General features: G+C 44.9%; 1 protein-coding gene across 4 annotated transcripts; it reads right to left on the bottom strand.

Moving 5' to 3' along the window:
- Positions 1-4942: 4942 nt before the first annotated feature.
- RIPOR2 (RHO family interacting cell polarization regulator 2) lies at positions 4943-118312 on the bottom strand. Of its 4 annotated transcripts, XM_009907008.2 has the most exons (23): positions 118128-118312; positions 43403-43529; positions 42033-42188; positions 41334-41412; positions 40631-40654; positions 39554-39607; positions 36579-36728; positions 35536-35599; positions 30854-30897; positions 28872-28997; positions 26807-26955; positions 25403-25532; positions 24541-24687; positions 22482-23168; positions 19704-19888; positions 17694-17862; positions 16163-16298; positions 15087-15248; positions 13626-13784; positions 11791-11993; positions 10233-10316; positions 8103-8193; positions 4943-6487 (listed from the first exon to the last, which is right to left on the bottom strand). In XM_009907008.2, exons 1-23 carry the CDS (start codon positions 118201-118203, stop codon positions 6387-6389), a joined length of 3303 nt encoding a protein of 1100 aa, XP_009905310.2. In that variant the 5' UTR covers positions 118204-118312; the 3' UTR covers positions 4943-6386. The 4 variants fall into 4 exon arrangements, with proteins under 4 accessions (XP_009905310.2, XP_054020038.1, XP_054020039.1 ...); XM_054164063.1 differs by lacking the exon at positions 24541-24687 and having other exon boundaries at positions 118128-118311; XM_054164064.1 differs by lacking the exons at positions 24541-24687; positions 118128-118312 and adding an exon at positions 76125-76391.
- Positions 118313-122436: the final 4124 nt, after the last annotated feature.

The raw sequence follows: 122436 nt of genomic DNA, 5'->3' as shown, positions 1-122436 counted from the left end.
CTTCCTGCAAGTGTCAGCAAGTTGGTTTCACAACTGATTTTTGGCTGTGACATTCTGTGACAGACATTTCAGGAAGTCATTCCTTATGGCTTCTACTTGCCATAAATCTGGTAACTGCAAGTTGAGGCATTATATTCTCCTGGGAACTTTGTAACCAAAGGACTGCACCTTCTCATTTATGCTCTAGAGGGTGGTTAGACCTAATCCTTTCTATCACAGTGCAGAAATGGTTGCAAAGGTGTGCCCTTTAACTTGTACTGATGCTGTTTAAGGAAAAAACAACACCAGCTAGGTGCTGGGTAACTGCTTTGTAGAGTAGCCTTGGTTTTCTGTTTGAAAGCAGTAGGTTTAAACCATTTGATGGCATTTTCTAGCTCAGATTCTAAGTGGTTTTCATGTCACAGTAGTTCAGCAATAATAAGGAAATGCATAAAATTAGACTTGTAATAATCTTCATACAGTGCAATTTAGTGTAATCTGTTCATGGTGAACAGTCATGTTTGTTTTTCAAACATCTGAAGTATTTTGCTTTTGCAGAGACTGTAAAAGGGAAGGAAGCACACTTGTATAACCATCTGGCTAGGCAGACTAGTCCAACTGAGACAGCAAGTGCAACTTCACCATTTCTCCTGTTCTCTCTGAACTGCTATAAGTGTTGGTGTTAGAACAAAGAACTGCCAGTAACTAGTAAGTCCAGAACTGGCATACATTTGTCTGCATCAGGCTCTTATTTTCATCAAGATGGCCAGGATTGCTTATTAGACTTAAGTCTTGTGCTTTTCCTTGAATTGGTTAAATAATAAAGACAAGATTGTCTCTTGAATGGCTTCATCCTTCTGATGAAATGGGTTCTCCACAAAATAAATCATGCAAGTTATTTATGTAACAGCATTTGGCCCACCTCTAATAGAACATTTACATCAAAAAGCTACACTGCTTAGTCATACATAACACCTGTACCTAAAGTCTTCAGACCAAGGCTATTGTGGTCTTATTAACTTAATTCATTAGCAGAGAGGACAGTTTGCTGTGTAAACTCTTGGAAAAGCAACCTACTGTAGGAGAAGATCATATGAGAACCGAGTTGTGGCTTAAGAACCATATACATGATTTAACTGTCATGGATGTACTGGCTCTTGATCAGACAATCTCCCTACACCTCTTATGCCAGAAATATTAATGTATGAAAGTGTTGTCAGTTTTATGCTGTTGCAATAATCATTGTTTGAAAGTGCTGATAAATGGTCAAAGTTTCATTTGTTGTCCTGAAAATTCCTGCCTTTTTTTGTTTGTTTTAAAGCATGCATGCACTTAAAACTGTGTCATAGTAACTCCAGGAAGTTTCTCTGCACATGAGAAAGGCTTGTCAAATATGTAGAAGCTATACAGATTTGTGCAGTTAGCTGTCTTGAAACTATCTGACCTTTTAGTTTTATCAGGAAACCTTTGTTTACCACTGAAACAGAACTATGTACCTGCTGAAAATCAACATCCCAAACAAGAGCTTTAATTCAGCCACATTGCAGAGAATATTCTGTCTAGCAGAATAAAATTACCAGTTCTTAAACCGCAGAGTGTGGTTCTTTCCAAGAAGTCAGAAATGCTTTTGTCAGCTGATTTGACCAGCATGGCAGCTTCCTTTCACTGTAGAAGCTGTGGCCAGTCTCATCTTCCACTGAAGTATTTGAAGGCTGCTCAGAAGTGGAATCTATCTACTGCATTCTGGCACTTCTCACGTAAAATGTGTCCTAACAGGATGATGTCAGACATGTAAGATTGAAGTGGGGAAAGAAGGACAGTCTGCAGGTGTTGGATGTTTTGAGAGGGAACAGCTATGCAGAGACCAGCAGAGGTGAGCAGTCTGGGGTGGGTGGATGCTGTGTGTGAGGAAGAACTTCTAATTGGTTTAGCAAGAAGAACAATTTTAGGGTAAACACTCATTGTGTTTCAGACTCCAAAGTGAATTAGACCATTACTACTGGCTGGGCAGCTGAAGCTTGCTCAGTGTTTGGCATTGTATTGCTCATGTGGCCTTACAGCCTTGTCTTATGTTGCAACCTGTGCATAAGCAACATAGCTGGTCACTGAATTTTGCAAGGAAGCATGATGCTTATTAGTTTTCCTTAGGAGCCATATCAGGTGATGTTCTGGGTTTGGTGTGGCTTTTTTGTTGGTGGTGTGTTTGTTTTTTTCAGGCCTGCATCTGGAACTTTGAGCACTAGATCTGCTAATTTGCCAAGGTCAGGTATTTCCAGTGCCTGGCTTTCCTTGAGAATGAGTTGCATTGTTACTTTCTTCAGCAGAGGAGGTTTATTATGTATTGCTAATTCTCTTCCCATTCCTGTAATAACACAATCCTTCACCGAATGAGGATGGTATTCTGAGAAACTTCTATTTGCTGCTGCTTTGTTGGTCTGCCAACAGCTTCCTGTGATGAAGTGTGGTTAGCTGTGTTCAAGGCCAAACCTTTAGGGATGACAATACCTCTGCTCACCCTTGAGGGCACCATAGCCATTTGAAGGGGCTGCTGTGGATCTTTTCATCAGGAAATTTCCATTGCGAATCCACAGAGCAGATACTTCAAATCTACAGTCCAGCAGTTGTACTGACTCAATTTCAAATGCTTAAATCAGCAATAATCTCTGTGTAACAGTCTTCAGCATAGGGTAAAGCTATAATAGATACCTTTTCTGAAGGTATGGTGGGTACAGGAAGAGATTTGCCAATTGCAGAACTCTGGATAGCCTAACAATGCTGCTGTTTTAGCTTGAGCAGGGCAGAGGGCACTATGGCTTTACATCTACCACACACAGACAAAAGAGCACGGCAGGGGTACTGAAAACCACCATGGCTTATCAAAAGCATGAGGTAAGAATAAGCTACCCACAACATCAGCTGGCAAACTGAGTGTGCTTTTTCCTGGTGAGCTCCCATCTCTTCAGTCTGCACTGCTACTGAGTTTTTCTAGTACTGAAACTTATTCCTCATATTTTTTTGGGGGGTGGCCCAAGACCTTTTGAGCCCTAAGAAAGAGGTTTTGTAATTGCTGCCTGCTGGTTCCTTCTTTGCTAGTAGAGAAGTGTTCATCCTACACCATGAAGCAAAGCTGTTGCTTCAGCGTAGTAGGAAAGGGCAGCACTGTCAGTTCAGCTCTGAGCATAAGAATGTGTAAGTTATGAAACAGGCAGATCTTTTCTTTATTCTGTTTGGAAGCTTTAAGGTTTTTTCACTGCCCTGAAGACAGAATCTTAAGGGATTTTGGTTTTGCTCTTAATTTAAGAGTGATTTTTGTATATTTTATTTTTCATGTTACCATGAATCATGTTAGAACATGATGCTTTGTTTTATTTAGTTCTCTAAAGCAATGGTAATGTTCAAAGTGAAATTGAACCTTTCTACACCTATATGCCATGTTGAAGCTTTGTCAGTCTTGAATACCACAGCAGGATCTAAGTTTTGGTCTCCATTTCCACTAAAATTCCTGTGAATTTCCTCATTGACTTTGAGAGTAGGGTCTGCTCCTGTCAGGTTTGCATGAGCTGTGCATGTTGTTTACAATGGTGTAGCAGTTCTGGTTTAGGTCAGTAAATTTTCCAAACTAAACTATGGAAGTGGCTATAAGCTCCATTTGACAGCACCTGTATATGTGAGCAGCCCTACATGCTCTGCAGCTTTGATGCTCTGCTTTCCAGGCAGATCAGCATTCTCTGGGTCTAAGCCTGAACATTTGTCACAGGGAGACTCTGCCCTCATAGAAGGGAAGAAGTAATCAGCAAAAGCTTGGTCTTCAAGCCTCTTCAGCATAGTTTTTGCAGGTCCTTGTGGATCCTTTAAGTATCTTGAATGGTACACAAAGGTGGTTTGCTCTGAACTTAAACTAAGAGTAGGTAGAAATGTAGGGTACTAATGCTTGCTTAAGTTGACTCATCTCACCTGTTCCTAAGCGGCAGTTCAGAATGCAGCACATGCAACCCAAAGCCTTCAGAGCTTTTGCTTCAACACAGTACCATGCTATGCTGTGACATGTAAACCACAAGTGAGTTTTTGACTAGTGTGTACTGCAGGTAGGAGCTTCTGACAAATGAGTGTTCTCATTTTCTTTGAGTAGAGTATGCCTCTTGCCAATGCTCTGGGATGGGAGCAAGGGCCTGCACACAACACATAGTAGCAACCCAGGAAGGCACACTGAAAGGGTGCCCTTCTCCCCTTGCTTCCAAAACAGCCTGAGTTTTTAAAGCTGGCTTTTTAAAAGCATACTTTAGTTCACCTCACAGAGGTACAATTAAGAGCAGTTGTTTTCACTATAGTTTCACCCCTTCTCTACTTTTCTTACTGTTGTGGTTTGTGAATTGACTTCAATTGCTCCCCTTGGCCAGCACAAAGATGAAAATGCAGGAGTTACCACAAGTGAGTATTGCATCATTTTTTGGGGGTGTCCCTGCTTTACTGCAAGTGGGTTGCACTAATGACCTTTGAAGAAGGTACCTTCCAACCTAGTGCATTCTACGAGTTCTACTGCTCAAGAAGTGGCAGTTCTCTCTGCCCTCAGGCAGTAGCAAAGTAGTTTTTCTGAGTCTGAACCAAGTTGATATGGTATGAAACAAAACTTATTTCTATGCTGTGAGAAATCTAACAGATGACTATAATTTAGCTAAACCTCTTGAGATGGTTTTAAAGTCTTGATCAGGCTTGAAGAGGCAAATATTCCTTACAAGCCTTTTCCCTGCTTCCCCCCCTCAAATCCAGCTACTTGCTCCTATCACACTTGAGGCAGACTTGCATGCTTGTTCGAAGGAGAGGGGAGAGGCTGCTGATAGAAAAAGTGACTATGCATATGGACTGATGTGCTTAGTAATTAAAAAATAATCTTTATTATAACTTAAATGTGATAGGAAATATGGTGAGTACAAATGCCACAAAACTAAAAGGAAAAAAAAACAAAAGAAGAACATAAAAAAAAGCAGAACTCAGTACAAAAGAAGACCTTGGAAGAATTCAACTGATGGGGGTAGGTGTGCTATAAAAAACCATAACATGGTTCATTTTACCCTCTGCAAAAAGTCTGTGGTGGTCAGCAAGCAAGTAAGCATTTTGATCTGTACAAAATGTACTTTTTTAATTAAAGGAAGAATATATATATTTATAAATATACAGTTATGTACATTGTAACATTCACAGTTAAAAAAACCCCAAACAAACTCAAACTAAAATGACCCCTGCCTGCCAGTGTCTTTGGCATACAAGGCTTCCTTTTGATGTGTACTGTTTGCAATCTTTCCTATGTAGTCTATGCAAATTCAGATACTTTAATTGACATCTAAGTAGCATTTCATGCATAATGAACACAGTACAGGAACACTCTTCTGTTTAATTCTATTCACCGCCTCTGTTAACTTCAGGCTCATAATCAACAGTTTAAAGCACTTGCTGTCTTTCATCCTTGCAGGGAGGGGGTGGGGGGAATTCATTCTCTTTGCCCTTTATTACTGCCTCTGAGGTCCACTTCAGTTGGTTCTATTTCTTCATATTGAAATCGCTCTATAGAAGCTATGAGCCACTAATTACAGTGTATGAAATCCAATCCTGCCTGTGACTTGCAGGACCAAATGGCTGTGGGGACTGGTGCAAATAGCTGTATTCACTTCTCCTTGGATTAAGTAGATGTACTTCACCTTTTCATTTAGTTTTCAGAAACCTACATGATTGTTTGATTTCCCCCTCACAGATCTCTGGATTAATGATGGCTTGTTGCTGGAGGGCAAGAGAAAGGAAATAAAAGACCAGCAGAGGCATTTAGAATGAGTCACCAAAGTGACATCTTGCAGGGTTTACATCATGCTGTTTCTGGAGGCAGAACTTGAAGAAACTTGCTTTATATTTCATTACTGAGAGAAAAGTGGGAAAGCTGAGTGGTGTTCCCTGTGGCTGGGGACACTGCATGACAGCAGGTGCTTAGCATGGGGTTGAAGAAAAAGCTGCTTTGCAGTCCTGCTCAGGTGGCCTCCTGCTTGGCCTTGTTAGATACAGCATCACATCTCAAGCTTTCATGACAACTTGGAAGAAGTAAATAGTCAAGTAGTAAAATACATGAAAGTGCCAAATTCTAACAACTCACAGAAGTTTGTGGAGGCTGAGTAACTGCTATGCACTTATTTGCCATGAATCAGTCCAGAAAGCATTGTTCCTCAGCATCACGAGCTGCAAGGTGGAGCCAAGAGGGATCCTGAAGCTGGATTTTAGATTTCACTTTTCCTTAAGAAGCCTGTAACTTGCTGCATTTTGGGACAGTCTCATAGAACTTTTCAGTCTTCCTTTTGCTCCCCACACTAAAGTGCAGCTCCATCCTCCTTCAATGCCTGTTAAATGTAGGCAGGTTCTTTTCCCCCCTAGAAAGCTGTGGCTGCTTCCGTTCCACGCCTGCTTCCAACTTTAATGAATTCCCGGGGAAATTTGTCCAGCTGCTCATATGCCAGTCTCCCATCTTCACCTGAATGCAAAATATTGAAGTATAGTGTATTACCTCAGTGCCTTATAACCTTTAAAATACTGGATTTTCCCATTGTTACAAAGTACTGATCTGTCAGGAACTTATTGCTCTTCTGACAATGTACCTTGTTGAAGGCCACTTCAGAAATTACTTGGAAAAACTGAGCATGCTCTGAAGGTTCCAATTTTTCAGTTGTTTTCTCATGTAATTTGCTGGTTTTAGCTAGAGACTGCACAAGCACAGGTGGCTTGTATAATTTGATGAACAGTAAAGAATCAGAATGGGCTGGGTTGGAAGGGACCTCTGAAAGTCATCTAGTCCAACCCCACCCTTTCCCCCCTGCAGTCAGCAGGGGCATCCTCAACTGGACCAGGTTGCCCAGAGCCCTGTTGAGCCTCACTTTGAATGTCTTCAAGGATAGGGCCTCAACCATTTCCCTGGACAACCTATTCCAGTGTTCCATCCCTGGAACATAACTGGACATATGTGTATGTCCACATTTGTCTTACTAAGTGACCTTTGGTGCTTGTCAAGGTCTCAGCTGTGTTGTGGTATACTAGAGGCACATGGTGTTTATCCACTTCTGCTTTGACCAAATATAAAGTCACCCACTTCTCCCTTCCTGGCACGCATTGTTATTTATATACAGCTGAACTAGAGGAAACAGTGCATTTGCTGAGTTTAACTATTTGTGTCTCTTAATCCCCATGTGTACCTGAAGATAGCCAATTCAGCATGCTAGGCTCAACACCATTGGGAACCAAAATGGTCTCTCTTCTGTGTCACCTAGAAGAATGGTAGTACAATCTCCCACCACTCACAGAAGTGTCCTCAGCCTAATTGTTCTATAACCTAGGCAGTAACACATTCACCAGCAGAGTGAATTCCTGCTGAACTGGTGAATCAATGAGTGTATTTGGAGAATTTGCATAACTGAAATCACAGATGGACAGACACCCATGGAACAGAGATTCATGTCCAGCCTAAAGGCCAGAAAAACAATTATTTTTTGTGTGTCACTGAAGTACTGCTGGCCCTGAAACTGCATCTGCACTTGCAGTCATGCTGCTAGGCAGCCAGACCACAGGCTAAGGAACAAGGTATCCTCTTGTCCCAAGGACAAATGAAGGTCAATGCAGGCTGTCTGAGGTACTGTGTGAAGAGGACTTGCAGCTAGGGTCTGTCCAAATAAGCACATAAAGATAATTTAGATTAAATGAGCACTTGGCAGTGCTAATGGCACTTGAGAGTGTGACTGGCACTATGGAGGTGACAGGAGGGGGTCCTCAAGAGGAGGGTGAATGAGACACAGCCTGTCCTGCCTTCTCAAGGCTGCTTTGTTTTCAAATTAATTACATGATATTTCTGTTTGTCAGCTCCTCTTCTGCTGTTTGTCCTTTCCCCTTTCCCCCTCCAGACTCATGCAATTTAAATTCTCTCTCTTTGGCTCATTTTCATGCTTTTCAAAATGATTTTAACCTGTTTCTATTTTCTAGCCTGAGTCCCTAGGTAGTTTTTTTTCACTTTAGAGTGTCATGTTTGTACAGTTCAGGTGTCTTACATGCTGCTATGTTAAAAAAGAAAATGAACTACTGCTCTAAAAGGAGCAACTCACCAAGTGAGAGCAGGGTTTCGGATGCCACTTTTCTGATCTCTTCATTGTCAGACTGGCAGAGCGTGACCAGCATTCTAATACTCTCAGTAGCCTGGGAAGTGCAAAAGAAAACCCCATTAAGCCCTGCAGGGTACACTCTGGTTTCATTTCACAACCTTGAATGGAGATTGTGGCCAACCCCTCCACTGCTCTTCCTACTCCAAGGGAAAGGCCTCAGTGGAGATATGAGTGGGGTTTGCCTGAGGGGGAGCATCTAGGAGAAGGCATATTTTCTGCTGTCAGTGTGGACCCTTTGTAAACTCCTGCACTGTATGCTGCATGCATAAATCTGGCTGACCAGCTCTGCCTGCCACTTCTGACTGTAGTGATGGGCGATGGGACAAAGCCACAAGTGCCACAGTAAGGGTATGACACAGGGATGGATGGGAGATGGGTGTCAAGGGAATCTGTTCCAAACTGAGCACATCAAATCTGAGAAGTTTGAGCAGGCTGTTTTCACCATCCTAAGTGTACCTACAGGGGAACATTGGCTGGCCAGCTCAGTCACTTCACTGCCGGCTCACCACCACCTGAACTCAACAGTGTTTCCGTATTTTTGCCTAGTCTCAGCTATTTTGGGAAGAAAGCAAGGAATAATTGTGTTCTCTGCCACAAAAAAATGTCAGGCCTTTAGGGAGAGCAGCTGTGATAGTGTCTCTTGCAGGCTATTTAATATGACAAGAAGAGAGATGAGTGGAAGGCAGGCCATGAACTGCCCTAGCATGACACAGGGCAGAGGCACTGAGCCACAGAGTCAGTATTTGTATGAGCCTTGATCTGAGGGGCATGGGGCTGGTCTGTGGTGCTCTGAACAAGGGCTTAACTATCAGAACCATTAAACCTCACACCTCATCTTCAATGTGGTTGCCTCTCCTTGACTCAGGGCAGGTCTGTGCTGGGCTGGTGACTGCAACTTGAATGCTTATGAGTGATGGGGCCACAGCCACACAGAGCTTGCTGCAATCTGCAAAACCTCCAAGAGACTCACAATGGGACATTGTGCAGCCAATGTGATTCAATGTGAATTAGACTGCCATGGGGTTAGTACACCCACAGGCACCTATCCATTGTAGCATTCCCATCCCTGAAATAGTATCTTTGAGAAAGGCTTCACCTTTTTCTGTGAAGATCCCAGTGATACATCCCTTCACTAGTGTGTTTTGGTGTTTTCCTCCAGCAATTCCTGTTCTTGCCATTCACGATGCATCAAGAGTCACACTGCTCAATTTAAATGTGTTGATCTCCACTTCCTACCACCAATTCTTAGTTTGACTTTTCCTGACACAGCAAAACCCCTACTGTGCCCTGTATGCAGAACAGGTGTAATGCCCCTCAGTGTGGCTTCTCGGGGATGCCTTCCTGCATTAAGTCTAAGGGAGAACAGGGGGTTGTATTTTAACAATATAGCATCAGTATCAGGTCTGGCTGAGATGAAATTTTATTTTAGAGCTGTCTTCTTCAAGGAAGGAACAACCAGTCCACGGTGGGTCTGTCTCCTGGAAGATATTTTTTTACCCCAGTATCCCATAGCAGTCAGGCTTGGGTGGCTGCCATTTCCCATGGCTCTATACAGCTAAAACAAAAGGGCATTCTTCCTCCCTATCACAGGAGGGAGTGCAGAAATGGTACCAGATGCTAGCTGAAGCTGTAGTGCCCAGATGTACCATCTTTGTCACAAATCAAGCTGTGACCTCTCTCTCCCTTTCTCTTCTGCAACTGCAACCCACATGCATTACAGCTCATTTTAACTTGGGAAAGAATGGGGTTTTTTTCCTCTCAGTCAGTGCTCTATGGATGAATACTTTGTGATGTGGAAGTATGTCTCCTAAAGTCAATATGAGAGGGAGGAAAAGATGATATGAAAACCATAAACTTTGTCATCATCCCAGAGCCTGGCTGGTTTTGCAATGAAGCTTTTAAACTATTCCCAAGCAGCACAGTATCTGTAAATGGATGTAATGCAGCAATGCAAAAAAACCCCATTGCTGCTGCTGCTGCCACTCTGGTAAGTTCTCTTTTGTTGTTTGTACCTATCAGATGTCCTTTCTTTCAAGTAAAGCAAAGTGCCACAGTGAATTCCTTGTCTCTTACCTTGAGGTATCTTAGAGCCAAGCAGGCAGCTTTCTGCAGCTGGAGGTTGGGCTGGGTTAGTGCTTCGCAGTAATAAATCAAGGCCTGGAAACAGATAAAGAAAAGTATTGATGAAAATGTCTGTGCTGGTGTGGAGCAGAGGGGTGGTGTGGAGGCATTCCTGTCCTACTGAACGGAGGAGGATTGTAGCCCACCTCCCAGACTGTAAATCTGTGGCATGGAGAGGCACAGCTCCTGCTACAGAAAACGTGGTGGGATAATTCCCTACAGCAGACCCAGGCCAGGCCACTAGTTATGGTTTAGTAGTCTCAGGCCAGCTTTTGGTGAGGACAAGTTCACATTAAAGTGAAAAAACAGAAGCACAATCTGGTACCCTTGAGGGCCTTTCCAGATAAATTGACAAAGAGATTTAAACGGGCCTTGGAATTTAAATGGGTTAAGAACTGACCCTGGCAATGATCTTGGTAATGTAGGGATGGTAATAAACAGGCTGGGATGGACCCCAGGGGGACTGCAAATAACTATTATAAGGTTAGCATCAGCTGCTAGACCAGTTTATTGCTTGGCCCTATAAATTAGTGGCTACTGTTGAGCAAACAAAGCCAGCATGAGCAGCAGATCTTGGTGGCTGTCAGCTGCACAATGAACTCATCTGCAGCATAAGGCTGCATAATGCTCTCATACAAAGCAGCCTGTGGTCCTTCCACAGACAGTGAAGCAGATTATCATCTACACACGTGTCTCAGGAGGTTATATTTTCCTGAGATGCTGCCTCCATGAAGCTGGGAATGGGGAAGGGTGGTGTGAAATACCAAGAGGCTGCAAAAGTCAAAGATGAAGTGGGAGAGCAAGCAGAGAGGGGACTGGATCAACAGAGAAAAGCAGCAAAGAATAACCTCATTTTTCTCCTCCCTCTGCATTCCTTCTGCCACTTCCTTCTTTCTTGCCTTTTATTTCAATCTCTCTTGACTGGGAAAGGGTATGAAGGGCAGAAGCCAACCCTCATTTCTTCTTCTCCCTTCTCTTTAATTTCTACATCTAATCAGTCCTTGCTTGCTGTCTTCAGTGTCTTGTGATAGACTCGAACCTTGGATCTCACAGCTGAGCTGTGTTTGCCCAAGGCAGTCCACCCCCTCCAGGAATGGCACAAGGTCCCAGAGATGCCAGCCTCCTTTGGGAAAATAATTAAAACCTCAGACCTATGTCTGTGTGTGTGTTGGTGCCTCTGGGGACTGTTGCCTTGAAGCCTTGGAGTGCAGCCAAGCCTGAGACAGGCCAGCAGAAATGCTGATGGGAGGGAGACAGCTGGAGAGCACAGCACTCAGTAGCATTTGCAGAGTTGTGTTTGTGTGTACCTGTTGTGTTAATGGCAGGTAGCAGACTGGCATAACGGCAGTGACAGGCTTGCATGTGTGAAGGACAGGAAATCCCTCTGGATCAGTTTAAATCAAGCTTGGAGTAATTATTTCATGAGTGTACACATTTGAGACACACAGGAAGGAAAAAACATCATGATGATAGAGGTCTCTCATGTGACAGGTGATTTTCTGCCACTTACCTTCTCCCTGAAGTGCCTGTTTTCTGCTGTGGCTGTCAGAAGTGATGCCACAGTCTCACTGACTTCATTTTTGTTCTCATTGAGAAGTAAAGCCAAAGCTCTCAAAACTTCTTGCTGCGGTGGAAGATTATTGGAGTTTATTTTGGCCACATTTTGCTGCAGTTTTCCATCTTTCACTGACTGCAGCACCTGAACCACAGAGGCTAGAAGTGCAAGAGAAAGGTCCTTGTTACTTATTTTATCCTCTCAGTATTATCTGCTAGCAATCCTTAGTTTTTACAAAAAGGCCATGAAAAATCCCCATCTGAGCAACTACTATGAATCCATATTGCAGTGTGTCTAAAAAGAGCAATTGTCTGGGCTTCAGGTTATCTGTGCCAGCTTCTCCGATGTTCTTCCAAAGAAGGTGATGAAGATGTGCTAGATGGGACACTGCAGGACTGAGAACCTACCCAGAGCCAGGGGTCTACCTGTCAAATCTTCTCTTTCTTTTGGAAGATGCAAATATTCCCTATAACAAGTGAAACCTAATACAGTCAGTGTATTGCCTTCCAGAGCATCTCTGTGAGAACTTTTCCTAGGCTGAATGATATCTGCCACCGAGAGCCAGGCCTCACATGTTTCAGAGGTGGGGTGAAATTGCTTTGTCCTTCTGGAGTTTTGAACAAGATTTCCCCACTAGGCCCAAATAAAGATGAAAACCAGACAAGGTTTCTCAAACTCCCTCTCAAATAGAGAATAAAACTTGGCTTGCCAGGGATTGCAGTCTAGCATGCTCTGTGGAGCATCTGGTTTTCACTTTGCCTCTTGGTGGTAAAGTCTGCTAGACACAGGTGCTACAATGCCCAGGCTCCTGAGAAGAGCTCAGCACTTCAGAAGGTCTCTCCATAAAGGATGGTGAAAGACCAGAATATCATCCAAACTGCAGGCACTTCCCAGCCCACCACCATCAGCTATTTTCTGAAAACTAACTCTTTCAAGAGGTTTTTTTCTTGTTTGAATATGGAAACAGAAATGTCTAAGGTTGCATCTGCAGCATCTCCTTTTCACAGAATCACAGAATCACCAAGGTTGGAAGAGACCTCAAAGATCATCAAGTCCAACCTGTCACCACAGACCTCATGACTAGACCATGGCACCAAGTGCCACATCCAACCCCCTCTTGAACACCTCCAGGGATGGTGACTCCACCACCTCCCTGGGCATCACATTCCACGACTCTGTCAGTGAAGAACTTTCTCCTCACCTCAAGCCTAAACCTCCCCTTGGCACAGCTTGAGACTGTGTCCTCTTGTTCTGGTGCTGGTTGCTTCAGAGAAGAGATCAACCCCCTCCTGGCTACAACCTCCCTCCAGGTAGTTGTAGAGAGCAATAAGGTCTGCCCTGAGCCTCCTCTTCTCCAGGCTAAGCAACCCCAGCTCCCTCAGTCTCTCCTCATGATGCTTGTGTTCCAAACCCCTCCCCAGCTTTGTTGCCCTTCTCTGGACACGTTCCAGCAAGTCAACATCCTTCCTAAACTGAGGGGCCCAGAACTGGACACAGTACTCAAGGTGTGGCCTAACCAGTGCAGAGTAGAGGGGCACAATGACTTCCCTGCTCCTGCTGGCCACACTATTCTTGATGCAGGCCAGGGTCCCATTGGCCTTCTTGGCCACCTGGGCACACTGCTGGTAGGTACAACTGTTCAGGCACATTTAGACTCAGCCTCCAAGTCACTTCTGTGTCTCCTTTTCCCCTTTCTTTTGTAAGATCAGCCTCAGGCTGAACTGTTCTGTGCTGAGATCAGAAGGACACCAATGTACTCCCCGTTAGCCAGCAGGATTTATATAGCCTACCTTCTTTTGCGAGCTGCAGCAAATAGCTTCCAAGGTCATTAACACTGTGGCTGGTGAAATAATTGTAATATTGAAAGACAGTGATGATCTCAGAGGACATGCTGGAGTAGAGGACAGGCTCTGTCCGGTCCAGGATCTGAGACACCAGGATTCTGAAGACTGCAGGCAAACACAGACAGAGGGATGTGTTAGTGAGAACAAAAGCTGCTGGCAAGATGCTGCAGTTCACTTCAAAGTCAGAAGGAATCAGAGCCAGATATTTCCCAACATTTCTAACCTCAACTGTGGTTAGGTTAGAAGCTAGACAGACCTTCTGTCTGTCTAGCTGTCATTACCAGGGGATATCTTTGTAAGGAGGAACCTCTTCTGGTTCATGAAGGGCTCATGCAGCTTCCTGTGCTATTGACAGAGCATCCTTTCACACAATTGCAGAATCACAGAACGTATCTGGTTGGAAGAGACCTTAAAAATCATCCAGTCCAACCCTCGAGCAAGCACTGAAGGGTCAACACTAAATCATGTCCCTAAGTGTCAGGTGCACATGTTGCTTGAACACCCCCAGGGATGGTGACTACATCACTGCCCTGGGCAGACCATTCCAATGTTTGATAAACCTCTCTGTGAAGAAATGTTTCCTAATATCCAGCCTACATCTCCCCTGGCACAGCTTGTAACCACTTCCTCTAGTCCTGTCGCTTGACACCAAGGAGAAGAGGCTGCCCACTCCTTGCTCCAGCCTCCCTTCAGGTAGTTGTAGAGAGCAGTATCCTGTATCACTGAACACATATCCACATGGACTGCCAGTTGCATCTGCATGATGCCACTGAAGTAGCAGAGATGTGTATAGAGGCAGGATTTGACTTTGCTTGGTTTTATGTCTCTTCATGAGCATGTAGCATGTAGAAAGCTAGTCTGAGCACTGTCTGTAAGAGCTGTAACATGGAGCAGGAAGGAAAACACTGCCCTGGGCAGGCATCTGCATTGCAGTGCCCACACTTCACATCCCCATTCTGTGCCAGGGAGAGCTGATGAATGATGTAGTACATCTCACTCCAAATAGGAACTCATATTCAGACAGACTCACTTGCATGTGTATTAATTCCATCCCAGTGAACTATAATGGGGCATGGATATTATGCAGACATATAATCGAGAAGATTCCTACTTCAGAGTCACTTGCAAATCTGTATTTAGGAATAGACTTACTTTCTAAGTAGCTCATAAACCTCAAACCAGGATTTTCTTTTCAGCTGACCTTGTCTATTTCTCCTGTTCTGATCTGATTATTTGAGGCCAAAACTGTTATCAAGAGTTGTTGCACTGGCTTTCAAATGAGGTGGAGCCATGGCCAGACAGTCCTCCAAGGAGTTGGAAACCAGAGCAAGGAAGGCTGATTAAAGCCCAGTACACAACTCCTCTCCATTTTGATGACTGACACGTTTTTTTTGCAGCAGTTGGTACCTGTTTCTGCTAGTCCTGGACACTCCTCGTTGACAGTGGTAGCAAAATTGATATCCAGCTGCTTCATCATCTTGTCCGCAGATGTGTGATACACTCCTGAAGGGCCAGTACACTTCATCCAGAATGCCAGCAGTGACAGCTTCTTGTGGAACTCTGGAATTGCTGGTGAAGAGGAAAAAGAAAAAAAAAAGAAAGAATGATGAAACAAAGCCATGCTGCAAGCATTGACTTCCAGAAGAGAAAAAGTGGTAAGAGTAGAGGAAATCTCGCCCCACCCCACTGATGGGAATTACAGTTTGGTGTTCACCTGGGCCATTACTTTCAGAGAGCTCACCTCAAGTTTGTAATGTGGTGAGGGTTTTTTTCTGTTTCCCATGGTAGGATGGGAGAAAAATTTCTCCTGTTCCATTTCTGGGCACTGATGCCTCATCCCTTTAAATAGCACATACTGCAAATGGTCTGCACCAGACTGGTCCTTGTCCCAGCTCTTACTATGGTCTTGGGTAAATCACTCAATTTGTGCCTCAGTTTTCTGATACACCAAGGAAACACACCATGTTGTACTTAGCTATCCTGCCAGAGTGCTCATGGTGTACAATAACTAGGTGTTTGTCAGACTCCTCCAACATATTAAAATAGGTGCAAAACCAAGGAAAATAACTAGATAAGTCTCTACAGAGGAGACTAAAAATAAAACAGAGAAAATGTTCAAGGAGTTGTGTTATGCCTCTGACAGTATAAGACAGATCCTGTCTTTTCTCAGGAAAGTGGAGGAAGAATATGGCTCTTCAGAGGTGGCAGCATCCCCACCTCACTGCATTAATGACCCATGTGCATTTTCTGCACATCAAGCAAAATTAGATGTCCTTCTGTCCTTTTTTGATACCAGCCCTGAAGACATAATAAGGCCCCCAACCAGCTCTGGTGACTGCTATTGCTGCTGGTAGCCATGAGTCAGCCCTTACTGCAGTAGCATCTCCTGCAGTCATGGTGAGCTCTGCTCAACAAGTATTTCAGCAGGCACCTGTGCCCAAACCAACCCTTTGCAGAAGAAAACCTCCTAGCGTGTCTCTTACCATCAGTAAGGGAGGTGATGTTTCCCAAGTTCTCAGTGCTGATCTCTGCGATATTCTCCACCACTAGGATCTGCTTGGACAGCTTATCCAGCAGGTCTCTTGTCACGAACGGTGTCTTACTGGAGAACACAATTTGCTGGTGCAGACAAACAGGAAGAGAGGAAAGAGTCACTAAACCAAGAAGCCCCAAAGCCTCAGAAGAAAACAAAACCTTCCAAAACACTCAGCACTTGCAAAAGTGCAACAGCAAATGCACTGGCTGCAACCAGGAGAGCTCCTTAACTTCAGAAGTTGTTGGTTTTTTTTGTCTCTGGGATATTTATGGTCCTGGTTGATTACACCTTTAACACTGACATCCAGATCCAGACACTCAAGTATCCAAGCAGCTATTTGCATAAATAATTTCTGATTTATACACTGCAAATCTAAAGGAAATCATAAGCCTTAAAGCCAGAAAAGATTAGTCTGACATTCATGTAACATAGGCTACGGACTTCCAGGACACACTTGCTTGGAGGCGAAATGCAGATCATTATTTCTCCACTCAGTTTCAGCTCTGATAACTACCTAGGTGCCTTTACTAATTTGGTGTTTTCTCCCTGCTGCTGAGATGTGCATTATTTTTAGCAGTCCACAGTATTTTTCATGTCAAATCTGCTCTGTGTGTAGACAGAGTTTGAGCTCTTCTCCTGCAGCTTCATATTTACTGTGTACTCTTGCATTTAAACCATTTCCTTTCTTCTCATACTCAGAAGTCAGCAGTGTCCAGCTCAGCACTAAGGGTGCTGAAGTCAGGATCACTCTGTATAGCTTCCATGGGCCTTTCAGAAAGCAAAACTGACTGTATCTGAGATGAAAGAGTCAAATAATTGCAAAGATGAAGCTGTGGTGTATTTTGATCTGTAAGGAAAACCCCAGTGTCTTTGCTTGCTGGAGGTTTAAAGTCACATCTGCTGTGCTTGGGCTCTGAAAAATACCCTGTAAACGGATGTGCTAGTTAGCTGTGTGCACAGACAGACAGTTTTGGTGTCCCAGGGGACTGTCACATGCTGCCTTCACTCTGTGTGCTGCAGACAATCTCCCCTGCTCACACACAGAAATTTGTGCTTTTGAGTTACAGGCTTCCGGTTTACCTCTGAAGACAGAGGCTGTGCTAGCTGGGGACTGACCTCACTGAGGACCACACAGCAAGGACAGCGAAAATCTGCAGCCCACAGCAGGGGCTGTCCCTGCCATCTGTTGTGCTGTCCATCAGTCTTGCTGGGCACTACACCTGCAAAGTCTCCCCCAGTTTGTGCATCAGGTCTGCTCTGGATGGGCCAGGGCAGGAAGATGATGGAAGCTTCTCTGGTAGAGAGTGAAGGCTGTCACCTTCTTACCCTAGCAGGATGACACTCCCAGCCCTGCACTCCTGCTGCCCCGCAGGAGCAGCACGGACCTTGCTGGCCTGCTCATACCCCATGCTGCAGGCACACCTGCACCTGCAGGGAAAAATTCAAAATATGTGCCCCAAATGTGCTGGGCCTGGTACCTGGATGAGCTGTGTGCAGTACTGCAAGTGCTTAACTATGGTTACATCGAGGCTGTCGTTCCCTGTGGTCAGGGGCAGAGGGCTGCCGGCTACACTGGTGCCCACACCTGTGTCCTCTGTGAGAGCTTCGCTCAGGTGGCCTCTGGCTTCTGGGTGCTCTGTCCTGTAACTGGGGAAGGATTAAAGAGGTCACTGCAGGGCCAGCCACTGCAGTGGACACACACACACACACACAGATATGTTCACTCAGGGTGATGGGCAACAAGCACAGCAAAAGAGCTGAAAGCAGACAGAAACCTCATGATGAACACATCATATCACCAAGGAGCAGTGCTACCCTGATCAGGCACAGAAGGGCTGTACCCACTGAGGGGGCAGTTCTCTGTGCCCTGACCAGCTTGCCTTGAGCAATGCAATGCCTCCAAAAGCAAGCCCCTTTAACCCAGTTGTGGTCACTTGGTGGTGACAGTTTTCTCCCATCTGTTGGTGAATCATTTCCCCAGTCACCATTATAATTTGTGCCATCCCAAGCACTGAGCTGCTGAGAACATCTCTGTGCTTTCTGAGTCCTCCTCCTGACAAGTGTAATGCTCACTGAAGAAGGAAAGGGAAACCACTGCTGGAGTATGAGACATGATGTTTTCATTTGCTGTTTAAGGCACGATGGGTACAGCTTAACTTGCCAATTGTTTCTGTAAAAGCATGAAGCTCGCTCACTGTGTTTTAAATCATTATTTCCAACATTGTCTTGTTGTACAAATGGTCCTCCCTGTGTTTAAATGCAAACCCCGAGGTCAGTCCCCAGATGGCAAGTGGATTTGGCTGCAAGTTCAGAAGTTTCAGCACTTGCAGTCTTTACACTGAGTCACACACTTACACATCTAAAAATGGAAGTGGGAATCTACACTCTCTGGGGATGAGCCAGAGAGGAAAAAAAAGGAAATTTCACTTCAACTGAAAATGTTTTAGTTGCTCTCTAAGCTTATAACTAACTTAAATTTTTTTGCTGCTGAAGTTAAATTTATGCTCAAGTGAGTGCCTGGTTTAAGACAGATCCTTAAATGCACACCGACTGAACTGAACTCAGGGTGCCAATTTAGCAAGCAATGCGATCTTCCAAATTTTTATCCCCACCATGGAAAGAAGATATGCAGTGAAACGATGGGAACTGCGTGCTGCTGGCTTGTTTGCAGTCAAAATTGTTTCAGACAGGCCGCACTAAGCTGTAAGAAGCACAGCTCCCTGGGTGGAAAGCACAGGGTGCAAGGGAACCACGCTCTGCTCTTTTTTTTTCCCCAGCTCTAGTGCTGCTTTATGTGCCTGCTGGGCATCATGTCAGCCTTGAGGATGCAAACATGCTTTCAGGATCTAATGATTGAAACACAGCATCTTAAGGTCACACAACAATGGCAGACCACGGCACAAACACCACAGCTTTTTGCTTTTTGCTTTGCCTTTTTTTTGTTTTTGTTTTTTTTTCCCCTCAGAAAGACCAAAGGTGATGAGAGAAGGGCAAGTAACACACGGGGCCATGAACAGAGTACCAGTCATCACTCTTACATTCCAAAGGAAACCTACACCATGCTGCTTAAATCTGGCCCTGTGTTACTGTTACTGACAAGCTTAATCCACTGCAAAGACTCATTCGGCTAGAGAGAAAAGACAAAGGGAGGGGGGGGAAAAACCACAGAGGAATTAGTTATTACATCCAAGGAAAGCCAGGTCCAAACCAATGTCAAGGAAGAGGCTCTGCTAGTAATGATGTCATCTTAATTTAATTTATCCTTCTCCTTTGGAGGCCAGTTTTGCCTGTATTTGAACAGGGTGAAAAATTATCCTGGAAGCTAAAATTTTGTGTGTAGCAGCCGCAGGGAGCCCTCTGACCCTATCAACTCATCAAAGATTAGTCAGTCTTCCTTGAATAATGTGTGCACTGGGATGCCCTGTTAGCAACAAAGAGCTGGGGTATCAGTTTGGCATAAGCACAGCTGGCAGTTACTGCAAACTTACCTATTCTTCTCAATCTCAGTATCTGAAAATACCGAGTCTGCACCTCCTCCACCATTACAAACCTCCACACCACCACCATCCTCATCATCAAAGTCAGAGGTGTTCAGGAAATCAAAGCTTTCTAAAGCACTTTCAACTGTTAGACTTAAACTGGAGGACCTGCTTCGGCTTACTGCTGGCTTGCACTGCAAAGGCAGAACGAACCAATGAAAACCCCAGATATTAGCTACTACTGAAAGAAAATTTAAACAAAAAATAAACAAAAGAAAGGATAAAGCTTTCAAAAATTTCAAGTTCTTCATTTTATTTTTAAAACTTCATTTTATTGGGTGTTTCATTTCAAACCTTCATATTCATAGCATACACAGTAAAAGCCTGAGGAGTGGAAAACTCCTTCCATTCCGCCTCCCCATCCTACCCCAAAGGAAAAACCCTGAAAGGCAAAATTTGATGTGCTTTATAGAAATAAGCACACTTTGAATGCAAGTGATGCAGTGTTTGGCAGCCTCCAAAAGCAGAGACAGCAATCAGGGCACTGCTAGTTGAAAGAGGAGGGCACACCGTAATTGCTGTTCTGCCTGCAAAAGCCAATGGCACTACAGAGGTTTTTTTCCCGAGGTAACTCCAGTGGAGCTTAGCCAGGAATTAATTTGGGCTCATTTATATTGGGGATGAGAGGACTTTTGTGGCCTTTGAAGCCATATGACTTATCAAAGAAAAGCCAATCAAGCATCAGATTCCTATGTGACAGAGAAAGACATTATTGTAACTCAAAAATTAACAGTGCTAGGGAGGGGGGAAGCCACTCCGTCTCACTGCTGGGAAGAAACACAACAGAAGCCTTGCTGTTGCTGTAGGAAGTATCAAAGGCCCTAGTCCTATGGGGTGATTCATCCAGACATGCCCACAGAGTTGCTTCCAGGGTCACCTTGCAGGATCAGATGTAATTTGAGGGATCACCTCCCTTGGTTTATGCAATGACTTAAACACCTTTAGCACTGTGTGACTGATCGGAACCAACCAGGATCCACCACTGCCAATACACAAGCCACATCTTCCAGTCCCAGCCAAGAGCCAGGACTTTGTCTCAGCTTGTAGAGAGAAATGCACTGGTCTCCAAGTTCAGACTCAGCACCAGCTCCTCTGGAGCTGAGGGGAGTTGGAGTTCTGTTTCCAATTTGTTTTCACACAGTAGTAATGCTGGTCACACAGGATGCTTGACTCCTTCAGCTGACCATGCAAGTGATTAGCTGATCAAGAACAACAGATCTGTGACATGGGTGGGTGCTGGATCCTGCTTCCTCCTCCTCTGCAGCAATGGTTTTAGCTACCATTTCTTTCAGTCCAGGTAGTGCAGCTTCTTCAGGGAAAAGCAAAGAGCAACATTTGGGCTTCTCCTTTTCTCTGCCCATCTGACATGGCCAAGAGAGAGAATTCTTCAGCCACAGCTAGATTCCAGCCCAACCTTTTTGTGTGGGGAGCCCAGCACAGCAGCAGGAGTTGCTGTGTTGGTCTGCAAGATGATCAACAGGTGAAACACAGACAGAAGCAGATCTGGATGAGGTGTCCTTCTGGAGCACGCAGGAATCCTGCCTGCACATCTCTGTCTTCTCCCACCCATCCCATGTCTGTCACTTTGTTAACTTCTGATAAAAGAAGTGTAAATAAGCAGTCTCCATTGTCCCTCTGCTGTTTGGATAGTCAACTTCTTTGCAGAGCACCCACAAAGTTAAAAAAGAATAGCGCTGGTAACTTTGCCTGGTTGAACCTCCTTGGAAAACAGTGTGAGAAATGGGCTGCAAGCTGTCAAAAAAGCACTTAATTTGGGAAAGGACCAGGCAGCTGCAAACACCCATGGAAACAAGGATGTTAGCAAGTTTCTTTGTAAAAAGATAATGCTGAAGGAGCAATGCTTTCCTCCTTCCTCCTCAGACATATTTTTTTAATGATGAGGCTTAAGTGACTAGCAGACAAACTTGCATATGAATATGAAGCATTTGAAATGATTAATTCCCATATAATACTCTTTGCACAGTAATGCATCATGAGTTATTATTCATGGGGGAGACAGGAGTCACAGTGATCAGCAGTAAACACATTAACAACACACATGCAAATCTCTTTTCTTCTTTCTAATTTTCAACATTTTCTGTCCATCCTGGTGTAATGACAGGATGTCTCTCCTTTTAAACATGGATCTGGGAAAAACCAGAAGGCTCAGAAGCCGCCTAGGCAACGGGGGGATGGCAACCTGCAGTGAGATCTGTGCTTCTAAATCCATTTGGCAATTTAGGAAAGTCATCTTCTCTGGCTACAAGGCCTGATTCTCAGCTGGTGTAGATGTGCACAGCTCCACAGAGCTCAGAGGTAGTCTGCTAAAGTACACCCACTGAGGATGCTACCCAGAGATTTCAAAGGCAGAAGGATGGCTACAATCTAATCTCCAGTATGACACAAGCAATGGGTTCACAAGTGGCTCCTGCGGAGAAGGGTGTAATTTAATTACCACTCTGCCAGTGCACCTTTTACTCTTTCCCCTAAGTTTCGATCAGACTAAAAGCTCCACTGCTTGAGGAGACAAGGCTATGGTAAGTATACTGCCAACAAATTTTAAAATGCAACACTGTGAAAGGATGCTCCAAGCAGGAGCCAATCTACTGCTACTGCAGAATTTTACTGATCTCAAAAAAACCCCTACTTTGATGTTTGTGAGGAAGGGGAAGAGATTCTAGCCACTGAGATCTTCTTTAGGGTAGTATGTTCTGAAAATGTACTCACTTTTAGGATGTCATCTAGATGCATCACTTCTTGGTCCAAGTCCTGAAACTCTTTATACTGCTCTTTGTGAGGCTCAAGAGCTAAGAGAAGCCCTTGCAAGGCTTCTTCAATGCTTCCATCGAGGTAAGACTTATATCCTTCTGATTCCCCACTGATTGATCCCTCACATGGCAGCCTCTCTGGGGTCATGGGTGCCTCTGCTGATGTAAGCCTTTTTACCAGCTGCTTTGTGATGTTGCCTTCATAGGTATCCAGCTCCACGGGCTTGAGCTCTGAACCTTCATCCGTGTCCTGCAGGAGAGACACTGGGACACTTGTTTCTATAAAGACATGATCACTCCTAGCATCAGAGGGTTTTTGGCAAGCTTCAGGAGCTACCCTTGGGGTGGCCTTCTCATCTGCTGCTCCCTCTCCCTGGGGTGGCAGGTCCTTCTGCTCAGCGACAGAGTCTCTGCGGGAATCACTGCTGCTACAGTCCAGACTTGAGCTCTTGGAGGAGCTGAGAGCTTGGTGCTGGGTGGGGGTTGCAGTGATGTCAGGACTGGAGCTGATGTGAGCAGAAGAGGACTCTGCTGAGTTAGCAGGGGGTACGTGGTCTTCGTAAGGCAGGTCGCCAAAAGTGAAAGAAAGAGGCCGCTTCTCGGTGGTCACTGTTCCATTTTCAAAGACATCATCAGGCAAATTCGACTGAAAAGATAATAGAGAAAATGTTTTACATGCAGCACTGGAAAGAGAAAGAAACCCTACAGTATGTGCCCAGGAAAGAAAAATGCAAGGAAAAAGATTAGAGAGTCATTCAAGACTTGAGAGATGGGGAAAATACCTCAAATCCAACTTTGCTTTCATGGGACATGGGTCCTGATTTCATCGGGAACACTGCTGGAAAAATTGGGCTCAGCATCTCTCTGGTAAGCAGAGAACTCTAGGAAGTGAGTCCCAGAACAGTCATCCAAATTCTGCTTGCCCTGCCAGATTTCCTCAGACAGCATTTCCAGGGCGCTGCTCTAGCTCCTGCAGCATGTCTCTTTTCGATGGGGCTATACTTATGCCACCTTGTTTGCGTTTTCATCCCTGTTGTAGATTTCTGTTGTATTTATTTCCTGACTTCTAAAGTAGCAATCCCTAAAATTCAACATAGTTTCTGCAAAATTTTCTCTAGTGTCATGGCACTATTACACATGGTAATATCACTGTGGTGATAGCACTGTGCTATTTGTTTTCTGCTGAAAGTATGTTCTGCATATGGCATGGATATCTCTAAATACTTGTTGGACATGAGTTATACAGGAGTCCTGTTCAACACAAGTTCTGCCAAAATGAAGCAGAAGAATTGTGTGGTGGTGCACTGAGCAGGACATTGATCATTTAGGAAGCAAAACCAGGGTATACAGACCTAAAAATGACCACAGGATACATATATATTCATCTCTCTGGCTGTCCTATGGGGAAAAAAAATCACTGTAGGAGTCAGAACCTGTCTATTGGACCTACAAATCTTGCTTTGTGATGTGGCCAGTTCATGGAAATGCACAGTACACACAAAAGGCAACTTCTATTTTGCTGACAGTTTGCTGCAAAGAACTGCAGACATTCTTGTGTTGGTAAGTGGTAAGGTGTGTAAAGTTGGTGCCCAAAACTCACACCTTTTTTCCCCAGAGCTATTAGCAGTTTTTTGCCTCTAGATACAATTACATGCAAAGGTTCATTTCTTCTTTCCTTCAACATGCTTATGCTTCTAGCATCTGAAAGTCCTATTTACTAGGCAAATGTATAACATCAGTCAGTGAAGCAGGTGATTTTTAAGAATACCATGTTGGCTTGTATTCTTACCCTGCTCTTCACTCACATATAGTTGGCTTCAGATCATTACCCCTGTATAAACCAAGAGGAATTTTGATTTAATGTGAGCAGCACGGGCTCACAGCCACGTTCCCTCCTCTAATCAGTCAGCAAAATGAGTGAGTTGCAACAGAGAGCAACATATGCAGCATGCGTGGGAATAGAGATGTCACACAGGGACTGAAAAAAATCCTTCACCAAACAAAAAGGCAGAACTCACATATAGCTCTAGCCCTGCTTTTGGGCTTAGTCTGAGTGATGGCAGGTCACTAAAAGAGCGACTGCGACGAAGCTTGTCAAAGAAAGTATCTTGCAGAGCATCTAAGATTGTCAACTTTGGCCTGTCTTGCAGAGGATGCAGCCACTTCTTCCGTGGTTAAAGCAAAGAGGGTGGGAGGGATGGCGAGTGAAATGAATGCTTTGTCATAGAGCACTAAACTACAGGCATGGGATGCAGCACTTGTGAATTCCTATCTGTACAGATGGCCTGCTTGGTTTATATACAGTCCTGATTAAGCTTTCAGAATTGGATTCATGCAAGCTGTAAAAGCACCCTGTGAGTATCTTCAGGACAGGGGCAAATATTACAGTATCACAGTATCACCAAGGTTGGAAGAGACCTCGAGGATCATTGAATCCAACCTGTCTCCACAGACCTCATGCCTAGACCATGGCACCAAGTGCCACGTCCGATCTCCTCTTGAACACCTCCAGGGATGGTGACTCCACCACCTCCCTGGGCAGCCGCTGGGTTACATTGAAGATATTAGTGCTATAATGGTTTAACTACTGTTACAAATTGAAGACACATTTAATAAGTATTATTGAAGTATTACAGCAGCTAAGCAAGAGGAATACATGTGCAATAGTTGGCCACATAGTTTCAAAGATGCCAGAATCACAGTCACCTTCTTTTTTAGGACTAGCAGCTAGGAATGCACTTGCTTTATAAGCATTTTGTAAGGGTAACCTCCTGGAACCAGGGTAACAAAGCTTAGGTATGTAAAGCAATGAGGCATTTGCAGTATTTGAACTGTTCTAGGGCTTCTCATTACATAAACATGAAGCTGAACAGAGCTTACAAAGAATGAGTGGTCCTTGAAAGTTGGTGTTTCAGGAGTGCCTTGGCTGTACATGGACATTCTCCTCTGGAGAGCAGATGTCTTGCTCACATTTCCAGTGGATGGGGTCAAGTCCTCAACATCAAAGGGGCTAGGGGCACACAAGCAGGAAAAAAATGGTTGTTAGGTTGAGTGAGGAGGAATTTCAGGTCCATGGAAAGGACTTTTGAAAAGGTGGTTTATTAGCACATCAAAACCAGAGGTAGCAGCTTTTTTTTTTTTTGAAAGAAAACGTTGTTAATTAGACAGCAGCTCAGAAGTGTGGTTTTCAGTTCTGATGAAAGTGTTCTACTCTCAGAAATTATTTATGTAGCGTAGTCTGCTGTTATTCTTCTCACATAAAAAGTATTCTCGGATTTGAGTTGCTAAGTGTCACACATACTAATGAGAAAGGTGCTCTGCTATTAGTAGAGCTGTTGCATTATCAAGGAAACCAGTGGCTGTTACTGCTGCCTTCATGTTTATTGCATTACAAGAAAAAGCACACAGCTGTAAAAGCTAAAAGCCTGGCTGCTGCTTTGGAAATGGCAGTCACCAGTTTTATTCAAGCACCACGTGAAATGGGTTTGAATCCTAACACCGTTTGGCCAACCTACCTATGCTGGCCAAAGCAGCTGGAATCACACAATTGGTTAGTTTGGAAAAGACACTTGAGATCTTTGAGTCCAGCTGCAAACTGCAAACCCAACACTGCCAAGCGCACCACTAAACCGTGTCTCTAAGCACCACGCCTACAATGGGTGATGCCAGATCTCCCACCACCCACATGAAGCCCTTCAAAGCCAGCTTTACAAGGTGGGCCAACTTCTGAACTCGGCTGTGCTACTGCAAACCCAGAGCAACCCAAATGAACTTTACACTGACATTACAAAAAAAATTGTAATGAATATGTGAGGACTCCGTTATGCCCCTTTCTTGATCTTGGGGAAGAAGTACACACTTTACACAGTTCTATGATCTGCCACCACTGCTTCACATGCCTCATAATGTCAGTACTCAGCAGCTGAAACTAGGCACAGGCAACAAGCTTGACACAGCCCCATCTGCCACAGCTAACACAGGAAACCAGTGGCTGACCATCAACTACTTCTCATCTCTGAAACTTGTGCCACAATTTCTTCCCTATATGCTTCAGCAGAGAGTAAAACCAAGAGAAAAGACCACATGGGTGGACCTTTTCTCTTTGGTTCAATTTTTGCTGTTGCTTAACTGACTGACAGACCAACTGACCAACCCCACCGACCAACTGACCAACCCCACCAACCAACTGACCAACCCACCAACTGACCAAACCCACCGTCCAACTGACCAAACCCACCATCCAACTGACCAACCCACCGACCTTACTACCAACCCTCTACTTACTACCAGGTGATTTCAAGGTTCAGCTTTATTGTGCCAAGGTCATTAATGTCTACTGCAACCACCTGAGGCCGAGCTGCAAACAGGTCTTTTGTCTCACAAGTAACACTTCCCACAAGGATGTGAGTAGCAAGTCCTTTAACTTCTGTGACCTGTAGGGGACAAGAACAGGTTATCTAGGACCACACAAGCCACTGCAATCCTTAATTACAAGGCAAATATAGCTTTGATTTTCTGAACATCTTCCTAAAAGGCTTCTAAAATATGACCATGTGTGGTGGGTCATGTCTGTTGCACCTTCATAATTTAGGGGGAAATTCAGATTCTTTAAAAAATAAATTCATAGTTGCATATGATCATGCCTCTACATTTTCTTTATGTGTCAGAGGAGCAAAAACATACTGGCTCAGAGCAAGGGGCTATCCAGTCTTGTCTTATGGTCTTTTGTAGTGACCATAAGCAGAGCCCAAAGGAAGAGTGAGAACAGGAAAAGCGTATTTTCCCATCTAACACTCTCTCAGCAACTAACAGTTTTCATGACAGGGACCCTCCTGGTGCAGCTTGCCAACTTAGTCATTCCCAAAGCAGCTCTCTTCTACATATTCATCTCCTGTAAATCTGAAGCCATGTTTGCATCTATGATGGCCTTTGGTGAGGACTTCCGTGGATCTAGTGGTGAAGAACCACCTCCATATGTGTTTTTATAGTTAAGAGTAGAGCACTATTTGTACTTAAAGATAAACCTTCCTGAAAATTCAGACAGACAATTATATATGCAGTTCCTACACAAATAAACCTTTGCCTATTTGCTTGGAAGTCAGACCTCAAACCTTTCATGTAAAAGTCTTTGGAGACAGTCCAAAAAGGAGTGAAAATATACATAGTAACTTTAATAGTACTGGGATTCTTGTTTATAGCTTTTGTGCTGTAAGAAAAGGCTGTCTCCTAACCTTCCCCCTTCAATCTGTGCTGTTAGATTGGGGAGAGTGATTCACCTTGTGTCACAACTTGACTTTATGAAAACCTGCTGTCTCACACATTTGGGGTTATTTTGTTGGTGGTTCTGTAATCACCTGCAGTTTTTTTTCCATCAACTTTTTGCAGTGTCTAAGTGGGACATTTCCCATGACACTTTCAAGACATTCCTCTGTTTAAGCTGCCTAACTGGGCAACAATTATTAGCAGAAATTTCTAGACAGGAGTCAGGGAATGGAAATCTCTAGGTTGGAGGTTTGTTGGAAGGAAAGCACATGGAACTTCAGCCAGAAGAAAAGTGTGTGGGGAGGCCTGTGGCAACAAGGGGACAGAACAGTGGTGGAAAGACTCTGTTTTGGGAAGGAAAGTTATTGCTGACTACTAGGAGTTGCAAAGGCTGTTCCTTTCCTGGTGATGGGGCACAGAGTTAGAGGGCAATAGAGGCTGTAGGCATTAAGAAACGCTCCAGGAAGCTGCCAAAACATCAGAGTGAGTTTTCCACAGACTCCCATCTCAGTTCAAGCAGAAACCTCACAGCCTTGCTACCTCATGCTGTAGCACTGCTGTTCAGTGCAGGGTGGCGATACTGGACGTCAGGACTGTTCCAGCTTTGCCCAACTTGACCTCGTATGTCCAAATGAGAGACCTGTGTATTTCTCCAGATCAACAGATGCTGGTCTCTTATCTGAGCAGTATTAACAAACTCAGCATTAGTGGGATTTTTTGGTTTTGGTTTGGGATTTTCCACTGCTGTTTTCCTGAACATGGTTAGCAAACAGGTTTTCACTGTCCCCTTGCTTTGGTGCAAATAATCTGAATTGCTGAAGAGCAATCATGTTACCGTGGCCATGACATCAGCCTGGGGAGCATTAGGACAACCTCTCCCACAGGACTCCCAGGCTGATTACAGTGTTGTAGCATCTAGGTCGGACAATACAATAGTGCTTGACTCTAGTAGGTGTGTTGGAGATATTTATGAGGCCTCACTTCTGAAGAGTTCAATGATCTGCTGCTATGTTTTTGCTGATGGTGCATGAGAAAGCAACTTCTTGACTCCTGCCTTTCTTTCAGGCAAAGGAATCAGCATGCATACCTTAATGGAGATCAGCCCAACAATGAGAGGGAGAAAAACCATTTCTTCTCCGTCCCAGCTCTGCTTGCCATTCACTTCTATTTTGCCTTTCAGTTTCCACCGCTGGCGACCGTAACGCATAAAAATCTGGAAAAGGAAACATCCTCTAATTTTCTTCTGAAATCTGCACTCATGAGCAACAGGTATCAGAAATAAAATCAGTGAAAGGGTCTGAAGCAGGCTGGAAGAGCCAGGGGTGTAAGTGCTGCCCTTCTGCTTCCCATTAAGCTAGATGGAAAAGGTCTGTTCCACAGAATCTCTGCCTCTCTCCACTCTCCACGTGGAGGAGATGTGTGTGTGTGAGGGAGGGAGGGAGGGAGATGTGGGAGGATGACATGAAAGCCCCTTTTGCCTTTTGTAAGGGTAGGTGAGCTTTTAGCCATCTCCCATCAGAGGCCTTCCCAGCTGCAAGACTGGCTGGCTGGTGATGGAAATGAATGAGATGTGTGGTGCAGGAGCACTATTTGAAGCAGAAAGAGCAATAATTCTATTTATTCCATTCTGGGCTGTGGAACTGGCTAGGAGAGATCTGCACCAACTAATCTGCCCTGCAGAGGAAGCACAAAATGCTTGCAGGTATGAGAGATCTGTCACAGGGAATGAGAGTGGGAACAAATGAATCAATGATCAAAGCAGCTGGGAAGTACAAGTTGGGGGGGATCTGTTATCAAACCACTGTGAATTTCTTGCAGGGTTATCTTGCAGGGTTTCTGCCTAGAGCTGGAGGCTATTACTATAATCTGTCTCTAATTAACCTTGATGTTCCTCACTGGAACGCTGCTGTGACTGGAGATTCTGACATGGGTCTCAAGAAATGGTTATTCTGTGTCTTTCTGCTGCTCTGTTTCATGATGAAGTAAAGCCTAAAACATCCAGTAAGGATATTTGCAATGATGCATTCAAATTTGCTTTGCATGCATAGGATGCATTTGAGGTTTCTTCAAGGGGAATTAGAAAGGTTTGTCCTTAGTAAGATTCTTAAAAGAGGAAAGGAAAGAGGAAAGGAAAGGGGAAAGAAAAGAGAAAAGAGAAGAGAAAAGAGAAGATAAAAGAAAAAAGAGAAGAGAAGAGAGAAGAGAAGAGAAGAGAGAAGAGAAGAGAAGAGAGAAGAGAAGAGAAGAGAGAAGAGAAGAGAAGAGAGAAGAGAAGAGAAGAGAGAAGAGAAGAGAGAAGAGAAGAGAAGAGAGAAGAGAAGAGAAGAGAGAAGAGAAGAGAAGAGAGAAGAGGAGAGAAGAGAGAAGAGAAGAGAGAAGAGAAGAGAAGAGAGAAGAGAAGAGAGAAGAGAAGAGAGAAGAGAAGAGAAGAGAAGAGAGAAGAGAAGAGAGAAGAGAAGAGAAGAGAAGAGAGAAGAGAAGAGAGAAGAGAAGAGAGAAGAGAAGAGAAGAGAGAAGAGAAGAGAGAAGAGAAGAGAGAAGAGAAGAGAGAAGAGAAGAGAGAAGAGAAGAGAGAAGAGAAGAGAGAAGAGAAGAGAGAGAGAAGAGAGAGGAGAAGAGAGAGGAGAAGAGAGAGGAGAAGAGAGGAGAAGAGAGGAGAAGAGAGGAGAAGAGAGGAGAAGAGAGGAGAAGAGAGGAGAAGAGAAGAGAAGAGAAGAGAAGAGAAGAGAAGAGAAGAGAAGAGAAGAGAAGAGAAGAGAAGAGAAGAGAAGAGAAGAGAAGAGAAGAGAAGAGAAGAGAAGAGAAGAGAAGAGAAGAGAAGAGAAGAGAAGAGAAGAGAAGCTTTTAGTTCTTCAACTATTGATCACCCAGTGCTCTGAAAAGAATTTTCAGGTCTTCCGACAGACCTTCTGACCCAGGCAGACATAAAGACAACTGCAAAGTTTTTCAGAGTATATACAGGAAAAAGAGTAACTGTTCCTTGGGGCAGTTCCATGGAGAGGCAGCAGACATCTGCCTGCCTTTTGATTCTTTTGCTCGTACATAACCCGTACCCCACCGCAGGCGTACCTCGTATTGATCTCCTGGGCAGAGCCGAGCAAAGCCAGCCAGACCTGTGAAGAAAAGACACAGAGAAGCTGGGGGGGGACCTGGGCTGTCCAGGGCACAGCAAGGTCCAGGATGCAGCAATGCCTGGCAGCAGGGTATTGTGGGGTACCTGAGGGTGCTGCTGCTGCTACCTCCATGCCCTCCACACCACACCCCAGGCTCCTTCCAATTTTCTTCCTTTTTTTTTTTTACATATAAAATTCACTGGGTTTGGTTTCTTGTATAGGGAAGATTTGCTCTTTCCAGCTTTTTTTTTCCTACAACAGTTCAAAGCTTCAAGTTTCCTTTTATATAATAATATAGGAAAAGAAGAAACAGCTTCCTGATGTCATCTGGCTTCAGAAACTCAGCTTAAGACCCTTACTATCATGAGATGTAGGCAAGCTGCTGGTTATTACAGCAGCTTAACACTAATCAGACTATAACATAGATTCCTTTTTAGTACATCTTAATGGAAAGACAAGAGTGACTCTTTCTGCTTGGTATTTCCATAAGATGATCATTCCCATATCATCTGAGTATCTCTCAACAGGAAGAACCTCACAAAACATGATTGGCATCTGAGTTTTGTCCTATCTTTCCCTAGAAAGAGAGAAGTAGTGCAGCGAAGCCCTTGTGGGGTATGTTTGCCTTTTTTTTTTCTCTCTTTATTACTTTCTTAAAGCTAAGACATGGTGATGCTATTTCTATACTGTCACTGTGCACATGAAATGAAAGCTTCCTGAGAAACCATGCTGAAGTCCCAGGGAAGTTACTGTCCCTCTTCTGGCCTTGTGACCTCTCTTCTAGGAACTAGAAACCTCTCCTTTCTCACAGATCTCCTCAATACATAGCTAATGCACTTGCTTTAGGTATAAAGGTTTGCCCAGCTTTGCCTGGGCAAGCCTAAGAAGAAACCATACTGCCATATGCTTGAAGAAACCATACTAAGGACACATATAAAGTCTATGCCAGAGAAAGGAAGGAAAACAAACTTGCTGAAGACTTTGGATTGCATTTATCCTAAAATGCCTGAATGCTATGATTGAACATATATGGGTGTGTTGAAATCAAGGCAAATACAATGAACCCTAGTATTGGCTTTCTTTACTGGGATGAATTAGTCCTGCTAGCTGGACCGTAGGAGCAACTAGATCCCCACATGCTGTCCCTGTACCTGTGATCTGCCCATCCTCCTCTTCCATTTCTTTTACCAGAAAAGAGTTTTCTTTGCTTCTCTTAGTGTTTAGCAGAACAGAGAGGCCTCTTCACAAAGCTCATATTACCAATTCCTTTCTAATTTATTTACTGTTTATAAATAATTTAAGCTTACTAGCACTCCACTGCTGCTTCTCTCTCCCCAGGCACGCTTTTGTATGAGAATTTGATCTCTACTGGGACACATCACTGAAAGCATCTGAGAGAAATGAAAAGGTCTTTTCTTTGCTCAGTGGATGGGATGGGCAGGGAAACACATCTTAAAAACTTCACATGCATATTCCCCAGAGTCAAGGTCTGTGAGAAGTGACTGGCCCAACCAGGCTGGTCAAGTCCCTTCAGCCTGCTGAAGAGGGGGTCTAAGCGCTGACTCGTCTACAGGGGATAAGTACTTCCATAGGAAACAACTTCTTGGCAACTGAATGGCTTCTGGGGGCTATGCACATGGCAGGAGGCTCTAGCATACCATTTGAAATGTCATGCATTTGTAGAACCACTGGGCTTGCAATGCAGATGGGAAGGGAGATTGCTCCAGGGTGTCAGCATAAGTGACTGGGGGATAGGGTCATTCCATGGCTGTGCTAAGGTGGCCACCTGAAGTTCACAGAATCACAGAATGTTAGGGGCTGGAAGGGACCTTGAAAGATTGTCCAGTCCAACCCTCCTGCCAGAGCAAGATCACCTAGAGCAGATTACACAGGAACGCATCCAGGCAGGTCTCTAATATCTCCTGAGAGGGAGACTCCACAACCCCCCTGGGCAGCCTGTTCCAGTGCTCCATCACCCTCACAGTGAAATAATTCTTCCTCCTGTTGACATGGAACTTCCTATGCCTCAACTTCCACCCACTGCCCCTTGTCCTGTCATTGGGCATCACTGAGCAGAGCCTGGCTCCATCCTCTTTGCACTCACCTTTTACATATTTATAAACATTAATGAGGTCACCCTCGGTCTCCTCCAAGCTGAAGAGCCCCAGCTCCCTCAGCCTGTCCTCATAAGGAAGATGTTCCACTCCCTTAATCATTTTGGTGGCTCTGTGCCGGACTCTTTCAGGCAGCTCCCTCTCCTTCTTGAACTGACCCAGAACTGGACACAATATTCCAGATGTGGCCTCATCAGGGCAGAGTAGAGGGGGAGGAGAACCTCTCTTGACCTACTGACCACAACCCAGGATACCATTTGCCTTCCTGGCCACAAGAGCACATTGCTGGCTCACAGTCAAACTTCCATCCACCAGGACCCCCAGTTCATGCAGCATGTACAGGTCTGCTCATGTACAAGAAGCTGGATGTGTGGGCTGTGGTTCCTGGTGCTGGGCTCCCTGCTGCAAAGCCCCTGGTGCCTCAGGCCTGTGTACTGTTCTGCCTGTGTGAAAGGTCTGGGCATTTCACCTCCTGCTGTCCTGGCTCTTCCTACGCTTCCTACACTTCCCTATAGATCATACTGGTCATACAGGAACTTCTCAATTTCCATGCAGGATTTGCCTGTTTAATTTCAACAACCCAGTCCTCCTCAGCAGTAATCCAAGCCTGCTGGCAAGTTTATTATCTTTATTTTGAAAAAATGATTAGGCTTAAAAAAAAAAAGAGAAAAGTCAGTCACAAAAACACAGTGTGTGTCCCCTGCTTCCTGACAGCACTGTGTAGGTTGGCTTCTTTTCAGTGTAAGTGACAGAGGGCACAAAATAAAAATAACTTTCACTGGAATGACTAGGAACAGATAAGCTTTGGGGAGAGGAATGCTTTGATTTTAAATTAGATCCTAAAGTTAGCTGGATATGCTGCAGCACAACATAAGGGGGGAGCTTGCTGCGTGATCTGCAAGCTCTTATGCTAGAGCTGTTGTGCACTTTAGCAACAGCAATGGCTGGATTGTCCTATTGGATTTGTATTCCTAGGGAAAACTATCTAGATAGAAATCTTAGGTGTCCTAATTAGAGAATACTTAATGGTGCAGTGCTTTGCCACTTTCTAATTTGGGCTTACAAGCATTGTGCTCAGAAGTAGCTGTTGTTTGTGGTTTGTGCTCTGCTCCTGCACATGAGCACAGCATCTGCCTTCTGGAGAGCCCTTGAGCTTTGCTGAAGGACTTGTGCATACAAAAGAGAAGGGGCAAGACCCTTTCAGCCCAGCCATTTGTGATGCTGTGACATCTGCAACACGTCCAGCTGGCAGGAACTGTGCATTGCACTGCATTTACAGCAGGTAATGAAACACCCAACGGGACTTGGCCCGATGCAGTTCCCCTTCTACACTGCTTGACTTCATACTTCAACATGTCTATACCGCAGTTCTGCTGGGGGGGTGTTGTACAGAATACCTGAGTCAGTTTCTGTGTGTCCATCCTGTAACTATATACCTATCCACCTTTGACTGCCCTTCCAGTACTGAAGAGTGAGGACTTTAAGACCTGAAGTTTGGTGCTGTGGGATGGAGCCAGGAGAAATCTAACAGGTGCTGTGCTCTTTTTTCTCTGAAGTGGGAGCATGGAGCAACTATTTGAACTTAATCTAAGCTAGGTCATGTCATATGCAGGGAAACCATGGGTCACAGCTAACTCAAAAGTGTGACAGGCAGGCAGAATCCAAATCCTCTATGAGATTTGTGAGGTCTAAAAACTCCATCAGCAATACTGTGGATTTTTTAACTGGCAAGGTTTCAAGAGAAGAATTAAGAGTGCGTGAATACTTAGATGTTGATTTTGTTTTACAGAACTATTTTCATGCCAGTGACTGGGGATCTAAAAAAGATACTCCCCTCCCCAATCTCTTCTTTAAGACACTTGAGTCTTAAAGGGATAAGAGCATTAACAATACCTGCTGATTCACTGAAATTTCAGGGAAAACTGACTCCATTGTCTTCAAACCCATAAAGTCCCCTGTCATAAAGACAAGGACTAAAACAGAAAGGTGAATGGCACCACTGAGTTATTTAAGTGTTTAAATGGTAAACTACCCCCAGGTCTTTGATGTGTTGCTTGGTTTTTTTAACATTTGGTCAAAAATAGCAGTAGTCATGATAAGCAAAATGCAGAAAGATCTGAAATCAAGTTAAGAAAGCTTTTTGAACTCCAGCTCCACAGGCATTCACATAATTTCCCAGTTATCTTCTTAAAGGATTATGGAAATAGAGACAAAAGGTGCAGCAGCTTTTGAAATTGAATTGCTTAGGCTATTGGGAAGAGTGTTTGAGAGAGGTAATTAGCCTTGAAAACAAGCAGCAGCATCTTGGAAAGCCTCTCTGTAAGCTCTGATGTTCCTGGCTCTGTGGTCCTTTCCACAGGGTAGGGGTGCAATTTGGGGGTTTGAAGGTTCAGCAGTAAGGGTGATGAGGGGAAAACCCCCTCACCTATCATTATTACACATCACACGAGCAAATCTTGGTGCTCTTACTAACATGCACAGCAACTGCTTAGGAGAAAGAAGGGAAAGATGAGAAGGCAATTACCTTTCATCTTGATGCAAAACTCCCCCAATAGGTTTTCCAGCTCTGCTTCTATGGTACACATGTTCTGGAAAAAGAGAACAGTAAGGTCAGACAAACCCTCTTTCTGCCTTTTGGTGATTGTCCGGCGTTTTTTGGTTGGTTTTCTTTTTGTGTGTGTTTGTTGTGTTGGTTTTTTTGTTCTTTGGGTTGGTTTTGTTTGTTTTTTAAGTCTATATGGAAGGAAATATTTTGGTATGCAGATGAAAGATATTTTGCAGTAACATCAATCTGCCAGAGCCATCCTTGCTAGCTAGGTCTGGCCTTAAAAACAGCAGCTGAGCTGTGGCTGCTTACTCCAGGGCTGAATGAAACCCCCGTGCTCTTCTGTTGCACTCTAATCCACCCGTTGGCAAAGGGCAGCCGTGGCCCTTGAAGCGTAACCTGGTCACTGCCCCAGTCCTCTCCAGCCAGGACATGTGCCAGAAGCAGCTCCATGCCAAAGTGACTCCCAGAATGATTTAATCTCTTAAGAAACATGGCCTACACAAAGAAAAAGGACTGTGGGAGATGGGTACTGGACATTCTCCAGTTCTTCCTCCAGATTTAGGAAGGTTGTCACAGCATGTGTGCTGGGATGTTTGCCACACTATTGAGACCCTTCTTCATCTACTGCCTGCTTAACAAAAGAGATACTGATTATAGCAAGTACAGCTGGATAGGATGCAGCAGATTCCAGCCAACCTGCCACCCCAAAATTTGCAGAATGTGAAGGACATAAGTTAGGTGAAAAGTTACGCTTTTCATCTTGTGCAGCAGTTCGTGACTATAACCCCAGTCTCATAAAGCATGAATATTATTATTTCAAGGAACTCTTGGGGCTCATGTAACCTGTCTTTGTAAATCATCAAGCAGTCACTGAAAGACATACAAATAACTAATACTTCTGCTTTGCTGAGTTTTCTCTTAATTCTTTTCTCTGGGTGAAATTCTCCCCGAAGCAGCGGCAAAGTTTCTATGGCCTTCATGCAGTGCAAAAGTGGAAGACTAGATGGATGAGGATGTACCTCTGTGTACTCCTTGTAACTCCTGTTGATTTCAGTTAAACTCTCTCGAGCTGCTTTGCTGGCAGGAGACATTGCAAAGGCTTGCTTCATTTTGCTGGCACCATCGCAGAGACGTCTTTGGATACAATAGGCTTCATAAAGCTCATCCACCTGGTGGGAACAAGGAAGGTGAATACAAAAGGCAGCAGAAAATCCAACAAACTAAGTTCAACAACAGCAACAAAAAAGGTCATTTGCATTACAAGGAAACTCAGTCAAACTGTTAGATCCAATGGAGAGCTGAGCAAATGACGCTGTGATACTGTTCCCTCTCTACAAAAAAGAATCACAAGATAAAAATAACTTCCACTGTAAAAGTCTCATTACAGCAACACTAGATGCTGCCAGTAATTCACCTGTTCGCCCTGTGTGGCTTTAACCATTGCTGCTCCTTTTTCCTCCCCTGTCTGCGCTAATTACAATCCTAACAGTAGGGCAGGCATGCAGCAAGCTTCTCAGAGGTATGGATGTGGAAGACCTCTTTTAAATGCAGCTGCAACATCCACATGGCCAAAGGGGACATTTAACAGGCACATTTAATAGGGCCAGCAATGTCTTCGGTATTGTGAATTTCAGCCATGGATCAAGGCTGTGCAATCTTTGACTAATAGGCAGTATTGGAAGCAGGAAGTGATTTTATTATTAATTCTCACTATCCATCTTCCAGAAACTGGGAGTCATAGTTACATAGCAGAAGTAAAGGGCTTAGAAACAGAGGATGTCACATCACCCCCCGAGGCATCCACCTAATTTCCGAGCCATTTTCTTAAAGCCCTTTGGCATGGCTTAGGCATCCAACATTTCTAAGGCACTCTGGCAATTTGGCAAAACCTAGTCACACACTGCTCAAAGTCTCACCTGGATATAGCTTCAGTATGCCATGGATTTATGTGTGCCTCATGCCGTGGTTTCCTTTATCCCTCTGATGCCTGCACTGAGTAAACATTTACTCCATCTGAGCTGTTCAGTAGGAGTCTACAGTGATACATATAGTGATATATACATTTGTATAAACTTAAGCTGCTAGATACAGGAGATGTAGGTTTTCTAACCTGACCAGGGTGAGAAGAAAGGAAATAGATTAGGCTGTCTCTTCCTTCTGTTTCTAAAGTTCCTGCTAAGACAGGATGATATTTATTTTTTACCTAGACTATTTTTTTCACTTTTTCATGTCTGACATCAAGCAATCTCCTGGTGCCCGATGGTGCTTCTTGCTCAGCAGTAAACTTTTGCAGCAGAGTTTCTCTCTATGAAAGCATCCAGTGCCTTGGCTTTCTCAGTCTATGACTTTGTGTTGCTGCATTGGAGATAAGCCTGATGTGTCAATCCAGGCAAGTTCCAAATCCCATTTTCCAAGCCTGCTTAACCTCTAACAAAAAGCGCTGTTGCTTATTTGTTTGGAATGGGATTGGTCTTCCTGACAGCTTCAAAGCCTTGGGTCGACTTTTACCAATGCTAGATTGAATTCCTGATGGCTGAAGCCCCTGACTTGAAGGATCTCTAACCAAAACAGGGGCTGTTCTGCAAAGTGAAAGAGTTTAGCAGAGTGAAATGGAGGCACAGGTAGCAATTTTGCTATTTTGAATTCACAAAGTAATCTTCTTGGGAGTCACAGCCACTCCTATTTTTCTTGCAAGTCAGCAAGCTAAAGACACCTGCTATAAATAGCTGCCACTTGCTATTTTCTTCTGCCATGAGGGGGAAGCATTAACCCAGGACTGATGTCCTGCCCCTGTCCATTCGAGCATGGCCCACCTGCCCCATCCAACTACAAGGGAGCTGCTGCTGTGCATCCCATTTTCCTTACTCTGCTTCCAGTAGGGAGCAGTGGTGGGTAGATGGCAGAAGGCCCTGATTTGGCACAGCTGAAAAAGACCTTTTCTGTCATCAGAAACAACAAGGTTTCTTTACCTGCCCGAGCTGGTAAGCTTGAACATAGCACAGCTCTGTTCCTTTTGTCTCTGTTGCTGTGGGTTACAAGAATGAACTAATGGACTCGGCAAGCCTGAGTAATACTGACCAGCATTACCCTCTTGCTTTTCAGTCCTATTATAGTCCCAGGAACCATCAGCTCTGAACAAGCTCGAGTGGGAAGGACTTGAATGGAAATGTTCTTTAAGCACTAATTTTACCATTCATGTTGCCAGCAAGAGAGAAAGTGGTTTGGGGAACAAAATTTCAGTCAGTTGCCTTATGATTTTTTTTTCCCCCCTCCCCCTGAGCTCCAAGAATAAGAGAAGACTGAAATTAAAAGGTTTGGATGGGTTGTCATAATTGGAGCACTTCAAGCTGTGCAAATGCTTTTCAAAAGACTCTCAAAAGACATTTCATCCCTCAAAAATAATTCATTCTTTTGTCAGGCTCAGAAAAGCAACTAATTGCTAGCCGATATGTTTATACCTAAGAGAACACACACCATGGATCTTGTCCAGCTCTAAAATGTATTAGTATAAATCATAAGTACCTCTACTGAATATCCCCACCAATGTAATCAAGTGCATGTGGGCCCCAAAACACACAACAAAAGTGTCATCAGCGAAATCCAGGAATAAATCCAGTCTAGCCGCTGTGTACGGGTAGAAACAACTGCTGAATTAAATCACTTTCAGATGTAACTCCCTTTCTACCTATACTTGTATAACAAGCATGTAATGAGCTAAATTTTTTTCTAGCAAGTGCCTGACCCTATGTTCTCTCTGTACCTAAAAGCAGGTAGGTGTGTCTTGGGGGCACAGCTAGACCTTGTGGGCTACAAACCACGTGGAAAGCTTTTCTTTGGCTCCAGCCACCAGCCCTTCACAGCAAAAATACTTAATGTGGGAGAGGCTTCATCTAGGCAGCCACCATGGAGCAGAGGGGTAGCAGGAGGCCAAGGGCTTCTTTGCCTAATAACATAGGAGCAGATGCAGAGGAAAGCTGATAGGAGCACTCATTACCTTGCTAATGTGGAACTCCAGCCTTCTCATGTATCTTTCGACCGCTTTGATTTGCTGAAGGAGATGAAGAGGCAGAGGGTGAGGCACATTAAAATAAATCACTGAGACACTGCTACACGAGCTCTGCTAGTCCCCATGAATCCCAGAAACTCCTCCTTCAAACACACAAGGGCTTTGTTGCCCATGAATCTGGAATAAGGCATCCCACCTTACTACCATCAATCTGCTGCTGAAAATGGTGCTCACTGACTTCTGGAACTACCATTTTTTAAACAAAGAAGAGTTTTTCTCCGATGGGATTTCCCAACTTTTGGAACTCTTATAAAAACCAAACAAACAACTCAAAACCCAGAACTTTCTTAGTCCAAAATACAGTATTTGCAGTGCTTTGAAAACCTACATTAAAGTTGGTCGGGTTTTGTGTTTCAAAATCCAGTCTCTTGCTTAGCAAACTGCTTTTGCCAGCAAACCCAAGCTTTGTGTTTTGACTGAAAAAAAGTCAGTCTTGTTCAGGAAGCATTTTTGAAAGCTTTATTTTTGTTTCACCCAAACACAGGGGAAAATAATTAGAATTTTTCATTTTTTCCCATCCCCATAACTGGCAGGAGCTAGGGTGAGCTGAGGCTTGACCCAGGTCCCACAGCCAGTCCTGACAGCTTCCCAGCTGGTGGAGCTGGCTGGGCAAAGTTGTACAAGGTGTTGGATTTAAGTGCTGGCAGCTGACAGAAATAGGAGGTCTTGCTCCTCTGCTTCCCGCCTTCCCTGGCAGAGGTCTGCCTCTTTCCCTGTACCCATCCCAGAGCCAGTTTCACTTGACAGACCCCAGGAAAGGACTGAGGGTTAAGTTTGATGCCACATTAGTGAGCACAGCTGGTGGAGATGTCTGGAAAGACCCAGAGCTCCTGGGAAGCCAAGAGGTGCAGGACATCTTCCTTTGCAAGCACAAATTTTCAGGTCCCTTCTCCCTCAGTGGTGTTGGGCTAGGTAGTAGAACTGGCTGAGAAAGGCTTCCCATGCCAGCTACATAGACCATACAAATGCTAATGCTTCCCTGCAAAACCAAAGGGAGCAACATACCTTATCTAAATCATACAGGACTCCCTGCAACAGAAAACATGAAACTGATTAATTTTGCAACGCAACAGGATCACAAGAAAGTAATGTTTTGTCACTCCTCAGAAATCACAAGATGACCAGGGCTGGAAGAAACACAGAATGGTTTGGGTTGGAAGGGACCTGTAAAGGTCATCTAGTCAAACACTCCTGCCATGGGCAAGGACACTTTCCACCAGACCAGGCTGCTCAGAGCTCCACCCAACCTGACCTTGAACATTTCCAGAGATGGAGTGTCTACCACCTCTCTGTGCAACCAGTGTCTCACACCACACTCACTGTGAAGAATTTCTTCCTTACATCTAATCTAAATCTACCCTCTTTCAAATTAAAGCCATGACCCCACGCCCTATCATTATATACCCCTGTAAAAAGCCCCTCCCTATCTTTCTTACAGGCCCCCTTTCAGTACTGGAAGGTCACACTAAGATCTCTCTGGAGCCTTCTCTTTTCTAGGCTGAACAACCCCCACTCTCTTGGCTTCCTCTTACAGGAGAGGTGCTGCAGTCCCCTGAACATCTTCATGGCTCTCCTCTGGACTTATTCCAACAGGTCCAGAAGAAGATCATCAATGCAAATTCCCTATATCCCACTCCCACTCCCTGGCTGTTCCAGCACCTGGAGAAGGTTACTGTGCATCCACACAAGAAGAAAGCATGACACGTACCAGGCGTGAGTTTCTTTTCATGTCTTTTAACTGAGCAGTCAACTTATCCAGCTCTGCCTGGTGAACTTCCAGATACTCACTGAAAATGCAAACCAGAGAAGGGACACATGAGCTCTGCTATGCACAACAAGCCAGCTGCTGACTGTCCTAAAAGAAAGTCTGCCCAACAAACAGCTCGCTGGATGTGTTTTCAGACAAAAACTCATTTATGTTGATCTGTCCTAAAAACAGCTCCCTGCTGCCTTTTGGAGAGTAAACAGGAGCTGCTTACTTAGCTGTGTGCAAGAGCTCAGCGTTCTCCTCACGCTGAACAACCAGTTTCAAGTCAGTTAATCTGCTGCTTAGTTTATGGGCTGGTGCCTTCCAGTCGCTGCCCTTGTATCTGGCTGGTAAAAGCTCTGTTATCATCTGAGACGTTATCTTAAAGGCAATGCAAGCCTCTGATAGGGCTCCAGGAAATTCAGGAGGAAAAAAAAATGTTGAACTCACAGCTTTTGGGAGCTTTTCTAGTAGTTGGAGTGGAAATGGAATTCGGCCCCATTTCCCATGCAAATATTTCAGATTCTGACTTACAATTCAGGCTTCAGGAGATATATTTTCCTCTGCTATGATTAAGGATGTCTGTTCTTGTGATACATTTCTCTAGGCTCTAAACTGTCACAGAAAGATTCCATCAACAAACAGGACAAAGGCTCTTACTCCAGGCCACTCTTCAGGGCTCGGTAGACCTCTTCCATCCTTTTAGGCTGGGGCTCTTTGGACGTGGTGCTGTTCTTATGGCCCAGATTATGCATTTTCTTCACCTTTGCTTGGGGCTTCTTGAGGGCAGAGGAATTTTCAATAAAGGAGTTACACCTGCAAAATGAACATTAAAGAGGAGGAACCCCCCCATAAATCATAACAATCTCAAAGGACCATATCTTGAAGAAATCTGATACTATCTCTGCTTGCAGAAACAAATCCAGTTCTGTGCCTGCCAGTTAAAGGACTGCATTTGTTTACAGGTTAAGAGGTCTGAGCAGCCTGGAACACAGGCCGCCAGCTTTTGATGTGCCGGTTGCCTTCCTGAGATACAAACGCTGGTCTGGAAACACCAGAGCGAGTCTGAGGCTCATCAGACGCTTCTCTGTCATACACAGTGCCTGTCCTGCATCATGTTGCTCAGCCACAGCCATAAAAGGGCTGAGCTACATTCAGCTGCTAAAAACAAAGGGGAGCCCAGATAATCACAGGCATAAAGCCTGGAGGCTCCTAAAGAAGACTGGGCCTTGGTTAAGACCATGTGGAGGACAGCATCATACTGCTGGCCTTGAGCATGGACCATAGGTAGCTCTGTATGGCAAAGGGAGGATGGTTGTGCTGCACATAGTTGTGCTGCCTCTTTGGTGACTGCTGGTGGTAGGTCAGCATCGAACAACCATCACTGACACAAGCTGATGGTGGCAGGCATCCCTTTGTCTGCTTTTCCTCCTCAATTGCTAAGTCATGGTCTAGCACTTGGAGACTTTACACAAGTTAAAATTAATTGTGAAGTAGCCTCTGGGGACATCGGGGACTTGATGACTTGGTAAGTGCCTTAGGGCTCAAAGCTCAACATCCTGCCTACAGAAAGGGCAAGGAAAGACTCTGCAGCTAAGCTCTGGTGCTTCCAGCAGGACGTGATGGCAGCCCTGTCAGGGAAATGGAGTTGTCCTGAATTCACAGCAACATGGCAATGAGAAAACTGTCTTTTAGGTAGCAAGTCTTAAACTGGGGACCTGTATCATGTTCCTGCATATTTCACATGTTGAAAAGATCACCGTGTAAGTTAGCAAATTAAAATGTTTCCCTGAAATTCTCTCACAGCTCTGAGGCATGTGAGGAAGCCCTGCATTAATGGGGGAGAGCCAAACAGATGCCTGGTAGCTCAGGTAAAGGGCAACATCTTAATTACACAAGCATGAGAGAGAGATTTTAGGCTGGACAACTTTCTTCTGCAATCAGAGAGAAGGCAGTCCTCTCCTCTTTTCCACTGTCACCCTCCCTTAGGATCTGATTTGGACACTGCCTTTAAAGAGCATAGCACTTGCCTGGAGCGTCTCTCTTGAAGCCCGCTGAAGCCAGCGAAGGACTGGCTTCTAATAATCCCATTAGGACCTCCTGGAGAGAATGAATGTGATCCTATTGACATGATTTCAGGGAGCCTGGAAGATATTCCTGAAAAGCAATAGAAAGCAGGTCAGTGACAATAGAGGGCAAGAAGAAGGAAGTGAGGTCAGAACTGCCTGGTGTCCATAAGGAATGGTAAGAAGTTAATGAACCTCAGGAGAAGCTGTGACTCAGGGCATAAATCTGTTTGCATTGCCACATCGTCCCACCTCAGAAAGAACATAGTCCTATTTTCACTTCTGACACGGTCCAGAGCCTACTGAAAATGTGTCAGAGACACAAATTGGGTCTGGATGTGGGACTGGAAACCAGATGCCTCAGCCTGGCAATCTCAGCACCATGCCTGATTTCTGCCATACCCAGCATGCTCCTGCCCCAGCCCTGGTGTCCCCATCTGCTACACCAGGGTGGCCTGGAGATTATTTTGGAAGTGCGTGGAGCTCTTAGGGGACACTCACTACTATCACTGCAGAGTGTTATTACATACAATACATTTTTTTTTAAGGGTTTTAAGGGTTTGTTCAGCATGAATCAAGTCCTGCAGCTCTGTTTTGATCCTTGTTCATTTTCCCTGTGGCTGTTCCCACCCAGCTGCTGAGAAGGAAGATATGGTGGATGTGTGCGCATCCACGGCATGCCATGATCAGAGAGGGATGCTCTCTGCCACAAGAAGAGGCAAGTAAACAAGCTCCAGGCACTGCAAACTCTGCTTTTCATGTGTTTAGGGGTACTCAGCATCCCAGGATGCTCTGTGTGTGCTCATTTCCAATGCCCAACTTGGCAACTGCACCAAACTCCTCCTTGCAGGGTCAGGAGAAACTAGTGAGGACGTGCTTTGGCTAACTTCCACAGGGATAAACATAGGATCATAGAATGGTTTCAGTTGGAAAAGACCTCTAAGATCACTGAGTCCAACCATCATGGCCATTAAACCATATCCTGAAGTGCCATGTCCACATCTCTTAAACATCTCCATGTTCCAGCCACAGATAGAGATACTTGAATTTTTGGCCAATGAGAGACCAAATTTGGCCCTGCACTCACCCCTAACTCCTCAATGCTCCCAGCACACCTCCACAGGGCTAAGCTCTGCTCAGGATTGCTGACACCAGCACTTGGCAGTAGCTGCTTTGCAGCTTTCAGGCTCAAAACTCATATCCCCATAGGTGGTACAGTGTCTACTCATGCCAGCCAATATCTAGCAGTTCAAATTCCACTGAGAACAAGTTCCTGAAGGACAAAGGGGAAACCATCTGAACACACTACTCTGGGGGGTCTGCAGAGCAAGTTCCCTTTGGTTTTGCAACTAACCCTAAGATGGTTAGGCTGCATGCTGTGTGCTCCATTTACAAGCAAAGATTTGCATTAAAATTTGGGTCCAAGGAGTAGAAAATCCCTTGCAAGTGTTCAGCACTTACATCGTTTGACAGGATGATGAACACACCCCCTGTGCATCTGGAAACCTGTGTGGGTAAAAGCTAAGCAACACTGACATTTGGAGGGGATTTAACTGCATAAACATCAGCCATGCCTCATAAAACAAGGAGAATAAAACTGAACTGGAAGTTGGGTGCTAATCATGACCACATTAGCTATAAAACTGTGATCACTTCACATTCAAAACTCTTGTCAAAATGCTAACATCTTCCACACAATGACTGTCTTCTGTATTAATGTGAATGAAAGATGGATGAGTTTCGCCCTGAATAAAATCTGCGTGTCCATGTGTGAATGCGTGCAGACACACTTGAAATGTTTCCATTTTCTTCTCTTTTGGAGAGATGAAAACCTTAATATTTTTGGAAAAGGAATTCAGTTATTCATTTTCTTTGTTTGTCTCAAGCACTCAGATGGGTTTGCAATGCTTTGGTAGGTAAGATTTTCCTCAAGATATCAGAAGGAAGCACAGAAAGAGTGCAATTGCAATGCAGAGTGAAGATCTACCTGGAACTATGCTTTGTTTTTGCACAAAATGGTCAAAACTCAGAGCCCAGGCAGGTTTGTGCTCTCTCAATAGGCATTATATATAATATCAGTGGTTAATGTATGTTTCATTTCTTTCTATACAGGAGAAAACTGTGGTAACAAGAAGTAACAAAGTCAGACTAATGAAATCTCGAGTTCTTTTCGGTTTGTCAGGTTAGAAGTTGACTCTACTGTACAAACACAATCTGTTCTTAAGATTTAAACTTGTATTGCTGGCCTCTCAGATACTTCCAACTGACCTTACAGTATCACACCAACTCTACCTAGCAACGGCAGCCCCTTAGCCCAGATTCTCATACACAGTGGCTGCATATGAGCACTGCATCAATGGATTATTTATGATACCTACACCTAGCAAATACACTCTGAGTGATGAGCATTCATCACATTATTGTAATATGCTTTGTAAAGGCAGATTTATTTTCCTGACTCTTAAGCCATTCACAGGTCTCTGTGCCATCAGCTGAATGTGCCTTTTAGGGTCTAGGGAATATGGTCCTTCCTCTGAATTTACTAACACAGTTGTATTCTGATTATGCACATAATGCAGTCACTGGCATCATTTCAGTGAGGCTCAGCCCACTAGGACTAACACAGATCTCTTCCTGACCTGACCAGTAACCCCACAGCTGAGCACTACTAAGGGGGTTTTGGTGGTACTCCAATTTAGTGATCAAGTTTCTAAGTCTGTATTTAGTGGTTATGTGACATATTGCTGCTGTCTTCTTGACACAGTAGATATTTTTCTCTCAATGTAAAGCATATTGCACATCTAAAATGGTACTAAATGCTTTTGAGATTCAAGAGATCCACCTCAGCAGTGGAGGCAATGCGTACACTTACATTTCTAAATCTATATACCTAATGAACCATTGCTGCCTCATTTTAAAAGGCTGCTGCTAATATAAGCACGTGCTGTGTGGGAGCATAATTAATATAATTAGTACTACCCCTGCTAAGTGCATGGCAGTTGAATGATGAGGCCATCAGTGAGCAGAGGGATAAGGTGAAGTCCCATCAGTTCTCTTTCTATGCCCTATTCGCTGACAGCCTGCAGCAGGGAACGGCAGATAATTGAGGATGTTGGTCCCGGGGGAAATGAAAGTCCCCTCTCTCAGCTCTTCTTTCAGTCTGGAAACAGGGAAACAGCTGAGCCTGAGCTAATGAGAGGGGAAGGGACTATCGAGTCCATCACTTCACAGAGCTGCCCTCTCTTTATCATCTCCAGCATGAACCTCCATCTCCCATAATGCCAAAATACTTGATAAACAGCGTGGACTTCAATCCAAGCTAAGAAACACATTTGCTAAATCCAGACTGACTTTTGCACAGGCCCTTTTTGTGTGCTTTTTCCCCAGGACTGACCTGGAGGCTATTTTTTATTCACCACACGATGAGGAGAAGTCAGTTTTGCTACACATGTGCTAGTCACCATATAAAACTGCAAAAAATATGCCAGTGGTGATGGTGCCTTTGATTCCTCTTTTTTTCCTCCTTGTAGCAGCTATGGTTGTAGTTCCGGGTCTAGAGTTTGCTTGTTGGGTGCCAGGGAGCTGTCTGCAGCTCTGGAATAGAGGCTTCAAGGACATTTTTATGTATGTGTAATCTTTGATGAAATGGGTATGTGGGGTAGGACTCAATGAAAAGAACCTTGATAGTCCTTTGTTCCTTTATTATTTTTTTGTGTGTGTGACATGTTTCAAGGTCCACCTGAGCATCTAAGGAGCTGCAGTCCCTACAGTGAGATGGTTTGTATGTTCCTTTTGGCTGATTGGTGCTCTGCAGGCTGTTCATTAAAAATTGGTGGTTATTATTTAGGTTAAGGTAAGATGAGGGGATATGTGTGGATAGCTATGGATGTCAACTGCTCCTGTTTGCATGCTAGGAATGTCTCTTATCTGCAAACCTGGGGCTGGTCTAATAAATAGGCTGCTTTATTTTTGAACAATTGAAAGAACAGATTATGTTCCTCTCTTGTTTATGTCAAGGTCTATGTTCTGCTTATCAGACTAGCTGGACAGCTTAATAAAATGAAAACTTGCACTTGCAGTAAAATCACATTTAGCACTGTGCAGCTCCAAAAAAATAAATCCAGCAAGGGAAGAAACTGATTATACCCTAAAAGTCATGGCCCCCTCTCAGCTAGACAACTGGTTCTGCTTTGCACTCATAACCCCAAAGAACACAATTCAATTCTGAACTTACTCAGGCTCAGTTCAATGCTAAGCTCATTCAGTACACCTCCAGTTGGTGTTGCTTACTTTTGTAGCCAAAAGTCTCGTCATTTTAATATTTATTTTCCAGATTCTTCCTACTTACTTAATTGAATCACCTTGGCAATATGAAGCCAGTGTGGCCAGTAGTCCAAATAACCCACCTGGAATTTATGGTTTCCATGTTTCCTAGACTCTAAAAGGCATAGAGGTATGTACCTTGGATGAGAATGCAGACATTCTTGTGGATGTTTCCTTAGCATACAAACCTGACAATAATATATGGGTAAGAGCGCTCAGGAGCACTGTAAAAACTTTCACAAGAAATCTAATTCTAGCCCAAGAATTTTTACACTTTTAGGACAAAAACTTGTAGACATTAGTGCACAGACTCATAATTCCTGGATGTCTCAGGAGCATTTCTCTGGGCTAGGATCTCCTAGAAGCACCTGCAGAAGGGAGTCTTGTGCTGGTGATCCGATTAGTTGAATTATGACTTCCATGGCATGCTCTCAGTGATTGGGCTGCTCCTTCCTTGTGCAGGGTAGCATTTGCCAGACTTGTAGAGACATGTGAGCTCCATCTGAAGAACTATTCTTGGTTGCCAGAACAAAATCATGTGCATTTGTTCCATTAAAGTCCAAGGCTAAGAGAAGTTCCAAAATAGCAGCATATGGTTATACTGACAAGCACACTTCCCAAGCCTACATCAGCCAGTGAAAGGCCAGAAGATCTGTGAGCTTCAAATGTTAATTTTAGTGTACAGAAAAAGAGCCACATGAGCTTACCAGCATGGCTGCAGAGAGCATTATTGCACAGAGGAGGAGCCATAGCCAGGACAGCAGCCCCTCTTTCATACCGCAGATGTAGGAGCACCCGGGTCATGCTTGGGTGGGCATCAAAGATGTCAGGAGCCACACATTCCTGCCCCATCACAAAGAGGCAAACTTCTAACCCTTCTCTTGCATCCACAAGAATCTTAGTTTAACCCACTATAACTCATCCTGCCTTCACTTGCAGCCTGCGGTGAGTCTCCTCCCTCACCATGGACATCAAAGCCTCACCATCAGCTATCTAGCAGGATCTTTCCAAAGGCTCATGCTCACTTTTCACTGATGGCTTTACCTGCATCAGTGATGCCTGCAGTGATTCTTTCCTTTGTTATTTGTATTTCAGTGCCTTCAGTTTGGGTGGATTCAGTTTTTACAATACACAAAGAAGTGTTTATGCAACTCATGCATCTTTTATAGTTCTACTTCAGCCCATAGTTGAGAGCTTCACTTTGTCATGCAGAAATCCCTGCAAAGTGAGCAAAAGGCACTTTTACCTGTTTCTAATAAAACCAAAGTGTTAGCCTCGGGTATTTCCATACCAAAGTTTAGCTTTTGCTTCAAATAATGTTTTTACCAAGAATGATGCTAGTTACGAGGCTTGCACTTTATGGCCTCATTTCCATAAGTACATTTCTTATGTTGTATGTAAGGACATTTTCAACTCAAATGCTGTAGTATAGCTAGCTCATTACTAGACACCCTGAGCAGAAACACAAATTGTCTACCATCTGGAACAGCTCATGATGTTTGTTCTGCTCCTCCTACCCAAACTGGATGAAGTACATAAACCAAAAAGCAATAGGAAGAAAAGAATCTAACAAACCAGGTCAACTGCAGAATGGTAAAGAACATGCAGCTGTACATCTATAGGACCTGATACCTGATGTTGCCACCACAATATAACCTATGTTTGCTGAATTTATAGAGCTATTCTTCACTTCAGCCTAGGTGCCAAAGGCAGTGTGGGGTTTTTTGACTTCCATCTTTTATTTCTATTTTAGAACATGTCTGGCTTCAACTCTCATCACCTCACTAGCACAGGAGTGATGACTGGTGGTAGCTAAGGTAAAAGCAGTATTCCTTCTATCTAGTCCCACAGTCAGCTTTCTTACTGCCCTTTTTGTAGCCACTCTTTCACCATAGACCTTGATACATGCCCAAGATGTGTTTTCCCTCGACTGAAAACCACATACTGCCCTTCCTCTGCTTAACCTCCTCCTCAGAGAAACACCTACAGCATCACTCCTTACTGCTGGTATAGCATGTGCTGACAACATAAGAAGAGGGAAATGCAAACGAGTTAGTACACTGTAATAAGTTAGGGGGAAATAAATTTGATCCCAAATGTCTCCTGTGCATGACAGATGGGTTCCTGGTAGCTGACCTCTTTTTTTTTCCCAGCTCCAACATTTGTTTTACACTGGCAGCTGGAGCGAGCAGGCACACGAGCCCACGTGGTGCCCTCCCTAACGCTGCTCCCTCACAGCCCTGGAAGCGCAGAGCAATCATATTCAGATGGCATTAGTGGAGATAAGCACAATTTGGTCTGTAACGGTAGGTACGAGCGCGGCTGAGGGATCAGCGTCCCGCCACCTAATTAGATGTGACGTTCGTTCATTTCAAGCCCAGCCTGCTATGAAGAATTATCTTTGATTAGAAGTCAACTCCAATTCCACTCATCATCGATTATTCTTTGTGTCAATTAAAGATCTAATTAAAACCAAAGCCACCCGCCGTTCAAGTGCCAGCAAATAATCTGAGGAAAAAGCATTTCTAAAAATCAGCTGAGAATGACCTCCTTTAAACCCACCTGTCACCACATCCACAACAGCAGTTCGCCACCACTGACCCCCACGTGCAATCAATCATGCTGTCATTTTGGTGGCACTGTGCAGTAGTAGAGGTGGGAGGCTTTGTGCTGCCCTGTCATCTATCCCTATACTAGGAGATAAACTACAAGGAGCAGCCTCATGAGAATTAGTAAGGCTAGCAGGATGCGAAACGAGGAAGCACTCTGCCTAGCAGCAGCCTGGATACTTCTCTGCCTCTTTCAGCATGTGCCTCTCAACACCACCCAGCTGGATAGAATTTAAATTTCTTGGCTCAGGTCATATTTTTACATGATCAACCTATCCTGCACGCCTGCAAGCATTAGCCTAGAAAACCATGAGTAGCACTCATGGTCTCACTTGTCCCTTGTTAACCAACAGAAACATCTGGATCAGCCTATGAGTATGGTCTAAGAACAAGGGAGGTAAATCAGTCCTGATGTCCATAGACATTGGGAATCTTCTGGCAAAATCTATGACAGCTCTGCTTAGTGACCTAAATTTTTGTGTCAAGAGTAAGCAGCAGAGTGGCTTTGCTTTTGCAGACTGTGCAAGCAATGAACATAAAAACCTTCTTGCTGACAGGAGAGAAAAGCAATGGTCCAGCAGTGTTTAAGATAAAATCGTCCTTAAGAGCGCTGCTTTCTTTTATTACTTTGCACCAGTGTTCCGTTGTTTATAACCCTTTTTAAACACAGATGGCAACAACCCGGGCAAGGACAGCAAGCAGAGGCTTCTACCTCTTTGCATCTGCTGCAGGAGAGCAAATGCATCCAGTAAACACATGTAGGAAGGATTAGGCAACCGGTGGGCTGCTCTAGAAGTTATTTGTTTTGCTTCAGCCAAGATAGACAAACTGTAGCTGTTCTTGGTATCCATTGCAGGTATGCTCTAATATAAGCATGAGTGAGCTAAATTAAACACATAGGACAGGCTTTCCATCCCTGAAAGGAAAGTAAAACATCATTGTTGTCAAAGGCTTTCAGTCACTAATGAGAGACAAACTCTTTGCCGCTCCTCTTTAAATAAGGGGGATTAGGGTGACTCAAAACCCCTTGGATGTTTATATGCTCTTTCTGTTTCAAAGCATGTCTTAATGGCACAAGCTCACTAAAATACTGTTTGTGGTGGGTTGCACTTTCCCCCCAGCATTAACACATTTCTGCATATTTAAGGACAGGAGACCTTTAAAGCTGGAGGTTCTTGTCCCAGATAGGAGCATTGCAGCAATGGATCTATTTAATATTTTGACACCTCACAAGTGTGGCCATTTCAAGAACACTGCCATAAAAGTCCTGTGTTGTTTCCATTTATATTTGGCTATAGCATATGTCTGAAGCTCTATTCCAGTACATCAAGTAGCTGAACACTGTCCATGCACTACCAAGACAGACTGATGTAAGTCTCAAGCCTTCTGGATTCAGTTCATTTAAACTCAAAACTTGAATCTTGTGCTAGAGGAGGTCTAACATATATGACTTTTAGAACTTTATTTATTATGACAGAGGTTAGTGCTCTTCTGGCTAAAGTATTTTGATCTTTAAAACTCTTGAAACTATAAGAGACCACAGGGCATATACAATACCACCACACAGCCTGAATCTCCCCCAAACCACAACCACCTTCTCTACCCAGGGTCATTAAAGGAGCTGTAAAAGGCAGCTGAAAGAGATTCAGGGCAGGGTGAAGGGTTAAGGGGAGTCTGTACTAGGTACAAAGTCCCTCTTGGAAAAGCTTGCATAAACGGCACTGTTACTGCAGAAGAGATCTGATGACCAATGGGACAGCTGTGCAAAATGAGGAAAGTAAGGCACAGGTACTGAGCAGTCACAGCCCACAGGTGCCAAAAAGCAGGACAGCTTTATGGGTGCACAAGTGTTTACACTTGAAAAAAATACATAGAATTCTGTGCTGAAACCACATTTCATTGCAGTAGCTATCGAGCTGAGCCAGTGATGTGTGCTCACAGCCCAGAAGACCAACTGTATCCTGAGCTGCATCAAAAGAAGGGTGGCCAGCAGGTCAAAGGAGGCGATTCTATTCCGGTACCCCACACTGGTGAGACCCCACTTGTGGTGCTGTGTCCAGCTCTGGAGTTGTCAGTGCAAGAAAGACGTGGACCTGTCATCACAGGTCCAGGGGAAGTGACAAAAATGATCAGAAGGCTGGAATACCTCTCCTATGAGGACAGGCTGAGTGAGCTGGAGTTGTTCACTCTTGAGAAGAGAAGGCTCCAGGGAGACCTCATTGCACTTTTCAGTACTTAAAAGATGGGGACAGTCTTTTTAGCAGGACCTGCTGTGATAGGGGAAATTTAGACTAGACATAAGAAAGACTTTTTTTTTTTACAATGAAGGTGGTGAAACACTGTCACAGGCTGCCCAGAGTAGTGGTAGCTGTCCCATCCCTGGAACTGGGCTCTGGGCAACCTGATCTATTTGAACATGTCCCTGACCACTGCAGGGGGGTTAGACAACATGAACTTAAAAGGTCCATTCTAACCCAAATCATTCTATGATTTTAAGTTTCTCAGTAGAGAAAAGCTTTTCCCTCATGAACCTGCAAGGATCTTTCTGCCCCTTGGGGCAAAGGAGGTTACACTTTTTAAGTAATCACTGGCACAGACCTGGCTGGGGCTGGTTAGTGCTTTCCCACACAACTACTGGGCATGGTTCGGGAAGCAGCATGGACCAAGGACCATCCCCAAAGCAGTTTCCATGTGTTTTCCTCTTTTGCAGGACAGAGGAGTTTAATACCATGGATACAGGCTGGGCTGTGCCTGTTGCCATTAGTGCCTGAGAACCATCCCAAATGCCCGTAGTTTTACTAGCACTGACACAACCAATGCAAACCTGATGAACCCTTAAATACATGGTAAGTAGATCCAGTCTGGTTAAACTGGTAAATTTAATCTCTAGTAAACTTTAAAATGAGTTTAAAATGTCATGTGGGTCCAGCCATGCTATGGGATTATTTTCCATTGGAGTCTTTTAGACACGGAGACACTGCAGATAAACTGAGCATGGGCTGAACAGATTTGACAGCATTTACTATCCCTGAACTACAAGGCAATTATCTTGCTTAACTTTTTATTGCACAAATTAAGGCAGCACACATCTCAGCACAGCCTTGCTTTTCCCTAGTCTGCCATTTAAAGTAACAACCCACTAGGTCCATTGCAGGCTAATGACAGGCTTGTAACAATGACCCCATAGCCTGTCCTCCATTGCCCTCCCACTCTTTTCTCCTGTCCTTCTCTGTTGAGATTTCACAGTATCACAGTATAACCAAGGTTGGAAGAGACCCCAAGGATCATCAAGTCCAACCTGTCCCAACAGACCTCACAACTAGACCATGGCACCAAGTGCCACGTCCAATCTCCCCTTGAACACCTCCAGGGACGGCGACTCCACCACCTCCCTGGGCAGCCCATTCCAATGACGAATGACTCACTCAGTGAAGAACTTTTTCCCCACCTCGAGTCTAAACCTCCCCTGGCACAGCTTGAGACTGTGTCCCCTTGTTCTGGTGCTGGTTGCCTGCATTTTCCAGTTCACATCCAGGGACTGTAATTCTGGGTGTAGGAGAAGGCAGATATAATGGTTTTACACAATGATGGGAAACTGTTTTGTCCTTCTGACAACGGAAACAATTGTCTTTGTCACCTGGTGGCAACATGTCAGGCCCACAAGAAATACAGTGGCTGGAGAAATCACACATACAGCCTTCAGGTTACGCTCACACAGGAGCTGTCACGCCAGAGCCACCATTGCTGCCTTTGCTACTAAGGAGAAAGAGGATTATTTTCTTTTTTTAAAGAGTAGAGCCAGGAAAGAAAAAGCAACCCCTGGCTAGTTAACTGCAGATGAAAAGCCATCTAAGGAGCTTCTGCTTTCAGTGTGGGGCGTGAAAATCAAATATATTGCAAGCACTTCCAGCCCGGCACCTGCGTGCATGGAAACAAGGCTTTGTGGTCCAGCTGCCATCTGTGGAGATGACAGCAACCTCTCCTTCTGATTTCAAAGACAGAAAAACCTTAGTACATATGGGCAGAATTTTAAGCTGATTATTCTCCTGCCTCAGCTGATGTCTTAGCATTTTTAATATGGCTTCAGTTTGATTTTGCATAGCACAGATGACTTAGTGAGCATTCCCAGCTCTTGGCTTTATTCATCTGAACATCTAATAAACTAAACATTCATCTCTGTTTACTTTAGAGGATGTCTATTCTTATTCAGAAGATTTTGTATATATCTAAGTAGACGTGGCCTGTGAATGTCACACTGAACTCAGGAAAAAGCCTTATGGTTCAAAGAGCACATCACAGCCAATTGCTTTCTACCCCACAATCATCTCTGTGTGAAAAACTAACTCCTTCCTTGAACTAACAAGATGGCATTTTGTGGATGTACTAAAGAAGACAAGGAAAGGGCAGTCAGCCATGCAGGACTTGACACATTATACACTTAATTGAGCAATGGCAATTTTTCACCCACAGACCATGCCTGTAAGGTTGGGAAAATGCAAAGGGATAGCTGTTGCTGCCACAACCTGGTGATGCTGGCAGGAATGATCAGAAAAGAAAGGTGTCTTCATACAAGGGGAGACTTCCTTGCAGAGACTAACACTGTCACCCTGCTTCTGTACCACAATTACAGTTTCAAACCAAAACATTTGAAAATTAAATACCAACAGAGGATGTCAAGTTGCTTGGTTAGGGAAAAGGCCCTTTCCCTCCTGTTACATGGTCAGAAAATGTGTGTCAGACTTTGAATACAGACCTACACTGACTGACCTTCCTGTCTGCCTGAGGCATTGCCATGGACCGGTGCCACCATCTCAGTCACAACCACAAGTCCTGTTCCCCAAGACTTCTGAGGCAATTTCAAAGGGTCTGTTCATTACAAACCATATTCTTTTTCCTCTGGTTTGCTTCAGTCTTCAAGCAGAGGCAAGATAGATTGGACAATGGAAAAAAGACACATCACTGACAGACTTCATTACTTCTTTGACTGCTTAGACAGTGAGATGATAATTCGGGGAAAGCAATCAAGCTGTGGTGCCTCAACCTTGCCTTGTCTGTTGAAACAGGAACCTCCTGCAGCTATTTGCAGGTGCTTATTTGCCTATCTCAAACTGATATCACTGTATATAAGTTCCTTTCTTTGGTCAGCTAGAAAAGAAAGGTTTAACTAGCAATAGATAAGGTCAGTCTAGGCCGGTCTTTTGTAGAGATGAAGGCACAAGCTAAAACCAGAACCTTAGTGATGACTAGAAAGATTTTTTCCTGCTGCAACTGTGTTTTGGAGGTGACAGATTGAAGTCTTCCTGTTGGTGATGTTTTGAGGACAAAAAACAAGTCTGACAAATCTCTGGGTGCAGCAGTTAAATGTTTTTTTCTGAACTTAAATAACTAACTAACTGGTTTCTTGCAGATAGGATTATTTGAAAGAGATCTTGTATCACTGAAGGGTTACCAGCAGGCTGCCTGACCTGGGAAGCTCTAGCTGCTATGGCTAATCGCTCCATTGAGGGCCAGGAGAGAGGGCAGGCTGTGAGCAGTGGGACAGCAGTAATGAGGTAGCTGGCTCTGCCAGCCAAGGTCAGCTTACTGGAGGCATCAGAGACCAGGGAGCTTCTGATGTTTTAAAAGGGATGGATGATAAAATGTATTATTGTGACTACTTCATGTGTTGCACTGGTTCCAGGGAACTGTCAGCTTCAATTTGTTCCTCCCATTGTAAAGAAGAAAGATGCTCACATACTTCTGTGCTAATCCATCATTTCTTTTGTGTTGGTTAGGGAGTAAAAACTATGAGATACCCTTGTAACATAAAATGACAGCAGAAAAAGATAACTTAACCCCCCCCCAACAACAACTAGTTAGCTCTTGCATCACACTTAGAGGATTTGCTTCTTATGGAGACCGCTGGGTGCAGAGCCTGAATGCAAAGATCAGGGCAAAGTCTGTGTTCATCCCTCCTGAAAAGCAATTCAAGAGCCACCAAAGAACCTGCTCTTCTCTGCACCTTCCAGTGGGAAGGGCAGCACATACTGGAATCTGCTTTTTGGTCACAGTTAGGATACAGGCAGTTCCTGCAGCCTTACTGCCACTCCTTAATTAAACTGGATGTGGTCTGGGAGGGGAGATCTTGGGGTTTTTTCCCCCAACAGCACCAGATCCAGCAGCAAAGACACTTCAAAGATAGATCTGGAGAGCCAAAATTCAGGGGATTGAATTCAAATCCCCTGGATGCACACCTGTAGCAACAGAAGAAGAGATAATGACTTTAAACTAAAAGAGGGCAGATTCAGACTAGGTATATGGAAGAAATTTTTTACAGTGAGAGTGGTGAAACACTGACACAGGTTGCCCAGAGAGGTGGTAGAAGGCCTATCCCTGCAAACATTCAAGGTCAGGTTGGATGTGGCTCTGTGCACCCTACTCTAGTTGAAGATGGCCCTGCTCACTGCAGTGGGATTGTACTGGATCACCTTTCAATGTTCCTTCCAAGGCAAAGCATTCTGTGGTTCTATGAAAGTTGAGATCAACCTGCAGAAGGATGCTCTACTAGGTTCTAGCACAGCAGCTGTCTCTAGGTTGCCAAATGGGGGAAAATCCTGAGGAGGGTTACCTACACTGTTTTCTTTCCCCCTGAAATACCTTCCTGGAGCAGGAGCCAGAGCACCAGCTTTGTGGATAGGACAGGAATGAGCCAGCCCTAGCCCAGCCATGTGGCCCACCCAGGTGCAGGTTAAGTGAGAGCAAACGCAGCATTTGCACCAAGGAGCAGAAATAAAGCTGCTGAGCAGCTGTGGCCAGGAAAATATGCAGCTTCTGCTTTGATTTGGGTTATGCAGGGAAGGACGGTTGTGGGGCTCAGGCAGCTGGCTGCCCAGCCTTAGCTAAGCCATTCCTGAAATGAGGCAGAGAGACAGAACATGATCCAGTTTATTGCATCCAGGATTGGCTCCCACTGCTGCTGTCCTTCCAGCCCTCTCCTGGGGAGCTGGCAAAGCCCATTTTGTCATTCCTCCCCCAGCTGCTCAGCTCTTCTGCTCACAACCTGCCCTCTTGCATTGCTCTGGTAAAGCTAAACTGTCTGAAGGACAGTGAGGGAAGCAAAGATGCTGGCCAGCTTTGCTACAGGGAAGAAATTAAATTCTCATTTACACTGTTGCACATCCAAAGTGCAGCCACCAGAGTTTGTGAAGACCCCTGGAGAAAACCACTTCGGCTGTCAAAAGACTAAATTTGACCTTGAATTCAGAGTAGGCCAAATTCTTTCTCTCCGCCTTCTAAAAGGGCAAGTGCATCTTGGACTCAGTGACACAATTTGTGCAAAACTGGCAGGAAAAACAGTCAGTGTGTGCTCTTGCTGATTCATTTTGAAAAATTCTTACTGAGGAAGTTCTTCAACAATTTCCCTGTCAGAAAAGCAGGACGCATTGGAAGCTGAGTGAACAAAGCGGTGACCTCCAAGCTCCTTCTGAGTGGGAAAATCATAGAATCGTGGAACTGACTGGTTGGAAAAGACCACAAGATCATTGAGTCCATCCATAACCTAATGTCTCCCTGTACACAACCAGGTTTCTTTCCAGTTTGTTCACAGAGTCATCCAGGAACCACACAACTTGGAAGTGATGTGGCAGGCCCCTATCAGATACTAATTCATGCCCCAATCCTAACAAACCCATGCCAGGAGCATGCATTCAGGCATCACTCTCCTAACTTCCTTCACTGTCTGCTTCCAGCTGATGCTCTGTGCTGGTTGAATGGCCACAGACACAAGCCATCTATCTCCCCCCTGCTTGCAGCTTAGCTTGACTGATGAAAACTACCCCAGTAAGGGGGCTGTCCATGAGCAGCTTGTCACTGCCACATTTACAACACGAGGAAAAGAAAACTCAGACCAGCCATCCCTTTTTTGGAAAAAGCCAATGCTGCCTTTAGCTCTCACTCCCACTTCTTTCCAGTAGGAAGCAAGGCAGCTTCCCCCTGAAATGGGAATTTTCCCAGCAGCCTGCTTTGTCTTCAAGTTACTTTTCTTATTGCTCAGGTTTAAAAATATCAGACAGCAAAAGGTAACTCTGCATGGTGCACGACCGCATTGCTGTGAGTTTTGAGGCCATGCCTTGTGCCACTCTTACCCTGAGTGTTTGCTCTAGATACAGGTGAATAAAATGGTTGAGTGCCTTGAGACCATAAGAAGGTAAAGGCGCCTTCTCACTTAGGGGTGCTCCTTCACAAACCACAGACCTCTCTCCTTACATATTCCCAAGTTCAAGATATATTAACTCTGCTACAGATGTACCTCTAAGGCACAACTGTACCGTCATACTAGAGACAGGAGTAAAGAGACTCAGAAAACTAATTCCATTCCTTAGGCAGGATCCTAGAAAGAAATTCATCCTCATGCTTTTTTTAAAAGTAAACCAACCAACCCACAAAGCTCACACCTTGTCATGAAAATGCTGTTTGGATGTCAAAAGTTAAACCAGCGTCAGGTTATGGAAGTTGGGATTTTAAAAGTCTACATTGCACAAGCGCTTATCTGCACTTGCAAGCTGCACAGACACCATCTTAAGTGACTGTCACAGTAATTTAGTTACTGGCTGACACAATGCTGAATTTATGGAAGAAAAGATAGATTTTACTGCCTTTAGACTCCCTCTGTGTAATATATACCCACTCACACTTAGTTAAGCATCAAGCAATCTGTCATGTTTGCCCATTATGGTTATAAAGCTGGGCTCCTAACCCATCCCAGTGAATACCTTCCTCCAATCTGGCCATAATAAACCACAGCCATTATATCTCTTCCTGGTACGTGAAGATTTTGGACATGGCTGGGCAGCAAGCACAGAAATCCTCCAGCAAAGACACTTTCCTCTCACCTCCTTCCTCAAGACCCCTGTTTTGGTATGCTCCCACTTTCTGTTTATTCAGAAGGAAAGGGATGCTTGTGAAACCTAATTAGCCACTGGAGAAGATGAAGATAATGTTTCTGTTTGGAAGTGCGCTCCTTGCCTGGGGCTCCAGCTGCGTGACAGCAGCTCAAACACGGTAATTAAGATGAGCGTGGCAGAACGCACGGCCAGGCGAACGAACGCAGAAATGACGCTGAAAATACATTTCCAGCTCTTCCCAGTGAAACGTATGAAAGGATGCAAAGGCAGAATGACCACACGCACACGAACGCACACACGCAGTTTCCAGAAAGCTTTTTGAAACTTTGAATGAGGCACAGCAAAATGGTCACAGCAACAGGAACGGCAGTCACAGGATTAGGTGACCTTTTGTAACCAGAGCATTCAAAGGTAAACTGAAGTGCAATGCCAGCCTGTAATATGTTTGCATCAGTTCCTGGGAATGGGCCAGAGACTGAAAGGAGAACTTAAGAGGGTCTAAACTTTCCTTCAACCCGTAATGCCATAAAGCTGACTGGAAATAGAAGGACAAGAGCTAAGAAAACATTGAGAGTTTTTTTTAAATGCAAACCAGGTTAAACACTTCCCGGCTCTACCAGAAAGCACTACATCAGTCCCCCGCACAGCTTCTCACACGCCTCAGCAAACAGACATAGCCAACATTTTCTTCACATTCCCAGAATAAAACCATACACAAGAAGCCCCACTGAAGCCGCTTTTACCTCCTCAAGACCCTGTTGCCTCTTAACCCCTGAGATAGGCGGGTCGAGGAGCTGGAGCTGCTCCCGTCACAGCGGCTCACCAGTCCCGCAGATCTCAGGCTAAACCCTTCCTTCCCAAGCGGCTTTCAGGGTGTTCCCCGCCCCAAGACCGACCACGGGGTACCTGTTGCAGCCGGCGGGGCTGCCCGTTCCCGCTGCGGCTCACAGCCCTCCCTGGGACTCCGCTCGCCCGCCGCTGCCGCCGCCCAGCGCTCCCCGGACACCCCGGAGCCCCATCACCCGCGGCAGCGCCCGCGGCAGGAAAGCTACTAATAACTAAAAATAATAACTTTAAAATTTAAAGTAAAGAAAATAAACCCAAAACAATAAAAAAGCTAAGGAGGACGAAGAGAAGCGGAGGAAGCCTGCCTCCGACGGCAGCGCACCGCCGCTCTGGCAGCGAGCGCAGCTGCTGCCGGCTTTTCCTTACGGAGCAGCAGGAGGGAGGAGAGGGAGAGGGAGAAGGAGGAGGAGGAGAGGGCGGAGGAGAGGGAGGAGGAAGAGGAGGGGGAGGCGCTGCTCGGCTGCGGCCCGCCTCCGCTGGCTGTGCAGAGGGGTGCGCGTGGGAGCGGAGCGGAGCGGATCGGATCGCATCGCAGCGCGGTGGAGCGGAGCGCTGACCCCGGATCTCGCGGTCTCCCGACACCTCAGCGGCATGCTGCGGAGCAGGCGCTGTCGGCGGTTTTCCTACTTGGGAGAGGCGGTGAGACCGCCATTGTTACATTCGATGCATCTTACTTCTGGAGTGGTTTGGCTCCTTCACCCCCGAGAATGGTGCAAGGGGTGGGCTGCTGCCTTGCCCTTTCCCCATGGCCACTGGTTGGAGCCTCCCGTGCCTTCAACAGTGTGTGCATAAGCAGAATTTAAAGAGTAGTTAAAGGTGAATACAAATGAAAGAACATTGCAATGAGCAGACCTCACATTTCTTCCTTTGAGCATCTTTTCCTCTGCTATCTTGAGAAAGAAGAAAAAAAACAAATCAGTATTGCTATAATTTCCCAGAGACTGTGGGGTATTTTCTTCAGATCCAGTCATCCTTCCCAAATGTGCATCCCCATTTACTATAAATCCATCTCTTTGCAGGAATCAGGATTTTGAAGACATTTATTGCTGCCCTTCAGACTTCTCCATTTCTCTTCTGTAACTTTTTTTCTTCTTAGTGGTCCTTACATCAGCTATCATACAATAGAAGTGCCAGCCACCCCTGTCTTATTTTCTGTGATTTGCTGCTCCCAACATGTGAAGCTGTTGTACAGTTCTTCAGCAAGTTCTCCCTTGTGCCTCTTAAACACCTGGAAGTGCTTAACAGACACCATTTGGAAGATGGCTTGGGAAAGCAAAACCGATACCCTCCCAATACAACTGCATCTTTCCTCCTTTGGATCAGGATAGGCAGACCCATCCTTTCAAATGCAATTGTTTTTCATGGAGCACACAGTCCTGGCACACAGAGGATGATACTATATGGAGAAGTCTAGGAAATGGCAAGAAAGAAAAAGAGATGGGTTTTCACAGAGTATTGTGCATGGGAAGAAAAAAATCCCCCGCTGAAACAAAAATCCAAGCTGCCAGTTCCAGCTGACCTATCGTCTGAAGTAATTTTCAGCAGTAATAATGAACATGTGTTATTTATATTGTATGCTGAAAATAAACAGCACCCTGAAAATAAACAGCACCCTGTAGCCTTAAGAAGCAGAAATGAGGGAAAATTACTCCATATTCAGTAACAGCAGAAAAAGATACTCTTCACACTAGCTGCAGACCTCTGGGGTCTACAGGCTGTTTCCAAGGTTTCCAAGTTCAGCAATCACAGTGGAGGCGTTTCCAGAGGCACCCACCTCTCCACTGGAAAAAAATGTTGGGGCTGCTGCCAGCACAGGTGAAAATCTGTGGGATGCCCTCCCTGTGTCTCTGACCGAATCAGCTACACCCTGGCTTCATGCGTTCCTCACAGGACGTGAACTCTGAGCCCAAGGCGGAGAAGTTGCTTTCTGGAAAAAGCAGCTGTGTGCTGTTCAGGCTGTGGAATGCCAGGGGAAGAGGAGAGGGAATATTTGTGGCAATGCTGAAAGCTATAAATGTCTCATCATGCATACTTAATGTGCTTTTGAGTCCATTTCAGCCTTTTTAGGGGGTGGCAGCTCTCACTGTGGAAGCCTGGTTAACCTGTTAAAGATTTTCAGTGCCATATACTAATTGCAGCATCTTCCTTCAAACCTGAGCCTCCTACAGTAATTCTCTATGTGTAATCTGTGTTACAAATTCCTTCTGGACCTTTTGGTCTTATCTTGTAGAAGATTTTTGAAGTTAAGATTATGGATGCAAATACCTCATTCACTTGCAGCCTCCTCTTTCAAGGAAATATTCTCCATCCAATGCAAATACACGTGCTAGGGATGTATGAGCTGTTTCTCATGGCTTCTCAATATAGTTTTGCATTGCAAATGCAGAAGGCTCATTTTCTTCTCTCTCACTCCCAACACTAAACTCTTTTCCTGCTCCCAGTGATGTAGCTTGCTGAAGTTGCTGGGAGACTGAGTAGGTTTATGGATGCTCTAGATAGAATATTTGACCCACTTACTCCTTCTGGGCATGTATTCACCCTGACATACAGGCTTTTGAAAGGCTTGGAGTTGGTCATTCCACGTGTGTCTTGTTTTGCTAATCCAGTGGAAAACACCAGAGAGCTCTGCCTCTCTCCATAACCGAAGCTGCCATTGTATTGTGGCCGTGATCATGCTGCTGCTTCCATAAATTATGCACTGTATTGTAGTGTAATCTGCTGTTATGTTAAAAATAGGTCTGTGTGAGCATCCCCAGTGAAATTTCTAAGTGACAACAGTTGATTCTGGCTTCATCTCCAGAAAACAGTGACCTTTCCAAACCAGTAATTGCCAATTAGGTTGTACTTCCATTTCCTGCCAGCCTCAGTGCACCTTCACAAACATTACTTGCCAGCAATGGTAACGCTGCATTACACTTGAGACAACTGAGCCAGAGTTCCTAAATTACCTGCTGGGCTTTGCCAGAGCACTTTGCTTTCTATTAGCCTTTGCTCCCAGGCCAAAGAGTAAACCAGGATTATCACTGAAGAGATTATAGGCTGAGAATACCCACATGTCCTGCTCCTGCAAGGGCTAAGCAGGATTTTCTGGCTGATATGCATCAGTTACACATATCTCCAGGGGGTAGATATAATGAGAAGTACTTCACTTTTCCCATCGCCCCACAGGCTCCAGTCCACTGAAGCCACTCAATCACAGCAAAGCAGGAGGACTACCCTGGTTTTCAAGTCCATTGCAGATGTATCTAAAAGAGCCTGGAAAGGAGGAGCAGGAGACAGTGGTCTGGACAGAATTCTGGAATTCTTCCCCCCCGAGATATTCTGCAGGAGGACTCTCTGAGGATCCCCATGAAAACATGGAGTATTGCTTCAATTTCCTGTTGCCAAAACTTTCCTGTGCTCAATACTACAGTGTCACTGCTCTTTGGGTTGACTCTGTTCCCATATTTATACCTTCTCTGACAGGTGAGCCTGCCCAGTACATCTGGCTTGCAGTCATCATCATTCTGGGGCACTTCTTGCTGTTCTTCTGAAAGAGTTTGATACCCACCTTGTTTTTCACTGTTGACATCCTCTAACCAGTGTGCAACCATTTCCCCCTCCTCCTTTTACTTCCCATCACTGTATTGCTGCTCCACCCTCAAGTTCCTCATTTCTCCTGATGTTGCTTTTGCAAAATTTCCCACCTGCAACTCGCAGAGCACTTTGTGGAGAACATTACTAGAACTTACCCTCTGCAGTGATTCAGGAATAGATTCAATCTTCCGGGACTTCTGGCCAGATGCTTGGCACAGCTGGGTATTTAAGTATAATGCAGTGGTTGTGCCAGGTGGCACAGTGGTCAGGACACACTTGGTGTATCAAGGAACAGTTATGGGTAAGAAGGGAAAGGGCTAGAGACAAAAAGGGGAGTTGCCTTTAGCTTTTAATGTACTGCAAGAAATAACATTTTTCAACAGGCAATCCTTTTTTTACCTCCTCTTAGTCCCACCTTGTTGCATTTGTGACAATCTGAGACAGCTACCTTCAGAGCAAGAATGCTTCACACTGATGGCCTGTACCTCTGGTAGCATTTGAAGGTAGCAGCTTCACTTTGGGAAGGTGTATGCACAAACATGTGCTCTACCTGTCCTCATGTATATAACCTGGGGGTGCAGGACAAAGGAGCTACCAACTGCCCTTTATTTTATTTTAATATTTTTTTTCCCCCCTGGAGCTGTCCCAGTTTCAAAATCAGCCTCAGTGCCTCTTCTGGGCAGATTTTGGGTGGCAATGTTCATGGGTGGCAACACATTCCAGTTTCTCAGACTGCTTAGCAACCAGCGCTGGCTGAGCAGCTCTTAAGTGCATGCCAAGTGTGTAGATGGCATGTCTAGTACTGCAGCTCCAGCCTTATTTTTCTTCCCCTTTCTTGTTTTTGCAAAGGATTCCTTGTTTTCTAATGAAGGTGCATGAAAAACTGCTGGAAACTTATTTTTGATTTCCTGGACAGCTGGAAATCAGCTATGCAATGCAGTGATCAAAGCTGTGTTTGTGATCAGAGATCTGAAGTGACAGATACGGTACTGCTGGCCTGCTTTTTATGAGTGTGGCTGTCAGACAACCTCTGGTATGCTGTTGGCAGTGGGCTGGTTTGAAGTTCTGCTGCTGGACAGCCTTGAAACCCTCTCTCCCACCTTGCCCAGAGGAGTGCAAGAGAATGGAATCCAGTGCTTTCTATGGGTCTGCAGGATGTGAGGTATCTGCTTGAGGCTGCCCTTCCCAGTTTAACCAACGTGTATAAGATCAAGAAAGCCCAATTAGAGTATCTCCAGGAAAGGATTTGGCTTTGTAGATAGAAAGTCAATCTGATTCAAGCTTCCGCATTGGGATCCTCTTGAATCTGTGAGTAATCTCTTGGCTCTTTCCTATTTCATAGCTCTCAAGTGGCCAGACCTGTCTCCTTGCCACAGACTTCATGACAGCAAGCTGAAGCTCTCCACTGTGTTTGGGGGTCTCTTAAGGATTGATGCCATCTGTACCCACATTACCAGGCAGTAATAGCTGCTGCTAAAACTCCTGATTACATCAGGACTGCAGCTGAAATGTGAACCAAGCCCATGATCCAAGACTAGGGAGTCTTGCAGCCTCCCCTGCACTTGAGGAGCAAAATTTGGGCAATCTTGAAAGCACAGTGGAGGAGAAAGCTTTTCTTTGTACACAGCCAAGCACACTTTAGTTAGCAATCCCAGGCATGGCTGGGCCAGCCCCATCCTTGTCCCCTCCATGCTCTGAAGAACCAAGAATCATGAAGGGCAGTTATTATATGGAGCAAGACACTTTGGGACATCCACCAACGGTATCCTAGATCCACGAGTGCAGTAATGTGTCAGGAGCACCCAGTGCTTTGAACACTCTTGCTGTGCCCTGCAGCAGCAGCAGCAGCACAGAGGCAGTCTCTGCCTTCCCCCTTATCCATGTGTCCAGCCCTTCATGGCAAAGATGGAGGAGCTGCAGGGATGGCAAGCATGGCCTGGGGAAAATGATGATCAGGTAGGAGAAGAAGGCAAAGGCTAGAGTGGAGAGAAAAAAGCAAATAATGCCAGACAAGTTTCAAAATCAAGTGCCATGTATGAACCCTGCATTCCTGCATGTTCCTCACATAGCAGTTTCATAATAGAAACCCAGGAAGAGCCCTCTTGGGGCAAAGGCTCCAAGCAATTTCCATCCTCAGTTGCACTAGAGTAATGCTAGATAAAACCAGAGTTGCCCTGAAATTATTTCCAGATGGACTTAAGTATGGGTGACCCAGCCAGGTCCGCAGTGTGGCCAGTGACCTGAGCTGACCGTGCTCCTCTTTCCTTCTCCTGGGCCATAGTTCTGTGCAGAGGATTGCAGCTTTGAGAAATCATTTTCATTCCCTTCCTGCCTCCAAGATGCTGCTACAGCCTTCCTTCCCTCATCAGCACACATTTCTGTGGCTTAAATATAGCAAATATAAAACAAGTGCAGCGCACATGAAATGCCATTTGGGGGAAGTGCAATGAGCACGCTGCCTCTGTAATGCAATGAGCCCCAAGTGCATCTGCCAAATATTTTGACTGAGACTCCCAAAGAAGAGAGGGGATTTGTAGCAGGGAGAGCCTTGAAGTGAAACTCTCAGACCAGTAGCCCTGTGCATCTTTTGGGAGAGACACAGGTTGCTTTTTGGTCCAGCCTGCCTTTACCTGGAGATGTTTAACCACTTACAGCAGTCATTTCCTCTAGGAAAGACAATGAGTAGGTTTTCATGCCACATTACTGGGACTGTGAATAGATTTGAACTTAAAAAATCACAAATAATGTGTAATGTCAAGGAAAGAAATGGTGTTTCTGTAGGGATGTGGTCTGGCTTTGTAGCTGAGGTTAAATGACACCAGTGAAACCACGCCAGTTTTGGAACATCTGACCCTGGGTACTATTTTCAGCACAGTGATTTTTGAAGTGATTAATGACAGCAGCTTGGCACTAGCCAGTGGTTGGTGTTGCTGATTAAGCTAACTCTTCCTTGGCTCACAACAGACATCAGGAATAGAAAGGGCAGGAAGCTCCTCAGAGGTTCAGAAGAGGCAGAGCAGATCAGGACCTCCCTGGCTGCCTGCTTTTCCATGGGAAAATTTTTTAAAAAGCTGTATCATTCCTCTCCAGAGCTGAGCTCAGCAGTGCTGGAAGCCTCTGCTCCTCCTGTGGCTTTGTTTCACTTGGAGAATTATTTTGATATGGACCCTTTTCAGCATTTCCACCCCCTCAATAAAAACATGTCTTGCTTATTAAATGCATTGGTAGTGTGGCACTGCTTGCATGTGTTTGTAGGAGGAGCTCAGCGATGCTGTGTAGTTTCAAATATATCTACATGTATAAAATCTCTGCAAGAGAAAGAAATCTGTTACTTCAGTGTGAAGGCTGCACATTATGACCCAATCCTTCAGTCTTGATGTAACACAAACTCCCTAAATCATCCAGTTTATAAACCAGACAGATTCTCCAGGTGCCACCCCAGAACTCAGGGGTTTCCTAGAGGAAGCAGGCTGTGCTCGCTCTGCTCTTTACATCACCACCATTAAGAAACTGCTGTGACCTCTGGTCTGTGGGTGATGTTTGAGACAGAAAAAGATCTCATTTGCTCAGTGCTCCCTCTGTTAGCTCTGTGGCATTACCCATTACCCAGACTTTGTCTGACTGTATTTTTCTTCCTTTTAAAGTGAGAGAATGCAATGAGAAACTTACAGAGAGCACACAGTTGTTAAACTGCACTTGTATACAGTCACAACCACTCTGCTCAAATTAACATGGTGCCTTGTAGGTTGCATCTATGTACACAGCAGAGCTTTTCCACTGCCCTGATCTACCACAAAGTGCAAAGAATGTGAATGAAGCTCCATTTATTCCAAGGAGCTGGCCAGTCTCATGAGCCACCAGCATCTTAATCACAAACTTCAGAGAGGTGTAGGGCAAAGATGTGGGATTTTATAAGCTCATCTCCAAAAGGATCCTGCAGGAGTCCTTGAAAACTTAATGTCTATGGTAATGACAATATATTCACAGAGCTTCTAGCCATCCTGTTGAGCCCTTCAGAGAGGATGTCCCTCTCTCTTCTGCAAGAGGTGGCTCTGCCACCCCTCCAGGGAAGCTCCCAGATCACCCCTTGGTACTGCTGTCCCCACACCATAGGCATGCTCCTAAGAGGAGCCCACTCTGATATTATGTGAAGAGAGGATCACTTGCACAAAAGCTCATCCCAGTGTGTGACTTTCTCTTGGGCCAGGCATGGGGCAGGCAGGAAGGCAGAGCTGGCCTGTGGAGCATGCTGGCATGATGGAAGGGAAGGTGCTGCAAGCCCTTGTGTGTGAGGCTACACCCACCTCACCCAGTTCTGTCTGAGTTTTTGGGACAGTTTTCAGTTTTGCTTCCGAGGCCTGAGGACCAGCCACCCCTATGTACATGCATGCTGCCCTACAGGCACCAGCCACATTTGTGCCTGCTGCTGTCAGGCTGGCAGCAAGGGACTGCTACAAGCAGAGAGAAAGCCAGGGGTTTCCAGCAGTGAAGGATTCCCATGTCTGTGTTCTGCATTGGCACCTGGAGCGGCTTCTTCTTTCCATCCCTGCCCTCCCTCCTGCTCACACACACACTATTGACTATAAGGGTAACTCAAGGTAACCAGCTTGAGGAGTTAGGACCCTAAGTATCTGAGAAGGCTGGAATAAAGGTGATTGAACCTGCCCCAATCTGGACGCAGCTGGATGTGTTTATCCCTGAACAAATGTTTATTCAGGAAGGGGCTGGGTTGCAGTGGGGCTTTCAAAAACATCTCACTTTATTTTCTCTCTCTTTCTCTGGTTTCCTTTCTTTCCACCTCACTTTTTGTCTTTCCAGCTTCTTACCAACTAACTGAACTTTAGACATTTCTAAGCTCTGGGAACTTCCCAATTCCCACACTACCTGCAATTAAACTGAAGTAAGCCAATGTCAGCCCCTCTAAGTTGTGCAGCGATAAGCCTATTGTGCTCAGGATTTCCATAGCAATTTTGCTTCACTGTTTTCCAGTTGCCAAAGACACAGAATATCAGTGGCTCTTCAGAGCATAACTTTTTCCTGCACCCTCCCCACTCAATCTTTTTTGGACTGTGCAAAAACACACACATACACCCACCCCCCTCGGCAGCAGGTCTGTAGGTTGAGCTGTGAATTTCAGCAGAGAGGAAGGATTGCTTAGGTGGCAGCCACAGCAAGACCCTTCTTCAAGCCATTTCCCTTTTCTTACAAGACAATATTGCTTAAAATTTTGCAGGGGCTGACATCTTCCCCCAAGAGATGCTGAGATATAGGAGAAATCCTACATCAGGAAATCATCCCACCATCAACTCTTTTGTGCCTCTGTGACATGGTCAAGTGCTTGACTCCCCTTCCCTCTCTCTCTAATTCACGTTCTCAGACTGTTTTCACTCCTTGCCTTTTAACTCTGCACTTCCTGGCCCAGTTGTTGTGTGACTGTCACACCCCTGGTACACCAACCACAAGGTTTGGTTTTAGCATCCAGGCAGGCGGAAGCTCATTTTAGAGGTGGCTGAGCTGTGCCTTGAATTGTTAAGTGGGTGAAGTTGTTTACGCCACCAGCTCATGCTAGCCAAGACACACTAGTTTTGTGACTTTAGTGACAGGACTGGGTGACAAAAAACTTGTGCTTTTGGAAGCTTTGTAAAGACACTGTCTAAAAAATGAAAGGGAAAAAAGAGTGCAGAGGAAAAAAGTTTTGGTTCAGTCTTTGGTGAGGCAATTGTTTTGAGAGTCTAGAAGGTAGCCTGAGCACACCTACTTGGTGTTTTCCCTCTGGTACCTCCTCTTCCTCTTTTCTCTGAGGGTTGGTTAAATGCCACTTGTTTATTTGATTGATATTTTTGTTCCCCTCACTGCTGTTATTGTTAGTCATCTATAAATACTGTCGACAAACACAAATTGAACATGTTGCCTTCAAGATACAGAGAAGGAAAAGGCAAAAAGATCAAAGAGCTGTATTAATTAAAAATTAGGGAGACAACAAAGCAGAAAGTCTCTCTCATGTCAATAAGTTTTTAATTTCAGGCCTCATGGACTCAATCATTTCTGCTTCAGATACCGAGCATGATGCCCTCTTAAAAATATCCCTCCAGCTGCCCAGGACAGCTGGAAGTGCCGGGGAGCTGGAGCCCTGCGGGTGGGTCAGTGCGGGGGCGCCTGGGTGGGGACGGGTGTCTTGCACTGACTCCTCTGACCACAAAAAGCTCTCTCACTCATCTGCATAACTCTGTCTGCACATGGACCACAAGCAAAAAGAAGCAGCTGCCAGAAGCAGGTGAGAGAAGAATTTAGCGCAAAGAGGAGTAAATAAAAACACTCCATAAGAGAGCACCCTCTTTTCTGTGCCATCCTTATCCTGACTGTTTAGTAGGTCTGCCCATAAGCTTGGAGAAAGGTGCTTCAATCTGAGTTTATAAGCCAAGCATCTCTTACTATGATCTATCTATCTGGCTGAAGCAGACACAGTTGCCTTGGTGATGTGATAGGACATCTCTTCCTCTGGGCTGCAGTGAGTACAGCACACGTGTCCTCCATCTCTGGGAATGCAAGATAAGCTGAAAGGACAGGTAGGGATAGTGGGACTTGTAAACATTGTCAGGACAATGATCCATAGTCTCCCAGCAGTCAGTGAGGAGAAGCTCCTATGCATAATACATTGCAAGGCTGCATATCTTGACTACAACCTCCCCAGATATTAGGCACTCATATGGTGGGGTGAAACCATAGGCAAAATGCTATCTCTGACTATCTTTGAGGTTGAATACACTGCTGCTATTTACACACAAATATCTTAGAAGACACAGTCTGCTTAAAGTTGCATCCATCTGATATACTCTGTGGGGAGGGGACATACCTGAGTGTACTCTCCCCAGAGCAGGCCTGGCAGCAGTGGGTGAATGCCTGGCTAGCTACAGCATGGAAAGAAGCCTGGCCCAGTGGGTCATGGACAAACTGTGATGCTAGTCCTGCTGAGTGACTTTTAGACAAGTCATGCAGCTGTAGGTCCAAGGAAAGCATAGTGTCTTGTATTGCTTTAGGGGAAGAGAAAGGTTGCTTAACCTGAATTACTGCTGAATAAAGAGCTTGCCTCAGTTTTAAGTTAGCATCCAAGCTTTATCCTCACTTTTCTCTCATATCAGCAGCAATGTTACAATGCACCAAGTGCTGCACCTAACCACGAACAGCAGCTACCTTTTGTTTCAGCTAAGCTTCAAAGCTGATCCCAAACCCCAGAACTAAACCCCCTTTCTCTCCTAGAGAAGGCAGGCAGGCTTTGCAAGGATGCAAAGGCTTCTGGTACACTTTTGAAACATACCTTACAAGTTTGATGCAGTTACTGTTCTGTTGGGAGCCTTGCTGGGCAGGCAGTGCTGGAAGCATGTCTGTGTGCTGTAGCAGTAAATCTGTCTTGGGCAAAGAGAGAGCCCTGGGATCCTGGCACTGCACAGTGCACTTACACAAAGTGTGGCTCTCGTCTGCTGAACTGGAACACACACTTACTCATCATTATCAAGCAGGCAGCTTTGGTTTTCCCCCCCATACTTTGGAAACATGGTTGGGATTTTCTGTTTGCTCTGGCCTGAGAGGCAAGTCATGGTTACCCCAGGTACCGCCAGAGGCAGGAAGTGAAGATGTGAGAGGAGACATCAATATGGAGCAGCTGTATGAAAAGATCTGCAATAAGCCAAGCCTAATTTCTATTTCTCCTGTGTGTTCTCAGTTTGGATACATTGATCATTACTAACAAAATGCCTGGACCCACATGCTTGCACTGTTTGCTGAGTGCTTGCAAACTCTGTGCCTAGGGCTCCTGCTGTGCCAAGCCCCTGGCCCTCATCTGAGGCTGTGCCGAGGTGATGGCATCATGCCTCTGTGTGAGCACTTGGCTCTCCTCCTGGGGTAAAAACAGGTCTGCCAAGAGACCTGACTTGTGCCCAAATCTCTCTCCCTCCCTGCGCCTGGGAGTGGCAGGAACCTTCTTGGGTCCTCATCTTAGACAGACCCAAGGAAAACCCACGCCAGTTTGGCTGCAGTGATGAGTGGAAGCCTTGTGCTAGTAGAAGTGGTTTCTTTTTAATGAAATATAACTTGAGAATCTCAGGCACTTAGAGTCAGTAAAAGCTGAAAAACATTTTCCCTAAAGTAGGTGTTTTGACCTAACAAAGGTGCAAGAGTAACTGAAGTAATTTGCCTTGAATTAACATAGAAAGTAAAGCAAAATTAAAACAAACAAACAACGCAACACATCACTGCCTGTACTTTCAAGTGGCTAAAATAGTTCCTTCTTGAAACTTTTGCATACTACAGCTGTGCCATGGTGTAGAGAAGAGGGAGTTGTGGTTCACTGAACCTAAGCACAGACATTTGCAAACTCTCTGCTGATGCTTTGAAAGATAGCACAATGTAAGCACGAGGTTGTTATTAGAAAACAAGAAAATTAACTAACAGATTTTCCTTGAGGCTGAGCCCAGAGAGTGGTGGTGAATGGTGCCACATCCAGCTGGCAGCCAGTCAGTAGTGGTGTGCCCCAAGGATCAGTGCTGGGCCCCATGCTCTTTAACATCTTTATTGATGATCTGGATGAGGGCATTGAGTCCATCATCAGTAAATTTGCTGACGACACCAAGCTGGGGGCAGGAGTTGATCTGCTGGAGGGTAGAGAGGCTCTGCAGAGGGACCTCGACAGGCTGGGCAGATGGGCAGAATCCAACAGTATGAGACTGAACACACCCAAGTGCCGGGTTCTGCACATTGGCCACAGCAACCCCATGCAGAGCTACAGGCTGGGGTCAGAGTGGCTGGAGAGCGGCCAGGCAGAGAGGGACCTTGGGGTGCTGATTGATGGATAATAGGTTGGATGTGATGATCTTGAAGATCTCTTCCAACCTGGTTTATTCTATTATTATTATTATTATTATTATTATTATTAGTAGTAGTAGTAGTAGTAGTAGTAGTATTAATATTAATATTAATATGTTTTCATGTTTTGAATGCCTTTTGCAAGATCCAGCCTGACTTTTTGGGAAGATATCTATATACTTGTCACACCCAGCTTGTGACTTGATTTTTCATTGTACAGTAAGGAAAAAATGATAGCATGGGAGCATAAGAAGATTAAAATCATCAATTACCAATAATGCTGCAGAAAATACCAAATTTTTTGACTTTTTTTTTTGTTTGTTTGTTTGCACTTGGGACAATATTGGTGCCAGTTGACAGCATATATCAATGGAAAATATCTTCCTCTTTATCTTTCCCAAAGGAAGATTTTAAACTGCATCTTTGAAAAGAGAAATCCAAGGAGCTCTTTGTTATTTATTTATTTACTTTTGATTTCAAAAACCTTGAAAGGACAGAGGATTTCCAGAGACCTATGAGTTGATGTTGTGTCACTAACAGCGTGATAGCCTGGCAGTAGTCCTGGCCTAGTTATGAAACAGCAGATGTGGGAGTCATACAAGCAAAATTAAAGGAAATGGAATACAATTACCAGCACTCATTAGCATAACAGAAAAAAAAGTTGTGTTGATAGGGTACTTAGACTCTTGTAAGAAATAAGATGATACTGCATGAGATCTTGACTCAAAACAGAATAGATCAATTTGAGGCAGGCTGAATGGATCTGCAACAAGACCGAATGACAGACGCAACCTAGCTGAGGAATCATCAGGGATGCCATTTTCTACCAAGGACCCACATGGATTGGTTCCATACCTATGGGATTTAACTCTTTTGATGTCAGTGACCTGCAAAAGAACTTTAGACAGTGACTGACTGAATATGCAGATGGCACAGTGGCCTGGGGAAGTGGTAGATCATTCCAAGAACAGGATTCTTGAGAAAATAAACTGCCATCTGGTGTTTGTATGGGCATAGCTGGGAGCAGAGGACATAATTATGGAACAGTGTTGACCCTGTCCTGAGAAATGTTCACACTGAAAGACTTGAAGAATATAGAGAAAAATCAGATGAAAAGGAGGACATCATGTGATGCTGGGACCTAAAAGGACTCAAGCACTCCTTGTGCGTATTAGCCAATCCTCAAACTGATATATATATATGAAGTTTGAGTAAATAGATCATGTAATTTCTGGATTGCTCCCTGGTGTAAGAGTTTTGGAGCAGTGGACTCCATGACCTATAAACACATCTCCAAGGGGATGGTCCCAAGAAGAACCATGAAAATGCTTGAAAGATTAAGACTCACGCTTGGTAAAGAAACAGTCCTTAATAACAGTCTGCTTGGCAAAGGGTTAGAGTAGTCTGAACACAGTCTGTGGATATGAGACATTTATGCATACAAACAGTAGTGAGTTCCTTGCTCTCCCGGACAAGAGAACAACGAGCTCAAAGAAAACCCAGACAAATCAACACTAGAAGAGATAAGATATAACTGTCTTTAACTGTGACAACAGCTAAGCATTGGGACAAATGAAAGAGGTGGGTGGGAGGTCTGCCATCACTGCTTTCCAGATCAAGCCAGATGTGGAAAACAAAAACCCATAACCAACGCCCTAGAGCTGTGGTTTGTGCTGAGCTGGGAGTCGGAGTTCAGCACCTGACAAATGCTTCCATCTGGCCTGAGAACCTGTGACTAAGTTTTGGCTGGAGCCTAGGACTCCACAGTGTGAGTGGGCTGAGGACTGCCCTGTGACTGAAACAGGCACTGTTACCCCCAGCTCAGATCCCACCCAGACCCAGGGTCAACAATGCTCCAGAAATAATAGTCAAAAGTTAATGTTTCCCTGCTGAACCATTCCAGAGAGAGGAAAGGGGCTGAAGGAGAAGGCTAGCACCGTGCCTGTGGTGTTTGGGCTTTCCAGCGGGCAGCTTTGGGAACCAACAGACCTTCTGGCCTAGAGAGCAGCCAGAGCAGATTTCTTCCCAGTTACACATAGTTGACCTGTAAAGGCTGTCACCAACTCATAGGCTCATAGGGTAATTCAGGTGGGAAGGGACCTCAGGAGGTCATCTAGTCCAACCTCCTCCTTGAAGCAGGGTCATGGAGAGGTTTGTAAAATGTTTCTGCCTTTGAAAAGCCAGCTTCCTCTAGCTGTTACTGGATCAGCCCTGCCAGAAACAACTTAGCTGAGAGGCTGGAAAAAGGGTGTTTTAAGCTCTGTATCTTTCCCTTCAGATAACACAATATAAATGTTGAATAACCTGTACACATTCTTTCCCTTCTGTATTTCTGATTAAGAACACAGGCTAGAGGTTTCAGAAACAGCAATGAATCCTAAATCCCACTGGCTCTTCAGAGCACTTGAAAATGTCCATATGAAGCCAGAGCATGTGGCTGGTTATCTTGGGAAGCAGCATCCACCGGTACAAGGGCACATGCAGGGAATGCAACAGGGTACTTTCAATGCCAGTTGATTTGCCCAGTATCATTGCATCTTCCCTGGACTACCAAGACTTTTTCCTGAATGCAAAAGCTCTGACCTCTCCTTTCCATAAATCCATTGCCCTTCTGAGCCCAGACTGAGCCCAGGGTAAGGATTGGGTGCATATACACATAAGAAATGAGTTTGAGTCCAGACAGTACATCATTGAGACTGCTTTCTTTTCTGTGCTGAAGCCTTTCACTGGGGCTCAGATAACTTGATATTGGCACTATTCACTGCTAAGTTTTCCATACCAACCGCAGCTGAGCTTTGTTTAAATGAGGTTTGCCGAAACTGTGCTGAAAGTGAGTTTAAAGGTTCACAGTCTTTGGAGTGGATCCAGGCAGCTCTTTGTGCCTTCAGCTCCCTTGGAAACTGTGGAGGGCTAGGGGCTGGGAGAAGATTTGCATGAGCAAGTTCTACCCCTGGCCCCAGCTCAAATGCAAAGAAGAGCAGTAAGCAGCAACAGAAATTAGACACTGTGGGCCAAATTCTTACTCCTCCTCCTGGTCCTTTTATCTGCATCTCTGATATTTTGACCTGGTAGTACTTGATACATGTGTAAACGGTGGCACAAGCAGTGAGAAATCCAACTCTGGCAGAAACAGTTTCAGGGATACGAAACTATGGCACTGGTTATGTGCTCTAGGTTGTGGTAGTTGGAGAACAGGAGGCTAATTTTGTTCAGATAATTTAAGTAGCAAGTTGCCCTTAGCCCCTGTAAAGAGCCCCTACTTCTTTAATGACAGCTGCACCTGCAGCATTGAATGCCCAATGTGCTACTTTGCATAGTGCAGCCATGGTAGAAAACACACTTGTTGTCCCCCCCAGCTTTCTCCTTCTGTAGTAACCTCCTTGCTCAGGAAGCAAGCCACTGAACCAGTGTGAAAGTCATTTATATTGTCTCTAGGTTGCTTTTGTTCTCCATTCTCTTAGGAAAATAAAGAAAGGCTGGTCACCCTATGACCTTGGAGCCCACAGACAATTTCAGATTTACCCAAAAAAATACCACCCAAGACTCTAGTCTGAGTAGGAGGAGGATTAGTTTGATAAAAGATGACTTTACCTTCCCCAAAGGCATCATCTTCTTCTCCAGATGCAGTCTGATCTTCTTGGGCGTGCTGCATTGTGGACAAGGACACAGCTCAGAGAGCAGCCAGAGCCAAGTGCTTAAACTGGTTCCTACGCTACAGCTCGACTGTTTCCTTTCATCAGTTTCCTAAACATTTTGGTGGCAACAACTTCCGCATCGGCACTTAGGAAAATAGTCTCATTCATATGAACAACACTTCTTGCTTTTACGGACAGCCTTTGAAATGGCTTTTGAGGTGGGGCGCCCTCACTGCTGAGAGAGAAGTTGATTTTGAAAGCAGAGGCAGGCAGGACGAGCTCCAAATGCACCCTGCCCTGCTGCTGAGAACGCCGCTGCGCAGTGGCTGCTCTGTCAGCCCGGGCGTAGGGGTTTTGCATATGAATGTGAATCCTTTCTGTTGGCAGAGGTGGAACCAGGAACAACTTGCCTCGCTCAGTCTGCAAAGCAGCTCGCTTTCACCATAGGGACAGTCCGACCAGAATAATGCCCCTGGGCTCTGTCAGTGCTACGTGGTAGTGGGATTTTGGGCTTTATTTATCACAACAGTGCGTTCTCACCCATGCTGGGGTGACCCATGGCAAAGAACATGTGGACAAGTTGGAAAGCCACAGGTAATAGCAGTTGTCTTGTGGGACGGGACTCTTGCTGTTAGACTTTCCTGGGTCACTGTCTTTGGTGCACTGCCAAACCTAAGGACCTTCCTGCTGGTCAGGTGAACAATAGAACATCAAAGTGAAACTTGCTGCCTGTCAGTAATAATCATATTCTTTGAGCATCTCCACTACTACTAACTCTGCTTCACACTCATCCATTGAGTCGCTGTGTTTCCTGAACTTTATAAAGCAACTGGACTCCTTCCTTCCAGGTCTTTCAGTTTCTGAGAGGACCTTGCCTACAAACTTACTCTAAACTTGCACAAAACCACCTTTGGGCATCACATAGTGTCTGAGCCCTGAATAGTCCTGTTGACTTCACTGGGTCACTCAGAGATACTCATGTGCATATGTGTGCACATACAGGTGGGAGGCCTCACACCAGTAGTCCCTTGCATCTCTGTTATCAGAGGTTTGTCTGCAACGACAGTCAAGGTGTGCTCAGTCTAGTAATTGCATGTGTCACCACACCCTTGAAGGCAAGAGCCCCAGCACAGCAGCCCTGTTCACTACAGCTTCCAGTGGGTGAGTCACAAACAGATGTAGCGAGTTCGTCTTTAATTATTATGGTTTGGGTTTTTTAAGCTCTAGCAGTAGGCTTCTGCAGGGCTAGAAATGGTGACAGCTGTTCTCCTAGGCAGTGCACAACTTGAACGAGTCCAGATGGAGAAGACAAGACAGAAGATGAGACAGGTCCATTTGGAGTACCTGACTTAAGCCCAGCCCAGGCCTTAGAGCCATGATCACTAGGTCCTGTAGCAAACACTATGGTGACACTTTGGTCATGATAGGAAGGTGAGAATCCCCTTCCCAGCTCAAGCACAGCCTTGCCCTGGGCACAGGTAAAGTGTCTCCTAGAACCTGGAAAGTAGCACCAACAGAGCTTGTGCCTCTCCCTTGTTCTCACATTGGGTATCGCAGAGTCTGTGTTTTCCTAGATGGATGTGGCCAAAGCCAGGACCCTCCTAGAACTATTTTTGGTGGTTCCAGAGCAGCAGATCTCCTTGAGGAACAATGTTCTTAGGGGGCCCCCTCTCATTCTTTGCTTTGCCTTAAAATTACACTTGTTTCAGTCACCGTGGAGTAAAGACAACAATTCGTCCTAATGAGTAGGAGAGGACTTGTTTCTGGCCCTGCTGGACAGGCTTGGGGAAGTCACTTCTCCTTTCTGGACTTGCCCTTTCAGCCTTTTCCTGCACTGCTTATTTGAAGAGATTCCTTCAGGCAAGGACCATCTTTGATTAGGTGGTAGCCGCACCCTGTTGTGCTCAAGGGGAGTATCCCTCTGCCTCAGCCATGGTGGTGAGCAGATGAAGACAGTGGTAAAAAGAGAGGAACACCATTATGGGGTGATGAGAGGAAGCACAACAGAGGAGGCAATCAGTAAGAAAAGGGTGAGAGATGTGAGAAGAGGAGTAAGAAGATGGAGACATGAAAGCTGCAGAGAAAATCATCAGTCTGGAAGGAGGGGATGCAGGGGGATGGCACCTCTCTGAGTGCTGCCCTCCAGGGTCAGGAGCCACTGAGCTTGAAGAGCCTGGCAGGGTCAACACGTGAGAAAATTGCTGAGGGTGAGGGAAAGGAGAAGTACAGAAGGAAAGGCAGTTACAGGGTGTACCTTGCCTTAAAGCTTCCTGGCAATAGTTGTTCCCAGCAATGGGTAGCTGCTTCATTTCCTTGAAAAAGCAGGAGGTGGAAGGGAGAAACCTTGAGCCCCTCTAAAGTCAGTGACTAAACTGGCCCAGGGTGCTGTGGAGCACATCAGTCCCTGAGGGCCGGCATGGGGCAGAAGAGGCTTTGCTGTTCCTGCTGAGGTGGGTTTTTGAGCTTGATTTAAACAAGTTGCAAGCTGAGTAATGCTACACATACAGATGTGAATGACTCAAAACAGGCAGAGAGTGGAGCAGGAAGAAACCCAGACAAAAAATACTCTGCATCAGAAACACTAACTTTCCTGTGTTGGCCTGCAATTGGAGTTCATTTGTAAATTGAGCATGGGAAGTTTTAGCCATTTACTGTGTCCTTCAGAAACACAAAGGAGCAAGCCACATTGTCCTGGTTATTGTGGCAGCTCCCTTTTGTGCTGCATTTCCCTGGGACTTAAAGTTATTTCCTTACCCACTGTTTTCAGACAGCCTCTCCAGATGCCTGTTACCTTGACAGCCCTGTTTTCTTTTATTTTCGGGAATTAAAAGGCATCAAAAGCTGTCCTCTCTTCTGAAAACAACTGTCACCAGAATGAACACACGAGCCAGGCTTGTGATGAATGGTAATGACTCAGCCTCCACTGCAGATGCACAAAGAGGAGTTGCTTTGATTTGCTCCCATGTGCCACATTGTCCCTTGACGGCAGCCTCACCTACATTGCTCTCAGCCCGTTATGTTCCTACAGAAACCCGTCCCCCAGGGCAGCACGGTGCTCTTTCCCTTGAGAGGGAAAGAAAGTTAACATGGACAAAAACCAGCTCACCTAAACAGTTCTAGGATTCTGTGATTCAATGCCTGGGCCCTGCTGCTTTGCATGCCCACATCTTTGCAGTTTACTGGTCTCAGCCATGCAGCCTAACAAAGTGGCTTCCCCCTTTCTTTATCCTGGGTTTATTTTACCCTCTGCCCACCAGAAGTATTTTAGTCTCATTCTTGTTGAGCTGTTTGAAAACACGGTATCTTTTCTTTTCACCTGTTGGCTCATGAAGCCCCTCTCCACACCAAAACCCAATTTTGCAGTCACTGCAAAGCTCTCACGTGCTGTTTTTCATGCAACCACATCTGATACCGCTCTCAGAAAAAGCCACCACCCATCCTCTAAGAACCTGTCAACAAAAAGTGGGGCAGCCCGAGGAAATGTCAAAAACAAGGGTGGATCAAGCAAGAGGAGGCAGATTTTAGAACAGCTCTTTTAAATTACCTCAGTCTTACTTTTCTTCCCCTGCAACTTACTCTATTAGAATTTCTGACCCAGGATTAAAATCAAGTGCTCTGATGTTTTATCTTCAGATACAGGACTAAAAGCCAAGACATTCTTAACAAAAAAGAAGTGTGAAGAACTGTGCCATCTAGCAGTGTTGGATGGGGCTGTTTTATTTCATCCCTACCTTCAATTACCAACACTTCCACAAGCAGCAGGAAAGAAAAGCTGGCCAATTTCTGCCCTGCAGAAGGGAGGTATCTTCAACAGCTTCTGCCCTATTCACATCTCCTCCTGCTGCAGCACAAGTTGTGTCTCAGAGGGTTACTTAATGCCCTGCTTTGTTCTGTGGCTACTGTGGGGGTCAGGATTGCATTTGGGGGGATTGAGCTACATGGAAAACAAGGAGGGGGAAAAATATAGAGATACAGGAAGGGCAAATGACCCTAAGATGGAGACAGTGTGAAGGAGGATGTAAGAAAAGGTGGTTGACACCAGGTCAATTTGGGAAAGGGAGTGTTCACATGGATTTAGAGTACTTGTATAAGTTTTACTCTGGGTATTGCTGCAGTTTCAGTTCTCCTGGTAAACTTCCTCCACAGAAACCTGAAGGATGGAGTTACAGTAGCTTGTCTAGTTTTAACTCATAGCAAAGTTACAGGGACTACAGGGGCTTTGATGAAGTTTAGATTGTCCGTGTCAGTGACTGACTGCACTTTGGTTGTTCAAAGAAAATCTGGAGGAAATTCTCCCTCTTACTGTCAGGTAGGTGAGTCAGCAGGCCAGGACAGTGGAAGACACAGCTCACTTCATAGAACTTCACAGAGCTTAGGAGCCCTGTGCACAAATCCTCATGAGACTATTTGGAGAGCTGATAAGAAGGGCAGGCTGCAGGAACCATTCAATCTGCAGGGAGGACAGTGGTTCCTGAGGACCCCTGCACTGCATCAGACAGTGGAATGTATGAGCTGGCCTCTGGGAAAACTCCATTCCTGTGCCAGGGAGGTTATGGTGCCAGTCTGGAGTGTAGCTCAAGGTACTTGAATTATGCAAAAGCCATGGTGGCTGAAGAATTGCAGGCTGGCACCTCTAGCCCAGCTGGTGTCCATATCAGTCTTGACACAGAATACAGAATTAACCAGGTTGGAAAAGACCTTCAAGATCATCAAGTCCAACCTATCACCCAACACCATCTAATCAACTAAACCATGGCACTAAGTGCCTCATCCAGTCTCTTTTTAAACACTTCCAGTGATGATGACTCCACCACCTCCCTGGGCAGCACATTCCAATGGTCAATCACTCTTTCTGTGAAGAACTTCTTCCTAACATCCAGCCTAAACCTCCCCTGGTGCAGCTTGAGACTGCGTCCTCTTGTTCTGTCACAGGTTGCTTGGGAGAAGAGACCAACCTCCACCTGGCTACAACCTCCCTTCAGGTAGTTGTAGAGAGCAATGAGGTCTCCCCTGAGCCTCCTCTTCTCCAGGCTAAACAACCCCAGCTCCCTCAGCTGCTCCAAACCTCTCACCAACCTTGTTGCCCTTCTTTGGACATGTCTGAACAACTCAACATCTTTCTTAAACTGAGGGGCCCAGAACACCTCAGTCAGAGGGCCTGATGGGAAGTCTAGACACAGCCTCAATGCCCCAGTGGTCACATACAACACAGTGAGCAGGAACCACAACACACATGTTGTTTGTGCCCTACTGTCTTCCTTCCTGTGCCTTGCCATGTAAGCAGTGAACCCATCACATACCCCTGAGGTGAGTCATACGTGTGCCCATTCAGGCATATCTCTGCATCCACAACGTATAGCATGTATCACCAGGCCTATCAATCAAAGGTGACTTTGGCTTTCTTCTTCTGCTCAGTATGCTATCTTTCATTCCAGTATCACTTGGCTTATGAAAGTAAATCATTACCTTCTCATAGCAAAATACTAATTCAGTTCAAGTGGAGGAAGCAAACCATCCCAGGCAAAACCCTCACAAAATTAATATAACATTGAAAATTGTACTCAGTAAGTAGTTCCTGGTGGTTCATTATCAAAGGACATCAAGTGTGATTTTGCAGGGCTCAGTCTTGGGTTATTCAATATATCCCTTAATATCCTAGATGATAGAATGAATGTGATCCCAGTTATTACATTGCAGATAGCAGGCTGTCCAGGAGGCTGCACACACTAGAGGACAGAATCAAAATGCAAGCTAATATTGGCAAGCAGGAGAAGTGGTCTGGAAAAAATGAAATGCAAAAGAGCAAGCTCAAGCAAGCATAATCAACCTTGTATATGCAGGTGGAGGGAAGGCTGCTCAAGTAGCAGGCTTTCAGCAAGAAGGCTGGAGGCAGCCCAACGAATTTTGGCCAATAGTACCAATTGTGTCCAGTTCTGGGCCCCTCAGTTTAGGAAGGACATCGAGACACTTGAACGTGTCCAGAGAAGGGCAACAAGGCTGGGGAGAGGCCTTGAGAACAAGCCCTATGAGGAGAGGCTGAGGGAGCTGGGATTGTTTAGCCTGGAAAAGAGGAGGCTCAGGGGAGACCTCATTGCTCTCTACAACTACTTGAAGGGTGATTGTAGCCAGGAGGGAGTTGGTCTCTTCTCTCAAGCAACCAGCACCAGAACAAGAGGACACAATATCAATCTGTGCCAGGGGAAGTTTAGGCTGGAGGTGAGGAGAAAGTTCTTCACTGAGAGAGTCATTCGCCATTGGAATGGGCTGCCCAGGGAGGTGGTGGAGTCACCATCCCTGGAGGTGTTCAAGAGGGGATTGGACGTGGCACTTGGTGCCATGGTCTAGTCATGAGGTCTGTGGTGACAGGTTAGACTTGATGATCTTTGAGGTCTCTTCCAACCTTGGTGATTCTGTGATACTGTGATACCTGAATACAGCAGAAACTTGCCATCGGGTGTGATGAAAAGCAGAGACGTGAAGTAGTTCTGTCACTGTGGTTGGGGTTAGAAAAGCCTCTGACAAGGCATCTCAGTACAAGCAGGATAGAGATCATTTGGTGGCAGTCCTGAGGGGAGCAATCAGACTGCACAGAGGGTTAGAAAATGGGAAATTAAGGAAAAGATAGGAGGAACCAGAATGACTTCTTTTGAAGGTGAGAAGATGAATACAGGAGAAAAGCCTAGTCCTCAGCCCTTCTCCACCTCTACACATACACAAGGAGTCAAGGACTTTGCACAATGGAGGAAGCAAATTAGGAGGTAAATTGGGTAGCAAACTAGCAGAAACTGGGAAGAAGCAAGTTAGGGGAAAAAAAACCACAAGCCTTTCCAAGACTCAAGACAGTGAAGCAGCAAAAGCAAGTGCTTGTGTGAGTCATTCCTGAGTGAATCAGAGTGCTGATTCAACTTGCAAAGCATCCGTGAGGCTTTTGAAGAACAGAGCAGACAAGTAGCTATTGGGAATAATGTAAGAAGAGTTGATACTGCCTTAGGGAAGGGCAGTGGGAGTAGGGAATCTCTTGAGGTTAGACTCAGCGCTATTTTGCTGGAGCAGCTGTTGAGTAATGCTGGATTTCTACTTGTTAGATTTCTTGGTGACACTTGTATCCGTGCTAAATTATCCCACTGTCTGAGGGGTCCAGCACATTCCAGTAGTTCTTGGCTGGAATGGGAATATCTTTGCTTTTTCACCAATTTAATTATCCCTACTATCTTTCTGCTCTGTAAGAAATCTTCCTCTCTGGTAGCTTCTGCCTTCATTCTTTCTTCCTAGGTATTTTCACACCTGTTCTGTGATCCAGTGAGGTCATTGTCATCAGCAAAAAACAGATGATGGATTTTCCATCCTTGGATGATTAAATCATCTGCTTCCATCACCAATGCACTGTCAAGCCTCAGCATTTCCCCCTTGTCCACAATGCATTCTTTTCATCAGTCCATAAAATGCTATAAATTACTGTTTAATGTGATTCTGCTGCTCTCTTGCAGAGCACCACTTAACAGAGACTGGTGGACATAAGGAACGGCTGCTGCAAACAGTGTTCCTGGAAGAAGTTTGAAATTTGGGCCATGCCTTTGCCTCCAAACTGTGTTACAAGTAAGGTTCAAACTGCTCAGAGCCCCATCAAGCCTGCCCTTGAATGCCTCCAAGGACAGGGACTCCACCATCTGGGCAACATGTTCCAGTGTTCCACCACCCTCACAGTAACAAACTTCTTCCTAATGTCCAATCCAAACCTACTCTTCTCTAGTTTAAACCCATTGCCCCTTGTCCTAGTGCTACAGGCCTTTGTAAACAGTTTCTCCCCACCTTTTTTGTAGGTTCCCTTCAGGTACTTGACAGCCACTATGAAGTCTCCCTGGAGCCTTCTTTTCTCCAGGCTGAACAACCCCAACTCTTTCAGCCTGTCTTTTTAGGAGAGGTGCTCCATCCCTCTGATAATTTTCAAGGTCCTCCTCTAGACCCATTCCATCAGGTCCATACCCTTCTTGTGTTGAATGCCTCAGAACTGGACACAGTAGTCCTGGTGAGGTCTCACCAGAGCAGAGTGGCAGAATCACCTCTCTCAGTCTATCACATCATCCCCTAGTCTGTATTGACTGAGCTGACTCAGACACAGGACCTTGCGCTTGGCTTTGTTGAACCACTTGAGGTTCACTTGAGCTCACTTCTCCTGCATGCTCACTTCTCCTGCTCACTCACTTCTCCTGCTCACTTCTCTGGATGACATCCCATCATATTTTGTAGGAAGGCATCACTTCAGAGAAACACAGAATGGTAGGGGTTTGAAGGGACCTCTGGAGATCACCCAGTCCAAGATTTCAGTCTAGTTCACACAGGTAACTGCAAAGGTGCTGTGACACCACTGGCTGAAGACACCAGTGGGGTAGTTTGGTTTCTATCTGATTTGGTTTCTGAGACTTGGATGCTCTCTCCCAGGCTATCTGTTGTCACCTGCTACCAAGGTCCCAGGGAATCTGAGCATTTAAGCCCAAACTTAGTGGCGATGCCAACACTCAAGTTTTTGATCCTTCCCCATACACTTGTAGGGAACCATGGCACAGTTAGTAGTGAGGCTGTTAAAACTGGAGCATCTTGGGTCTAGAAAAGCAAACAGTTGGCTCCAAAGGATGGAATAACTCTCCTTTTCTGCATATGCTGGAACAGGAGAACTTTTCTATTAAGAACAAAAAGGCTGTTGAGAGGTGCCTGTTCTGGCTTTCAGGCAACTTTTTGAGAACTTTGGCTGAAGAAAATGACCCCATTTTGTATTTTCAACCTCTTGTTGGCACATCAGTGCCACCCTGGTATCTAGTTCTCTGAATAGTTGCAACAGCAGGATTTGCTTCTCCTTTTTCTGAAGCCCTAGAATAAAAGTGTATCTGAGAACGGAACCTGTGGCAAAGGAAATCTCACCACAAGGGATCCCCACCCAGCTTGCCTTCCTCCTTGAGGAGGTGGCACAGGGCATGCGCAGGGGCTGACTGTACCCAGGGCTGGTAATAGCTTTTCTGGGGGGATTGCTTCATTTTTTACTCCTACAAAACAGGATTGAAAAGAGGCTTTTTATTTTTTTTTAGCACCTCTTTTTTTTCATCTTGTTGAAGTGATTAGCAGCTCAGAGACAGTGTAGTGACCACAGCAGACTGGTATTTGTGGTGTTGGGTGCTTTTAACTGAAGAGCAACACTTCTTCCTCCACAGCAAAGCACTGAGAGTCAAAAGAGGGGATGTGGATTTGAAACCTATCAAAAGAAAGAAGTGAAGAGCCACATCTGTATCTTCCAGGAAGAAATGCTGGCAAACAATGATAATATTTGTAGAGTATCTCAGAATGAGGAAATCCCTGCAAACATTCACATGCATCTGCAATTCCTTACCTCAGAAAGGTACAGACAGGAAGTAAAGAGCAGCTTTTCCACCTTCAAATGATGGATGTACATAACCCGGCTGCTGTTGACCATGGTATCCTATACAAATTTCACTCACAAAAATGCACCTACAGCCTTCCATTGACTGTACAAGGTGAGGACTTTGCTTCCCTCCTGCTGCATTGCTACACTCATACTTAGCTGGCTCAGGAAAAGATCACCACCCACGGCATCAGTGTTTCTTAAGCAGCCTTGATTTTGTCAATCAGGCTGTCTTTCATCCTGGCCTTGTTTGCTGAGAGAGCTACTTCAGAGAGAGCTGTACAACACAAAAAAAGTAAAAATAGCAACACGAGTTTCAGCAAAACGTGGCACTCTAGGCAGTTACATTTTGTTTCCTGTTTGCATCTCCTGAATTTGCTTTTGCTGGCAAGTTTAACTCTCGTGGAGAAGCCACCGCCCTACACAGGTCAGTGAGATGCTCTCCTAAACAGCTGTGGACCATGGAGTTAGTTTCTCAAAGTAAACAAAAAATGGCCCAGTCTGAAGAGCAAGTGTAAGTGAGCTTGAGTATTTTACATGGCAGGCAGCTCAGAAATAATATTCATAGCTGATAGAAAATAACACAAGCTAGTCAAAAGGAAAATCAGAACCTAGTGTGTCCTCGTGGGCAGACTCTTTGTTCTAGTACAGAACAATACTGTGGTGGCTCCAACAGCCTCAATACAGGTTTTGCTATTGCAGAATAGACAAGAAATTGGCAATATCAAAGTGGTGAGCAACAAAGCAACTATTGTAGAAGACACACCAGCATGCCCTACTTCATGCTTTCTTCATGGAGAGTGCTACTGCCTGTGAAAAAAGCTCTAAGGGGAGGAGGGAGGGAAAGTAGTTCAATTTAATAGAATAATAAAACTATTTAGATTGGAAAAGGCCTTTCATATCATTGAGTCTACTTCATGCTGCCCACCCAGTTCTGGAGGCAGGCAGAGAGATGCCATCCTTTGGAGCGTGTGGCAGGGATGGAGAAGCCACGGCATGAGCTGGTTAGTGGGCACCAGTGGGCGCTACCCAGCATGCAGCAGTTCACCTTTGTCATTGCTGCAGTGTGAGGCAGAGCCCCAAGGAGAGCCTCTCCTCACTTCTCACTGTGTGGCTGCCTCTGCCACAGCACCCTGCTGTTCTGCCAGACCCAAGGCTAATGAGATAGAGGGTGTCAAACCTCTTCCCTACTCCTATGCAGAGGCTGGCTAGGATGAGGATAAAATGCAAGTCAAAAGAAAAAAGATTAATGTTTTTTTCATCATACATCTTAGCAACAGTACCTACGTGGAGATCCAAGTATAAGATCTTTTGCCCCTCACCTTTCCAAGAATTTAGCATGCTGGAGTACATACAGGCAAGAAACAGGATGACAATTTCAAAACTGACACATAGGAAGATTCTTTCCTTTTCACAAGGGTTTCACCATGTGGACCAAGCTGGATGAGAAGAATTTCTGAACCTTTCTCCTCCCCATGGAGAATTGCTTCTGTGTGGGAAGAGGTTGTTTTCAGATGGCAACACCTCTGTAGCGGCTTTGATAACTATCCAAACCTGCCTGGTTTTGGTGACCAGCCCTCTCCAGGTAGTTGATACCCAGAAGGTCTCACATTTTCAAAGCATGAAAACCCCAACCCCCCATGGACTGCTCTCCAGTGAAACTAGGTTGCTCAAAAACATCTGAGAAAGGTGGAAAATGAAGGCTGCCCTTTTGAAGTAGATAGACTGTCTTTTGGAGCAGAGCAGAACAGAGAAGAAAGGCAGCTGGTGACATATTCAGTGCAGTGCTGGCTCCATCTGAGCCTTCTTTCATCAGCCAAATTTTAAATTAATCTCAGTCTGGTCTCTGAATCTTGCTGGCAAGTTTTCCAGTAAACTTAAGGCTCAGAAGAGGCTAAAGAAAGATGCTAAGCAGACAAATTTATCTTAGGGTCTCCAGGTGTGAGCAGCAGTGCCTGGGAAGCTGTTGGTGAAATGGAGGCTGCTGTGGGAAAGGTGGGATGATCTCCTCCAGCACTGCACACCTTTTGCACACAGGGTGAGCAGGCAAAGCCCACTGTGAACCAAACCTGGTTACACTCATGAGCTGATACTCAGTGCTTGCATCTTAAATAATTAAGTGAATCCAAGTCTTTTGCTTTTATTGTGTTTTCCTTGCTAAGAGCAAACGATGATGTCTTTTTTAGCTCTTAGCATGCAAGCAGTGTCATTTCCTCCCAATTTTTTTTCTGTTCCAGCCCACAGCTGATGAACAGAGCAGACAAGATGAGGCATTGCTGTGCTGGGAGGATGTCACTGGGGGCTGTAGGGAAGCTGGAGGTGAGAAGGAAACACCTCTGACCCTCCTCACACAAGGGCTTAGGAAATGGAAATCTCCAGGACAGTTTTTCCTCTTCATTTGTTCACATTATTGAGATTTAGCCTCTGAGTGCCATGTCTGACAGCCTGACCCTTTTTCTTCTCTCTTTGCTCCATGAAGCTGAGATACTGCCTAATGCCAACTCATCCAAACACCCTTTCCCAAACTGCCCACTTATCCCTGTGCCAAGTCTGAGGACTTCTGATAGTTTAAAGCAAGATAAAAATGGTCTTGTCTGGAAGGTTTCAATGAAATCCCCTCTAGGTCAGGAATCCATCACTGCTGTACTTGGGTAAGGCTTTTTCCATTTTCAAGGCCAAAATTAAACTTTTGAGGAAGGCAATAAGCCTGCAATTATGCCTTTAGGGTAGATTGCATTGTAGAAGCTGCAATAACTTGTGGAATGAATCACCAAGTCTGAAGTTGCCTTTCTTTCTCTCCTTAGTGGTCAAGGTTGAGTATAAGAGGAAAGTAACTCAGTGTAGGTGGATCACAAAATATGTTAACAGCATAACAGCAACAGAAGGGCTGACCCAGCCCTGTGAATTTGCAGGTTTTACTTTCTTAATCACTTTTCTCTTTCTCAGGAGCTATCAGAACAGCAATACATAGAGCTTTTAGCCTGTGCTCTCCTGTTCCTTCATCTCAGTCTCCTCCTTGGCTACAGCCAAGTGGCTCCATCAAGCCTTAGTGAACTTGAGCAAGCAAATGTGAGCAACCTTTGCCTGTTCAAGCCCTCTCTTCTGAGAATGGGAAAGGCAGAGCAAATCCATGCTGCTCAGAACAGCCTCCACTTTTCAGACCTGACTGCAGCTGAGCTTTCACCCCTCTGTTTCTTGCTTCACAGCTCAATGAGTGAAGCAAAACCATCTGAGACACAGGTTCCAAAGTGGCTGGCCCATGCTGATGGAGCTGGCAAGCTTCCTTGAACCATTCACCAGTCCAAACTGCTCTTCATTATCTTGCTTTTTCTAACACACACAGAGAGCAGTGTAATTACATTCATTTGAAAAAAGGAAAAAAAAAAGGCAAGCCTTACAATCCAGAAGGAAAGAGATCACCAAACCAAACCACTCCACTGCACATGCTTGTCCCTTTGGGGGCAGAAAAAGAGAATAAGTGAACTGTGAACTCTGGCAGACCCCAGCCATTCTGCCTGGCACACCCCTGGAAGGGTGTGCTTGCCATGGGCACGAGCCAGCCATGAACCTTGGCAGGAAATGGAATACAGCTCCTTGCAGGCTTGTGCAGTGTTCACTTAACCTAGATTTGAGCAAAGCATTTTGTGTGACAGAAGCAGCCCATCCTGAACATCATAGCCAATGCTCAGAAGGCCTGGAACAGGCATAGTAGCACTGTCTGTGGGTAGCATTACCTCCTGAACTTCTTGAAGGAAAGGCATCACAAAGCAGAGCTGGGCACTTCTCTTGCCTGAGCTGTATTTAAGATGATGCTCCTGTGCTCTAAAAGAGAGAAGTTCCCAAGAGCACATAAATATATTATAAAGCAGCAGAACACTCAATAATTAATTTTCAGCAAAGAGAAGATTTTATTGCAACCAGAATGGCATAAAAAGCCTTTTGGATTCTCCTAGTCTCTAAGTGAAAACCTGTTGTGAAAGAGGCTCAGCCAACATGATCTGATCCCCATCCAGTGACATCCTGACTCCATTGAGGAGGAAATGCAATTTCCTCTGCTATCTCTCAGTAATAGAAGTACAAAGTCCACCAAGTAGTAAATCCCTTCCCTTTTATTTTGTAATTAGAAATGGTCTTCCAAAGTGCTAGAACTGCAGCAGCTCAGAGGATCATCCCACTCATTTCCACCAGCAGTGAGCTCTTTGCTCACTTGTTGCATCTTGGGACAAGTAACTCTGTCCAGGCACAAGAAACTCTTTTCATGAACACACTGGGTGGCAGGCAGTGAGGAAGCTATGCTTTTGTCAGTAAGATGCCTATGTGGTATTGTTGGTTTAAGAGAAGAACCAATAAAAGAGGAGGGATTTGACAAACCAAACCTTCATGAACAAGGAAAATGCTACTAAGCTGGTTACTATGAGCACTTTCCTGCATACAAAGCTGTAGAGGATTCTGACTGAATGACTTACAAACCACCTATACTAAATTTTATACTTCATTTATTGCTGTTATTAATTTCACTGCTCAAAGCCCAACAGCAGATAAATGATTAATACTATGTGATATCTTAATGTAGTTTTCTACATTATATAGGGGGGTTAGAATACTTCCACTCTGTTACTTTATCATTCCCAGCAGACCATGGCAAGGCAGTAGCTCAGCATGGGGGTGACAAGGGCAGCCCCCACACAGTCCTCCTTTGCACAGGCAGCAGCATCTCCTTGCACCACCCTTCCTCAGCTCTGTCCTACCAGATCAACCATCAGCACTATATTCAAGGGGCAGACCCACTTGTCATCTAAGGGGCTGAGAGAGGCAAATGAAAGCTGCACCAGCTGGGTAGCCCCTAGGCCACAACTTAAAAATACCAATAAGAGCAGGACACACCAGCTCCTGGTGACACTGTTGAGTTTAAAGCCAGGAAGAACTCATGTGAGTTTGGCATCCATTCAGTGGTTTATCCAGAAGGTGTGAAAATGAGAAATGGGGAGATTCTCCTTTAGTGAGAATGCTGTCATCAAAATGTAGCAACGAAGGTTTAACTACTGTGTGACTGACAGCCTCCAGGCAGGCTGATTCCTCACAGCAAGGACTGAAGCTGCTGTGGCAACAGGATGAACTTGTACCCATCGCCCAGCAAATCCACGGGCAGCACCAGGAGGGAAGCAGCAGCCAGGATAATCTCTCAGTACCAGCTGGCTCTTACTCCTGCTGTTTCTGTGATAGTTATAAAAGCTTTTTCTTCCACATTGCTAATCCCCCAGTGATGTTTCTGGTGGGAAAAAGCTGTCCCAATTTCATACCAACCTTCTGTGAATTTTTGTGGTAACTATTTCAGAACTCATTCCAGTGAGTTTCTTCAGATTTCCCCAGCCTGAAATGCTATGTGTTCCTGTAATAAGGATGCCACTCATAACTAGGAAGCTTGTTTCATGCATTATTTATTCATTATTCTATGTGGTGAATGTGGGAGGTGTTACAAATCCATGGTAGGAGACCTGGAGGTATGCTCATTTGCTTGTGTAGGCAATGAAAGTATTAAATTTCTCTTATCACCAAGATGGTGAAAATCTTGATTTCTTTCATTTCCTCCATCAAGGAAGCAATTACTGCCAGTGTGAGCACACAGTGTGATCTGTTCAGAAGATACACAGTTGCTAGACTAGATCTGTTCTCATCATTTGCAAAAGGAAGACCTGGAAAGTAGGCATTTAAAGGAGACAGAATCTGCACATGGTGTAAAATGAAAGATTTAATCTTAGCCTTACTTTAAAGATCTGGGTTTGTGTTGCTGTCTACTATCTACTGCCCAAATCCAAATCCAAATGAAAGGTTAGAAGACATTATGTACAGGCAAGGCAGAGTTCAAAATCACCTTGTTTGGGATGCTGTCACTCAGGGTTTTGTTCCTGTCTGTGCCAGAAGCACAGACCTTAATGAGCAGGTCAGATGTTCAGAGGTTTCATATAAGTTTAAAAGGGGATAAATTAAGACAAGTCCTTTTGGCTTCTATATAGTTCTACAGTTTCATCTTTCCCTTGGTACAAAAGATTCCAAATCAAACACCCACAAAACCCAGCCACTTCTAAAAACAGCCAGGCCTTAACGGCGAGCATGCAAGGGGCATTCAGGAGCTGCCAGGGGACAGACCTATAATCATAGGACTGGTACTCCTCAGCAAGGAGGATGTAGGTACCAGCAGGCAGTACCAAGTGTAACGTCCCTCATGAGGAAAGGTTGAGGGACCTGGGTCTCTAGCTTAGAGGAGACTGAGAGGTGACCTTATTCATGTTTAGAAATATGTGAAGGATGAGTGTCAGGAGGACAGAGCCAGGCTCTTCTTAGTGATACCCAATGACAGGACAAGGGGCAATGGGTGCAAGCTGGACCATAGGAAGTTCCACGTGAACATAAGGAAAAACTTTTTCACTGTGAGGGTGACAAAACACTGGAACAGTCTGCCCAGAGAGATTGTGGAATCTCCTTCTCTGAAGACATTCAAAACCCATCTGCACACATTCCTGTGTGACCTACTCTAGGTGATCCTGCTCTGGTGGGGGGGTTTGACTAGATGATCTTTCAAGGGCCTTTCCAACACCTAACATTCTGTGATTCTGTGAAAGTTCTTCTTCTGGATGTGGGACAGAGAATGAAAAAGATAGTGATACTCAGAGCACCACCAGGACCTGCAGAGTAACTCAAAGCCACAGAGGTAGGAGGAACAGAGGGGCATGACCCAAAGAGCCAAGAGATGGTAACACTCTTAGGCAGAAGACACTCCTTCTCCAGGTGGCCAATGCATTCATAGGTCACAGCGGACCTCAGAGACACTGGAGGTGTTACCATCAGGGCACACTACTGTGTGTATGTACTGCTGGAAGCATGGCTAGAAAATGCTGAGAGTGCCCTGGGATCTCACACTGCTCTATACACCTCTCTGCCCAGATCCCACAGTCCCACCATCACCTGCCCCAGGCAGAAATGCACTCCTGGGGACAAGGGCTCAGTGGTAATTGGTTTTGCCTAGAGCTTTCTTTAGCTTTCCTTGCATGGTTTCCCTTCTGATCATGTTCATAATGTTCCCTTAAATGAATCACTGCTCTTCATTTCATGAAGTATCACTTGCACAGCTATTTTGCTGAGTATCTTAGTGCTGAGGTAAAGGCTGGTAGAAGAAGATACCCTATATTCAGTTGACCCCTGGAAGCTAGGGAGCCTCCAAGCTGGGCATCCCAAGCAGCACAGAAAGACCCACTTTTAATGGCTTGATCCTCCAAAAATTAATGCTGGCCACTGGGGCTAGGGGCTCCCTTCTGCTCCCAAGCTGTGAACAGGTCAAGGAACCATGAGATGGAAAGCACAGCAGACTTAAACTGAGGTTTGAGCAAACACCAGTACCAGCAACAGTAATGCACCATGCACACATTTGGCAGCATTTTTTTGTTTTGGGCTAGCCTCCTAGGTTTTTCTAAGGGCAAGAAGCAGTCCTGGACTCCCATCTTCCCAAGGCCATCCCAGCACTTACAGACATTGTGCAAAATGCAGGCAGCAAATAAATGCCTCAACCAGAGGCTTCCAACTAGATCCCAGCGACATTCTTCAGGACGGTCAAGCAGTGGTGACAGCTGACACAGCCACACGAAGTCTCTCAACCCATGGCAAGGAGAAGCAGGTGAGGCTGCCACGGGTGGAGGAAGGCAGATGGTTCCATCCATGTCAGCAGCTTCCAGAGTAGCTTGTGGAAAGCCACAGCATCACACCATCATGTGCAGCATCCACAGCTGCTGGATACAAAATGGCCTGGTGGTTGACAACAGGCTGAGGGTGGGTGGACAAATAGCTTTTCCTGTTATTGCTTTCAAAATAGTGGGAAGGGAAGAGGCATGGCACAAACATCTGGGATATGTGTATCTTTAATGACCTCAGAGTAACTGGGAAATGAAGCCTGGGGATCAGCCCTATTAAAAGGAGTGGAATTTCAAACTACTGGAGAAAGAAAAATACATTGCTCTAGATTTCTGAGCAGATCTTTACTGGCACAAATTCCCTCCCCTGCTATCAAATACTGGGAATTGGTTTTGGACTTCAGTGGCAGAAGTTGAACTCCAAAGATGAGTTTTCTATTGCTGCACTTTAAAAGGATGTCAACAAAAAAGCTGGACAAACAGCAACAAAAAAACCCCAACCCCCCAAAATTCCCATGGTGGGAATAAAGATCTGTACATCTCTCTGGTATACAGTTATTATTCTTATCTAGGAATAGAAGATGTAGTTTTTCTGTAATAAAAGTAACTAATACAAATCCACTGTGCTGGAGAGTGAATCCCATAAAATCATTATGCCTTGTTCTCATGGCCAAGCTTTGCTAATGCCTTGGCTGTGAAACCTCATGAGTGATGGCACCTGAGATAGGATCTGTGAGCATTGTCAACAGCTCTGGCAAGCTTTGGGTGAGGGGGGCAGCCCAGCAGAGGAAAATTGTGACCACAGCTTCTTACATTAGTGTGCTCTTGTTAGCCAAAACCCAGCTTGCACAGCCTATGTAATCACTTCATAGGGTTATGGGCTGGAAACATGGCTGTCAAGGAAACCATATATAATTTGTAGGTAACTGATAGGGTTATAGAACTACAGAAACAGTGTGAAAGCCTATGGGCACACCAGCTAAGCCATGGGTACATCTGCACAGATTTTTTCTCTGAAGGAGAAAGAGAAAAGAGACAAGAAAGGAAGGAATTTGAAGAACTAGTCATGTAGGATCAGTTAAATACAAAGCCACACGTCCAGCTGAGAGCAAGCAGCAAGGTAGAGCTTAGAGAGCCACTTTCTGACAGAAAGAGAGGCTAAAACCCTAAATGAAAGTTAAAGTTAACCTGAAGTTGAAAAATCTCTTTGGAGGAAAAGATCCCCAGTAACTTTCTGACAGAACATTTTATATCTTGCAAAGCGATCTCAACGAAGTGAAGCAACTTCTGGCGGAGGCACAAATGACTATCAGCTATAATTTCCATTTCATCTGAAAATTGTGGTCATGTGTGGAGTTGGTAGAGCACATTCCACCAGCAAACACTCTCTAAGGAATAACTGGGAGTTGAGAAAGCTCAGGAACGTGCTTACCCACAATCACCAGACAAATCTGTGGCAGTGAATGGAAGAAAATGATTTCTTGCTGCAGCTACTTGGCAAAATGTCCTTTCAGAGCAGAACCTGACCATGGTAGAACAACCTCCAGGAGGTCATTGCCTAACAAGTCTTCTGCCTTACGGAAAACGCTTTCCTCCTCCTGATGGTAAGTTGGTCTTTAAAAAGCAGGAAAAATGTTGAAAGATGGCACAATAAAATAATTACCCAAACTTGCAGCATGTACTCAATCACCATAAGCAAATCCCAGGGCATGTTCTGCACTGTGTACCCTCTCTTCACAAAAATAAACCCTCAGCTCTTTTCCTTGTCAGTGGATGTTTGGTAGCCAAGGAAAATAAAGTGCCACAAAAAGGTGACTATCTTATTCATGGAAGAACTTACAAGGAGAACAGGTTGGTATTTGTGAGTATTGCTTAGCACAATACATGGCTGATTATAAAAGCAACCCAGCCAGGGGCAGTGAAGACCCCGTGTGGCGATGGCTGGGTTGGGCCCCAGCCTATGATATGTGGCATGGAGTAGTCATGTTTTCCCAGCAGAAGATGGTGTTTCTATGTTTGTCGGCATCCCTGTGACTCTGGGAGGCGGTGGCCACATGAGCTCTCCTCTCCTGGCTCCCCCACCTCCCCGTGTAGGGCACCCACCTATCTGCTCAGCACTAGGCTAGGAGCTGCTGGTAGCTACCACCTGACTGATCAGGGACATCAGTTAAGGACAGAGATAAAAGGTCTGGAAGTGTAGAAAAGTAAAATGGGGCTGGAAGAGGCTTGCAGAAGTTAATCCTCCCTCCCCAAGGTAAGACTACACTAGACAGATACTGGCTAGATTGCTCCCTAAGACCTTGGGTGATGTGGATCTAGCCTTTCCTAGCAGTCTGTTCCACCACTCCAAGGCCTGCACCTTTCAAAAAGATTGCCTAAAATCTAATCCAGCTCTGTTCTGCTGTGGTTCAAGACCAAAGATCAATGTAACGCTTACCTTTCAGAAAATATGTTGAATTCATCTACATTTGCAAGGAAGTTTATTGATTAGGGATTTTTTCCTTGCTTTTCTCGAGCAAGATATTTAGGAAGCCTTAATTTACAATAATCTCAACTGTTTCCCCTGAACTCCTTGTTGACAGTCACTTGTCAAAGGGATGATACAAGAGCAAAGATTGATTCAGGAAACAAAATATTAATGTGTCAAAAAGAGCCACGGTTTTGAGTCTAACATCCCCTTTCTGAAGTGAAATGAATGCTGCAGTTTCATACCATGCCCTCATCTTTACAATAGTAATGGGCTGCAGAGCAGAAACAGCAGGGCTTGTGCCGAGGGGTGGATGCAAGGAGCTGGCTGACTGGGCTCACTGTGAGGTGGCTGACCCTGGGTCCCCAACAGGGTGAGCAGCAGAATTTCTACCGTGGGTGAGCAGACTCCTTACTGGAACCAAGGCTCAATTGCTCCCAGTCCCCCAGCCAGGAGCTGCCTGGCACCCCACAAGCACCCTTCCTTTATCCCCATTGCTTCTCTGTACCCAGCCAGGGGCTCCTCCCACACTGTCCTGCCCTGACCTCACAGCTGGGTTTGCAGGAGACAACCAGACCATACCTGATACTTGTTGCTGCCAAGAGGGGAGGTTTCGGGTGCTTAAGTGTTGCCATGGCCCTCGTGCTTGGCACCAGTTCAGCTCTGCTTGTTGCTGGCCATTTGGGTTAGTGAGCATCTGATATCACACTGCACAGGAGGTGCCACAGGGATACAAGCTGTTGGGAGGTACAGGGGGAGGTGGAGAGCAGCTGTGTCTGGGTGAAACAGTTTTGAGTAGGTCTTTGTAGGAAATGAAGAGGGGCAAAGTATGTTACTTGTGGTGGGGAATGAACAGGTTGATTCAGCTGGATAGCATCACATGTCATCTGGCCCTAGCAGATTTCATAAGCAAAGGAAATCATTTAGATAAGTAAAGGCTTACTAAAACCAGTAACAAAGAAAATAGAAGGCAAACAGGTTTGTAAGTAAGTCAGTGCTCAGGAACGTGCAGTGCCCAGCTGCAAGCACCAGAGCACTCCAAAGAACAGTGCAGAGAGAGAATGCTATTCAGAATTGCTTCTGTTAATTCCTGCTTAGAAATGTCTCACTGAGAAAAACAAGGGAGGCTATAAAATGGCACTGAGCTGCTCATCTGCATGACTGTCCCAGCAGGAGGCTGTTGTTCCGCATGAGGGTTGAAATCCCAGGGAGGAGAGGGCATAAACAAGGGAACACTCTCCCATGATTGTGAAGTATGGTCCAGCAACCCCAGCAGTCCCCAGGGGAGAAAAACGCTCCTAGAGGAACATTTTGCTTGCCTTCTCAGAGAGGTTTTGACACAAACAGGCCCTTTCTGTACATTACCAGGCTGACATAAAATATTTGTTAAAAGTTTTTAAAGGCCATTCCTGGATGGCAATAAAAGGCAGGACTCAGAATGACTATGCAGGCATAGTCCACACAGGGCTCTGAGCAACCTAATCTAGTTAAAGATGTCCCTCCTCACTGCAGGGAGGCTGGACAAGATGACATTTGAGGGCTCCTTCCAGCTTAATGCATTCTGTGATTCTATGATTCCATGGCATTGATGCTGCTGCTGCTTGCTTCATGAGGGTGTGATACACATTTCTTTTGTGAGAGAGGTGAATAATTACATAGAATCATAGAATCAATAAGGTTGGAAAAGACCTCAAAGATCAAGTCCAACCTGTCACCCAAGACCTCATGACTGCTAAACCATGGCACCAAGTGCCATGTCCAATCCCCTCTTGAACACCTCCAGGGACAATGACTCCACCACCTCCCTGGGCAGCACATTCCAATGGCTAACAACTCTCTCTGGGAAGAACTTTCTCCTCACCTCGAGCCTAAACCTCCCCTTGGCACAGCTTGAGACTGTGTCCTCTTGTTCTGGTGCTGATTGCCTGGGAGAAGAGAGAAATCCCCAACCTGGCTACAACCTCCCTTCAGGTAGTTGCAGACAGCAGTAAGGTCTCCCCTGAGCCTCCTCTTTTCCAGGCTAAACAATCCCAGCTACCTCAGCCTCTCCTCGTAGGGCTTGTGCTCAACGCCTCTCACCAGCCTCATTGACCTTCTCTGGACACATTCAAGAGTCTCAATGTCCTTCTTAAATTAGGGCCCCAGAACTGGACACACAAAGCGTGGCCTAACCAGTGATGAGTACAGTGGCACAATGACTTCCCTGCTCCTAGTATGGTAGAGTGACTAATGTCCTACTGCATATGAGTATTTTCTTTGGCCACTCATGCAGTGACCAGCTGAGCATGCGGTGCTCACCTTGCCATGGCCAAGTGTCATCAGCACTCTGGATCATCAAGTTCAAATGATTCTGAGGTAGATAAATTAAGGCCTCTGCTTTTACTGCATGCTTTTATCTGTGGCCTTAAGACCTGACATTCCCACCTGCTCCATGGGATGGCCAGAGGTGCCAAAGCTCTTCTATGTCCAGTTGTCTGTATGTTTCTCAGTTAGTCTCTGTGTCCATCTACCTCAACATCTCTGCTCCAGTGTGCTTTGTGCATAATGATCAGTTTGGTGTGTGAAGGTCTTTTGTTGACCCAAGATACGTTATTGGTGCTACTGAGGTTTATAAACAACCATAATAGAAGCTATGGTGATTAAGGGAGTGGAACATCTTCTGTACGAGGAGAGACTGAGGGAGCTGGGGCTCTTCAGCTTAGAGGAGACTGAGAGGTGACCTCATCAATGTTTATAAATATGTGAAGGATGAGTCCCAAGAAGATGGAGCCAGGCTCTGCTTGGTGGTGCCCAATGACAGGACAAGGGGCAAAGGGTGGAAGTTGAAGCATAGGAAGTTTCATGTAGATATGAGGAAATTTTTTTTTCACTGTGAGGGTGATGGAACACTGGAACAGGCTGCCCAGGGAGGTTGTGAAGTCTCCCTCTCTGGAGATATTAAAGACCCACCTGGATGCGTTCCTGTGTAATCTGGTGTAGGTGATCCTGCTCTGGCAGGGAGGCTGGACTAGGTGATCTTTTGAGGTCCCTTCCAGCCCCTGAAATTCTGTGATTCTGTGATTCTATGCCTCTTATCAAGTACCCTGATACATGGGTTTAACAAAAGCTGTGAAAATAAGTCCCTGAGTATGTGAGTGCAGTTGAGTCATGCGAGTCTCACCAAGACAAATGTGCCAACACAGTGCTCTGTGCTGCTGCAGGAGCATCACAACTTGGATGCCCAAGAAAGAGGTCAGAATATCAGGTGTTTCAGGAAAGATGTTTTAAAAAATAATAGATTATCAGGTATTACATCATCCAAGAGTACACAAAGTTCTTTCATGTTAAAGAAGAAGAGCCCCAGGATCAGCATAATGATTTGTGGCGTTACATGATGTTCTCCAGCTCTGAATTAATCTGTGTGCGAGGAGCAAAGGCAGCAGAGACGTGCCAGGGCTGCTGCTGGTGTTTTCAAGCTGTGCAGCTGGGAGGCACCAATGGGAGCCATCTTTAGCAGTGCAGCTGACAGCTGATGGGCAAGTTTGTATGAATGGAGCTCAAACCATCAACGCCCTTGCTACGCATGGCAGGCATTTCAACAACTGCTGAAAAGCAGCTGCCATGGGAATTCCCTCAGGATGCTGTACCTCTACAGAAAGCTTTTAGGAATCAGGAAAGGACATTTATTACCTATTTGTGTTATTCATAGAATCACAGAATGGTTTGGGCTGGAAGAGATATTTCAGAAGGTCGTCTAGTCCAACCCCCCCTGCAGTGAGCAGGGACATCTGCAAGCAGATCGGGTTGCTTAAAGCCCAATCCAACCCGACCTGGAATGTTTCCAGGGATGGGGCTTCTACCACCTCTTTGGGCAACTTGTGCCCTGAACACTAGCCAGAACTCTAAATGTAAGTTTTTATTCCAGTGTCAACATGGCTCTTTTGGCAGAACTTTGCAGCTTTTGCAGCTAGAAAATTCTAGCAATCTTTACCAAGATGTTGCCCTTCCAGAGAAGGGCAGCGAGGCTGGTGAGAGGCCTTGAGCACAAGTCCTATGAGGGAGCTAGGATGGTTTAGCCTGGAGAAGAGGAGGCTCAGGGGTGACCTCATTGCTCTCTACAACTACCTGAAAGGTGATTGTAGCCAGGAAGGGGTTGGTCTCTTCTCTCTAGCAACCAGCACCAGAACAAGGGGACACTGTCTTAAGCTGCACCAGGGGAAGTTTAGGCTCGAGGTGAGGAGAAAGTTCTTCACAGAGAGAGTCATTCGTCATTGGAATGGGCTGCCCAGGGAGGTGGTGGAGTCACCATCCCTGGAGGTGTTCAAGAGGGGATTGGACGTGGCACTTGGTGCCATGGTCTAGCCATGAGGTGACAGGTTGGACTTGATGATCTTTGAGGTCTCTTCCAACCTTGGTGATACTGTGATACTGTGATATTGTGATACCTTATACTCCAAAGTAGCTGAAGTTAGAAGGGCCATCTAGACAAGTAGAATCATAGAATCAATAAGGTTGGAAAAGACCTCAAGGATCATCAAGTCCAACCTGTCACCCAAGAGCTCATGGCTACTAAACCATCATACCAAGTTCCACATCCAATCCCCTCTTGAACACCTCCAGGGATGGTGACTCCACCACCTCCCAGGGCAGCCCATTCCAATGGCTAACAACTCTCTCTGTGAAGAACTTTCTCCTCACCTTAAGCCTAAACTTCCTCTGGCACAGTTTGAAGCTGTGTCCTCTTGTTCTGGTGCTTGTTGCCTGGGAGAAGAGACCAACCCCCTCCTGGCTACAACCTCCCTTCAGGTAGTTGTAGAGAGCAACAGAGGGTCTTTCTTGTAGAGAGTAACACAGGGTCTGTTGAAGTTAGGCGAATGAAGTTCCAGCAGCTCAAACAGAGGCTAGAAAGTCTGTGTCTTTGCTCAAACTGAGTCACTGGAGCAGCCCTGGTAACTCTTTGCTTGGTCTCCATTAAACGTGAGAGCTCCAGATTGCCTGGCCTGTGCTTGCAGAGCCTGCGTGTAATGCTGTGTGATTTTCGACTGCGATAAAGAGTATTTAATGATAAAATGTACTGAGGAAACACAACGGAGATAAGATCAAAATAACTTGAAATTGAAACACTTGAAAACTTGGCAGCGAATTAGCTTAGGAAGTTTACATGGCAGGGAGGAGTGTGATCCCCCCAAAGGCTGGGGATTACATTTCCAAAATTGCAGCAGCGATATGCAGTAACAACTCCATAATATTTTGCTTAGGAAGGAAGCAAATAACATACTGCAGGATGCTGCTGCCATGGCACATCCCTTGGCAACACCCTCTTTAAAGAAAAGGAAAAGAAAAAAAAAAAAAAGGGTAAAAGGGAAATATTGCCATTGCTTAAAGATTCATAGGGATAGAAGTCAATGCTTGCAGAAGGTATTCACAGGCACTCCTTCCCGTACCATCGTTTTCCTCCTTGAACCCATCAAGAAAAATCTGTGTTTACAGAAACCCTGTTGTAGCCAAACAAAAAACCTTCTCTTTAAGACTGCTGCAGCCAGGGACAATTTCTTTGGGATCTAGGTAGTCAGACAGGCTTTTCTTCCTTGCTTTTATGTAAATTCTCAATAATCTTCATTCCTGGTCAATCCCTTTAATTTAGCACACACTTTGCCTGGCTCTAGGCTCTCAAACAGTGACATGGTGTGGTCTCTTAAAGTTCAGAGAGGACAACTTGGTTTTAATAATCCATTTCTGACAGTTTGGGGATTGGCATTGTTTGCGACTGAGGTTTAAGATGCAGCCATAGCATGAACTGTCCATGCTCTGTGGGCTCACTTCTTCTTGAAAACAGATTGCTGGGTGTTGAGTAGCATTATCAATTCCTCTCTCATGAGTGCCCACCACATCACCTAAATTAGAGAAGTATCCCAAAGGCTTTGTGTCTGCTCAAGACACAGAAGGAAGGTGATGTGTTATACTCTCCAGCACCACAATATCATCACTCTCTGCATCTGATTTCTGCTTTAATCCTGCAGGCACTTTCCTGCTGCATGTTGCAACACACCCTAAACCTAAAACACTAAGGTAGGTCCACAAAGTATTTCTAAAGACTAGACTGTGAACTAAAATTCCTAACTCCATTGATATTCCAAATAATGCACAGACAAATTGATTTTATGGCATGTAACAATTCTCCCATGCCTTATCCCAGCTACTACCTCGATGCAACAGCTACCCTCTCTCTTGTTGTCTGTATGATGGGGGCTAATGACTTCTTCACCCTTTTTATGTCTAGCATTCTCCACTACTTTACAGCATTCTCCACTACTCTACAGTTCAACTGAGATATCTAAATGATTAGCATTTTTATGGTAAACTCTGCAGTTTTCTGAAACTATCACTTAACTTGCAGTACACATGACTTGGTGTTACAGTCTGTTGCTTTCAACCTGAAGAGCTTCTGTGCCCAAAAGCACATCTTTGCATTTTGAGTCATATGAGGTTCAACGTGAGGTTCAACAAGACCAAATGCAAGGTCCTGTATCTGGGTCAGGGCAATCCCAAGCACTGGCTTGGGCTGAGCAGTGACTGACTTGAGAGCAGCCCTGAAGAAAAGGACTTGGGGGTGCTGGCAGATGTGCACTTGCAGTCCAGAAAGCCAATCACATCCTGGGCTGCATCAAGAGAAGCATAGCCAGCCGGTTGAGGGAGGTGATTCTCCCCCTCTACTCCACTCTGGTGAGACCCCACCTGGAGTATTGCATCCAGTTCTGGAGCCCCTATTACAGGAAGGATCTGGAGGTGCTGAACATGTGCAGAGAAGGACCGTGCAGATGATCAGAGGGCTGGAGCACCTCTCCTATGATGACAGACTGAGGGAGTTGGGGCTGTTCAGTCTGGAGAAGACTCCAAGGAGACCTAATTGTGGCCTTCCAGTATCTGAAGGGAGCCTACAAGGGTGTCAGATAATGATAGGACTAGGGGGAATGGAACAAAACTAGAAATGGGTAGATTCAGATTGGATGTTAGGAAGAAGTTCTTCCCCATGAGGGCGGTGAGACACAGGAACAGGTTGCCTGGGGAAGTGGTGGAAGCCTCATGCCTGGAGGTTTTTAAGGTCAGGCTGGATGTGGCTCTGAGCAACATGATCTAGTGTGAGGTGCCCCTGCCCATGGCAGGGAGATTGGAACTAGATGATCCTTGAGATCCCTTCCAACCCTAACAATTCTATGATTCTGTATCTGTAGGCTGAACAAGAGTAGGTCCCCTTCCATCTTGCTTCGCTGTAACTATTGATGTGATAATTTGTCTCACCAACATCTGAGGTTTCTGAACCTGCTGACTAGAATCACTGCTAGCTTTGAACAGCTCTAACATCTAAAACAGTGAGTGGGTGTGTGTCCTTATCTCCTGTGAGGAGACTGATTTCAGACAGAGTGACTACATTGCAGTGAGAGAACAGACTAAGAAGACATGGAAATTCAGAACTAGGTTATATCCCTGACCCCTCCATTATACAGTTTATATAACTGGACATAATGACAAAGTTAGTGCTTCGTCGCTGGCATTTGGTCCTCCCACAGACTCCAGTAATCTGCTGTGGTTTCATGGCTTTTCCAGGTTCTCTTCTCTAAGTATTGCTAAATATTAAATGTCAGCAGTTAGCAAGCAAAACCACTCACATATAAATGATGTTCCAGCAGGGTGCCTTCCAATCCCAACCAAACCTTTAGTCTTCATCTTGACACATTAAAAATGTCTTTTAGCAATAATTAACCTGCTTGTAGTAAGTCATTAGAAAATACACAGGTTACCGATTACACTGTCTTAATGTCATTCTCCAAAGAGGCTCCAAAGTCAACTATACCAATCCTGAATTCCTCACAACTATTGCAGAAGGAGCAAAGAGAAAGGACATTATCTTTTAGAATTACAAGACTTGTGCAAGCATAAAATTAGACACACTAAAAGGCAGTCAGTGAAGCACAAACTACCGTGAAGATCTCAGAAAGTGTGAAATCAGAGTGTCACCTGCTCTCTTGTGTGGTCCTGTGTGCTTATGCATAATGGACAGACAGGCTAGGGAAAAACCCAAAGGAAAAATAAAGCATGCTTGCACTCACAGTGCAGCTTTGCTAAAATCTGGCCACCTCAGTCCACCATGGCAGCATTCAGACTCAGACTTGTAGAAGCTCCTCAAATGTCATAGGCATGACAAATTTTCACCTATAAGCACGCACACCTTAAGTTTCACTAGTGGTTCTCAGATGGGGTAATGAGTATCTCAGCACCTATCAGACTTAAGGCTGTTTTCAGTGCAGCAGCCTGGCATCCCCATGGAGCAGGTGGATGCCCCTTCATAAGGTAAATCCATATATAAGTGGACCTTGTGGCGTTCCCATCCATGCTGCTGTTGACACCAGCCCTCATATGCTCCCACTGTGAGCCCTTTAATGGAGCTCAGACAGGAAAACCTAACTCACAAACAATTCCCCTGAGCAGCTGGATCTCCTGGGTATGCTCATGGTACTCCTGACACATGCACCAGTGTGTGGTTTGACACAGCAGAAAGCAGCTGTGTCACTTCATATTTTAATGTTTAAGATTGTCTGGGACGTTGGCCACACATAAATCCTCTTGTAGCTCTGGGCTTTAATTAGCAACATGTTCAAAATGCTTTCAATGCTTCTAGAGGACAGCTCTAGGTGCCTGCAGACAATGCTGGATGGTGCCAGCAGCCCCATCTGTAAAGGGAAATGTAGCTGGGTGTTAATGAATGTCACGGGTACTTAGCATCACTCAAGCAAGCTAACAAATTAATTTCTCTCAACATCTCTCTTTATAGAATCTCTGGCTATTTAACAAAGGAAGAAGAGCAGTAAGTTAATAAGAAAAACAGACAGGGAAGGGAAGTGTTCAGACCATTTAAATCTTGTGTGAAAGCATTGTGGTTAATTAGCATGGAATCAGGAACTGAAGGTAATGAGACCAAAGCCAACTTCCTCCAGATCATGCCAAAGCCTGACCATGGTAATAAGGAGGCAGAACACAAACAAGTGTGGAGGAGCACTACAGTGAATGCTCCAGCTGCATGCTTGGGTACTCACACTTCCCACCTCTGCACAAAGCACCTCCCTATGCAGGGTCAGTTAGCCAGCGCTAACAGAACAGTGACCATTCCCTGGTACCCAGTGCTGTTCGCTGCTCAAAACTATCTGCTCTGCTTCCCTCATGGGGAAGCAGCCGTTGCTTCTGCTCCAACAGGGAGCTGTTATCTTGTAAAAATCACAGCTCCTGGAAAAACATCTCACAGACAACGAGAAATGCCTTCCTTACGGGCATTATGTGAATAAAAAATGTATTCATTTATCTTATCTTGCATTTCAATATTATGAGCTTCAGAATCTCAGCACGGCTTTTTCAGCTTCAGTTGATAATTGTGCTAATTTTTCCAGCTAATTTAAGCCACATAATGCTTAGGAGCAAAAAGCCATTGCCTTATGATAGGTATTCCAGAGAAGCTGAATAAATGCTATGAGGAAATCCTTTTGTGACGATGGTCAGCTGCCTTTCTTGTAGCAAGAAAATAGGAAGGCATTAGGAATACATCAGGACTTTTTCCTCAGTAGAATCAGGAAATTTAGTGCTCTAGATGGAGCTAGAATGAGTCCACCCAAGCAGAGTAACTTGGAGGCTCGTTGTTGGCAAGGCTGCTGATGGCTCGTCCACTTGCTTTCCTCAAATCTGTTTCTCTAGATCCAACATAATGCCTCTGGAACAGCATCAGAGAGGAAAACTCATCCTTTTGAATTAGTAGGCAAGAGGATACACTGTCTGTGAGAAGGTGGGCATATGTTTTGAGCCCAAAAGGAAATGAGCTTGTACAGAAAGTGCTCTCTGTAGGAGCCAAACTTTGGTGACCTCTCTTAGAGACCTAAGGCTGAAAGAAGAATCTATGTCCATTTCAAGAGGGGCTGTTCCCTTTTAATTTCTTATTTCATATGCATAGGAGGTACACCCATCTGAGTGCAGACAGGAGCAGCAGGGCCTGACTTTTGAGCAAAATTCTGGTTCTCCCCTTGGTGGGCTCAATGCACAGGCTCCCTCAAGGGGGATGACTGTGGTCATTGTTGTGACTGCAGGTCACAACAAGCTTAACCTTTGGTACACAGAGGCTTTTATGGTCTCTCCTAAACCAAGGCTGAGAGAATAACACTGCTCTTACTCAGCTTAAGGTGGTTTGTTTGGTTTGGGTTATTTCACTTTCAAGGACATAAATGCCTGACAAACTGTACCTAATTCTGCATAATTTGGGTGCAGCTGAGCATCAAAAGTATCATGCTGAAAGCCCCAGCCTTCAGAGTACTTTCTTCTCTTCAGGACATTTAGAGGGAAGCTTTCCCTTGGGAGATTTTAGGACATTGTGCTGCATCTTTGATGAGCTGACAGTCCTTACTCCCAGTACCTAGGAGAAGAGGCTTTGTCCTGTATAGAAGGGTTGCACAGGCTTCAGATATTTCCTCTGCACCCCTTCATGGGGAAAATAAGCAGTCACTGACTCTGGTGGGACCCACAGGGTCTGGAAGGAAAAGGAATGAAAAAAAAGAAATCATAAGATGGACACACCTTTTTGCCTTCAAGGAATAAATGCCCCTCAAATGACATCTGCCATCACAGCAAGATGATTTTAAGCTTCTGCTTTTCAACAAAAGACAAACTCCTAAAAGGAGGAAAATTAAAGCAAAATTAGAGCAAAAGTCTTCCATGGCTGCCTATGCCGCAGGATGGGCTATTTCACAGAGGAGGCTGTGCAGAACTGCAGATTCATGAGTCAGCAATGTGCCCTTGTGGCCAAGAAAGACAATGGTATCCCCAAGTGCACTAAGATGAGCGTGACCAGCAAGCCAAGGGAGGAGAACTCTGCCCTAGTGAGGCCACATCTGGAGTACTGGATCCAGTTTTGGGCTCCCCACTTCAAAAGATACAGGGAACTACTGAGCAGAGGGCTACAAAGATGGTGAGAGGACTACAGCATCCCTTACAAGGAAAGGCTGGAGGCCTGAGACTGTTTAGCTTGGAGAAGTCTGAGAGGGGATTTTCTCAATGCTTGTATATACATAAAGGTTGAGTAGAGGATGGGGCTAGTCTCTTACCAGTGGTGCCCAGTGATCGGACTGGGGGCAGTCAGCACAAACTTGAACACAAGAAGTTTGGCGTAAGTATGAGGGAGAACATTCCTTTGAGAGTGATGGAGCACTGGAGCAGCCTTCCTGGAGAAGCTGTGGAGTCTGCTCTGGAGAGACTCAAATCCTGCTTGGAAGCATTCATGTGCAACCTGGTCTGGGTGAAATCTGCTTTAGCAGGAGAACTGCATTAGATGGTCCCTTGCAACCCCTACCATTCTGTGACTCTGTGTGATTCTGTGATCTCTCATTCCTCTTCTGTGGGGGGTACAGCACCCTCTCAAGAGCTCCCACTCCCACAGGTGCCCCCATCAGAGCACCCTGCCAGTCTTCCAGGGCACACAGTACCTGCAGCCAGCACATCCACCTCACTTATCTTACTGTCATGCATACCCACTAAGACAATGGTAGAACAAAATTTAAGCTTGAAATCTGTTGTTGCTACCGTTTGGGGGGGGTTTAAATTGTAAATTATATTCAATGAAAATACCTGAGACACAAAGTACCTTGTTTCCATTTTAATTAGCGATTGTGGTTGCTAATTAAAGCAATACCAAAATAACTGTGTCATAGTACAAAAGAAATTCACATCTTTCCCTGTCCCAGAAAAATAAGATTATCACCTCCAGCCATAGTCCCACAAGAGAGAATGCTTTACTAATACCTTTTACAGGGCTTAATTCTCCATCCATAAATAGAGACCTGTGTAGCTTTTGATGTATGACACAGGACACCATGTCACACAAAGACACAGAGAAAGATCATGATGGTTCCTTTTCTTAGACTTGCAACACAATTAGCCAAAGAATCAGCTTCATGTGATCTCACATTCTTCACCTCCTTTTGTTTTTCAAGTCTTCTCTGTATGTTAAAATATAATCTGCAATTCTGTTGGTATGGATTTTCTTTGCCTAGTGCCTTCATATAGGCACATCTTTGACCATGTACTCAGGGAAGCCCTCATCAGGCAAGACTGATTTCCTTGCAGCCTGCTAAATAGTCTTTTATTTTTAAGAATGAAAGCAAGCCACATCCTCCACAAAAACTAATTCATGCAGCATGACTCTTTGAATATATAGTCTAGCAATACACAACTGCTGGAAGTGGCACAAAAGAGCCTTGAAAACACTTCTAATTGATTAATTCAGCAGGGTAGCACAGTGGAAATGATTGATTTTAGTCTACCAGACCTCCCTCTGACCTTTTCAGAGGCTCTGTTGATCAGTATGTGAATACATTTGAATACAAATGGCAGAATGACCACAGCATCCAAATTCTTTCAGGTGAAGTTTTCCCATCATTTTCATCTATCAAATTGACTGCAACAGGTGAGAGATGCCCCAAAGACCAAAGCCTTTTTAAAAGATGTAACTTTCATACAGTGACAACATGAATGCCAGTGGTAATGACTGATCTCAAATGACTGATCTGATTGACAAATAATAGGTGATCATGTTATCCCCTGACAGTGATGAGGTGTAACAGATGTGTTGATAAGAACTATTAAAAAGAGCAGATAAACCCACAACAGTAGATTTTTTTTCCCTGAGGTCATCAAGTTAGTTTCCTGTTTTAGTTGGATTTGATACAGCTTTTGCAACCCAGACCAAGGGTGTGTATTTTACCAATGCTTACAGAAACTTCAGCTGCCCTTGCTCTGCCAGTCTGCATAAAAAATGTTAGTGGCATGGGCAGGTATTTCTGGTGCTCAGCTGGAGTTTGGGGAGCAGGTGGTAGCTGTAGTGAAAATATACACTTAGAAAAACTGAAATGAGAAACAAGAAAGATTATTTGTAGGTGCTTGATCCTCCATACTCAACAAGCTCCCGCTGTAGCCCTAAGCACCTTCAGAAGTCACAGGGGCCTGCTGAAAGTAGAGGTGGTTTTAATGCATTTGTTTTGGCAGGATAATGTTTGACCATAGCTCATGATTGTAGAGGTAACCATTTCATTGTGCTACCAGAATGCATGTGAGGTACTGACATGCTGAAAGCAAAGACAGCGGGCAGTGGCTTTGAAGGAGCTTCTTACTCCATATGAGGAGGATCATTGCTGTCTTGGGCTGTGAAGGAAATCTTGTCTTGATGAATTTACTGCTTTCTGTCTGGAGCTGAGCCTGTGGGGGTGATACAGATTTCACACATGGATGTCAGTAGAGGGAGCTGACCAACTGAAGGCTCAGCAGGGTAAGCAGGACATAACTCAGCCCATGATTTAAGAGGGAAGGCTGTGATATGACGTTAAATACAGGGTTTACTTGTGCTTGGTGGGACCTGCCTAGATGACTGAGTGCTGCAAGAAATGGAAGCATGCAAACTCATGCTCATCAAAGGTATTTAGGTACCTTCTGCTAGAATCTGAAAAGAGACTTTGGCATTTTGACACTTTTTGAGGGTCTAAAACTGCTGATGTGGTTTTATTTTCACAGCTCCAGTGGTGGCTGGCTGTGATTAGCTCAGCTGTGTTGTCAGACCCAAACTGTGCTATCAGGGTCTGCAACTAAAGAAAATGTCACCAAACAAGTCACAAGTGTTTCTTCAGATTATTGCAGTGAGCACTTACTCAGGCTGGCTGGCACATTTGTTTATCCCAAAATTTACCAACTTGTTCTTTGCAATCTCAGCTGTTATTTAGCTATTTATTCAAAATCTCTTACCCTTGTGACTGTAATGTAAACTGTAAAAATTATTCATAGAGTGCAACCAAGCAACATCTGCCCAAGCTATGAGCTCCTTGAGGAGGTATCAGTACAGATGTTCCCAGTGAGCACCAAGCAGCCCCTTCTCCCCTGCCCCACAGCCTACATAAATGCATAGCAAAGAAAGGAAGAGGATCACCTTGTACACACCTAAAAATGTTTCGTAGCAAATGACACAAGCAGACAGCATTTCACTTTGGAGCGAGGAGTGGCATCTCCTGGATAAGTTCATCTTTCCTTTTCACCAGCTGGCCCATCAGCCAGGAGGGAAGGGCAGCCTGGCAGGCTTGTGTAGGACCATTCCGGACTGGGAACCAAGTCCCTCCATCGAGCACCCACCTTGCACATCTGCTGTCTTTTGCTGTGGTTATTGGTCATTATGCAAGGTGGGTCCATGTAACTGGCAACTGGGGGGGGGGGGGGGGGGGGGCGGGGGATGCTTTTCTCCCTATCCTCTACCACTTCACAGCTTTTTGGCTCAGAAGGAGCCTAGGCTTGCTGGGCTGGACCGATTAGCGCTGCATCCCATCTGCATATTGTATGGAAAGGGCATTTTTGGGCACCCCCTCCTGCTAGAGCCATGGCAACACACCTCTCACTATTCAGCATCTCTGTCTTCTTGGGCTTGTAATAATACTTTTTTTTCCCTGTTACAGGATCATAGGAAGTACCACTGAAATGTGTTGCCTCAGTCAAACTCCTAAGTTAGACCCTGTTATCAGTCAGACACATTCATGAAATTATACACAGGGCACTGAGAAAGGGCTTAATCAAGCTTATTACCACAAGCAGAGTGTTAATGAGCAATAATTAGTTCACTCAAGAGCTTACCTCATGTGCTCTAAAAGGAGTGGATTTCTAATATAAAGCCACTTTTCATTACAGAGGTATCAGTTAAATGCTTATCTTAGCATCAGCAAGGTGTTGCAACTTCTTAATTCCTGCTGAAAAGCTTCAGTATTTGGGTGTGTTGCAAAGGCTGCCTATGCATGTGCAGATAAAATATTAACTACTTCAGTTTTAAACCATACCAGATTTATCCAGTTCTCTTGCACTAGGAAAGCAAAGGAAACACAAATAATTACAGGGAAAATGAATTGCTCCATCTGTGTTGTTCTTAGAAGTTGTTTTTTGCTCCTTCCAGGTGATTTGACATTTTTGGGTTAGGCATTAGGAACTCAGTGGAGGATCCTGGCTTTGTACTGCTGCTCCAAATAAGAAATGATTCAATTATGTTCATTCCCTCCCCAGAACTAAACCTTCTCGGATACTGAACTCCCTCCAGCAGCAGTTTTTAATAGAATGGGTAAATAGGGTAAAGCTGGTTGTGGGAGCTACTTTATCTTCCATATTCTCCATCAGACAGTTCCTCTGACCTGGCCAGGCTCTTGCTCCCTGTCTGTGTTCTCTGTTGGAGACACCAAACTGCTCACAGCCTGTGGATGACCATGAGTAGGTCCCAGAGACACTTCTGCATTGCAGAGCTTTCCTGCATAACTGTGAGTCTATCCACTACTGTGCTGAGGTTTGGTGAATGCCAGAAGTGGTTTTCTAAGGGTTCAAGTTCTTTTTCTCAGATTTTATATTAAAGGGTATGGTTTCACTGAAGCGTGGTCATGTGAAAGCATTGCAAGGCTGTTCATCTTATGCAAAACATATATCTGGTACTGCTGCACTTTTGCAAACTCAGTGACAAGCATATTGCTATTATTTTACTGCATACTGTTTCTTTAATACTTGGAATATGCCCATATTTGGTTTTTTTCCCCAGTTTTGTTTTAGTAGTCTAAAATCTGGACGTTAAAAACAAAATAGGAAATTTGAGCTTAATTTCTCTGCTATTTTTGAAGGTGCCAGTTAGCATCCTGAGAATTTACCCCAGCAATTTGACTTCTGCCATTTTTCAATTTTAATAGCACAATGGTAATACTTCACTGGAGGTCCCTACTCCTCCCAGAATTTGTGTGATGCATGTTGGTATTCCCTATAGCTGTCCATCACTTAGAAAGTAGCTGCTTTCCATTCTTTAATACAACCACTTCACAAATACTTCTGTAATTTGGTTTCTCCTCAAGATAAACACCCAGCCCCTGCAGAGCTGCTAGAGTGTAGGTGACTACAGCCCATGCTGGCTTTTGAAGCTGTCTTGCAAAGAAGACATCAGGATTTGGTAGCTTTGACAGAAAGCTGCCACCAGCATTTGCAAACTTTGACACATACAACAGGTGCCTGTGGCCCAGGCTTATAATGTGCAAGGGACTGAAAACCATTTCACCATAAACCCTGCGCATAATGTTTACTCTGATGACATATTTATCTTGCTTGGGTTTAAGCCTTCATCTGACCAGACCCAAGTTTAGTTCTTTCTCACCTTTTAAAATGCAAGTTACATGCCTTTATCTGGACTTCTCAAAACAGATGCTCAGGGTATTGACCACTGCATGCTTGGTGACTGTACCAATGCTATTAAGGCTCTTATGTGTTTTTTGTGTTTCTGTAGTCCCAGTGTCCTTCACCCTGCACAGGCATAAACTGTTGTGCCTTTTCATCACTTTCTCCTTGCTTTCCACCTTAGTTTTCCATCATGTCACGTCTTACTCAGATCAAAAAGATTAACAGAGCTAAAAAGCTCAAGTAAAGCAGTCATATTTGGCATAGGTTAGCTAGTGCCTATGCTGTGGACACTGTTGCCACTCTGTTTAAATGACCAGCTTTGAACCAGCTCATTTTTTTTTCAGCTGACTGCTAAATCCTTGTCAGTTTTGGGGGAAGAAAAAAAAAGTTGAAATCCTCTTCAGAAGATCTATATGAGTAGGATTTACCTTTAATTTTATCCATCTAAAAGCTTTGGGTCTAGCTTAAACACTACTGCTCTCCGGGAGGACAGGGGAGGAACAGAGGATTGTCAGTGGGGTGATTTGGCAGGAGGCAGTGATAAAGCAATACAAAATGTCCAGATTGCTCCATTCTCTTTGTCTGCAGAGCAGGAGCTGAGGGTGTTGTGCTCAGACACAGAGGCTGTAGAAGATGCTGTGGGGCAGTTCTCATCTCCCCTGTTCAGTGCAAGGCTCACATGCCTCCTCAAGGGATTTGAGAGAGATTGGCTCTAAGCCCACTCAGGGATTTAATTCCTTTGGATTTTGTGTAAGAAGTCCCCAGAGATATTCAGCATAAAGCATTAGGTAATGTAGCCTGTTCTGAAGATGTGGGGCTTGTGGGTTTTCCAAGATGTTCAGCAGAGCAGTGAAGTCCTCACTTTATAAATATAATAGCTTTAATGCAAACACTTTGGCAAGTATCGTTTTGTGCCCAGATCAAGTCCCACAAGTGTTAGGAGTTCAGTGGCTGAACACCTTCCTTTCATTCAGTAGTTGTTTCCTAAAGCCAAGGCATCTTTGACAGCTTCACAGGACATCTGTAAGCTTGTGTTGTGCAAGAGTGAGGAGCAGTAGAGCTGTCCCTACAGGAGCCATCGTATCAGCGTGATGCTTTTTAACTGATGTTGAGTGTGGGACTGCTATTGCTCTGCTTGACTTATAAGTTTTGCTGATAATTCATTGGAGGATCGATAAAGTTTTGTTGCACCCAAAAGGATAAAATGGAGGAGGGTTTATATGCTAATCCTATAATTATAAAGCAGAGTGCTAGCCCTCCAAAGGAAGGGGAAAACCACCACAAAAAGTAACTGTTGCTATTTAAGTTACAAAAGTTTTTGTCTTACTCGGGCAATTGAAATTGTTAACCATTTCCTAGGAATGCTTAATACTGACTTCTGTGAATTATTGCATGTTGTACAAACAAATCTACTACATTTGCATCACCAGCTGCCCTGATGGGGATCTGCTGCAGCCTCACCATTAAGCTGTCAGGTTCTCTGGTTTTAATAAGTAATGACAAAGCAATTCCAGCTTCTCTGCAATGCACCCAAAAATGAATGGCTGGAGGTGGGGCGATGTTAAGAAAAACAAAACCATGCAAATGTTCTTGAGGTTGTTTTCCAAGACTTACTGGTGTGAAATTGTCAGTATTTTAATTGGTATTCAAAGCATACCTAGAAACCCATTATGATTTTCCAGTCACTGAAGGCTGAGTCTAAGCATTGCACGGGTACAGCACTAACAAAGGCTCAGTGGGACGAGCAGCTTTTCACAGCAATGGGTGAACATTAGTCATACTTGCATATTCTACTTCCTGCACGTCAAAGGTCTGAGAAGACAAAGAGCTGTGCCTTGGAAGGTTTTGAAACCCATCAATCTCCATTGGTCCTGAATGGACCCCTCTGAGTGGAAAGGCTTTTTGCCCACGCAAGTATCACAGTGCTGCATGGGGCGTCATGCTTCCAGATATGTTACAGTACGTTTTCCGAAGAACATTTCCCTGAGGTAAGAGGCAAAATATAGCTCTTGTACCCAATATTGCATAAGGACTGCTCCTCTGCAGAAAAGCAATCTCCTTCTCCCTTCCCCAAACAAAAAACACTGTTTAAAACTACATTATTAACAAGAATGAGTAGGACAAACAGTGCACTCTCTTTTTATTGCCATTTAAAGGCAGTTTAAAGCCAGGCTCACTTATTAGTTTACAGAAGATTATTTCCATTGATGAATACAAACAGTATTTCTGTAGTACTTCCCCTAGCACCAGTGACTTGTATATTTCTTTTCTTCCCTGTAAACCAATTACACCTACCATGAAATAAGGTAGGTTTCAGTGTTCTGTGAGGCTATAGAGTTCACGTACAAGCTGTGCTCTTTCCATTTTTCTGCTCCTGGTTTCTTGCTTTTCTTTGATTATTTTTTTTTGGGGGGGGCGATTGATTTTCTTTTGTCACTTGGAAATGAATTGAAATACAAGGCAGATATTTTCCTATCTAACTTACACAGCCAGTTTGGAGCACAAATAATAAACGACTGTTCAAAGCATTACTCTAGCAGGCCTTGCTGGTGAGGAGATAAAGTGCCTAACAATGAATACTTAATGAGTATTAATACTTTGATCAAAGCTCGCCATCAATTCCTGGCCCTAAAGGTTACATGTTGTGAAAGCTACATTAGCACCAGAGGGATATAGATTTTTAGGGCTGCTTTTGCTTGATAAATGCTACAGCTGGACCCCTGATACCTGGCAATACCTCAGAATGGGTTTGCAGTGGAGAAAGCCATTGCTGTCAGACCTAGAACCAGTCCTAATGGGGGTTGCCAGTGCTTGTAGGATGAACACGTGGAGAGGCACCTTTTGCCTTGCCTTCCCAATCCCAGCTGGGATTATGGCTATAAACAAGTTGATTAACGTTTCTGCTGCAGTTTCCCCACCTCTTCCCTTTCAGCAAATGCTTACAGTGATACATGAAGGTGGTAGAGTCAGATTCAAGCCAGTAGAATAGCTGCAGAGACCACCTAAGCCTGGGGACCTCACAGCCTCTGAGCAACAGGCTGGCATGGCGAATCAGCAAAAGCTATCCAAAATGCTCATCAGCCACAAAGCCATTAGACTTCCCCAATTTGCCTTTCTGCATCAGGGACATACAATCCCTTTTCTCTATGTGAAATCTTAATTTTTTTGTGCAAACCCCATCTGTTAAATTTCAGGAAAACCCAGAGAAACCTCCTCCCCACAGATCCCCAGGGCTTTAACACATGTGAATGGCCAGAAGCCAAGTACATTTTAGGGAGCAGCAGCAAACAGCTGCTTTAAGTACTCGTCCCAACACATTTTTAAGTCTTGGTCCATAGAGTTATTGCTAGGATGATTCACACTCAGCTTCCAGCCCTGGAGTGAGCAGGACCTTTTAGCCTGCTTTCCTAAGGAAACATTGTACATGAGATGACACTCTGATCAATAATATTTTTAAACCTAGCAGCTAGGCAGCAGTCTTGGAAATGCCAAATTCCCACAAGGTTCACAAATCATATGTGGCTGGGCCAAGGGAAGTGAAAGAAAAAGCAGGTCAACCTGTATGAGTCTCCAGAGACCCTATGGAGAGTGAGATGCTGTGGATGTCCTGCTCCAAGAAAGCTTCACTATGTTTTTCATCTGTGTGGACATGGGAACATCCAGGAGGAAAGCAGATTTCATTAGTTGCAGTACTGGTTTTTGCAGCAGCTTCATGAACTTAAGCTCTCTGGCCAACGTCTCCCGTAGTATTGGAACCAGCCCACACGGCAAGGTGAAAACAGAGACAGTTTTGCAAATGTCAAAAGCCTCTCAGAGAGTTTTTCTGGCACGAGCTGCGGTTGCTTTCCTCTGGAGCTGGAGGAACAGCCGTATCCAGCCAAGGCAGTGAGGAGATCATTGCCCTCCATTTGAAAACTTGCCTTTGTTCAAAGCATCTTTTTTTTTTCTTTCCAGGAGCACATGTGCCGGCAGGGAGCTTCCCTCAGGGACTCCGCTGTAAAATGGGGCCACAAAGGCAGGCACGAAAGGGCTGCAATAGCCCCTGGCTGTTCCTTCGAATTACTGCTTTAACAGGAAGATACAGTGACAGTCTGTGCTCACAGGGACTTCAGAACCCAGCCAGCCATAGTTTCCTTACTAGATGTCTTTTTTTCTTTAAATCTAAACTGCACATTTCTGAGCAGAAGAGTAGCATGTCTTCTGTAACTGCAGCAGTTTTGCTGCAGCCCCTCAGCAGAAGGCAGCTAAGGACAAGCTGAGTCTGGACACAAGGAACTGTCAAGGAGCAGGCCATCACAACTCTTCATGCCAGGACATAGAAAGCTGTGCTCCTTCATCAATACAGAATAAAGCAACCTAATTAAAGATGCCAGAAGTAATTTCTAGTAGCAAAACTAAAAGACACTCTTCTAATTGATTGGCATTTTTCAGACTAATCAAAAAACCCCCAAACAAACACTTATTATCCTTCCTTTTCTTTTCTATTCAGCACCACAATGTTTCCCTAAACCAGAGGCAAAATAAAAAGATGGTTTGGGAGAGATGTGCAAAGATAGCACCACTGCCAACCAAAGAAACCTCCTTCAATTATTCAGAGTATCTGCTGTTCTCGAATTTCTCATTCTTACAGCTTGAGCTAAGTGCTGCTGCATGCATTTGGCAGTAACTCTCATTAACTCAGGGAACAGTAAGAAACATATGTATTCATGGGACAATTAATGTCTAAAGTGAACGTTGTGGTAAGAAGTTTCCATATACATTCCTAAACTATTTGCTGAATACATATTTGTAAAGAGTAGAGAGCTTCAAAGGAAAAAGCCAAATGTCATCCTAAATAGATGTGAAACAGAACTGCTTCATTTTACTTCATTAACCACTAGAAAATTGATCATAAAGCTGTGCTGTACCAAAACACTCAGAAAACCGTAAGCATCAAAACTCAACTTACAGCTAGGAAAACCAGACTTGCTGTCATCTACCAGCAATATTTTGAATCTGAAAAGCAAAGTGGAGTTGAATTTGTGACAAAACAATACCTAAGAAGGTAAATGTGAGAGTTGGGTGCCTATGCTGCAATGCTATGAGTGACAAAAATTCAGATGGACCTTGATACCTCCACGGACAAGCCCGGAAATTACATGAGCTCTAGGCAGAAGTGCTGACAGTCTGCATGCTCATTTTATCATATTCATCCTTGTGCAGTGTGCTCTGAATGGCATTCTCATACCAAGATCCCTTTTACAACATATCACCCCTTTGATAGGGGAGAGGATGCTTCAGTTTGCCAGCCAACCCACCCATTTCCTCTGAGCCAGTGTTGCATCTCCTCAGAAGCAATTACATGTTACAGTGGCTCGAACCAAAAACCTCCCCTCATTTCCCCAGTTTGCATCACCCTTGCTGAGGCTATGCAGAACCACTAGCAGCATTTCTCTCCAAGGTGCCAGCTGAAAGGGAGCCTGAATACATGAGCTGGAAGTGGGTGGATCTCCATACAGCAGCACCTGCTGCAGTATATAAAGTCTGTCACAGAAGACAAAGAAACTACCTCCAGTAAACCCATGGAGAAATAGTGAATAATATAGCCCTTGAAGCAAGGCTATATATATATATATATATAGGCTCAGTGATGTGTATGGCTTCCACCAGCCAAAGGAGTGGAACAGCTCAGGACATTGTCTGCACTGTGATATATGACAAGCCACCGATCTAGTTATGTTTCTTTCAATCAAACTCTTTTGATTCATGCAGCTGGTATTATTAATAAAAATTAGAAAGAGGTCTGGCATTATTCTGCATTTCCCCATATTTCTCTTCCAACACATGAACTGCTCTTTCTTAAAACTCTCTTGCCATGTTAGGAGGAGACTCCAAACCAGCTGCTCCCAAAGGCAGTCCACCAGCCACAGGTCTTTGCTCAGCAGAAGCTCCCCCCGAGTCTGGGAGCTGTAGCCAAGTCCATGCTTCTGCTGTCCTGCTGTGCTTTCAGTAGCTAAGTGAAGAGCCCGAAACCTGGGGATGCGGGTGGGTTCTGGGGGTTCGCAGGGCGCTGCTCTGTCTTGGCCCCATCTGCATGGCAGGATGGGTGCAAGTCGGCGAGGAAGAGGGCACAGGGGTGGAAAAGGGGGAAGGGGCACGGGGGTCAGACGCAACACTTACTGCAGAACCGACGCCGCCTGGCCCCGCACCGCCACAGCCGCGTCCGCACCCAGTGAAGGCATGGGGACAGGTCCATGGCTCGAGGGGTTGCCCGTCCCCGGGGCCACCGCGGGCGGCCCACTCCCGGCTGGGCAAACCTGTGACAGCCCCGGGCCAAGCCCCAGGCCGCCGGGAGGAAGCGGCGGGCGGCTGCCGAGGCCCTGCCGTCCCTCCGTCGCCATGCCATGTTTTATGCATGAAGGTGACAGAGCGTAATTTCATCCCGACTGCCTGCGACCGGTGTGGACGTGAGCTCCTGCGACGTGGAGGAGCCATGGCATCGGTCCCTGGGGAGAGCGAGCTCGGGGGAGGCAAGGAGCCGGCGGCGTGCCCAGGGTGCGGGAAGGTGCCCATCAAAGATACAGGACCTTTTTCAGCCTCTGCGGTATCGGCTGAGCTTCACTCACTTGCAGGTCTCCAGGTGCTGTGCTCTGCGTGGAGCAAGAAGAGACGCACGGGCAGTAGGATGCTCTACAGGAATTTATGTGCACTCTGGTGACAAGCCCATGGCCTATGTTTAAAACCTCAGCCCCCCTGCTGCAACATGAGGAGTTGAGTGCTGACAGCATTTGAGCACAATAAAGCTTTAGTATGTCCATACTGCACTGGCAGGGGTGGTCAGTACCTCTTATTTAAATTCTAATTTCACTTCTGATATTACAGTGATCCTCAGAATGCCATGGGGGATTCCCTGTCACTGCTGAGGCACTTGTTTTGTAACTGGATACAATGGCCTCTCCACCAATGAGTTGACAGTTTAGGCCCCTCATCTCACACCTGTAAGCTTTGCCTCAGCAAAAACATTTGTGGGTTTTCTTAAGTTTTTTCTAGATCACAAGAAATAGGTTACTGTACAGACAGCCCCCAGTACATCCTTTACCAGGCAAGAGCAAATCTAAGCAGCATGTCTGGAGCATATGAGCTGAGTTGCAAACACATAGGCAGTGTGTGCCTCTGAAGTCTTCCCCTATGGCAGGTTCCCCATGAGACCACTGAAGGCTGGACAGGAAGGCAGCAAGCCCTGCCACATGCACCAGTGTAACTGGAGAGGAGTGGCTGGGTGGGGTTTCAGGTTCCCTTACCATTTGAATCTCACAGTAGGGTCATCCAAAGGGCCATTGTTGTGGATTTTTTGTGTCTGATGCAGGCAGGTAAATCTTGACCTCTCATTTATAATGATAAAACTCAGCAAATGCATTTGATCTTCACTCTAAATTTTGTTGGATTCATCCCAATCTGGACTAATAGTACTTTGAATCCCTGTTGGAAACATTAAAACGTTGGCCCTGATGCCTGTGTTAAAGACCGTGCATAGCTCATCTACAGTGGGAATTCACATAGGATTCAGTATGACAACTCCAAACAGTCTGGGAATTCAAAATGACAAATCACCATCAAGGGAAGACATGAAATTCCACAGAGCCCCTATCACATTTTGCCAGACAATAGTCATGTTAGAAAATTTATTTGGAGCTGATCAGAAATAAAAGTAATGGGTGGTGAAGAAACACTTTGGAAAACATGAAGAAACTGCTTTGAATCTTGAGTCATTGTGCAAGAACTTCATTTTGAGACTGGTCAGAGTGACTTAGCCACGTACTGTAGTGGACAGCACTGCTAGCATAACAGGGAGTGGCTGACCCAGGTTATTTACTCAACTGAAAGCTTTGGTATTTCAATGGGCACAGTCATCTATTTCTGTTTCTGTCAAGAAGGACTCACCACACAATGCTTTGGGTCTGCTGAAAGCATCACTGTACCAGACTGAAAGGGATTCCTGGATCAGCATGTCCAGTCTCCAGCTGCCTTGGCAATCTCAGCATATTTCCAGTCTTTAAAACATTGTCTCTCAGAATTAGGCTTTCTGCCCTATTTTACTTGAGGAAAAAGGCAATACGAGTGGAGAAGACTTCAAGTGGTGAAGAGACACTTTTTGATTAGAATTCAGCACAGCTGTGATCTCAATGGCATCAGTTACTTGCAATGACTCTGATGCACATAATTTACAGCAATAAATGAGATAGAACAGCAGGTATGTGTGGGCTGGAAATAGAAATTAGATCCCAAATGAGGAAGGTATGACAGCTTTGGTATACTTTATGCTTAAATGGTGCTTATAATTGTCTTTTTAGAATTGCAGGGACAAATAAATAGGAATAATGTAAGAGATTGGCTACCCAGCATTCAACTTTTCTGGTTTATGGAAAATACATTATGATGACTAGTATATTTGTGCTGATGATAGCTTGTTTTCTTCATTTTTTGATGTTTGGCCTTCTTCCTTTTTGTGTTTGTTTGTTTTTAAACACAAACACACCTGAGCTAAATAAGGTGTTTATAAATAGATTTTTTTTTTTGTTACCTTAGAGTAGGCAGAAGTCATCATTTTTACACTTGATTGGTTCCAAGTAATTATTATTTTCTTCATAACAGTCTGGGTGAATTGTATGCAGTCATCTGGCACCCAAGTGCAAAGGAGACGTTCAGGAAAGCTTAATTATGCACGTCATTTTCAACACCACCTCCCCTTTCCATTTTCTTCCGACTCATTTTGTGTAAATGAATGATGACATGCCACAGTCACAAGGCAGGGCACCCGGTGCAAGTGTCTCTCTTCATTTGACTTTGAAAATTTTGGTGGTGAAGAAGAGACATGCAGTTGCACAGCAGAAACAGGAACCTCTGAGGCAGTTTGCACCCAGTCATGTTGCTCCTGTGACTCCATGCAGTAAGAAAATCCTTGGCAACAACCAATGAAGGCAACAACCTTCAGTCACTGCAGGCTTTCCAAGCTTAAATATAACTTCTCAATCTGCTGCTTGTCATTGTCCACCCAGTGCAAAGTGGCTGCTGCTATTCCTCTTATAAAGACAGAAACCTCTTGCAGATAGTGATGGCCATAAATTGCTGCCTGAAGCCCTGACATGTGACCCTACTAGGGTTTTTTTCCCCTAACATGCTGCTGATAAAGAGTTAATGAACCTTTTCCATAAGCAGAGGTGTCTGTCACGGGGCTATGTTCCCCCGCTTCTGTTACAGGCTCTGGCTGCAATATAAACAATAATTTTTCAAGTTAGCAAACTGCAAGCTGAATGTCAGAGCATTGTACTTTGGCATGTCAGATGCCTATTTTGATGTACAGTGGAATTCAATCTTATTTAACACTTGAATGTTCTTGATAAGATATAGTGATATTAGTGGATGTCACAAGTAGAGTGTACTCAGTGATGGAGTAACTATCATTTCAAGATCAGCTTCCACTTAAGCCACCTACTCTGTATGCTTCAGTGCAATGATTCAGATAGTTAAAACACAGGGTAACAGGGTTTATAAATACTGTAGAGAGGGGAAAAAAAGCATTGGTGGCTCATGACACAACCAGGGACCCACAGCTCTCATACTGCAATGTAGTCCTGTGCTGTTCTTGTGCCACCTACTGACCAGTTCCTCCTAAATTTTAATTCATCATTTTCTTGAATGGAATATGTTTCAGTTTACTTTTAAATGCAAATATTTGGTGTTGGGTTTTGCCTAAGAAATGCTAGTAAATGCATTTGGTCTTCAGGGTTTGGTAATAAGGTCCAATTTAGAGCTGAACCACTCTAACCTGCACTAGCTTAGTATAAGAACAGGATGGAGTGGGATCACAGAATCAGAATCATTTAGGTTGGAAAAACCTTTAAGATCAAGTCCAGCCATTAACAGAATACTGCCAAGTCCACCACAAAACATTGTCACTAAGCACCACATCTACATTTAGTCACCACATCTATGTGTTGCATCATGTCTACACCACATCTACACATGCTCTGTGTTATCCATCATGTCAGATCTGATGGTGATTTCTGTCCTTAAAAACTTCATTCCCTGCTGAAATAGTTATGATTGCAGATGTTCAAAATCAGAAGCTACCTAGAGAGTTTGCTTTCTGTTCATAGGTGACATATGGTTGGCATAGGACATCCAGTTTGCTTTCTGTACATACTGACATTGCTGAGCTACAGTGAGGGCTTGATGTCTTGTTCCCATACCAGGGAGGGGTACTGAAATGCAGGCTGCAGATCTTCAGTCCCTGGGTGTGCTGGCAAAGAAGTGCTTTTCTTCTGTCTTTCCAACCCCCTGCAATCAGGTACTGCCCCTCACAAGTCAGAAGATACTTTTGACTTTGTCATCAAAAGTCAAGGAAATAGCTTGGATGTGTGTCCCCTACTTAGGATATTCCTGAAGTGTTTGTGTGGAAAACATGTACCCTACTTTAGCTGTAAAGCTA

Source organism: Dryobates pubescens, chromosome 9, assembly GCF_014839835.1.
Source record: "Dryobates pubescens isolate bDryPub1 chromosome 9, bDryPub1.pri, whole genome shotgun sequence".
Lineage (NCBI taxonomy): Eukaryota > Metazoa > Chordata > Aves > Piciformes > Picidae > Dryobates > Dryobates pubescens.
Note: the sequence above shows the minus strand (reverse complement) of the source record. Positions and strands in the feature narration are given on the sequence as shown.

Coding starts and splice junctions, on each gene's coding strand:
- RIPOR2 (XM_009907008.2), bottom strand. CDS start 118,203: ATGGACCTGTCCCCATGCCTTCACTGGGTGCGGACGCGGCTGTGGCGG. Junction 30,898..35,535: donor GTTTTGCATCAAGATGAAAG/GTAATTGCCTTC, acceptor TTTTCTTCACAG/GTCTGGCTGGCTTTGCTCGG. Junction 10,317..11,790: donor ACAGGCACTTCAGGGAGAAG/GTAAGTGGCAGA, acceptor ATCTGTTTCCAG/GCCTTGATTTATTACTGCGA.